This window comes from Astyanax mexicanus, chromosome 22, assembly GCF_023375975.1.
Source record: "Astyanax mexicanus isolate ESR-SI-001 chromosome 22, AstMex3_surface, whole genome shotgun sequence".
NCBI lineage: Eukaryota > Metazoa > Chordata > Actinopteri > Characiformes > Acestrorhamphidae > Astyanax > Astyanax mexicanus.
Window position 1 is genome coordinate 4,850,924 of NC_064429.1, and position 144,179 is coordinate 4,995,102.

Sequence of the window (144,179 nt, forward strand, 5' to 3'; positions counted from 1 at the left end):
ATTTATGGATGCTGAAGGTTCATATTTTGCCGGCTGCAGGAATGATGAACCTAGCTGACTGGCTACTGTAAGCAACTAGATGGATGGATGGATGGATAGATGGATTTAGGCATCCAGCAGCAACAACAGAGTACAATAAGAAACATATTCAAACATAAATTAAAACACAGAAGAATAGAAAATATATGAAGTATAAAAAACATACTATACAAAGTAAAGATATATCTGTAAATGGAGCAGTGCAATAAATGTTGCTAATGGGCATTAAATAATAAAATAATTAACAGAGCAAAGTGCAATGTGCAATGACATTGATTATGAAAGTGACTAATGTGACATAGAAATATAATATAAATATGCATCTGTTACAAATATAGTTCTAAAAAGAGAATGTGAATTAGAGCTTAGATTGTCTGCCCGAACCCCACCACATTCCTCGGGTCGGGTCGGGTGTAGGCATCTGTTTTTTAATTATATTTTTATTTTATATAAAGCGCTCGCACTAACCGCAAAATACGACAGAAAACACTGAGGGAGCTGCAGAATTCTGTATGGGACTAGAATATGAGCACGAGGAGATAAAAGAGAAACAGCAGATACAGTATGTGAGAACCTTTACCTGTGAGTAGCTCATACACCAGAACACACAAATCTCTCTCTGTCTGTGTGTCTCTCTGTGTGTCTCTCTCTGCGTCCCTCTCTGCGTCTCTCTCTGTCTCTCTGTCTCTCTGTCTCTCTCTCTCGCACGTGAACGCCTCCTCGTTTGACTTGCAGCACTGTGTGTAGCTGTTCTTAAAAATCATTTAAATTAAATAATAGTTCTATGCTTCTATGTTTCAGTGTTAATTAACATAATTCTGATTATATTTCGCTCATTCAAACAGCCCGAAAACAGACAGTTTATGGGGCGGATCGGGTCGGGCTCATAATAATTATTCGTTTACTGTCCCCACCAAACACACACACACACACACACACAGAGAAATAGACAGACCACTGCATAAGGATTCCTCCACCTCTCGTCTTGTACCTGGGGAGTTGTTTGCTTTTAGAGTGCTCTCCGGGGCCTCCAGCTTCTTTTGTGAGCAGCTGTGTTTGGTGGAAATAAGCAGAATGAAAGCCGTGGTTCAGTCCGAGACGAGGCGTTGTTTAGTCGGAGCGACCTGAAATCTCCTCTCGCGCTTTGTGTGTTTGTGTCTCCTGCACTCAGCGAAAGCTTAGTCACTCTCCTGCTCTCGCTTCCCGCAAACAGCCAGCCGCACTGCGTTTAATGGCAGGACAGATGGCAAATAATGAAAGTTTACTTCCTGCGGCAAGACAAGCTTTTCCCAGCAACCCGAGATGAATCAAAGGCAACCCGCATCAACCAGGCGAGAAAAGAACACAGTGTTTCAGCGCCGAGCTGGACGTACATAACAACAGCTTATAGCTTATAACTTACTCATTATTCAATACTCCACACAGCTCTACTGATGTACTGCTGATGTTTTACTGATGTTCTGTCCCAAACCTGTGCTGTTATAATACTGATTATACTGTAAACAGCTCTGGAAAAAATTAAGAGACCACTTCCGTTTCTGAATCAGTTTCTCTGATTTTGCTATTTATAGGTTTATGTTTAAATTAAATGAACACTGTTGTTTTATTCTATAAACTACAGACAACATTTCTCCCAAATTCCAAATAGAATATATATTGTAAATATTGTCTGACTGAAAAAAGCAAAAAAAGATACAGAGCTTTCAGATCTCAAATAATGCAAAGAAAACAAGTTCATATTCATAAAGTTTTAAGAGTTCAGAAATCAATATTTGGTGGAATAACCCTGGTTTTAATCACAGTTTTCATGCATCTTGGCATCATGTTCTCCTCCACCAGTCTTACACACTGCTTTTGGATAACTTTATGCTGCTTTACTCCTGGTGCAAAAAAAAAATCAAGCAGTTCAGCTTGGTTTTATTTCTTGTGATCATCCATCCTGATTAGATTCCAGAGGTTTTCAATTTGGTAAAATCAAAGAATGTCACGGTGGACCCAGGCAGGGAGACGAGGAGACGGACGCAAGTGCAGGTAAGGGCGTAACGAATAATTTAATAAATAAATAACAAAGATAAACAAATAACCAAAAACCAAAACAAACGGGAGAACATAAACTAAACCAACTACACTGTAAACCTGGATAAGTTGAATTTACTTAAAAAAATTGAGGAAACCGGTTGCCTTAAAAATGTTAAGTAATGGGTTAAGAAAACTTAAGTTTACATAACTTAGAACATCAAGTTATTTCAACTAAAGGGGAAGTTGATTTAACTTTTGTATTTTTCTTCTATTGTAAGACTGCACTGTAAAACCCGACAAGTTGACTAAACTCAAAACTTTTGTTGTAACCGATTACCTAATAAATTTTAAGTTCATGTAATATAATTTTTAAGTACAGTGAACTTAACAAATACATATACATATATATATTTAAAATTAATATTTTACTGAAATTGTATTTAGTCTTCTTTCTGGTTTCATTCAACTATTTTTTTAAAATACTCATAGAAAAGTAGATGAAAGAAAACAGTAAAGAATTAAAAGTACTGAGAATTAAAAGTACTGAGAGCACAGTGAGAACACAGAGTTACTGCAGCTCAGTAAATGATGCTTATTCTACAGCTACAACACAGAGACCAAGCATTTAATTATAATATATAATCTACAAGTTTAACTAAGGTAGCCCTGATTCACCACTACACACTGATGATGAGTGTTAGTCAGAAACTGTTGGACACACCCAGTATGCAAATAGATTGTGACAGAAGCCAATGGAAAAGAAGCTGTTAATGACAACAGACTAAACTCAGTTATTATAAGTTGATTAAACTTAAAGATCTCAGTTTGAACAGTACAGTATATGTGCCCACGAAACTTTAACTAACTCAAAATAATTGAGTATTGTTTAGAAATCTCCAATTTTATGTAAAACAGACTTCATTTATTTGAGTTCAAACAACTTTACACTTTAAACCCATAAGTTGTTTGAACTCAAATGATTTAAGTCTGTTTTACATAAAATCTTTGAATTACCCATTCCGGATTTTACGGGATGGTTGGCAACAAAAGACCAACAAAAAAAGCACATAATTGTGAAGTGGAACGAAAATGACACATAGATTTAAAAAATAATAATTTAATAAAAATCTGAAAAGTGTGACGTTTAAACGTATTCAGTCCCACATCTGGAGAGATCTGAGATTTTTGCTTATTCTTCTTTATAAAACAGCTGAAGCTCAGCCAGGTTGGATGGAGAGCGTCTGTGAACAAAAGTTTTCATGTCTTGCAACAGAAGCTCAGTGGTATTAAGATAAAGACTTTGACTGGACCATTTTAATACATTAATATTATTTGATATGACCATCAAAACCACTGTAGCTCTGCAGTGCTGTATGTTTAGGGTCATTGTCTTGCTGGAAGGTGAATCTTCTTCCCAGTCTCAAACCTTTTGCAGCCTCCAACAGGTTTTCTTCCAGGATTGCTCTGTATTTACTGTAGCTCCATCCATCTTTTTATCATCTCTGACCAGCTTCTCTTTCCCTGCTGAAGAAAAGCATCTCTACAGCATGATGCTGCCACCACCATGTTTCACAGTGGGGATGATGTGTTTAGAGTGATGAGCAGTGTTACTTTTCTGCCACACAAAGCTCTTTATCTCTCTCATCTGACCACAGAACCTTCTACCACAGGTTTACTGTACAAACAACACTTCTTATGTCTTTCTTTCAACAGTAGATTTGGAGAGCACAACTTATAGTTGTCCTGTAAACAGATTCTTCCATCTGAGTTGTGGATTTCTGCAGCTCCTCCAGAGTGACCATGGGCCTCTTGGCTGCTTCTCTGACCAGCCCTCTCCTTGCTTGATCTGTCAGTTTGGGTGGACACGTCTTGGTAGGTTTGCAGGTGTAGAATACATTTTCCATTTTTGGATTATAGATTGAACAGTGCTTCTTGGGATGCTTAAAGGTTGGGAATATGTTTTTATAACCTATCCCTGCTTTAATCTTCTTCTCCACAACTTTATCTCTGATCTGTCTAATGAGTTCCTTGGTCTTCATGATGCTGTTTCTTCTACAAACCACTGAAGTAGATACAGAACAGCTGTATTTACACCAAGACTAAATTACACACAGTTGGATTAACTCTATTAACATCACGTTTTTCAAATTTGTATGTTATAAACATTTTGAAAACAATGTATGATTTCACTTCACAACTATGTGCTGTTTTGTGTTGGTTTATCACCTAAAATCTCAATAAAACACATTCAAGTTTATGGTTGAAAGGTGACCAAATGTGAAAAAGTTCAAGGGGTATGAATACTTTTGCAAGCGACTAGTGTGCACTAGATATTGGTGGAACCAGACAATACATACTGGATATTGGTCTAAGCACAGAGTGTACACTAGACATTGGTGGAACCAGATAATACATACTGGATATTGGTGTAACCACAGAGTGTACACTAGACATTGGTGGAACCAGACAATACATACTGGATATTGGTCTAAGCACAGAGTGTACACTAGACATTGGTGGAACCAGATAATACATACTGGATATTGGTGTAAGCGCAGAGTGTACACTAGACATTGGTGGAACCAGACAATACATTATGGATATTGGTGTAAGCGCAGAGTGTACACTAGACGTTGGTGGAACCGGACAATACATTATGGATATTGTTTTAACCACAGAGTGTACACTAGACATTGGTGGAACCAGATAATACATTATGGATATTGGTGTAACCACAGAGTGTACACTAGACGTTGGTGGAACCAGACAGTACATACTGGATATTGGTGTAAGCGCAGAGTGTACACTAGACATTGGTGGAACCAGATAATACATTATGGATATTGTTTTAACCACAGAGTGTACACTAGACATTGGTGGAACCAGATAATACATTATGGATATTGTTTTAACCACAGAGTGTACACTAGACGTTGGTGGAACCAGATAATACATTATGGATATTGTTTTAACCACAGAGTGTACACTAGACGTTGGTGGAACCAGACAATACATTATGGATATTGGTGTAAGCGCAGAGTGTACACTAGACGTTGGTGGAACCAGAAAATACATTCTGGATATTGGTGTAACCACAGAGTGTACACTAGACGTTGGTGGAACCAGACAGTACATACTGGATATTGGTGTAACCACAGAGTGCACACTGGTACAAATCAAAACCCTCGCCTGAGCTTAATTTCCTGCTCTTTTAGAACAAGGCAACTTTCTCAATCTATTATAATTTAGTAAACCTGGTTAAAAGGATTCTGCTATCACATTTATAACTCCTCTCATTAAAGTTTGTTGAACTTCATTCAGGAGAGTAGATTTAACTTATTATTTCTCTTTTATTTGAATTGACAGATTGTTTGGATGATTAAACATCTGGGATAATTGCATTCTTTCAAAAGCTAATACTTTCTGAAAGTGGGTCAGTTCAATCCATATCCACTGCCTTCGTTCTCTCAACACACATATAAAAGCCAGTTCTACATGTTACACAGTGCACTATAGACTGGGGTAAACATGACATATACAATACATACAGAAATTAATGGTGTAACCAATACAATACAGGCTGGTATTATATGAATGCACACTAGTGTCAGGTGAATGTATGATAAATTACAGTGCTGTATGCATGTACACTATGTAGTTACACTAGTCCAGGGGTGTCCAAACTACGGCCCGCGGGCCATTTGCGGCCCGTTTCATTTTTTGGAGCGGCACGCGAGGCATTTTAGAAAAGAGTCTAAAAGCGGAGAAACTGCGCATTTCTAGCGCTGAAAAACTGGGCAAAAGAGTCTAAAAGCGGAGAGGGTGCGCATTTTTGCGCAGAAAATCGGGGCAAAGAGTCTATAAGTGGAGAGAGTGCGCATTTCTAGCACTGAAAAACTGGGCAAAAGAGTCTAAAAGCGGAGAGGGTGCGCATTTTTAGCACAGAAAATCGGGGCAAAGAGTCTATAAGCGGAGAGAGTGCGCATTTCTAGCGCAGAGAAACGGGCCAAAGAGTCTAAAAGCGGAGAGGGTGCGCATTTTTAGCACAGAAAATCAGGGCAAAGAGTCTATAAGCGGAGAGGGTGCGCATTTCTAGCGCAGAGAAACGGGCCAAAGAGTCTAAAAGCGGAGAGGGTGCGCATTTTTAGCACTGAAAAACTGGGCAAAAGAGTCTAAAAGCGGAGAGGGTGCGCATTTTTGCGCAGAAAATCGGGGCAAAGAGTCTATAAGCGGAGAGAGTGCGCATTTTTAGCACAGAAAATCGGGGCAAAGAGTCTAAAAGCGGAGAGAGTGCGCATTTCTAGCGCTGAAAAACTGGGCAAAAGAGTCTAAAAGCGGAGAGGGTGCGCATTTCTAGCGCAGAGAAACGGGCAAAAGAGTCTAAAAGCGGAGAGGGTGCGCATTTTTGCGCAGAAAATCGGGGCAAAGAGTCTATAAGCGGAGAGAGTGCGCATTTTTAGCACAGAAAATCGGGGCAAAGAGTCTAAAAGCGGAGAGAGTGCGCATTTCTAGCGCAGAAAAACGGGGCAAAAGAGTCTAAAAGCGGAGAGAGTGTGCATTTCTAGCGCAGAAAAACGGAGCAAAAGAGTCTAAAAGCAGAGAGGGTGCGCATTTCTAGCGCAGAGAAACGGGCCAAAGAGCCTAAAAGCGGATTTCTAAAAGTTCTAAAAGAGTCTAAAAGTTGCCGTAATTAAGGAGTTTAATATTAAGAGACATCATGAAATGAAACATCAATTTGAAAAATCTTAGTTTACACAACACTGGCAAAGATAAAGATAGTAAGTCAAGTAAAATTGTGTGTAAATGAAATAATTAGAAAAATTTAATTATTTAAAGTGGTATATTTCATTATTTGATTTATTACAGAGTCTGTGGGCCGTGACTTCAAATATATTTTTCCTTCTGGCCCCCAACAAAAAAAGTTTGGACACCCCTGCACTAGACTCTAGCGTATATTATGGATTCACACCAGTCTCTAGAGTGCATTCTGTGGTTTCGTCAATATCCAATATGTACACTTCATAGTTACACTCCTCTCTAGTGCACTCTCTCTCTCCAGTCTCCAGACACTCTGTGGTTATACAGAGAGTGCAGTGTTCATGCTGTGGTTACTCCGGTCTCGTGTGTGTATTATGTGACTGTGGTGGTCTGCGGTCTGCACACTCCAGACTCTGTGTCCTACACTATACGCTCTGCTCCTCCACTGCAGGTATGAATGCGGCTGGTAATTTGTCTGGGCATGGTTTGGGAGGGCTCTCGCTCAGCAGCGGAGTCTCACTGAGATAAAAAAGATATGAACTGAGCTCAGAGAGAGAGAGAGAGAGAGAGAGAGAGAAAAGGAGAGCCCTGTAATAAAAGAGAGATTTTGGACACAACAGAAATAGCATTGATTCGAGCTGCACTCACTGAAAAACAGCCTGTTCATCCATCTGAATGCGAACTGAGAATTCCTCATTCTCTTCCGCAGCTGGACAGAAACATGCTAGTCGATATCAATATAACCTCTTATTTGTGTCGCAGCATAGGTCATGTTTGTAATTTCATATAAACAGTGACTAACAATATGTTTATACATAAGATTTACATTTAATAAACATGTTATTACCACGTTATTACACTTATTTTAAAGAACGGCCAATATTAACCTTCACTTTTTACTTTGATGTAGATTTTTCTAAATAATTCAGGCAGTTAAATTATTCATTTAACTATCTTCATTAAAATAACAAGATATTTAAACCTTAAAGTCCAAGAATTACCTGTATATTATAAAGCTGTATTACACACAGAGTGATCTACAGGGGTTGGACAATGAAACTGAAACACCTGGTTTTAGACCACAATAATTTATTGTGGTGACGGACAGTTCTGGTGGAAACAGGAGAGTTGAGATGCACATTGAATTCTGTCGTGATTTGATCAGCCGTGGTTTCATGTTTTTTGGATACAATCCGGGTTAGCACCTGAACATCCCTTTCAGACAGCTTCCTCTTACAGTGTCCACAGTTAATCCTGTTGGATGTGGTTGGTCCTTCTTGGTGGTATGCTGACATTACCCTGGATACCGTGGCTCTTGATGCATCACAAAGACTTGCTGTCTTGGTCACAGATGCGGCAGCAAGACGTGCACCAACAATTTGTCCTCTTTTGAACTCTGGTATGTCACCCATAATGTTGTGTTCATTGCAGTATTTAGAGCAGAACTGTGCTCTTACCCTGCTAATTGAACCTTCACACTCTTACTGCTCTTACTGGTGCAATAATGTGCAATTAATGAAGATTGACCACCAGGCTGCTCTAATTTAGCCATGAAACAAGCCTTTCACACTAAAATGACAGATGTTTCAGTTTCTTTGTCCAACCCCTTTATATTAAGTGTTTATTTTTTTATAGTTGATCATTGTGGCACACATGGTTCTCCAGTGTTTATTGGTGGTAGAATTAGTGTTTGATTTTGTAACCTTTAACATGGGTGTATTTCATTCATTTCCAAATGGTGCGCTTTAGTAGTCTGAAGTCTTATAATGGCCCATATACTCCTCCAGTGTGTATTCATGAAAGACCACTGTCTCCAGTGCTCTCTGTGCTGGTTGTAAGAGTTGGCTTTAACCTTTACGGCTGGAATCCTGGTGTCTGGGAAGATTATTTGTCAGTTTGGTGGTAATTCAGTCGGGTGGTAGTATTGACTGGGAAGCGAGGCGCCCCACTGTAGTCCTATAGCTTTAGACAGCGTGTAATTGGGCCTGTGTGAACTGCTGGAGTCAGAACATAAATCTAGGAGGGAATGCTCTAATGTTGCCTACAGGCATGGATCTCCTGTCCGGAGATCTTAGCCCAGCAGATGAAGCAGTGGACAAGGATCCATTCCCCATAATTAGCCAATTCAATTGGTTCTGTTAATTAAAGATGCTAGTCAAGCTGCTTGTTTTCGCCTTGGGTGTTTCAGCCAGTCTTCTGGTGCTGGGTCCTCCAGGAAATGTTCCAGTGGGTTATGGTGAACGTTGCTTCCAGTCAATTTGCAAATGTGTCATTTAAATATATATTTAACTCTTGTTTAAAGGGCAAGTGTTCTACATTATCCTGTGTTTTTGACCTTAGAGTTTGTTTCTAAAGTCATTTAATAACATTTGTGGGGTTTTACGAACCAGGACAGCCTAAATTAAATATATTTAAATTAAATATATTTAAAATTCTAAAATTTAATATAATTGAATAGGCTACTATTTTAATGTATCTTTAAAAATACATGTATGCTGTATATGATGGGGCGGTAAAAGTATTTACCCCTTACAGATTTTTTTTGTTTTTGCTTTTTTGTCATACTGATATTTTCCTGATTAAATACAAAAAAACTGAGTAAATATAAAAAGCATTTTTTAATCATAATGTTATTTATTAAATGGAAAAAAATATCCAAACCAATCTAGACCTGTGTGAATAAGTGTTTGACCCCTAAATCTAATAACTTGGTTGTGCCAACCTTGGCGGCAAAAACTGCAATCAAGCTTTACTGATAACTGCCAACGAGTGTTTAACATCTCTGTGGAGGAATTGTTTTAATTTAGACACACTGGAGCATTTTTGAGTATGAACCTCCTGTTTAAGATCATCCACATCATCTCTATCAGACTTTAACTAGACCACTCCTCCAAAACCTTCATTTAGTTTTGTTTTTTAAATCCATTCATAGGTGAACTTTTTGCTTGTGTGCTTTGGGTCATTGTCCTGCTGCAGAACCCAAGTACACCTGAGCTTGAGGTCATGAACAGATGGTTGGATATTCTCCTTCAGGATTGTCTAGTAAACAGCAGAATTCCTGCTTCCATCTGTTACAGCAAGTTTTCCAGGAGCCCCAGACCATCACACTACCACCACCATGTTTTAGAAACGTTGTGTTAGCTTTTGTTCTGTGAGCCTAAATAATATTTACCCAAAGTCCTGAAGATCATCAAGATGTTTATTGGTGAATGTGAGGTAGGCTATTTTTTTTTTTGGTCAGCAGTGTTTTTTTGTCTTGGAATTCTCCCATGGAGACCATTGAACATGGACTGTTGATGGGGTGTAAGATAGGAATGAGCACTGCGACCCACCTTGCGCAGGGTGTGCTATAGTGTCTATAGTTTTAATGATGTGTTGAGTGGTCAACGTAATTAAAAAAGCTTCAACGCTATGTTGTGTTTGTCTAAAAATACGCCTTTATTACATGTTAATCTGTAAATGTTAATGTTTTTCATTGGCATGAAACAGAAAAGGTCCTGTTATCGCCCTGTTCTGTGTCTGTCCTGTCTTTTGCTTTGTTTTTCTTGGCCTACTGTTTGTTTATATACCTTTCTTAGCATATGGCCCTCTCTGTGTTCTCCTTGTATTCGCCCATGTCTTCAGTGCTTCCACCTGTGTTAGTTTTTGTAGCTCCGCCCCCTCATTACCTGTCCCCAGGTGTTACTTGTTTCCTGTTCCCTTGAAGTGTATTTATACAGCAGCGTTTCCTGTTTTCTTTGTCAGTTCTTGTACGTTTATCATTTCAGGTTGTTGTTTTTTTGTTCCCTGTGTGTCATGTCCTCGCTATGTTTCCCTGTGTTTTCCCCGTTTCCTAGTGTGTTTCTCCAGTAGTTTTCTGTCATGTGTGTCTAATTTGTAGCTCCGCCCCTTCCCCAGGTGTTCAGTGTTTCATGTTACTATTTATAGTACCCTTTTGTCTATGTTTATCGGTCGGTCTTTCTGTAACAAATGAGGGAGCAGACGGGGATGCAGAGCAGATGGGAGGCGGACTTATATGCGGGTAAGAACAAGACTTTAATAAATAACAAATAAACAAACAGGGAAATAATGAATAAATATATGTACATAAACAAACAGGGAAAACCAACAAAGAGCTAAGCTAAACAGAAAGTGACTAAACAGGGCTAGGGAACATATACAAGGATAAATACGTAAATAAATACAAAACTAGGAAATAAGCGTGACAAAAAACAGACTAGAAAGAAACAATAGCAGTAAGTACAAGAAACGTGGAGTAAGCAATAACGTAAACGTGGCGAGACAGACAACACGGGAAGGTGCAAAGACCGACCGATAAACATAGACAAAAGGGAGCTATAAATAGTAACATGAAACACTGAACACCTGGGGAAGGGGCGGAGCTACAAATTAGACACACGTGACGGAAAACTATTGGAGAAACACACTAGGAAACGGGGAAAACACAGGGAAACATAGCGAGGATGTGACACTGTGTTTCTTTGTTTAATTCGTTGTTTGTTTGTTTCTGTTTGTTTTCCTAATGAAATCATTCACATTCGCGTCCGCTCTTCGTCCTTTCCTTGCTCCTGCTACACAACCTGGACAAGTAACTATTAATTTGTACCATCATTGCATTGTGACTGGTTCATGGCTGATTTCAGTCCATTTGTGCAATATATCATCTCCCAATATATTTTTTTATTTGCTATTAGAGATTTAAGAGAGGCTTCAGCAGTGCTCTGTGTAAAAACAGTCTATTCAGATCAGATCGGCCGTTGAAAAATATCTTTTTAAAAGTTTTAAAATGCAGAAAGTTTTTTAATTTCATGGGAACTCTCCTAAAGCACAGTAGCGGCTAACTGTCCGTATCGGTTCTCCGGCACGTGACGTGCGGTGATGGAGTGCGGCTGTTTCTGGGTCTGCCCGGCCTCGCCTGCCCGCTCCACAAGTGACTTGCTGAGAGCGTGTGCTGAATGCTGATGTGATTGGCCGAGCTTCACCGCGGCCGGCCCACTTTACCCGTCCAAACACAAAAGAGCCGAGAGGAGAAAGAACGGCCAAGGCCGAACTCTCGCCCCTCCATCACGCTGAATGCTAATTGCGGAATGCTAAAATCCTGAGAAAGGAAAACCACGGCAGCCCCTCCCCCTCAGCAGGACCGGTCCGGTTCTCGCTCTGCTCTTTATTTCAGTTTATTTCAGGCTGATCTGTTTGGCGGCGCTCTCTGCTCCGGGTCTCCAGCGCTCATTTCTTTCTTTGACACAATGGGACTGACTAAAGGGCAGGAGTGATGACCACGAGCAATACACTCTCATTCACTGTCCTCTACTCCTCTCACTCTCTCTCTCTCTAAATCTCTCTTTCTAAATTCCTCATTCTGAATTTCCGAATTTCCCTCTATCATCCTTCCTGTCTCTCTCTCTCAGTTCGGTTCAATAGTGCTTTTTTATTGGCGTGATTGTAATAAAAAAAAAAACTTTTGTTAAAGCATATAACAGAAAACGTTTAAAAAAAAAAGAAAGATTACATACCTGGATACAATTACAACAACAGAACTCGAGTTATTTACAGGACTAAGAATTATAATTATTATCATTAATGTTAATTGACAAGAAAAGGAAAAATAAGAGTGTGGAGACTAATAATAAGAAATAAGTAAGTAATTTTAGTAAATTAGATATAATCATTAATATTCTGTGGTTATAGTCTGTCTCTCTATCTGTCTTTCTCTCTCTGTACCTCTATCCTATCTTTCTCTGTTTATCTCTTTCTCTGTATCTCGCTCTCTCTGAATCCCCCCTCTCTCTCTCTCTCTCTCTCTCTAAATCTCTCTCTGTTTTATTGCGGTGATTGTAATAAGAAACACTATTGCTAAAGCATAAAACAGAAAATGTTAAAAAAAAAGAAAGATTACATACCTGGATACAATTACAACAGAACTGGAGTTATTTACAGGACTAACCATTATTCTTTTTATTATTAATGATAATTAACAAGAAAGGGAAAGATAAGAGTGTGGAGACTTTATAAATGTGTAATAATAAGAAATAAATTATTAATATTAGTTCATTACTGATAATCATTAATTTTATGTGGTTATGGTCACTCTCTCTGTATCTCTCTCTCTCTGTATCTCTCTCTGTATCTCTCTTTCTCTCTCTCTCTCTGTCTCTCTCCCTCTTTCTATATCTCTCTCTCTCTCTCTGAATCTCTCTCTGTCTGTCTCTGGTTCTCTCTCTTTCTCTGTATCTCTCTCTCTGTATCTCTGTCTCTCTCTCTCTCTCTCTCTCTCTCTCTCTCTCAGGCTGATTGTTGGTAATGGTGCACGTGTCCGCGGCGGGGGGTTATCTCTCAGAGACATCAGCGCAGGCTATTTCCAGGTGCGCTAAAAGGAGGTTTTGATTAGAAGAGTGAAGCACTCCTGAAGAAAATGTCTCTCTGGGAAAACGACAACAGCGCAAATGAGCGTGTGCCGCAGACTCGCCATGTGTGGCTATTAATCCTGCGTGTGAGGTGGGCCGGTCATTAGAGCCTAAAGGAAACTCCAGCTAAGAATCGCATGTAGTCGAACAAAACGCTTGATTGTTATTCAACTGCAAATCAGAAAATTCTGGGACAAATATATCAAATAAAAACGCAGTGTTTCTTACATTTCCTTTGGCTTTGTGATTCCAGACAGTATGAACCCGAACCCCAGTATGAAGAGATTTCATGTTTTATTTGTTTAACCTTTTTTTATTATATTTATTAATATGCATCCATTTCCGAATTTCAGGTCTGCAACATATTCCAAAAAATTGAGACAGTAAAGTATTTTAGCTTTTAGTTATATTGCTGTTTCTTCTCACAACACCTAAAAGCACATCAAAAGTGTGAATAGTTTATATGTATAGTTTTTTTTTTATAATGTGTGCATCATGTGGGTTTGCATTGTCTTTTTAAAAAAAAACTACACTGAAAAAAATATGAGTAAAATTTACTTAAAAATGTTTCGCAATGTTCTGCATTTGCTTTTGTTAAGTAAATTTAATTTCAGAAAAATGTAAGCAATTATAATGATAAATTATTATAAAATTATAATTCCTGAAATTTTTATATTTTTAGTTAAAACACTATAATATATTATGTATCATAAATTATTTGAGTAATATTGTATAAATTAAATAATTGTAATTAGGTAATATTGTATGCAGAAATTAAGTAAAGGTTACCAAAAGAAAGGATTGATTCAGCAAAAATAAATTAAGTAAAGTTTAATACATGTCAGGAAAGCCAGGCAGGGAGACGAGGAGGCGGACTTAAATGCAGGTAAGGGAAAATATATTATGTAAATAACAAAGAAACAAATGAAGTAAACCAAAACAAACGAGGGGTAGCGATAACAAACAAAGAAATAAACAAGAAATAAACAAGGAACAAACGAGATATAAAAATAACATAAACAAACCGGGAGTAAACGAAGAAACAAACGAGGAACAGAAATAATACAAAACTAAACAGAGCAGGAATATATACAAGGAGAACAGGAGAACTAGAAAATAAGAAAGAATAAACAAAAGATAAACAAAGATAAACACAAAGCAGGGAACTAAGGAGCGCGGGAATAAACAAGACAAACACTGACACAGGAGAACTATATATCACACATGGGAAATGCAAACACCTGGGGCTAGGGGGCGGAGCTACAAATTAACACAGGTGGAAAAGTACTGACACAGAAACACAGGAGCACAGGTCACGTGGGGCAAACACAGGCAAAAGGACAGACTAGCTTGTTTCTGTCTTGGCGACGGAAAACACAGGAGCTCCACTGACTGATTAAAACCATTAAAACAGTCAACACTCCAACACAGCCATCCAATTCTATCTTAACCATGTAGGAGAGTGAAAAAATGAGCTGCTGGAATTCCTTCACAACGTGAACGCGCTGGTTGATTTTTCCTTTGTTAAGACACAGAAAAGCTTAAGATGCGAACGTGCCAAAGTCAGAGCTCACCTGGTTCTTAAAGGGAATGATTACTAATACACATATTGGTGTATTTCAAATTATGCCTAATAATCGAGATGTTCAAGATGTATTTTTTTGTGCCCCACGATACCAAAGACACACCGACACGCCCTAAATCAAACTGCGTGATCCTCAATTGACCGGTGTGCTTTAGATCGCAAAGTCTTGAGTCCAAGTGATTACTGCCTTTACTAAAAGACTACCATGCAAAAAGGTATCAAGCTCTTAGTTGATGCTGTGACGGATGTTCTTGAACTTTTCACACTTTTTCCCCACATAGCACTTTAACATCCGCCTCAGCCAAAAACATCTTTTTCAAAAAAAAAGGAAAAAGAAAATCCTTTTAGTGTAAATCAGAATAAAAGGGCTGAGCTGCTATGAGGAGTGTGCCGTTTTTCAACTGATTAGAGCAATGAAGGGGAATTGATTTTTGCCTCTCTCTCTTTTCTCAACGGCTGAAAAATGGGCCTTGAAAAATTCACCATCACATACAGCCCAGTCCCAGTCCACCTCTTACGAGTGTGTACAAGTTGCTGCTAATTCCGTGTGTGTGTGTGTGTGTGTGTGTACGTACACTTCCAGAGCTTTCAAGCTAACAGCACGACTCACTCGGAGACAACTCTGCCAAAGTCACCTATGGAGAGGACGAATCCCCCACAGAGCCGAGGGGAGGAAATTTCCTTCAAATTGACTTCGAACCTTGAATGGCTAATGTCCGCGCTAAATGGATGCAAAATGAGGCTGCTGAGGGACTTTGGGGAAAGAAAAATGGCCGTCGCATTTGGAGGTTTCACGGTGTAAATCCTGAGATAAACTATTTCACTTTATGTAGTCCCCCTGCCATAAATCTTTCACAGCCCGCATGGACAGTTCCCTTCTTCCCGCTCTTATGGGGAAACATGCTCAGCCCAGTTAAGCTAGGCACTTTCGGAGGGGTGAGTTAACCCCTTAACATCAATTATTCCATCCTGAGTTCAATTACTCTGTTTTGCACGCTTGTAGAACACAGCACAGGGGATACAGTATAACACAACAGCAAGATGGGGTTCCAGTTTAGTGTAAGACTCTAGTTTAGGTTTGATCCTCAAATCCAAATCTATGTCCTGTTTTGATTCTTGAGTACAAATTGGTGAAATTCAAAATTACAATTCTACAGTTCATTGAGTTCAAGTCTGAGTTAAACTTTGAATCTTTTGGGTCCATGTCTCAGTTGAATGTTGAGACTAGAGACTGTAAAAAAAGATGGACGCTTTGTCTCCGTTCCCGTTCATTCAATGAAAATGAAACCAAAATCTTCCTCCATGTTGGCGATCCTGAAACCCGAGTCTGTAGAGCGCAGTAGAGACCAGAGGAGGGAGAAAGACTGTGGAGAGCAGCCTACTCATTTAAATAACCCCGCCCCTGAGGGCTGCCTCGAGGTCACAGGCTGCAGAGCGGAGCGGAGTGGAGCTGACGGTCTGTTATTGGTCCCGCCCATAACCGGCCCTTTTACAATAACCAAACCTTTTTTGAATAGAGCTGAATAACGTTTTAAAAAACGAATTCTGTGGGGATATAAAAATTTGACAATATAAGCAGAGGTTACATTATCTGTTACATTTAAATAATGGAGGTAGAATTACAGTATATTGGGAAAAATGTGATTGAAAGTTGTTCTGTTTTGCCATTGAAACCTACAGTATGGGGATGGGTGGGGTTACACAGCTTTCTGAAACCGAACAGCAGGGGGCGCTCGACCTGTGGTGGCTTCACTTTTGAGAGATGATGCTCTGTCCTGCTATACACAGTCTATGGTTGAGTCCATGAAGAGTGAGTTTAGGGAAAGTCTTTGCTATCTGATATTCAAGTCAGAGTTTAATATTGAGACTCTGTGGTATAGGTCTAGGACAAATCTTGAGTCAATGGGGTCTAAATATGAGTCAATTCTGGAGTCTCTGAGGTTATAGTCTGAATTAAATATTTGGTTCTTTTGGGTTTGAGTCTGAGATAAATATTGTGTCAATTCTGCAGTTGAAGTTTAAGTTGAGTCTCTGTGGAGCAAGTCTAAAGTAAGTTGGGTTTCTTGGTGTTTGAATGTGAGTCAAATCTTGAATTGCTGGGGTTCAAGTCTGAGTCAAATCTTGAGTCTCTTAAGCTCAAATATGTGTCAAATCTTGAGTCTCTTGGTTTGAAGTATGAGTCAAATTTTGAGTTTCCTAGCTTCAAGTCTGAGTCAAATCATGAGTGTCTTTGAGTTCAAGTCTGAGTCAGGTCTTGAGTCTCTTAGGTTCAAGTCTGAGCTAAATGTTGAGTCCATGGAGAGTCTTGGATCTCTGATATTCAAGTCTAAGTGCAATCTTAAGTCTCTTGGGTTCAAGTCTGGGTAAATGTTGAGTCCAAAGAGAGTGAGTTCAAGGAAAGTCTTTGCTATCTGTTATTCAAGTCAGAGTTTAATATTGTTGTTCAAGTCTAGGACAAATCTTGAGTCTCTGCAGTTTAATCTGAGTTTAATCTTAGTCTCTGTTGTTCAAATCTGAGTCAAATCTCGAGTCTCTATTGTTCAAATCTGAGTCAAATCTTGAGTCTCTATGATTTAAATCTGATTTAAATCTGAGTCAAATCTTGAGTCTCTATGATTTAAATCTGAGTCAAATCTTGAGTCTCTATGATTCAAATCTGAGTCAAATCTTGAGTCTCTGTTGTTCAAATCTGAGTCAAATTTTGAGTCTCTATGATTTAAATCTGAGTCAAATCTTGAGTCTCTATGATTTAAATATGAGTCAAATCTCGAGTCTCTAAGATTCAATTCTGAGTCAAATCTTGAGTCTCTAAGATTCAAATCTGAGTCAAATTTCGAGTCTCTGTTGTTCAAATATGAGTCAAATCTTGAGTCTCTATGATTTAAATCTGAATCAAATCTTGAGTCTCTATGATTTAAATCTGAGTCAAATCTTGAGTCTCTATAATTTAAATCTGAGTCAAATCTTGAGTCTGTTGTTCAAACCTGAGTCAATCTCGAGTCTCAGTTCAAATCTGAGTCAAATCTTGAGTCTCTATGATTTAAATCTGAGTCAAATCTTGAGTCTCTATGATTCGAATCTGAGTCAAATCTTGAGTCTCTGTTGTTCAAATCTGAGTCAAATCTTGAGTCTCTGTTGTTCAAATCTGAGTCAAATCTTGAGTCTCTATGATTCAAATCTGAGTCAAATCTTGAGTCTCTATGATTCAAATTTGAGTCAAATCTCGAGTCTGTTGTTCAAATCTGAGTCAAATCTTGAGTCTCTGTTTTTCAAATCTGAGTCACATCTTGAGTCTCTATGATTTAAATCGGAGTCAAATCTTGAGTCTCTATGATTTAAATCTGAGTCAAATCTTGAGTCTCTATGATTTAAATCTGAGTCAAATCATGAGTCTCTATGATTTAAATCTGAGTCAAATTTTGAGTCTCTGTTATTTACATCTTAGTCAAATCTCGAGTCTCTGTTGTTCAAACCTGAGTCAAATCTTGAGTCTCTATGATTCAAATCTGAGTCAAATCTCGATTCTCTATGATTTAAATCTGAGTCAAATCTTGAGTCTCTATGATTCAAATCTGAGTCAAATCATGAGTCTCTATGATTCAAATCTGAGTCAAATCTTGAGTCTGTATGATTTAAATCTGAGTCAAATCTTGAGTCTTTATGACTAAAATCTAAGTCTAATCTTGAGTCTTTATGACTAAAATCTAAGTCTAATCCTCAGTCTTTATGACTCAAATCTAAGTCTAATCTTGAGTCTTTATGACTCAAATCTAAGTCTAATCTTGAGTCTTTATGACTCAAATCTAAGTCTAATCCTCAGTCTTTATGATTCAAATCTAAGTCTAATCTTGAGTCTTTATGACTCAAATCTAAGTCTAATCCTCAGTCTTTATGATTCAAATCTAAGTCTAATCTTGAGTCTTTATGACTCAAATCTAAGTCTAATCCTCAGTCTTTATGATTCAAATCTAAGTCTAATCTTGAGTCTTTATGACTCAAATCTAAGTCTAATCCTCAGTCTTTATGACTCAAATCTAAGTCTAATCTTGAGTCTTTATGGCTCAAATCTAAGTCTAATCTTGAGTCTTTATGACTCAAATCTAAGTCTAATCCTCAGTCTTTATGATTCAAATCTGAGTCAAATCTCGAGTCTCTGTTGTTCAAATCTGAGTCAAATCTTGAGTCTCCATGGTTCACGTCTGAGTTAACTTTTTTGTGTTTATGTATTCTTTTGGTATTCATTTTAAATTGAGTCTTTGGGATGTGACTCCTTGTCTGAGCTGAGCCAAAAGTCTCTAGAGCTCTTGGTCAAATTTCGAGTCTCTGAGATTCAACTTTGAGTCAAATCATGACTGTCTGGAATGTAAGTCAAGTCTACAGCTGCAGAAATTTAACTGTAGAGAACCACTACTGAAAACTCACCTTCAAATAAGGACCACATCTACTAGATTATATTTATATGGAGAACCAACTATTCTTAGCAAGCCTGATAACAGGGCAACGTGATGTGGACTTCCTATAAAGTGGCCGCCACACAGCATGAAGTGTCCATAATTGATTTGAGGTGTTACGCTCAAGCACCAATATGGCGTTTTTTCCAGGGCTTGTTTTTTCCTGCCAGGCTAATAATGCAGTATTTTTGTTCGGTGCTGACAGCGGGGTACACCCGGCCATGTTGTTTGATTGAAAGCATAACGGGGACCTGAGGTCGGGTCGGCGGTGGCTCGATGAGGGTCCTGACCCGTTTGATTGGATTTGCTCCTTTCTTGTTCAATCAGGGACGGAGCTGATCTGAACGACTTCAGGTTCAGACAAGCTGCCAAGCGGAATTACGGAAAGGAGTAATCACTCAGCAATAAACACAACATTTTCTTTGTTTGCTGTACCGCAGCCATGTTGTTTCCCCTGTGCTCTGGAGGCCAAAGTGAGCGGTGATTGGAGGGAGTTTCTCTGAAAGAATACATGATTGTAGCTTCTCTTGTTTGAATTACAACTAGATCCAGGTGAGCAGGATAACAAAGGGGATTTCTGTTAGCCAGAAAGTCTGGAACTAGTACTAACGCTTTTGTTACATAGAATAATGTACATTTAGTCTGGTTAGTTTTTTGTTTTACAATGCCGTTTAATGACTGAGCTCACTAAAAAAAAAAAACCTTTACTACATCCTGTCATCATCATCTACATCATCTCCTTGTTCTTTACACTGATTGGTTCGTTAATAGAACGTTATTAGTTCAACATCCTGTAGCAGAATGAGCATAACAGCATTTGGTTTCCTTCTATTTCTGTTTATAAATAAGTGTTAATCTACAGCTACAGTAGATACAGAAATCACCAGTACAATTTCTTGTACCCATACTGCTGGGGTCCAGGTCTGAGTAGAATCTTAAATCTCTGTGGTTCAAGTCCGAGAGGAAAGTCTGAGAGGAATATTGAATCTCTCGCATTCCAGACTGAGATAAATCTTGCATCTCTAGGGTTCAAGTTTAAGATGAATCTTGAGCCTTCTAGGGTTCCATTTTGATAGAAAAGTCTGAGGTGCATCCTGAGTCTCCAGGATTTTAGTCTGAGATGAAAGTCAAAGATGAATCGTTAGTCTCTGGGGTTCCAGTTTAAGATTAAGGTCTAAGATGAATCTTGAGCCTCCTGGGTTCCAGTCTGAGATAAATCATGAATCGTTGGGGTTTAAGTCTGAGACATATCTTAAGCCTTTGGGGTTCCAGTCTGAGAAGAATCATGAATCTTTGGGGTTTAAGTCTAAGATTAATCTTGAGTCTCTGTGATTCCAGTCTGAGATCTGGGTCTGAGTAGAATCTTGACTCTCTGGGGTTCCAGTTTGAGAGGAAAGTCTGAGTAGAATCTTGATATTGAGACTATGTGGTATAAGTCTAGGACAAATCTTGAGTCTATGGGGTTTAGGTCTGAGTAGAATGTTGAGTCTTTGGGGTTTAGGTCTGAGGAGGAAATCTGAGATAAATCTTGAGTCTCTTGGGTTCAGAATTAAATTGGATCTTGAGTCTCTTACAGTCTGATTAGAATCTTGCGTCTCTGGGGTTTAAGCTTAAATTGAATCTTAAGTCCCTATGGTCTAAGTCTGAGATTAATCTAAAATCTCTGGGGTACAAGTTTAAGATGAAAGTTTGAGTTTCTGAGGATCGAGTTTGAGATAAAACATAAATCTCTGGGGTTCAGTTTTAAATTTAATCTTGAGTTTCTGGGGTTCAAGTCTGAGTAGAATCTTGAGCCTCTGAGGTTCCAGTCTGAGTACATTCTTGAGTCTCTGGTGTTCAAATCTGAGATGAATCTTGAGTCTCTGGGGTTTAGGTTTAAGTAGAATCTTTAGTCTCTGGGGTTCGGTTCTGAATAGAATCTTGAGTCTCTGGGGTTCAAGTTTAAATTGAATCTTAAGCCCCTCTGGTCTAAGTCTGAGATGAATCTTGAGTCTCTGAGGATCGAGTCTGCGATGAAACATTAGTTTCTGTGGTTCAGTTTTAAATTTAATATTGGGCCCTGGGGTTCCAGTCTGAGATGAATCTGGAGTCTCTGGGATTTAAGTCTAAGTAGATTCTTGAGTATCTGGGGTTTAAGTCTGAGATGAATTAGAGCCTCTGGGTGTCACGTAGACCCAGGCAGGGAGACGAGGAAAGCGGACACAAGTGCAGGTAAGAACAAAAGGAAATATTTAATAAATAAATAACAAAGATAAACAAAGAAACAAGTAAACACGTAACAAAGATAATAAACCAAAATAAACGAGAGAAACCAGAGAACATCAACTAAACCAACAAGAGATAATAAATAGCAGAAATAAACTGGGAGTAAATAAACAAAGAAACAAACGAGGGACTGAATAAATACAATACTAAACAAGGCAGGGATATATACAAGGAAAAACTAACAAGAGGCTAAACTAGACAGGGAAAAACTAAACTAGACAAGAATAAATAAACTAAGCAGGGAACTAAAGGGAACAAGAAACAAGAAGATGTAAACAAGGAACTATGGCTAGGGCTAAGGCTGAAATCACAAAGAGACACGGAGAGACAAACAACAGGGGTTAGTGCAAAGACCGACGGAGACAAAGTGGCAGAGGAGGGCTATTTAAAGAAACAGGAAACACTATAATTAGAAACACCTGGGGAAGGGGCAGAGCAACAAATGAGAAACAGGTGGAAAAGTACTGAGACGGGAGACACAGGGGAGCACAGGTCACGTGGGGAAGACACACAGACACGAGACGAGACCAGGATGTGACACTGGGGTTCCAGTTTGAGATTAATCTTGAGCCTCTGGGGTTCCAGCTTGAGATGAATCTTGAATCTCTAGTGTTTAGGTTTGAGTATAATCTTTAGTCTCTGGGGTTCAGGTCTAAGTAGATTCTTGAGTCTCTGGGTTCAGGTTTAAATTAAATCTTGAGTCCCGATAGTCCAAGTCTGAGATGAATCTTAAATTTAAATTGAATCTGGAGTCTTTGGAGTTTAACTCTGTTGTTTAAATTGAAATGCATGTTCAGCATTGCTTGGTATATTGAAGTGTTCTTCGATGTCAGCTTCAATACTGGGAAATCCTACAACATAATGGTTTTGTTAAGTCTGTGGAAGAGAAGATCTTGAAGGTTGTTTGGTTCTTTGTTATAGACAGATGTACGCTTACTTGAATGGGAATTGATCTTCTGTTGTTGAAGCCCATTTTCTTCAAGGTTGGACGTATTGTGTATTTTAAAGGCTTGTTTATTCTCAGTATTAAATGCAGATAGAAATACAGACAGAATCATTTGTCCATACTCTACCTACATTCATGCCTTCATCTGTATTTGTGAACAGTCTCTGAAAGCTCATGGTTATGTTTGGAACAGTACCAGCAGTACCACTGGAATATACCAACACTATAGAGAATAAACTCTGGCAGAACTTTTTTTTTTTTTTACCATTTACAGCTGTTTACACCACTGACCTGATCTTTTTTGACCCCTCTCCTTAAAAGTATGAACAGTATTTTCATTATTATACTTCTCTAAATGAACTCTACAGACTGTCATGCTTAAAATTAGGCAGAATTTTATTTTTTATATTATATTCCACCCTAAAAACACCTCAGATACACAGCAGCTGCTTTTTTTGTAGTGGTACATGTCCAATGCCACAGCACTATTTAAGGAGGAATGGTCGTTTTTCTCATTTCTGTTGTTTGAATAAGTTGGGAATATCCAAACAATGTGGTGAAGTGTGAGATACCCAAACTGTTTATATTCTACTAGGTATCACTTCATTAATCTTCACAGATTTCTCTACTGAACTTTTTTGGGTGAGTAATCTGCTTCTGTTTATGTACAGTAAGCTTAGATTTCCAATATTTTGCCTCGGGGTGAGTTTTAGTGAAGTTTCTCCAGAACTAAGGCTGGGTGCAGCAGCATTAGCCGCTAACTGCAGCGCTAGCGGGAAGTAAATGCCGCTTGATCGCTCTAGACAGTATACACAGTAAACATGCAGTCTACAGTCCAATATACTCAACTTTGAACGCCTCTAGTGAAAGGGCTAGCGCTGGGGTTAGCGGCTAATGCTAATGCTGCTGCACCCAGCCTTAGTGCTGGAGAAACTTCACTGAAAACTCCCCCTTATAACTATAATGTACTTCAGTGGAGTTTCTTTACTGCTCCTTAATACCTGACTAGTAGAATTAAGAAAAACAATGAAAAATTACACGCTAACCTGTCCTAAATAATAATTAAATAATAAAAAGTCATATCAATATACTATTCTTCTTCTCATTTATATATTTTTTTACTCTTTTCAGTGTTAGTGTAACAATTTAGGAAGTTAAAGAAATACAAATGTGAGTTAAAAGGTAACTCTGGCAAGGTGTTAAATGTTTAACTATTAACTACTAAGCGTTGATTTAACTCTAAAGAGTTTGGAGCTACAGAATATAAACCCTGAAAAAGAGTTAAACTCAACTCTGTGGGAGTTAATTTAACACTTGCCTTTTTGCTGTGTAATATACTTAATGACAATACACAATAAATATACGTTCTCTGTATTTCTGTAAGATGTATTTTTTCACCATGCTTTAAATTATTTATTGTGTTGATAAAATGGCAATAAAATGTGGCAATAAATACTGTTTGAAGTGCACTTTAGTGTAGTTATTTTTTTTCCAGTAGCATCAGTGCATCAATAGGCAAAGTAGTACATTTATAACTTGATACCTCAAGTGTATTAAAAAGGTATTTAAAAACAAATACTTAAATCTACTAAAGTTCGCAGAAGTTGTACGAAAAAAGCACTTAAAAGCACAATTTAATTATTTTATGTTGTGTTTAAATATAGCTTAATTGTAACTGAAATACACTTAAGTTGCCATAAGCTGTTCCAACATAGTACATTTAGTATGGACTTATATATAAATACTTATTTTTTAAAAAGTATGTACTTTTACATGTTAATTGCATGTTATTTAAAAGGGAAAAGCAGCAGGATTCAGACAGCTGCCTCTCTTTGGAAGTTTTTATTGTTTCTCCATAAAGCGGACCTGAAAGACCTAACGTCCTGCTATTCCCGGCTGTCAGTTCACGTCGGCGTCTGGGTAAGATCCGTAGGTAAAGTAAATCAGAAGAGAATGCGCTCTTCTGCGAGCCGCCGGCTTTAAGTACCATCTCTGTTTGCACTCCTCCGAGCCTCTGCCAGATCCTCCTTTAGCCTATCCCACTTCTCCGGCTGCCGGCTCGCTCACTCCGGCATTCCGAACAGGAGCGTGAGTGGCGGTGTGTCTCTCATGATTGCGCTGTTTGATTACTTTAGTGTTTGAATTACATCGGAGAGGGCAGAGGCGCTAATGAAAGAATTTCTGCCTCAATTAAGTTCAACAGCCTTTCAATTTGAACTCCCCCTGCTCTCCCTCAAAATAATAAAAAGAACACTTCTCCAAGGTACTCGGAGAACAAGCACCAGTACACCACCACTGTACCACTCATACTAATAGATACGCACCTTATCTACATTCTCTGATCACTCTATTACAAACTCGCACTTCGTTCTTCTTCCACACGCCGGCCACTTTATCAGAAACACGCTCAATGACAAGGAAAAAAACACACACCAAGAAAGAGTTGGTATGGGCGATCCACAGGTTCTGTGTGGAATCCTGCAGCACTTTATTAGAAACACAAACATACCTTCGCTGTATTCCCACTTTCTGGCCACTTTATTAGAAACACCTACTTATTACCTTGCGATTACACTCATTTTGCCACTTTATTAGAAACACTCACCTTAAATAACCTTAACATTAGAAACCTTCTATGTACCTCTGGTCACTTTATTAGAAACACCTAGAATACCTGTCTTACTACTCACTGGCCACTTTATTAGAAACACTCACCTCAACATTAAAAACTCCTATGTACACCTGGTCACTTTATTAGAAACACTTAAAAACTCAACCCCACATTGTTAGGAACACTAATCTATTTTGTGCTTCCACTCATTTGGCCAATTTATTAGAAACACCTACCTCTCTACCTTGTGCTTTCACTCACTGGCCACTTTATTAGAAACACCTACTTACAACCTTGTGCTTGCCCTAACTGGCCACTGTATTAGAAACACTTACCTCAGCTAACCTCAACATTAGAAGATTCCTATGTACCTCTGGTCACTTTATTAGAAACACCTAGGGTACCTGTGCTTTTACTCACAAGCCACATTATTATGAACACCAACCTACTTTGTGCTTCCACTCACTGGCCACTTTATAAGAAACACTTACCCTAACTAACCTCAACATTAGAACCTTCCTATATACCCCTGGCCACTTTATAAGAAACACTTACCCTAACTAACCTCAACATTAGAACCTTCCTATATACCCCTGGCCACTTTATAAGAAACACTTACCCTAACTAACCTCAACATGAGAACCTTCCTATATACCCCTGGCCACTTTATTAGAAACACTAACCCTAACTAACCTCAACATTAGAACCTTCCTATATACCCCTGGCCACTTTATTAGAAACACTAACCCTAACTAACCTCAACATTAGAACCTTCCTATATACCCCTGGCCACTTTATTAGAAACACTAACCCTAACTAACCTCACCATAAGAACATTCCTATATACCCCTGGCCACTTTATTAGAAACACTAACCCTAACTAATCTCAACATTAGAACCTTCCTATATACACCTGGCCACTTTATTAGAAACACTAACCCTAACTAACCTCAACATAAGAACCTTCCTTTATACACCTGGCCACTTTATTAGAAACACTAACCCTAACTAACCTCAACATTAGAACATTCCTATACACCCCTGGCCACTTTATTAGAAACACTAACCCTAACTAACCTCAACATTAGAACTTGTGCTTCAACTCGCTGTGGCCACTTTATTGGAAACTCCAACCTACCTTATGATTGCAATTACTGCCCACTTTATTAGAAACACTCACCTCAACATTAGAAACTTTTATGTATACCTGACCACTTTATTAGAAACACCTAGAAACCCTACCTGTGTTTCTAACTTTGTTTCTACTCACTGGCCACTTTATTAGAAACACTTACTTACCACATTGTTTTTTCAATTTCTAGCCACTTCATTAGAAACACTTACCTACTACCTTGTGCTTCCACTGACTGGCCACTTTATTAGAAACTCTGACCTCAACTAACCTCAACATTAGAAACTCGTATGTACATCTGGCCACTTTATTAGAAATACTTAGAAACTCTACCTGTGTTTCTACTCACTGGCCACTTTATTGGAAACACCTACCTTCCATATATGTCCACTATGTAAGTGTACAGTTACATTCTGTAAAGAAAAGGACCATGAATGATTTTGTGGGATTATGATTAAACTAAAAACATATGAATGGTAAATTTACCTCCACAGCTCCCCTCAGGCCCCCCTGTGTTTCATCTTCAGCAACACTTTCTCTTCTTTGTAGGACTTTATGTACTGTAGATATACACCACACATCTCCAGCAGCCTCTCCTCCTCTCCGGCGTGATCTGCAGCCGCATTAATATGAAGCAGCTGCCTTCTCTCCGCCTCCCCAGAGCATGGGGAGCTTGTTCAGATCCAGCGCTGGTGCTGTGTGGAGGAAGTGCAGCAAAGCCCTGCAGGTTATGCATTATGGAAGCAGCAGTGAGATGTAGAAGAAGAAGCAGCCGTTGCTCTCTGACCTGCAGGATGCCCTCTCCTCCACAAGCCCGTGCTGAACCCACAGCAGCGGTGGAAGGAAGTAAAGTGCATCCTGCCATGCTCACCAGCATCCAAGGTCACAATCTGTGCACGTGTATCTGCTGTCTGCTGGATAAAACATCCTTCAAGTGAGCTGAAGAGCTGCAGTCAGGATGTTCTATTGTTTAGATGAGGTTCCAGAGGAGATTCCCAATTGAGTTGAGTATACTCAATTATCCAAAATATATACAGTGCATATAGTGTATAAATGTTTTTCCCTCTTTACAGGTTTCTTTTAGCATTTTTGTCATACTAACATTTTTTAAGATTACCACTTAACCACATAACTTTGATATCAGACTAATATAACCTGAGTACATATAAAAAGCACTTTTTTGAAAGTCCCTCTCATACATTAACTGTGATCAATCAAACGTTTTTGGAAAGCTGAGTTCAATTTGACTCACATGTGACTTGAGGAGCACTACTGAGGTCAAGCTGGAATTATAGTAGCACTCTTGAGGTAAATGTATGATTGAATAGCACTGCTGAGGTCATTTCATGATTAAAATAGCACTGTTGAGGTAAAGGTATGAATAAAATAGTGCTGGGGTAAGTGTATGATTAAAATAGCACTGCTAAGGTAAAGGTATGATTAAACTGACACTGCTGAGGTAAATTCATGATTAGAACAGCAATGCTGAGGTAAATGCATGATTAGAATCTAAGGTAACTGCTGAGGTAAATGCATACTTGGAAGGGCACTGCTTAGATAAATATATGATTGGAATAGCACTGCTGAGGTAAATGCATGCTTGTAATAACACTGCTAAGGTAAATTCATGATTAGAATAGCAATGCTGAGGGGAATTTATGATTAGAATCTAAGGTAACTGCTGAGGTAAATGCATAATTGGAAGGGCACTGCTGAGATAAATGTATAATTAGAATAGCACTGCTGAGGTAAATGTATGATTAGTGTAACACTGCTGAAGTAAATATATGATTAGAATTGCACTGCTGAGGTAAATTTATGATTGGAATAGCACTGCTGAGGTTAATGCATGATTAGTATAGCACTGCTGAGGTGAATATATGATTAGCATAGCACTGCTGAGGTAAATTCATGATTTGAATAGCATTGCTGAGGTAGATGAATGATTACAAAAGCACTCCTGAGGTAAATTTATGATTAGAATAGCACTGCTGAGGTAAATGTATGATTAAAATAGCACTGCTGAGGTAAATGAATGATTGGAATAGCACTCCTAAGGTAAATGTATGATTAGAATAGCACTGCTGAGGTAGATGCATTATTGGAATAGCACTGCTGAGATAAATGTATGATTAAAATAAAACAGCTATGGTAAAGTTATAATTAAAATAGCACTGCTGAGGTAAATGTATGATTAAAATAACACTGCTGGAGTTAATGTATGATTAGAATCGAAGGTAACTGCTGAGGTAAATGCATGATTAAAATAGCACTGCTGGGGTAAATATATGATTAGAATAGCACTAATGCTGTGAATTTATGATTAGAAAAGCACTGCTGAGGTAAATGTATGATAAAAATAGCACCGCTGAGGTACATTTATAAGTATAATGTCCTCTGACTTTATACTAAATCTACTAAGGTAAAGTTAGAATCATAGAAGCACTGCTGAGGTAAATATTTGACAAAAATAGCACAGTTAAGGTAAATTCTTGATTACAATAGCACTGCTGAGGTACAATTATTTGTACAATGGGTTCCGTGGTAAATGCGATTTGCTTTGTTACTAAGTCTGCTGGTATTTTTAACATGTTAAGTGTCCAATAAATATTTTTACGAATAAAATGAATGAATGAAAGTTTTATTTTGTGTGGTTTTGAACAAAAAATTGTTTAATTTCTGTGCACCAGTACTGATCTGCAAAGCTTGCACTGTGAATATTAATACAGCTTGATTTAGAGCGTCAGTGTGTCTTTGCTATCGTAACGATGGGAAAAGTACAAATTGCACTGCTCGAAACACTGCTCAAAAAGCATGTACTAATTCTCTTAAATAATCATATGTGTTTTTTCGTCCAAGAGTCCAAGATTAAATAAACCAATCTTCCTTCCTTTTAAGAGCCAGGTGCACTCTTTGGTGGATAGCTATTTTGACACCTGTGTTGCCAAGATAGCAATAAAAACGTTGACTGTTGACTTGTGTCTAGGTGTTTTTTTTAGTCAGTGGCGCACTTGTATTTTCCATTGCCAAGCCTAGGCCTAATCCCTGTCTGTTAAACTACGCCTAAAGTGTGTAGAACACAATTGGGACGCATCCTCCGTTAGTATAATGCAGATATCTGCTAAACATTTGAGTGATTGCTGGATTTAAAAGCTGGTGTCCTCAGGCATTTGATGGTCTGAATGTCTTCTTTATACATAGAGTAGCTGTAGAGCTCTCCTCAAACTCTCTTATATCTTATTATTATAGCCAATAACGACTTAATGACTTCCACTGAAGCAATGTAACAGGCTGCCTACACGACGTCTTCTGAGGACAATGATACCCATCGGATAGAGATCGTTATCAGGCCAACTGCTCCTCAGCAGCTTTAAATGTGTTATTTACTCGGCCAATTACAGCCCTGCGCTCTAATATGTTTGAGGCCATGTTATTGTTCTCGGTTTGTCTCTCGCTGCTGTTCTGCAGTCCCTTAAAGATGTCAAGCGGGAAAAAAACGTTGGGTATCCATGGAGACGTCTCGCTGGGCCTTGTTTGTGCTGCTGTAATATCCATATGGCTCTTCTACTAACTATTACATATAACAACGTGTACAAATGGGCTCGCTGACAAGTTCCTAAAAAAAATACCGTTTTATTTTTTAAATTCACATGTTAATAGTGGGCTTCAGTATTTGAGCTACTTTATCAAACTGTTTTATAACAAATGCTGTACTGATTTGAACCAACCACACTCATAAAAGTGTTGAGGGTTGGGGGGCCTTAGAACAAACATCATGCTTTCTTTACTTAGTTGAGTAGTTTAATGCCTCTCATAATCTGGATTAGAACATTACTTAAATATTCACTATTCACTGTATACCTGTAACTCTACCTCTTCACTACTTTACTTTAACTGATGCTCTCAAACACATTAAAGTTCTCCTTACGATAAAAAAAAAAACACTTTTTCTTTTTCTGTGTGAAATACAGTATGTCTCTTTGAGTTGTATATTTATGCAGCCCATAAAACTCTTCCTCAAACTCCATTGTCTGCAGTAGTGGTGTGCAGTGAGGCCCTTCTAACCCTTCAGAGAAGGGGTGACAATAAGTGCATGTAAATAATTACATCACTTATTTTATAAATTCATTAAAATAAAAAACAGCAACTAATTCAAAGCATTAGTCTGTGTTTTTCAGTTGCTACAGGACTCTTATCTGACTCACAGCGGTACTGACCAATCAAAGCTTTTTAAAATGGCTTCTGCCCCCTTGTGTCTGCGTGACCCTGCTCCTGATTTTGAGAAGGGTGTAGTAATGAGTCAGTTAGCAAAGTCGTAGGATGATTTTCACTCCGGGGACGGGGCCATGGCTGCCTAACCCCTTCTGAGCGATCTACTGAAGGGGTACACATTGATTAGTCGTAAAACTGTGCTCATGCTGGCTGAGTTCAGTAGTTAGCTAAATATCATGGAATTGCGACTGTAAATAAAACAGATATTGTATCAAATCATATTAAAAAGCCCTTTTAAAGGCTGTCCTTCAGTGTGAAACTAATCCACAGTAATAGGCTGCCTGACTGGTGAGTTTTTGTGTGTATTTAATGTTTTGGCTGCCCTGGTGGACTGTCGTCATACAGTCATATGAAAAAGTTTGTGCACCTCTATTAATCTTAATCATTTTTAGTTCTAAATATTTGGGTGTTTGCAACAGCCATTTCAGTTTGATATATCTAATAACTGATGGACACAGTAATATTTCAGGATTGAAATGAGGTTTATTGTACTAACAGAAAATGTACAATATGCATTAAACCAAAAGTATGGGCACCCTGATCATTTTATTGATTTGAATACTCCTAACTACTTTTTACTGACTTACTGAAGCACAAAATTGGTTTGGTAACCTCATTGAGCTTTGAACTTCATAGCCAGGTGTATCCAATCATGAGAAAAGGTATTTAAGGTGGCCAATTGCAAGTTGTTCTCCTATTTGAATCTCCTCTAAAGAGTGGCATCATGGGCTCATTAAAACAACTCTCAAATGATCTAAAAACAAAGATTGTTCAACATAGTTGTTCAGGGGAAGGATACAAAAAGTTGTCTCAGAGATTTAACCTGTCAGTTTCCACTGTGAGGAACAAAGTAAGGAAATGGAAGAGCACAGGGACAGTTCTTGTTAAGCCCAGAAGTGGCAGGCCAAGAAAAATATCAGAAAGGCAGAGAAGAAGAATGGTGAGAACAGTCAAGGACAATCCACAGACCACCTCCAAAGAGCTGCAGCATCATCTTGCTGCAGATGGAGTCACTGTGCATCGGTCAACAATACAGCGCACTTTACACAAGGAGAAGCTGTATGGGAGAGTGATGCGAAAGAAGCCATTTCTGCAAGCACGCCACAAACAGAGTCGCCTGAGGTGTGCTTTTGCATACTCATATATTTATTTTATATATTTATTAATTTATCATTCGCATCATACAGCTTCTTCTTGTGCAAAGTGTGCTGTAGAACACAGGTCCGCCCGAGCACTAACTCTGAGATAAGAGTTTAGTAGCATTAGTTTTTCTGATAGAAATGGTGTAAATGCCGCGGGTAGAGCAGCGTTGCTCTGCTGGGGGTGGGGTAGGTAGATGGTGGGGTGGGAAATCCAGGCTGCGGGGAGGGAGGGGGTGGGGGATGTCGGAGACGCTGAAAATCTGACGTTAACCAAAAGTTTAAGGGTTAACTTTATCCAGAACTCAGTGCTGTATCTCTGAAAACATTTTGTCCTTTGAGTTTTAAAGCTGTTAAATTGACTGTGTGGGAAGAGAGTTAGGCTTTCTCTGCTGTAGTGCTGTTTACCAATCAGAGACAATATGTTTGCATTCATGAACAAGAGCCGAAGTCCTCTTTTTATTCAGAGACTTTTATCAGTGGTCTAAAGCAGGGCTAAATAGAAACTTTTTTTTTTCACAAAAAACAGCTCACATGCCATTTATTTATACTAGAAACCACAACTACACTTAAAAAATGATGCGTAAAATTTACTTAAAAATGCATTTGCATAATTTCAGATAAATTTAAGTAACTTCAACTCGGTTTCAAGACTTAAATGTTACATAGTGTAAATAAGTGAACTGAACTTCAGTCAATCTGTCACGCTCCTCTCTCTCCTACACTTAGCTCTACCTGCAATCTGCAGTCTCCGGACTCTATTACCCAGGATGCACCTCACACTGAAACTACACTGACTCATGATCACATGACACATCACATGCTTCTACCAGGAAGTCGGTCTCCAGAATACTAGGCCTCTTGGTCTATAAAAGGGACTCATTTTGCACCTGTGCTCTGCCGAGTATTAATGTTTTTTCCTCATAAAACACGTTTCTTTTGTCTATTTTTGTATTTCTCATTTTTGACCTTACTTTGTTCACTGACCCTGTTTTTCACGTGCCCTCTGATATATCCTGCCTGTGTTTGACCTCTGGATTGTTTACTAGTCTGATATGTTATATCTCTTTTGCTGTTGTTCGCCCCTGTTGATATATTTTTGTCTGACTAACCCTTTGTCTGCTCCTTTATTTATTAAAGTCACTAAGCAAGATGATCTACTTTTAGATTCTTCTACTTTGAAGAATCTCTAATATTAAAAATATTCTGGTCTGGTATGTTGAAAAATCACAGTTCTTCACAAAAGCTGTGATTCTTCCTGAAGCTACATGTTGTAGCTTCAGCACATCGCTGCTAAATAAGACGCGAGGCCGTCGCCAGGCTGCCGGGTGTCTGACACTTCAGCCCTGCATTATGAACACAAATGCTAAAATTCACCACGCAGTGATCATCACTGTGTCAGCCCGGGTGTTTGAAAAGGCGGAGATATGATGTGATAATTCAGATTCAGAGAGCTGTAAAAATAGCAGCGGTACAGCGAGTGACCCAACGCTAATGTCAGCTTTAACACAGACCCGTTTGATCTGGTTTAACGTTTGCGTAGTTCTTTGCTTCTTCGTGAAACACTTAGGTAACTGACCCTTGCCCCTGCTGCAACCTCTTTTACTGATTTACTTTTTACTTTACTTGAGTGCAATAGCACTGCTGAGGTAAATATATGACTAAAATCGCACTGCTGAGGTAAATTCATGATTAAAATAGCACTGATGAGGTAAATGTATTATGAGAACAGCACTGCTAGGGTAAATGTATACGTTTGAATGGCACTGCTGAGGTAAATTCATGATTAAAAAATGTCTTTTTTCTGAAATCTGCATCCAGTCTGAACATTAGTGTGAACAGTTTACGCAGTTTAAACTGAGCAGCGCTTCACAGAAGCTCTCAATTCATGGCTCTAATGGCTGTAATGTAAATTCATGTGAACAAATTTCTCACATCATTTAAAGAAATCAAGAAACTAAAGATGCAAAACTGAAGAAGTGGGCGTGGCTGAATAACGAGGCCACAGGGAGCTGGAACACTTTATTGGTGATAAAATCAGCTCCAGACTCTGATTTTATACTCCTTGATAGCTCCTGTGATGCTGGAAAAAATGAAACTGAAACTTTAAGTAAAGCTCTGCTCAGTTTAGGACATGAACTGTTCAGACTGATGTTCTGAATAAATAAAGATTCCAAGTCCCAAAAAAGGTCCCAAAAACCCATCAGATTTGATGAGAAAATCAGATTCTAAGCTTTTTTATCTGCTGTATAAATGTAGTTCTTACTTTTTATTTATTTATTTTTATTCTTTTAGTAATTTATTTTATTCTTATGATCAAATGTTGTTTATTATTATTTATTTGACCATTTCTTATCACTCTTACCATTTTATTATTTAGTTTTAGTTATTTAGTATTTATTAGTTTTTAGTTTTATCATTATTTTTTTCTTTATTTTATACTTTTTAAATTCTTTACTTTTTATTTAGATGTTCCTGTTATATATATATATATATATTTATATATATTAAATGTGCTTATTGAAAGTGTGTATTGGTACTGTAAATGCTCAGCTGCACTGTAAGCGAAGGTCACCCTAAATGTACTCCTGAGTTAAGATAAAGGTTCATTAATTGATTAAATGATTAATTGATGTTATTTAGATGGTCCATTATAGATGCCTCATAGATGCTTAACTTACATTCAGCTGAATCTATTAATCTATCAAATGAAAGTAAATGTTTAATCAAATGAATCAACCCTAAAACCCTAAAAACGATAATCCAAACCTTTTTCTAAAACTCAAATCTGATCCTAAACTTAACTCTGAAATGTATATTGTCACTGTTCAATGAAACCAAGTATTTCGGGCGCCGAGTGAACCCCCACTCATGCAGCTTTACCATCAAGCTGCCGGCGCTCAGAGGGAGCACAATCGACCCTGCTCCCTCCGGGTGGGTAGATGCGCTCTCTCCCCACATCACTTCTAGGGTGATGTCTGCAGCACAGGGCGTCTGTGAGCTGATGTATCGGAGCCGAGTCGCTGCTCTTTCCTCCGAGCGCACTGTGATGCTACTCGGTAATGCTGCATCAGCAGCAGCTCGAAAAGAAGCGGTGGCTGAATTCACATGTATCGGAGGAGGCATGTGTTGGTCTTCACCCTCCTGGGGCCTCATGTACTAAGACTTGCGTGGACTTCCTACTAAAATGTTCCGTACGCTCAGACCTGAAAAATTCCGTACGCACAAAAAAATCCGGATTTATCGAATCCCACGTACTTTCTCTTATTACATCACAATCAACTTGAAATCAAGCGCAAATGCACGAAAACATCACACCTGCCATGACTCCTCCCTCAATTATGCAGAGTATAAAGTTAGAATAATAATAATAATAATAATAATAAAAATAATTAAAATTATTATTATTATATTATTATTAATATGATATATGCGTAGCATATAAATACCCATGTTTTAAAATGTATTATTCGAAGAGGGATAATAAATGATTTCATTTAAATGCTTTAAATGAGTTGCTTACCAAGAAGCCGCCCGTCACGCACTCAGCTTGTTTTCTTATCCTCCTAGGCTCTTGGAAATCTAAAACGGCTTATAAGCCAGTCATCATCATGGGCCAAAAAAACATAATGGTCGTGGAAAATGCGCTCTCAGTGAATTCGGCCATTAGCAATTTTTTCCAATAATGCCAACGTTGCCAACTCCAACAACTTCAGCGCAAACTTTTATGCATGTTTATATAATCTAGGCTAAGTGGAAACACGTTGAACGATTATTTATGTAAGCCAATGAAATTGTCTGATTTATTAACTTTATTTTACCCAGTAATGCTGACTACAGTGTGTGCATAAAGGATATCTTAATAGTTGTAATTTCAATGCATCGCCTCTAAGTGTTCTGTCTAAATGACAAAAACACAATATATACGTACAAAAAAAGGCGTACGCCCGAAACAAAAGTTCCGTGGGGGAACGCACTTTCTCACGTTCAAGTCAAATTTAATCTTCATTTACAGTTCAGTTGCATTTATTAGATATTAAATGAAATGTTAATTGAGCATTTTTGAGGCATCTATAAAGAACCATCTAAATAATGTCAATTAATCATTTAATCAATTAATGAACCTTTATCTTAACTCAGGAGTACATTTAGGGTGACCTTCGCTTACAATACAGCTGAGCATTTACAGTACCAATACACACTTTCAATAAGCACATTTAATATAGATGAACAACATATATATATAACAGGAACATCTAAGTAAAAAGTAAAGAATTAAAAAAGTAACGATAGTAAACTTAAATAATAAAAATAAAATGGTAAGAGTGATAAGAAATGGCAAAATAAATAATAATAAACAACCTTTTTTGATTATAAGAATAAAAATAATACTAAAAGAAAAAAAAAAAAGTAAGAACAATGTGTTTGGTGTTGGGCATGGTAACCATATGCTACATTAACACAGCAGATAAAAAGGTTCAGGATCTGTTTTATTTTTTAATCAATTCTGATGGGTTTTCGGGACTTCAGTGTCTTTTCAGTGAAATCAGCATCCATTTAAACATTAATCTGAACATTTGCGCTCATAAACTGAACAGCGCTTCACATGAAGTTTCGGTTTCATTTTCATTTTCATCACAGGCACAGCTTTTATTAAGTATAAAATCAATAAAAACTGGTTTTATCACCAATATATACTATGTGTCCCCCCCACCCCCCTCATCCCACCTTAGTCTATGATCCAATGGCCTGTGTAGTTCTTGGAAATGATGGAGCTTCATTGAACACCTGAAGTAGTTAAAGTAGCTCAAATCATCCAGCATCAGCCTTCCTCTTCCAGAACAAACGCTGGATGAATACGGACTTTCAGACATCCTGAATAGGTTTCGATGTTTTATTCAATACTTTATTACTATGTTTTTATGTTTTTATATCTTATCATACCAGAACTCAATCCGGAAACCCATCCAGGCCATAAACGTTGCTTTATAACCTGAACAGATTATGATTAGCCTAACACGATTCAATACAGGAAGCCTGAAGCAGAGAAAATGCAGTTCCATCACCTCCTGCTGTAAAGGTGGGCGGGATGGGGCCGGGCTGGGGGAGTAAATCTTGGACTTAATTAAAGGAAACTCAATTTACTGCTCTTATCTTCTGTAATCATGTTAACCAACAAGGGGTCCGAAAGCTCATTAAGGGTATGGATTTTAATTAGTGGGCCAGTTGAAGCTGGATAAATCACCAGCGCTCCACAAGTCGCCATTAAAGATATAATCACTGTTTTTTTTTTCCAGAGCCAAATCGCATGTAAATTGACCCGCACTGCCCTGCCCATTTTACATCGTAAAATAAAAGAAGTGCCGGGAGCTAATGGAGATCAGAACAAACGCCTGAAAGAGAAGAACTCTATTCATTACTCTGTAGGTAGAATAGAGTATAGATACTGGTGTTTAATAAAATACTTCTGTAGAAGTTGAAGAAGAATCAACTCAAGCTTTTTACTCTTTAGGTAAAAGAGTAAAAGTACTGGTTTAAAAACTACTTAAAGTATAAAAATGAAGTAATGTAAGGTGAACAAATACAGCCATTAAGAACAAAAGTTACATTACATTACATTTGGCAGACGCTTTTGTCCAAAGCGACTTACAATAGTGAAGTACAAAAGTAATAGGAATTAAGATAAACCATTTTTAGACAGGGCTTAAAGGAGGTCGAAGGGAAATAAAGGGATAGAGGAGTGAAGGAGGGGAAGAAGGAAATGGGGTTAGAAGTAGTTAGTGTGTTAGAGGTGTTAGGAGAGTAAGTGCTCTTTGAAGAGCTCTGTCTTCAGGAGTTTATTAAAGATAGTGAGAGATTCTCCTGATCTGGTAGTAGAAGGTAGTTAGTTAGAGGTGTTAGGAGAGTAAGTGCTCTTTGAAGAGCTCTGTCTTCAGGAGTTTATTAAAGATAGTGAGAGATTCTCCTGATCTGGTAGTAGAAGGTAGTTAGTTAGAGGTGTTAGAAGAGTAAGTGCTCTTTGAAGAGCTCTGTCTTCAGGAGTTTATTAAAGATAGTGAGAGATTCTCCTGATCTGGTAGTAGAAGGTAGTTAGTTAGAGGTGTTAGAAGAGTAAGTGCTCTTTGAAGAGCTCTGTCTTCAGGAGTTTATTAAAGATAGTGAGAGATTCTCCTGATCTGGTAGTAGAAGGTAGTTAGTTAGAGGTGTTAGGAGAGTAAGAGCTCTTTGAAGAGCTCTGTCTTCAGGAGTTTATTAAAGATAGTGAGAGATTCTCCTGATCTGGTAGTAGAAGGTAGTTAGTTAGAGGTGTTAGAAGAGTAAGTGCTCTTTGAAGAGCTCTGTCTTCAGGAGTTTATTAAAGATAGTGAGAGATTCTCCTGATCTGGTAGTAGAAGGTAGTTAGTTAGAGGTGTTAGGAGAGTAAGTGCTCTTTGAAGAGCTCTGTCTTCAGGAGTTTATTAAAGATAGTGAGAGATTCTCCTGATCTGGTAGTAGAAGGTAGTTTGTTCCACCATTGGGGAACTCTGTATGAGAACAGTCTGGATTGCTTTGTGTGAGTGTTTGTTTGGTAAAGAGAGGCGACGTTCATTGGAGGAGCGCAGCGGCCGGGAGGCAGCGTAAGCCTTCAGGAGTGATCAGTGCAGGTAGGAAGGAGCTGTTCTGTATCACCTTGTAGGCGATTGTAAGAGCTTTGAATTTGATATATGCAGCAACTGGTAGCCAGTGGAGCTCAATGAGCAGCGGGGTGACATGTGCCCGTTTTGGCTGGTTGAAGACCAGACGTGCTGCTGCGTTCTGGATCATCTGGAGTGGTTTTACTACGCAGGCCGGGAGGCCAGTTAGCAGGGCATTGCAGTAGTCGAGGCGTGAGATGACGACTGCTTGTACCAGGAGTTGGGTGGCCTGTTGCGTCAGAAACGGTCTACTATTACGACTCCGGAAGAAATGTTGTTAGTTGAAAAAATTAATGTTTAACATTTTTAGCAAAACAAAGATACATATTATAAAGAGGATATAAAGAACAGTCTCTTCTAGTAGAGTCTTTGGACTTGATACATCTGGGCTCTTCAGATCCTGTCGTACGTTGGAGACAGGGGCGGAGCCAACCCCCGGGCAACCAAACGGGACCAACCTGGAGGTGGTGGGAAAGGAGGAGGGTAAGAACGACCATTAGCATCTGAAAGGCAGCAAAGGTACTGAATGAGTGATTGTTATTTGAAGGCAGAAGGGAACATCTGATTGGATAGATAATTAGGTGACGTAGCGTTGGAGTCTTTAGTAGAACTTACGACTTTTAGTCCTTTAGACTACATACATCTGCTATGTTCTTGTGTAGTGCAGTATAAACCAATAGGGAGTCAGAATGGTATATATTTATACTTCTCTACATCCAATCACAACCAGATTACATTACTCTATCTGGATGAAGGAGAGATTTATCTGGATAGGGGTTTTATTGAAGGATGAGAAGCCAGAATGAAAACGAGCTGAAATGAAATGAAATAGGAGTAATGAGGCTGTTTTTATAAAATGTAAGGAGTAGAAAGTTCAGATAATTGTGTGAAAATGTAAAATAATTACTCCAGTAAAGTATAAATAAACAACATTTCTGCTTAAGTAAGGTAACAAAGTATTTGTGCTTCCTTACTTGATATCTCTGTATATTAATAATTGAATGAAATCACGTACCCTCACTAGCAATGGGCCCAACCAGTTCCTCATTAATTCTGACTGATTATTCTGATTATTCTGAAAAGCAAAATCTATTGCTATCTTGGCAACAAAAAGCACAGGTGCACCACTGACTGAATGCAATCTAGACAGACGTCAACACTCATTTGATAATCATTTATATCTTGACAGTGAATTGTCAATACAGGTGCATCTCCAACGTACGTACACCTTTACTAAATACACTAAATAAACTTACACACAAAGACAGAAGCACTGAACTGTTAAATTAGCAATCTGCCAAAGTCAGAGCACACCTGGTTCATAAAGAAAATGGTCTGTATGCTCAAAACATACCCATGACTAATCAAGATAATTACTACATGCCAAGATGTTACTTTTCCTGTCGTTACAATAGCAAAGACACAGTGACACGCCCTAAATCAAGCTGCACGGTGCATGATTAACGGCTCATCTATAGATCACTAAAACAGAGCCATGCTACAGTGATTTTAGACTTCTGTTTTGGAAGCAGCAGAATTTTTCCTCAGTAGAGTGTAGTGAATAGCTGGTTTTACTCAAGGACAGTTATGACGGATTTGTATTATTTGTACAATTGGTTAAAAAGTGCTTTTTGTTCTGCTTAAGAATGCTTAAGTCCTCACCTCCATGAGCGTCCTTCACTCTTAGCTTTCAGTTCTTTGTTGTTGTTTAATTGCGTTGTGTTTTGCCTTTCTGTCACTCACAGATTTTATTTTACAGCTTTAACATTTTATTTCACACCAAAAAGAAAAAAAAGAAAAAAATCTTATACACTCACACTCATAGTTTCTGAGCTGAAAGATGCTGAATGGAGTAAAGTAAAGTTTATGTACGTTAAACCATAAATAATAACACTTTATTTTCAGGTCTACTTCTTTTAGGTTTATTAGTTACAATTTACGAGGCCAATTACCCAACCCACTCATTAGGACTCCCCCTATCACTACTAATGCCCCAACACACCAGGAGGGTGAAGACTAACACATGCTTCCTCCAAAACATGTGAAGTCAGCCACCGCCTCTTTTTGAACTGCTGCTGATGCAGTATTGCGACTCGGTTCTGATACATCAGCTCACAGATGCAGCCTTGTGCTGATCGACATCACCCTTTAGAGTGATTAAAGGAAAGAGCGCCATCTACTGTACCCACCCAAAGAGAGCAAGGCCAATTGTGCTCTCTCATGGCTCCGGCAGCTGATGGCAAGCTGCATGGTCGCGATTCGAACCGGTGATCTCCTGATCATAATGGCAGCACTTTAGACCATTTTTATTACATAAACACCTTTTATAGAGCAGTCATATTAACATAATTCATGATTTGTGATAAGTGTCCTAATTTTTTTTATTTCAGGAAACTCTGGCAAAACCATAAAACAGTTAGTAGTAAATAGTCCTACATTTATAGTAATGAGCTACTCTTATATCTGTTTAAATATTTAAAAATATACTCCATGCAAAGAAAATATTCTTATTATATAGTCAAAAGCAGTCAAAAGTTTGGACGCATCTCCAGACTATGAAGGAGTCTGTAGTAACTTAAAAGTGTTAAACAAACCAAAATACTCTGTGAAGCATTTAGATACTCTTGGACTGGTCCTGATGAGGGCCAGTTTCATCATTGTATCATTTTTGATGGTCTTTGTGACATCACTTTTAAAAGTACACTTTCAAAGTTCTGGAAATGTTTCAGATTGACTGACCTTTGCTTCTTAAAGCCAATGTTCTCTTTACTTAGTTGTTAACTTGCAGTTTCTGGGGCTGGTAACTCTGATAAACTTATCCTGTACAACAGAGGAAACTCTAGCTCTTCCTTTCATGGGCTGGTCCTGATGAGTGCCAGTTTCACCATTGTATTGTTTTTGATGATCTTTGCGACGACTGCACTTGATGATACTTTTAAAGTTCTTGAAAGCTTTTCGGTTTGACTGACCTTCATTTTGTTGACTGACCAAGTATTTTTTTCTTTACTTAGTTGAGTAGCTCTTGAGTAGAATATTGATTAGAATATTGATTAGAATATTACTCAAATTAAAGGAAAAGATGAAAGAAAGATGCAAAGAAATTAATTATAGAACAACAAAACTGCATAATGAAACCAGCCAGAAGAGGCGCTAGACCTGTGGCGGCTCCAATCACAGCACCGCTGCAAAGCTGTGAATAAGGCCTTTTTTCCCACATTGTAATTTGAGTAAGATGACAGATTTATTTATGATAATAATCATACACTGAGTCTACTCTCCGTCACAGTCCAGATCTATCCGCGCTGCTCTGTATTGACGGCTCCCTGGACGGCTGTTATACGACAGTCATGCAGCGGTAAACACTTGCCACACGCCAGCAGACGTTATAAGGCGTTATTTACTGCAGAAAGGGATGCTTTCAGATTAAGACTTTAACGTGGTGAAGCTGCATCTAATTCAGAACAGTCTCACGGAAAATCGCGTTGATGTTTTTTCCAGTGTCACATATTTTTAATGCAGTTTTTTTGTCATCTGTTAGAAGGTGCAGTCGTACTTCCAGAGAGTCAACAATTTGGCCCTGAGTGATCTGATCATCAGTGGGCAGCATTATATTTTATAGTGCGTCTTGAGGAAACATCAATTTAATTAAAGCAGGGGTCGACATTCCCCCTTTAGTTTCTGCCCGTTCTCTTTTCCCCCCGGTTCTCAGTATAAAAGTGTTTTATTTTTCGCCCATGTCCCAATTCACTAGCTGGGGCAGCAATAGTGTATTGGAGCGGGACCATGATGACACTGGTTCGATCCTGCGTGAGGATCGGTGTGTTTCATTATTTATTTTTTTTTTTTCCTTTCTTATTGAGTGTACCTGCTTTGAGATCAATTGCTCTGAAGTTGGGTTCAACAACCCTCTGGGCTGGAGAGCTACTAGTCTAGTGTAGCACTCCATCTCATTACACTGCATTTTCCAAAACAGTATTTTTTTTTTGTGGCTGCCACGTAATGGCTTGGAAAATATCTGACCCACAGCCAAACTTAATTGCTGACCCCTAATTTAAAGTACGTTAAAAATTGCAAGAATTAACTAAGCAATAATTTTGCTGCTTATGTGAGCACTGTGAAATGTGTTTTCAGTCATTATTCGTAAACAGGACAAACATTTATATTCATAAGTGTATGAGGGAGTTTATAACTGAAATCTGACTTTACAAGCATTAAGTAAGCAGTAAACAGAATAAAGAATAAAATAACATTGCTGTTCCCTTAACTAAGCGGCACATGCATTTCTGGACAAGCTGAGAGATGCAGAACCAACACTGAAAGAAGAGAAAGAAGCATGTAGACTGAGACGATGGAGTATGTTTTCACACCAGCACAATTCGGTCTGGTGCGGTTCGATTGGGCAGGTGTGGAAACAGTAATCGCAGGTGTAATCTCAGGTGTGGATCGAAACAAACTTCAGAGCGATTTGATTAAGTGAGAACGTGACCCAGCTATCAAATATGCTTTTATTTGAGCTAAACTGCTGTTCAGATGTAGTTTAATCTGATATATTAGCCAGATAATGCTAATTACTAGGGGTGTGACGAGATCTCGTGGCACGAGATTAAAACGGACGATATTTCTCGTCAGGCTTAAACGCGGGGCAAAAAAAAAACAGTTAAGTGGGGACTTTTTAAGAGGGATCTGGCAACCAAACACAAGTAAAATTTATGAGTGGTTAAAATATATATATTTAGAGTATTATACAGGGTCACTTCATAAGTCTGAAGCTTCTTTAGTCAAAATGCGTAATTCTGAAAAATGGGACTGAGTTTCTTGCGATTGACATTTAACATGTTATAAACACAACTATTAATGCATTATGATCACAATTCATAATGCATGATAAACATGGCTGTGATGGGTTATACATTTTTATAAATATGTATAATCATGTTATAATGCATTATAAATGCATTATAATGTGTTATGAGCATGTTTATACAGTCTAATAGAGATGACATTCATAGAAAGTGTTACTAAAAAAAAAAATGATGGAATGACAATTTTAAGCTTTAAAATGATACATGATAGATAGATAGATAGATAGATAGATAGATAGATAGATAGATAGATAGATAGAGAGATACTTTATTTATCCCGAAGGAAATTTAATTAAGTCATGTTTTATGTTGTTTTTTTCCTTAAAACCTTTGTGAAAGACTCTATCTACATTAGTATGTTTGAAAGAAAGATTTCTCAAGGCTTTATTTAGGAGTTTCCTCCTGGACTGTGTTGCATGTTTTGGAGCTTCTGGAGGAGTCAGTACTGAAGCTGCGGGCGAGGTCGGCCCGTGTGTGATTATGAATGTTAGGAGGCTGCGATTTTAATAAGGTCTGGGCAGCACAACTGAGGAGCAGATCAGATCTGGACACATCTGAGGAGCGTTTTACCGCAGGCGTACAGACGCTTTCCCCACTTATGTACTCTCACGGGGAGGCAGACGCCTGGGCTGAATCGATTCATTAACAAACAGCGCGGGTCATTCGTTATATTCGGAATATTAATTAGCAAAACACCTGTTTTCTCTTTGATTTTACACCAGTAAGCACGTTTCGCTCGCCGCTGCCGCCTCGGCGAGGGACGTTAATTAGAGACGACAGATAGAGTTGATCTAATTAAACTGACAGTCCTCCTGTGAGTCCAGATGACATCAAAAGCAGCGACTGAAACGGTGGGTAACTCTAACAGAGGAAGCATAAGGTGGTGGAGGAACCCACCGCACCACCGGCACTGACGTAACCAACAGGAAGCCCACTTATCATCAACCAGACGGAGAACATTTAGCAGTGTTCCAAGAAAGTTAGCATGTAATGATATATGTACAGAAATAATAATGTTCCAGGTGCTCATCGCTATCTTACACCTGGTCAACAGTCTATTTTCACACCTTGTGTTGTCAAACCTGTGCTGTTAAAATAGCATCAGAGTCTAGGATTATATCTACACTGATGGGCGTCGTGGTCTGGATGGAAGTGTGAGGTGTGTTCAGGTAAATATCTTGGCAGCAGGAAATACAGGTGCACCACTGACTGATTAAAACCCTGACAACAGTCAACACTCAGTTGTGTAAACCCATCAGCAATAAACACAACAAAGAAATAATAATAAAATTATGTTACTGTGCCCTTAAATGAGCTGCTGGTGTATCTTCACAGTATGAACGCACAGACCAGTATCTGTCTCTGCTGAGACGCACCAAAAAAGCACCGCACTGTTAAGATACGAATGCGCCAAAGTCAGAGCTCACCTGGCTTTTAAAGAGAATTAAAGCAACTGACACACGGATTGGTTCATTTCATGCTGGTGTATTGCTATCTTGGCAACAGAAAACACAGGAGCACCACTGACTGAATACAACCTAGACAGACGTCAACAGTTAGAACAGCTCATTGCTATCTTGACAGTGCCCCCTGTTGGTATGCACACATGGACACTCAGCAGTGCACAAACCCAACTTCTGCATCAACAAAAAAAAAGAGAATGAATGTTTGTGAACAAGCAGATCAGTTTCTTCTGCTGAGAAGTGTTGGACATGTCCAAGTAGCTGCACCGTTAAAGTCAGAGCGCGCCTGACTCTTAAAGGGATGTGAGGCAAGTGACATTCTGATTGGTTTATTTCACATTATGCTCTAAATTAACCACACCCATGATTAGTTAAAATAATTAGTACATACCTTTTTTTAAGTTCCGAGCCGTGCAAAGTGTACTTTTCCTGCCTTTATGATAGCAAAGACACACAACCTGACACAACCTAAATCAAGCTGCACGGTGCTGCACTGTTGACTTGTTTGTTGCCTATAGATCACAAAAAAAAGTCCAAGGGTCCAATATCATAGAAATCCCCCTGTATCCAAAAAAACAAACAACACAACATTCCTCCATATCTATAGACTGATGAGACACTGAGTTAAACAGTGAGACGGTTCTGTCATGTGCTGCATATCCCTGAGCATCTTCCGTCTGTAATTAGTCCTATTATAAATTCAGTGTGCCTCACATATTGCTACTGAAGGTGACAGAAAACAAACTTCGGGGGCGGCGGCCTTTTCTTCCAGACGTTGACTCGCTGAAGAATTCGCTTCTCTTCTTCTTGTCGCCGCCAACCAGTCCTGAAAGCTGGTTTTCATTAGATTGTTTGTGTAGATTTTTTCCTACCTACGCGGCTGATTAGCGATTCTGCAAATTATTAGCAGTGTTTGTTTTACTGTAGCGTCTCTGGCTCTTCCAGGCGTCTGGGAAAATTTCCTCTCTGAGCCGACAGAAAGGGCCTACAGGGCACCTTGTTAAGCGGAAGGCTTTGAATGTGGCCGTCGGCGGCCTGGCTAATCTCTCGGGCGGCTGGGATTTGCTGTGTTTAGGCTTATCCGCCGCCAGCTGCAGGTCAGCCGTGTGGTCAAATTTGAAATTAGCTGCAAATGAAATAACATAAGCCAACGCCACGAGTGCTGACGTACTGCTGTGGCCTTCTTTTGTCGCTTATTTCCACACATTCCCACACACACACTCGCGCTTCCTCACTTTTTTCATCACCTTTATCCCACTACCTCTGTTCCTGCCGCAGCCATAAAGAGCTATAAAAGTGGAAACTGTAAAAAGTGCCAACTTAAAACGTGTCACCTGTAAATCCTTTAAATGAGCTCCCTGAAGCTGAGTGACTGTAAAGTACCTACTTAAAGTGATTTAGCTTATTTTAAAAAAAAGTCGCTCATGCCTAAATGGAATTAACTGAATTGCTTAGACTAAACTTTTTTGGGAAATCACGGCCTAAGAAGTCTTTTAAACTTTCAACTTGAAGCCAAAAGCTTGTGATCAATAACTCAGAGCTACAACAACTGATGGTCTAAAAACTGTGAAAGATCAATGGATGTGGGTGTCAAACCCACAACCTTGTGATCAATAACCCAGAGCAATCAATAACCCACTGATGGTCCAACCACAGTGGAATGTGGGTGTCAAAACCCACAATCTTGTATTCAGTAACCCTGTGCTTTAACAATCGAGGACCCAACAGATTTGGGTATCAAACCTGCAACCATGTGATCAATAAGCTAAAGCTCTAAACTCTAATATCTCATCAATGGTAGGTTGGTGAACTTGTGCATTGACCAATAGCCCTCTGTATCAATATCAATAACTCACCACTCTAAACACTGAGAACCCAGCAAAGCCAACTTAGTGGACAAGGGCATCGATCCAATAGTCATACTAATAACCCAACATTATTAGTATTGTGTAAATGGGAATTAAACCTGCACCCATGTGATTAAGACACAATCAAAACCCACAATCCTGTGATCAGTAACCCTGTACTTTAACAAACGAGGATTTACAACAGATTTGGGTATCAAACCTACAACCATGTGATCAATAAACTAATGCTTTAAACCTCTAATATCTGAAAAAATGGGTAATGGACCCACAACCTTGTGATTAATATAAATAACCCACCACTCTAAACACTGAGAACCCAGAAAAGCCAACCTAGTGGACATGGTTATTGATCCAAAAGTCATGTGATCAATAACCCACCACTCTCATTACTGATTGCCCCAACAATAGTAGTTTAGTGGACCCATCACCTTAACAACTTTAACAACTGATGTGGGTATCAAACCTGCAACCATGTGATCAATAAACTAATATCTCTAATATCCCTCATATCTCAACAATGGTAAGTTGGTGAACCTGTGTAGACCCATAACCCTGTGATCAATAACCCACACTGAGAACCCAGAAAAGCCAACCTAGTGGACATGGGTATTGATCCAACAGTCATGTGATTAATAACCTATTACTCTAACCATTAACTAACCAACAATGGTAGCTTAATTGAACCACAACCTTGTGATCAATAACCTTGTAAAAACAACAACATTATTAGCCTAGAGGACATGAGCATCAAACCTGTATCCATGTGATCAGTAAACCAATACCAATAATATCTCAACAATGGTAGGTTAGCGGCCCTGTGAATTGACCCATAACCCTCTGTATCATATGTCAATAACTCACCACTCTAAACACTGAGAACCCAGCAAAGCCAACTTAGTGGACAAGGGCATCGATCCAAAGGTCATGTGCTCAATAACCCACCACTCTCATTACTGATTGCCCAACAATGGTAGCTTAGCTGACCCACAACCCTGTGATCAATAACCTTGTACTAACCTTGTATCAAACCTGTCAAAACCATATGATTGGACATGGATATCGAAACCCACAATCCTGTGATTGATAAATAGAGACAGTTACTCTAATAAAAAAGGAAAAAAATGAACAGGTGTCCCAACAGTGTGTGTCTACTGTAAAACCTTGAAAGTACAGAATCAATCACGCAGATTCCAGCGGAAAACCAATTGAGGGACGCTTAGCATTCACTGTCATGTTGCATCCTGAACGGACGCTTCTAAAAATGTGACATTTATTATCTGTGGCCGCGCTCTGAAAGCGCAGGCATGGATTGGTTTTCATTACCCGCCTGTTCGTCCAGGCCAAGATTGAAAACGCAAAACATGTTTGACATTCACTTGACCTCGCCCGAGCTCCGTACACGAGCGGCGGAGGAACGGGACCGGACAGGCTCCATCTCCCTCATTCATTCCCCGGCAGTGCCTTCAATATAGCAGATGTCAGAGTGATTGGAGAATACAGAGGGGCTTGAAGCATTAATAGGCAAACTCCACACCAACAAACAAACACGCTCATTTAAATGGAAATGGTAAATGTGAAATTGCCGCACTGTTGGATGAGGGGGACTCTGGAAGTCGCTTAGATTTGATTCTGAGTGCTAACCACTCGGAGCAAACAGCATTTCCACGAGGGCCGACACAACTTTGTGTTGAGGATTCCTAATAACTGTGAATTTAAAACAATAAAAAAAGCAATAGCAGAAGAAGCAGAAGCAGAATATTATTGCTTTGGACAATTTACATTATACAAGGACTCTGATATGAACTGATACGAGGGTCGCAATGAAAGCTAAAATAATCATTTTAACAATATAAAAATCTTGTTGTTTGACCAGAAGATTCTGGAAGTAATCAAACCAATGAAAAATAAGGCAAGTTGGTGCCAACCCCTACAATCAACCTTGGGTAGACGTGGGGAGGACAGAGGGAAAAGATAAAACATTGTCATCTAAAAGCAGCAAATCTGATGTGTAAGTAGAGGGGCCCTATAGTATAGGGGATCAAGCAGCTTGATTTAGGAAACGCGCAAAAGGCATACTAACTAATCTCTCTTAGGGCCCTATTTTAACGATCTATAGCGCACTTGGTAATTGCGCTTTGCGCAGTTGGATTTAGGGTCGTGTCCTCTGTCTTTGGTATCTTGAGGGCTCGAAAAATACGCCTTGCGCAGCTCCAACGGCGCAAAGGGTGTGTTTTGGGCGTAACATGAAATAAACCAATCAGTGTGTCTGTAGTCAATACCTTTAAGAGACAGGAGTGCGCTGACTTCTGATTGTTCCTATTTTAGGAGCGCACAGGAAACTGCGCCATCACACTGTGAAGATAAACCAGCAGCTTAGAGAAGAGTAAAGTTATTTTATTCTTTATTCTGTTTATTGTTTATGTAAAAACTGGGTTTGCAACACTGAAAATTAATCAAGCAATCGATTATTTACACTGGATAGGGACCCTCATTTACAGTTTAAAAGGGATTAAAAATATAAAAAAAATAAAAATAAAAACTGACATTTACTATAGACCAATAAAATATATACATAAAAAGGAAAAATAGGACATTTTAAAAAGATCATAAAAATTGACATAAAAAGTAAAGAATTTATAACTTATAAACTTATAAATAATAATAGCAGTGAAATTAAAGTATAATGATAAGAATGATAAGAATGATAAGAAATGGTCAAATTTATACCAATAAACTAAGAACATGGGACTCATGGGAAAAAAAATATATATATATATATATATATATATATATATATATATATATATATATATATATATATATATATATATATATATTTAATAATTTGATTAATAAAATAATAAAAATAATTACAATGAATAAAAAAATGATATTTTTTCATATATATATATATATAAAATAATAATAATAAAAGTGAATTTATAGTTAAATAATAGCAAAGTGAAATAAAAAAATATGTTTAGTAGATTTGTCCATTATGTTTATTTTTTATTTGTAAAACTCCTTGCCTTGCGCGGGGTGTACGATAGGGCCCTTAATCTCTTAATTAATCATGAGTTTGTTTTGGGCATAATGTGAAATAAACCAATCAATGTGTCAGTTGTCCTTTCCTTTAAGAGTCAGGTGAGCTCTGACTTTGGCACGTTCATATCTTAACAGCGCTGCGCTTTTGTGTGTCTCAGCAGAGACAGATACTGAGCTGTGTGTTCACACTGTGAAGATACACCAGCAGCTCATTTATTTAAGGGAACAGTAATGTTATTTTATTCTTTATTCTGTTTATTGTTGAGTTAAAAGCTGGATTTGAGCACAAAGCCGTAGATATACAGTATTCCTAAACTCTGATGCTTTTTTAACCCTTAGAACCCAACGGACGTTTTTTCTATCCAATATCGCACCTTGTGTTCTCAGCTTAATTACTCAGGAATCCCTTCACACATAAACATAATTTATATATGGTTAGAAAGGGCGGAGCTTACTCTTTCTAAAAATAGTGATGAACATCCCAGTGCAGTAAAGCTAAATCTACAAGAAACCCATTGATAAAAACACCTAAAAAAGTGAAAAACCTCCTTCCCCAACCAATATTATTTACCTTTAGTGCTTCAAACATATTTATATGATGTTTCAAACCAAATAATATCAGTAAATAAAGACTCAAAAGTGTCCACAGAAAAAGTGTGAAACTACCTGCTTTACTCAAACTAAAGCTAGGTATGGTGTGCGCACTACTTTATATAGTTTTTATTTTACACATTTTTACTAAATAGTTATTTTCCACTAAACATTTTTTTAGTTATTTAGACTAAAATGTGTATATTTTTGTATATAGTTTTCTTTGTGTGTCCTGATTAAAATACTGAAAGGTATAGGCTGCTCTGAGTGTCAGGTTTAGGTTTTTAGTATCTACATGTATCCTAGAGGTGTGATTATTGATTATCAAGAAACATAAATCCGCCTGATTCTGTTTCTTCATGTATTTTGTCAAAGTAATAATTAATAAACCATGTAATGAACTCAAATCATCAATATTATTATGCTTTCAACTCTTAAACACTCTAGTCTAACCATTTTTGAAAAAATATCTTAGGTGTGAATATATTATATATAATTGTACACATTCAGAAATAATAAATAAAAAAAACAGGCTCTGGGTAAAATTTAGACCAAAACATGATCAGTTCCAGGGAAATATAACAATTCTGCTTCCTTTTACATTTTAAATGATTATATTTTTGAGCAGCCGTATGTCTTCTGGAGTAAAAGAGATCAGGGCATGTGTCTGTCTGATATAATTACTGTGTTATAAGACCTTAAAGAGAGAGAACTGAGAACAACAGAGAGAAAAACACACCAAAACAGCCTAGAGTTCAAAGGGTTAACGGCATGAGCACAAGGTGAGGATAATAGACTGTTGGCAGGACGTAAGATTGCAGGCATTGCGACGCACCTTGTGCAGGCTGTACGATTGGTGGGATAGGTGGAAGCTGATGATTGGGAGATGTAAAGGTGACATATTATATCGATAGTTTTAATTTACATTTGGTAATATTATCTCTGTTTTCCCACTGATTTAACCACTGATCAGCTGTGATAAAATCAGCATGCATTAATTGTCCATCAAAGAGAGAAAAGTTTTAATTTTAAATGCAATTTGGACTCTCTCAATAAAGAGATCAAGTGCAGTGAAATATAATAGTGTTATAGTGTAATAGTGTTTTTGCATTTCATTTTCATTTGGGCACATAGGAAAAGCAATGCATCTTGTGGGTTGCATTTACATTCGTTTCATGATAGTATTTTCCTTTCAATTTGGCACTAATTCCTCTCCATAATTAAAAGCTTATACTGTCTTAATGCCAAGTGTGGTCTTGAGGGTATAAAGCTCCCAGTATTGAGCTGTAAATAAGTGGAATTGTGTTCTTTGGATTGATGGAGCTCCATTAAATACGTTTAGGTGAAGTTGAGGTCATCCAACACCCTGATCTCAGTAATTTAGTTCTTGTTGCTAAATGCAACCAAATGCTCACAGCAATGCTGCTGGAGATGACTAACGAATCAGTGTGTGGAGGCACTGTGGTCAGAACCAAGCTGCAATTTTATTTTAAAACTTGATTTTAACTGAATTTTAAAATCAGTATTTTAGCGAATACAAATAAAACATTTAGGGCACTATTTTAGTGATCTATATGTGAGCCATGAATTGTGTAGCTTGATTTAGAGCGTGTCAGTGTGTCTTTGCTATCGCAATGACAGGAAAAGTACACCTTGTGCAGCTGTGTTTATAAGATGTTACATGTCAGTAACATCTTGTGGATTGCATTCACATTTTTCTACAGTAGTGTTTACTTTTCAATTTGGCACAAACTTCTCTTCATAATTAAAAGCTTATACTGTCTTAATGCCAAGTCTGGTCTTGAGGGTATAAAGCTCCCAGTATTGAGCTGTGAATCAGTGGAACTGTTGTTCTTTAGAATGATGAAGCTCCATTAAATACGTTTAAATGGGATGAGTTGGGGTCCTCCAACATACTGACCTCACTACTTAAGCTCTTGTTGCTGAATGCAACCAAATGCTCACAGCAATGCTTCAAAACCTACTAGAAAGCATTTTCTGGAAATCATTTCTATGTGGAAGTGGCCAGTGGAAAATCTTTAGTCCTGGCTGTAGCTGTTGGACTCAAAAAAAAAATGAATACTCTAAATGAATCTGGTGTGTGTGTAAAGTGTGTGGTATGTATGTAAGTTTGTGTGTGTGTGTAAATGTGTGTGTATGACTGTGCCCAGATATGGATTGGTACTCTGTCCTGGGTAATTGCTGTAGTGCCCGATGCAGTCCTCCAGGTGGACGGTCGTTTCCGGTTGAGAGTACGCTGTGCGCTATTGGCTGCCGCTTCTCACTGGTGTGTGGATGAGTGTTAATGTGTAATGTGCTTGTGTGTAAAAAACGTGTTCATTGTAAAGCATCCTTGGCTTTCTAGAAAGGCACTATATAAGTTAAACTTCATTCATTCTTTTATTATGCAAATTGGATGTAAGTGTCATAAAGATTTTGTCCCTCATTTAAACTTATGGATTGTATTGTGTCTCTTTGGATCACTGAAATAAGTCTCAGACACCTGTGATAATTAGTTTGCCAGGTGAGCCCAATAAGCCACTTAAGAAGGATGTTCCACATTATTAAGCAGGCCACAGGTTTCAAGCAACATGGGAAAGAAAAACGGATCTCTATGCTGCGTAAAATAGTGCAATGCCTTGGACAAGGTATGAAAACATTAGATATTTAACGAAAACTTAAGATCATCATACTGTGAAGATATTTGTGGTTGATTCAGAGCAAAGAAGGGTTTGTGCAGATAAAGGCAAAATGAGGAAGGTTTCAAAGGCAAAATCAGGAGGCGGTGGAGTTATGTTTTGGGCTGGTATCCTCTTTAGGGTCCCTGAAGGTGTGAAAATGACCTCAGCAGTATATAGAGTTTCTGACCATCTCATGCTGCAGAGAAACACCTCTGTGTGAGTGGCTGCTTTGGGCATAAAGGAGAGAAACTCATGGTGCGGCTCCATCTTCCCCGGACCTCCTGAACCCTATAGAGAAACTTTGGAGTATCATCAAGCTAAAGATCTAAGAGGGTGGAGGCAGTTCTATTCTGACATTATGCAAAGAAATTCAAGCAGAAACTCTCCAAAAACTCGCCAAAAAGGTTAATGGATGCAAGAATTGTAAAAGTGATATCAAAGAAGGATTCCTACAGTTTCTATTATTTCCTACAGTCCTATTAATCTTAATCATTTTTAGTTCTAAATATTTGGGTGTTTTTGAGTGATGCGAAAGAAGCCATTTCTGCAAGCACGCCACAAACAGAGTCGCCTGAGGTATGCTTTTGGAGGTGGATTGTCCTTGACTGTTCTCACCATTCTTCTTCTCTGCCTTTCTGATATTTTTCTTGGCCTGCCACTTCTGTGCTTAACAAGAACTGTCCCTGTGCTCTTCCATTTCCTTACTATGTTCCTCACAGTGGAAACTGACAGGTTAAATCTCTGAGACAAATTTTTGTGTCCTTCCCCTGAACAACTATGTTGAACAATCTTTGTTTTTAGATCATTTGAGAGTTGTTTTGATGAGCCCATGATGCCACTCTTCAGAGGAGATTCAAATAGGAGAACAACTTGCAATTGGCCACCTTAAATACCTTTTCTCATGATTGGATACACCTGGCTATGAAGTTCAAAGCTCAATGAGGTTACCAAACCAATTTTGTGCTTCAGTAAGTCAGTAAAAAGTAGTTAGGAATATTCAAATCAATAAAATGATAAGGGTGTCCGTACTTTTGCACCGGTCAAATTTTGGTTTAATGCATATTGCACATTTTCTGTTAGTACAATAAACCTCATTTCAATCCTGAAATATTACTGTGTCCATCAGTTATTAGATATATCAAACTGAAATGGCTGTTGCAAACACCCAAATATTTACAACTAAAATGATTAAAATTAATAGGGGTGCCCAAACTTTTTCATATGACTGTATGTTAACATGTAACTTGGCCTGTTGGGATGTTTTTGATTGAAATAACTTTTGATTTCAGTGAATGTGAAATCCGCCTAATGCTGCAAATTCAACAAATGACTTTTTCAGGTCTTTACAAACATGTTTTGAAACTTTGATGTGCATAATAATTTGGAACAGTGCATTTTTTTTTTTTTTTTTTTTTGAAGAATATACTTTTATCATCGGAAGGTTTGTTCAATAAAATCGATTGGTGACTTTTATTATGTTTAGAAGAGTCAGGGAAATTTGTCTAATAATTTGGAGCGCAGTGTACATCATACTCCATAATAACGAAGTTGCACTGATCTGATATTGACAGATTGTGAGATAAGGAACTGCTGTAAACACCGTGATGAAGGAACGCAGTTTCAGATCTGCTGGAATGTTCTGATCACGGATTCTGCTGCCGTACAGAAGCGAGAATAAACACGAAGCGATGCTTCCTCACACCGAGCGAACTTCCTCCATCTCCAGCCAGTCTCCTGCTCCGTTAACTTTCACGATCATTGAGTCAATCATACAGAGTGTCCTGCAGCCCGCGCCGTTTAATTTACAGGCCGAGCAGCATCGCAGTGTCGTAACAGTAAAGCTGCAGCTGCTCTGCGCGGAGCTCGCAGCCGCAGACTACCGCTTCACTACATACAGCTCTCACACATTTACAACACTAACAGACGTGAGCCGCGTAAAATCGACTCAACACTGACTGACGAGGTAGAAATGTAACACAGAACAACTGAAGGACAGACAGTCTTTGGGTGGGGTTTATTTATTTATTTATTGTGTTTTATTATACCACAGTTAGTTCCTACCCTGCAATGTGATTGACTGAGAGGCGTTTTATGAGTGACATTATCAGCTGGTAATGCACTGTAACCGAAGCTCTCCATGTATTACTCCACCACATACAGGTAACCTAGCAACGATGCAGCGCTTACAAGCCAAACAGCTATTTGAAATTAGAGGGACCTTACAAGTATAACAACTAAACTTTGTTTTTAAATGTTTATTTAAACATTTAAAACATACACTCGCCTTTTGGGATCAGAAGGACCTAATTAGTCCATAAGCTAAATTTTATCTCTCTACAGTAAGTAAATAAACTAGTTTCAAACACATTTTATCCGGACTGGCTGTTGAAACTCTGGACTGGGATTCCTGCACTCTTTTTCAATCAGTTTAGTGTAATGTTGTCATGTGACCACTAGATACAGGTACAGGCAGTGTCTCCATATGAGGCCAAAGGGTTAACATTTTAGAAAATGCAGTATCATGGAGCAGAGAAGCAGAAATGTAATGTTCCCATATGATGGGATGTTCATGGATTAATTCACAATGACAGTGGTTCATCTTCAGTGATGAGTCCTTTTTGTCTTTGTCTTGGTGAAGATGATGAACGAATGAACCCCTTAACAGATATTACATGACTAAATTTTCAGTATTTGCATTCAAGCATTATATAAAAAGGCTTCATGTTTGATAAGAAACATTTCCAAAAAAACCCTAATTGTGATTGTAAAAAATATATATATATTGAGGTATATCTAAAATTGTTAAAATATATAATTGAATATAAAAATCTGGACTTTCCTAAACTTGATTTTAAAATCAATATTTTAGCAAATACAAATAAAACATTTAGGGCCCTATTATAGTGATATTGTAACAAGGAAGAGGAGGCAGGATGCACATGCAAGTCACATTTATTTTCCACAATGAAAATAAACAAAACACTAGAGACAAACTAAAAAGAATAAGGTTAATTAAACAAACTCTGTAAAACAGGATAAACTAAAAGACTTAAATAAACAAGTAAAATCATCAAACAAAGAAACAAACTAAAGAAACCAGAACACTGTAGACAAAAAACACAGCAGGTATGTGGCTAAACAAAACAGACAAACACAATCCGGACAGAGTAACATGACAAGATCGGACAAAAAGCACGACACTCAACAAAGGAGCACATGGGGTATTTATACACAGGCGCACACTAGTGACACCTGTGGAGGTAATGAGGGTGTCGGAGTTACAAATGAGACAGGAGGGGTTACAGATGACAAGGCGGGCCTAAGGCGGAGACAGGACCAAAACACAACAGTAGCACATGGCTGGGAAACATGACAGGTAAACAAAAAAGAACAGAGGACAGGAACAGGAAGGAACCAAAAAAGGGAAAGACACTGGACAGACACAGGATAAGGTGTAACAGATATTTAGACGAGTCATCAACTGTGTAGCTTGATTGAGGGCTTATCACTGTGGCTTTGCTGTCGTAACAAAGGGAAAAGTATGTGTTGTGCGGCTTGAAACGTGCTAAAGGTATGTATGAATTCTCTTAATTAAGCATGGCTGTGTTTTGGGCGTAATGTAAAATAGGCAGGTTTTTCCGAAGTTTGGGACTTAAACACACAATACTAATTATAATCAGTGATGGTATAGTTACTTTGAAAAAGTAATCTGATTACTGATTACTGATTACTCCTTTAAAAAGTAACTTAGTTACTTTATGGATTACTTGATTTTAAAAGTAACTAAGTTACTTTACAAGTTACTTTATTAGTTACTTTCAGCAGCTGCAGACACCACCTCCCGCCACCTTAACATAAACATTATAACCAGTTTTGCCAATACTCCCTTTAAATAAACTACTAAGAAGGATTTAATTCTGACCGTGTTCATTTAAAGCGTCAGAACTTTTCTTGTCTTTACGGTATACGCGCTCTGCGGCACGGGAAACTTGCAGACCAATCACGTGTGGTGTAAAATCTTCAAACGCTCTCCTCTGCCAATCAGATCTGTGCAGACCGCTGCCCTGGCTTGTGAATTGGGACACAGCCGGGAAAAAACGCCTTAATAAAGAGATAGGGAGCCCGAGAACTGGCGGAAAAACGAGAACTGTCGGAAACTAAAGACACATTGAGCGCGAGAGAGAGACAGGGGAGGAATGTTCAGAGTGAAACAGGGGAGTGCAGTGAGTAAACCAGTGGTTGTACCTCATTAACAGAAGAGAGACGCGTGTGATTGGGGGAGAGCGGAGGGGGGATGGGGAAACTTAGTTAAGTAAAATAAACTTAACTGCTCATTTAACTTAAGAAACAATATTTTTCTGTTACGTTAGCATGGAAAACATTTCGCCACACAGCGGATTTTATACTTCATAGAAATCTGATTCATGCTGTGAGCTATTTCTAGAACCCTTTCCTCCAAATACTTTCACCTTGCTTTAACTTTGTACATATAATTTGTTTACTTAAGCGCCTCATTAAGAGCCATACAGTAGCACATAATGAGCTTTAAGATATCTCTGAGTTGCGTAATTAAGACATTACAGCTCGCCGCTCTCCTCAGACAATTAGAGGAGAAAACATGCAGGAGTTTTTCTTTTTTTTATCAGCGGTGAGCTGCTTGATTTAGCATCTCAGGGGCGATTTAAAACAGGGGGGATGAGGTGCGCGCCTTTATTTATTTATTCATGCTTGTCAGTTTTCCCCGCGGCCTCTTGTTTTGATTTCCCTCAGTTTTTTTGCTGAGTGTGAAGCACCAGACTGCTGCAGATACTCCCTCACCTCCACAGTCTGCTGGCAGAAGTAGCTCCTCGATGCCTCGTTAGGGATTCTGAGATTTGTGGGTCATTTCTACAGAAGCATTAAAGGTTAAAAATACACTCGAGTTGAAATAGTAAAACTGCATTGAAATTAATAAAACGCACCTAGAATTAGAAGTAGCTCCTAAAGACAACTTGAGTAGAAAAGGTCTATTAACTGAAAAAAAGATTATATAAGAGGCAATGTGGGCAGTGTGCCAAGTCCTGCTGGAAAATGAAATTTCCATCACCAATTGGTCTTATATAATATTCTAATTTTCTGAGATACTGATTTTTGGTTTTTAATTGGCCATAATCATCAACAATAAAAGAGGATATAAAAATGTAACAATATACGCAGAGGTTACACTAGCTGCTGCATTTAAATAATGGAGGTAGAATTACAGCATATTAGAAAAAAAAAAAACATGATTGAAGTTGTTCTGTTTTGCCATTGAAACCTATGGGGATGGGTGGGGTTATACAGCTTTCTGCAACCGAACAGCAGGGGGCACCTGACCTGTGGTGGCTTCACTTTTGAGAGACGATGCTCTGTCCAGCTATACACAAACTATGGATATTAGCTACTCACAAATGGCAACCTTACAAACTCTAGCTGCTGCAGCATCTCAACAAGGATGACCAAGTGATGAGATAAGCTAATATGTAAATGGTAAAGTTAACAAACAGAACCACCGCTATTGGTCTGACACTTACTTACATTGACTAGATCCCTCCAAGACTGTTGTTACACAAAAAATGATAGCATGGTATGGTATATGGGGTACAAAGATACTGGGGCCATTCTTCACCAATGGAAACCTCAAGGCCATTGGATATGTGGAGAAGTGTTTCCCTCTTTATGCACTGAAGCACGTTCCCTGAGTTTTTCCAGCAAGATGGTGCACCACTGCATTATGGGTGTCAGGTCCGAGCATTCCTAGAAGAACAGTTTCCTGGAAAGTGGATTGGTCGCAGTGGGCCAGTTAAATGGCCCCCAAGGTCTCCCAATCTGACCCCCCTTAAACTTTTATCTTTGGGGTCATCTGAAGGCGATTGTCTACGCTGTGAAGATATGGGATATGCAGCACCTGAAGCATTTCTTCTGTGGTGTTGCTATCAGTGTGTGAAGAGTGGGAGAAGAGGGTGGCATTGACAATCCAACTCCATGGGCAGCACTTTGAACATGGTTTATAAGTGATCAGAAACTTGTAAATAACTCATGAAAGAATAACGTTACGTTGGTTAAAACCAAGCACACCATTGTTTTTCATGTGAAATTCTCAGTAAGCTCGATGTGTCACATGACCATCTTCCAATTGAAAAAAAACTAAAATTTGATCCAAAATGGCCGACTTCACAATGGCCGCCATGGTCCTCATGTTTCATGGGTTTAGAAATTGTAAAATCTTCACCTAGAGTTGGGAATCGGGAGCAGCGTCTCCTACAGAGAGACTTGGTACATTTTTAAGCTTAATACAGTAAATCCAAAAGGCATGAATGAAGATTTCTCTTTGAGTTGTTTTCTGTAATTTTTTTGTTTTTGATGTGCATGTGGATTTTTAGGATACTGCCATTTTCGGTACCACTTTAAAAGAGACTACCTTTATAAAGGGTTTATAAATGGTTTACAATTCGTTTATTAATGGTTACTAATTAGGTTGTAAATGCCTTAAAAATAATTAATAATCAGTTAAAAAACATACATAGAAAGGGCAACAATGACCTGTTGTTTGCCAAATAGTGGATGCATAGCCATCTATATTATTGCCCTTTTTACATGTGTGTTATAACTGATTATTAATGATTTTTAAGGCATTTACAACCTAATTAGTAACTATTAATACACTAATTGTAAACCATTTATAAACCCTTTATAAAGGTAGTCCTATTTTAAAGTGGTAGCCCATTTTCTAATAATTTTGTTGAAATGACTTTGAGTAGGAGGTATCTTTATAAGATTTTTCCATGAGATTGTGATCATTATTGTTTTTTTGTAGTATTTTGGTTTTTCAATCATTTATGTAATTGTTTTTGTTATTTTCTTTTCCCATTTTTGCACATCATTGATTCTTGTATATTTATTATATTTTTGAAAGATACTATAATACAGTGGACTCTGTTATGATGTAGCTAAGTGGGGCGGGGTGTGCACACCTGGTTGGTCCATTTAGTAGCGGGTCTGGTGTTTGGTGGTGAGCACACTGAGGAAGGCCTAAGGGCCGAAACATTTGTGTTTTATCTGTGAGTCTAATAAATACATTGGATATTATACGAGTGCTGTCGGATCTTCTTAATTTTTTTTACTTTCAATGGAAGTCTGTAATGTAAAAAGAGTTTATTTCAGGTCATTTTAAAGAGTTTCTATTTGTCCATTCATAAAAAGTTTGGGCTTATTGTAAAGCACAGTTTGTTTGTTCTAGAGACTGCAAAAAAGATGGACGCCATGTCTCCATTCCCATTTATTCAATTCAAATGAAGCCAAAATCTTCCGCCATGTTGGCGATCCTAAAACCCGAGTCTGTAGAGCGCTGTAGAGACCAGAGGAGGGAGAAAGACTATGGAGAGACAGCCTACTCATTTAAATAACCCCGCCCCTAAGGGGTTCCTCGAGGTCACAGGCTGCAGAGCAGAGCGGAGAGGAGCTGACGGTCTGTTATTGGTCCCGCCCATAACCAGCCCTTTTACAATAACCACACCTTTTTTTAATAGAGCTGAATAACGTTTTAAAAAACAAATTCTGTGAGGGTATAAAAATTTGACAATATACGCACTACACTAGTGCTGCATTTAAATTATAGAGGTAGAATTACAGTATGTTAGAAAAAAAAAAAAACATGATTGAAAGTTGTCTGTTTTGCCATTGAAACCTATGGGGATGGGTGGGGTTACACAGCTTTCTGCAACCGAACAGCAGGGGGCGCCCGACCTGTGGTGGCTTCACTTTTGAGAGACGATGCTCTGTCCAGCTATATACACATTATTTTTCATTGGACAGCGACGATATGAGTTTGACATTTTAAAATAAATTGCTAAAATAAAGTCATTTTTTTTAGTGATATTCAAATTTTTTGAGATGCACTAGTCGTGTATTTGGGTTTCATTCAGTGGTATATATATATGGTATTGGTTTTTTTTGTGTGTGTTTTAGCTTGACACTTGACTCAACTGAAAAGCAGCTTATCATCATTACAGAGCTCTTTATAAGCTAGAAGAACTAAAATAGATAGATAGATTTGAGCCAGAAAAACACAGAAGAATTATGTTACAGCATTGTTTTTTTTTTGTTTTTTTTTTAGGCCTAATGACTCAAAAAAGAGCTTGGCAGCATTTCTATCTATTAACCATCAAATAGATAGAGAGAGAGAGAGAATGAACTCTCAAACTGAGACACTATCACACTTTTCTATCGTTTATCGGCGTGCTTTAAGCCACTGCGCTTCCGGCCAGGCCGCTCGCCAACTCGCCACCGTACGAACTTTGGCATTCAGGACGAGCCGTGTAGGAGAGTTTGCCAGCACCCTGAAAACATTTATAATATCATTTTCAGCTTAAAGCTTATGTGGCAGAAAAACAAATTACTCTCCAGCTCCTCCCTCACCCCTCTCCGCCCCATCCCTCGCTCCGGCCGGCGTTCGGCGCTCCCCGCCGGGCTGGATTACTTTACAGGAAGCGACGGCGGCTGATGGATCGACACTGACAGCCCTGGCTGATGAATGGGCGGCGACGTGACGAGGATGATGACTCCTTTGGCTTTTTTTGATTTATTTATTGATTGCAGAAGGTGCTGTTTTTAAAAGCGACTGCCAGCTGGGAGAGGAAACAGAAGGAAGGGTAAGCTCTCAGACGACATCTTCGTTAACCCTTTAAAACCCTTTAAAAACCTGGTGATTTCACTATTGTTTTCTCTAATTGTGGTCTAATTTAAATTTCAATTGACTAGTTAATTGCATTGTAGTTAGGAGGGCTGGATCATGTTAAAATACTAATATAATTGCATCATTGCTTTAATATTAATGCTTTGACCTTGAGATTATCGATGTTAATAACAGATATTATGCAAAACTCCCTTTTTGCAGGCTTTTATATTTCCACTTGAGTCTCGACTGCCCCTACAAAAACAACAAACACCAAAAAAATCCCTACAGCCATTTGGAGGTTCCTTTATTATTGTGACATCACAATAAGAAAATCTGCATAGTAGACTCCACCCCTCACCCGTCAACCCTCACCAGAGCCCCACCCATAGATCAGTTGAAGAAACTCCATTTCGGTCATTTTTGTTGAGAACCTCAGTCAGCACACAGCAGGATTAGCAAGCAGACTTCGTCCGAGGGAGGGATCTGTAACTAATGCCAGTGGCGAGTCAGAAGACGAGGGAGATGTAAGTTTTGAACTATATTGTTTTAGTTTTAGCACAAGCTAACACTAATGTGTTAACATGGGTCGTGGCCAGCAACAGCTTTATATTAGATTGATTTGCATATAGGTGACAGAGCCCTAAACGGATTATTCTAAAAAAAAAAGGGCAAAGACTGAAACTGGTAAGAATAAAGCTGGTAAGATCTTTATATTTATGTGAGAGGGATTTTGTTTAAAGAACTTCATGAACATGTTGTGTGTAGACCATAGACTTATACTAACTTTTGTAAAAAAAAATATCTGGCAACTCCCACCATGACACCACGCCTTCTGGATGTGTGATGCTTATCGAAAAATGGTTGATCTTGTAGTTGTTGGGTTCCGTTTTTGTTGAGTGTATATTACGGTAAAAAATAAGTTACAATGTTAAATTTTTCAATATGGTTTAGCTCTTCATTCTGATTAATAATTTAATTGATCTGTTCACATAATAAAATACAGATTAAATATTCTTCACTCCTACATTTTATTTATTGCTTGTTTTAGTGGAACAAGCAACTGCGATCTCCAGTCTTTTCTGACTACAATACCCAGAATGCACTCCCGTTCATGATCAAATGAAACTGCACAAGGCAGTACCAGAAAGTCAATCATCTAAATATTGACGTCACCTCTTACAGCTTCTTTTTTTTCTTTTACCCAATTAAAAACCTCTGGAATGTAATCAAGAGGAAGATGGATGATCACAAACCATCAAACCACCAAACTGAACTGCTTGAATTTTTGCACCAGGAGTAAAGCAGCATAAAGTTATCCAAAAGCAGTGTGTAAGACTGGTGGAGGAGAACATGATGCCAAGATGCACAAAAACTAAAGTGATTAAAACCAGGGTTATTCCACCAAATATTGATTTCTAAACTCTTAATCTTAGTTTTCTTTGCATTATTTGAGGTCTGAAGGTTCTGAGTCTTTTTTGTTGTTTCAGTCATTTCTCATTTTCTGCAAATAAATGCTCTAAATGAGAATATTTGGTAACACTTTATAATACAGCTCGCATTTTAGAGGGAAAGTTCCCTTTATTTACGGTGTAACTTCTCTGGATGAATCAGTACATTTTAAATACTTACTGGGGCCTACGAGCTCTTTAACTGTAGGTAATAATAAAGTACAACCAGGAAAAAGAGTGAAACAACAAGGTCACTTAATGAAACCTACCCTGTACTTTCCCAACACTTATGTTGTAACTGTTTTCTGTGAATTAGTAAATAAAAAATATGTATAAGGGTCCTACTTGTACTTAAATTGTGGTGCAATTTTCATATAAAATAATATATAATCATATTGCCCGTTGTTCATGGCAGTTCTGAAGGCTTCATTCCAGTCATACTACAGGGAATAATTATTCTAATAATTTTATGTGTTTAAAAAGAAGATGAGAATTTGATTTTTGCATTTAAAACTGTCGAGGGTGGAGCAGGAAGAAAACGTTAAGACTAAAATACAATAATACTTATATATCTTTAATAACACACTCAGGAATGCTGAGATTTTAAAGAAAATGTATTCATTAATATACAGAAGCCACAAGATTTTATATTAATGGTTGAAAAAACCCACACCTCACCTAATTTTTTACTGTTATTACTCTATAATTACACAGTACTGACCCAGTAAGTACTCAGAAACAACAGGGAGCTGTGGGCTGTATTATGTAGTGTACAGTGTTTTACTGATCTTACTCTGTAGGTACACAATACTTACCCTCTAAAACACGGGCTGTATTATAAAGTGTTACCGAATATGTTTATTTGTAATTTGGGAGAAATGTTGTCTGTAGTTTATAGAATAAAACAACAATGTTCATTTTACTCAAACATACACCTATAAATAGCAAAATCAGAGAAACTGATTCAGAAACTGAAATGCTTTATTGTCAGCTCTCGCGTTTCCGACCTTGTTTTTGTATTTTTTGACCCTGATTTTTGCCTGCCCTCTGGTATTTTTTCTTTGGACTGTTTACATCGTGTATGGTATGTTTACTCCCTCTTGCTGCTGTTTACCAGTCCTGATCCTGCTTGTTTTTTTTTTACTACTCTTTTGCCCACTACTTTATTTAATAAAGCACTTTTTTTATTTGAATCTGTGCAAAGCTCTGTGTCTAAGTTCTGTCCAGTCATGATGACTGCAAGTCAGAAATATTTCATATTATATTAAAATATGCTCTTGTATAACTAATAACTAATGACTTACAAGGGGTCAAAGCCTAGAACTTTAATTTAATTACAGCACATTAAATAAGCGCAGTATTATGGGATTTTAAGGTGTCGTTTGAGCGACCGTTGACGTCTCAAAGGTCGAGAGTTAACCCCTCGGTGAGGCGGTGTATGTAAAATTCATGATCCCTCCTGCAGTGACCTTCACCTGTGGCCGAGGCGGAGGAGCAGTGGGTTTAAACGGCTCTGCTGGGAAAAGGCTTTTTCTATTAGCAGGGGAGAGCACGAGGGTCTGCACCACTCTATTAAAAACCCACAGCAGCACTCCTGTAAAATTCATCCACCCATCTTAGATCGTCTAATAAAACGCCGGCTGATTTATTAACCATCAAGACCTCGGCCCTGTTAAGAGCGCTCTCCTGTGCCATCAGCGCTTTATATCGCCCAAATGAATCCGGTTCAACTCGGCTCGGAGAAAAGTTCATCAAAAAACTACCTGAAGAAGCTGTAAACCAACACGCGCGCAGATCCTATCAGCCGGAGCTTCACTCTGAGAGATTAAAACAGGCTGTATGGAATAAAAACGGGGATGTAGAAATTAATTATGATCGTTTTTAGTGAATAAACTTTATAAGCATCCTGTACCATTATATACCAAACTGCCAACAGTAGTGATTCTGTTGATTGGTTGGGAGATCTGAATATTTCCCTGTTAAAATGTATGTTGTAATTTTAAATGAATTACACTACCAATCATAAAATTGGAAAAAAAGTTCCACTCAGTGGTTGGTGTCATCCAAACTATGAAAACATATGAAATTATTGAGTAACCAAAACCAGAACATGCTTTAGAAGTTATTGGATTCTTCAAATTAGAAACCTGTTGCTTTTAAACAGTTTTGCACATCTCGGCTAAATTTTCTCAGTCATATTTATGAGGTAGAGTCACCTGGAATGTTTAGCTTTCAGTTAACAGCTGTGCCAAAACTGCCCAAATTAAAAATAAATAAACAAATAAAAATGTATGTAAATCACTCAATAAAAGTAATATGGTGACTAAAACGCTAAAGAATTATTCTAATTATTATATCAAAATAAATACATATACATACAAATAAATATCATAATAAATTGTTATTTATGGGTTTTTCAAATAACATTGTTTAATTTTTCTAAATTTGTTTATTTTTTACATAACTATTTATTGCTGCATTTTTTTCTGTTATTTTATTTCTGTATTTATTTATTTCTCAATGTTTTTATTTCTGAATTCATTTATTTCCCAATTTATTTATTTCTGTTTTTCCTTGTCCTTATATGATAATGAAGGGGCTGTCCAGCAATTATGTCACGGTGTCTCAGCATTCCTATTGGTTGATTGATGTCAGATACCATATATCGATTGTACATGTTTTGCCCATTTGGTGGTTACTTTGGTAACGTGGGAGATTATATGATAAAGATCCTTTAGATGGTAATACAGACTATAATCCATTTCTTTGAGGAGAGCAGCTGCTTCTCTGAGCAGATCCAATACTGAACTTCACCCCGACATTTCAGCTCCTCTCTCTCTGGGCTTGATTGCTAAGCCTGTACGTGAAAAACACGCCCCCTTCATTATCATATAAGGACAAGGAAAAACCAAAATAAATAAATTGGGAAATAAATGAATGCAGAAATAAATAGTTATGTAAATAAATAAAAGTAAATCGAAAGCAAATGTTAATAAAGAAACCCATTAATAACAAATTATTACGATATTAATTTTTTTGTATATTTATTTTTATATTAATTATATTTATTCTTTAGCGTTTTTATCACCATATTACTGTCACGGAATGACCCAGGCAGGTAGACGAGGAAAGCGGACACAAGTGCAGGTAAGGGCGAAATAAATAAATAATATATTAAATAAATAACAAAGAAACAAGGAAACGAGGAACAAGTAAACATGAAACAAAGAAACACAAATAACCAATAACAAACGAGCGATGATAATAATAAACAAACAGGGAATATATATATATATAAGGGAAATAAACTAGAAAATAAATAAGGAAATAAACTATAAACGTGAAAACAAGAAATAAACGAGAAACAAATGACTAAGGTTATATACAGGGAACATAGAGCTAAACAAGAAACTAAACTAGACAAGGGGAACTAAACTAAGCAGGGCAAAGGAGAAAACAATGGAAATAAACAGGAAACCAGAAATATACACAAGATAAACAGAGGTAAACACAGAGCAAGGACTTGGGCTATGAAACGCGGTGAAACAACAGAGAGACAAAACAACAGGGGAAGGTGCAAAGACCGACGGAGGACAAGGTGGCAGAGGAGGGCTATTTATAGTAACATAAAACACACTAGAATTGGAAACACCTGGGGAAGGGGCGGAGCTACAAATGAGACACAGGTGGAAATCTACTGACAGGAGACACAGAGAGGCACAGGTCACGTGGGGAAGACACACAGAGACATGAGACAGGGCTAAGACGTGACAATTACTTTTATTGAGTGATTTACTTACGTTTTTATTTATTTATTTATTTTTAATTTTGGCAGCTTTGGTCCTCCATAGTGCTGAACTCATCAAGAGTTAATTCTTTTTTTACTTTGAATTTCTTGTCTCTTAAAGTGTTTGAGAGCATCAGTTGTAAAGTTGTGAAGAGATAGAGTTACAGGTACACTGAAAAAAATAAATCTGAGCGTTAGTGAATGTAACGTAATTAAATCTGTGTTATTAACAACAAAAAAAATATGTTTCTACCTTTACATGAATATATCTAGTTTTTAATTACTCCACATTTGTTCAAAATACAAGATATTGTGTATTTTTTTATGTAATTTATTTATGTAACCTCAACAAATCTTTTTAGGTACACAACAAATCTGCACAACAAACAAAAATCCTGTTATATTTACTCGGGTTTTAGTCACTACCTGTGTCAATGCCCTTTCTACAGTGTTGGTTCATGCAGCTTTCCTATAGGCTCCTGGTACCAGATATTTGCATATTGGGTGTGGCCTCTCCATTACTTACCATCTTTGTGTTGTCTGTTACCCAAAGCTACCTTATCCTGGGCGTGCAGTAATTATAATATACCTGTTGATTGGCAGGTCTCAGTGTTGTAGAGCTGTAAGAGCACATTAACGTTATTCTGTGTTTCTACTGATCACAGTATGCTGGCTTTGAGCTACAGAGTTCACTCTTTACCCAGTTTACTCCTGTATTGCTCCATTATTATACTGTCAGTATTGCTAGCTGTATTGCTCCATTATTGGCAGTTAAATAATAATAATATACTAAATATGTTGAGGATACCCATGATTAACTTAAAATGATAAGTTATGTGAATATTACTAGAGTTTTATTAACTTGAATGCATGAGTTAAAATAAAGATGAATTGTTAGTTTATTTGACTAAACAGATCATGTTTTAAAAAGGACAAATTAAACACTTAAGTTGAGTTAACTCAGCTTTTTAAGGCAGCAGTGTACAAGAGGAAATTAAGCTGACAAAACTTAAACGAGTCCATTGACTCTACATGGGAAATTTAAGTTGACACTACCTGAAAAAGTATGTTAGCAGTACTGGAGTAAATTAAGTAGTAAATACAATGACTACTCTTGCTTGATCTACCTGATTATCTGATGCAAAAAGTTTACATGAATTGTTTAAAAGTAGATCAAGCACACTATTTTTTCAGTGTATATGGTGAATAGCTCTATTTGATTTATGTTCTACGTCATATTATGAGAAGCAAAAAATACTCAACTATAAGAAAAAAAAAATACTTTAGGAAGAAATTAAGGTCACAATTACTTCTTCCCGCTGGCAACAACTTCAGAAATGGAAGGTTTCTATAGACTTCTGAGTTCATTTTTGCATGCAAGCTTAAGTCATGACACTACCTCCACTGTGTTTCACAGATGAGCTGGTGTGTTTGGAATCATAAGCAGATAATTTCTTTCTCCAAACTTTAGTCTTTACATTGGTAAAGGTTTATCTTTGCATCATCAGTATATAATCAGTATATAATCTTTAGTCTCCGTACGTCTTGGTTAATTCCAGCCTGGTCTTCCTATTTTTCTTATTAATAAATAAGGGGTTTCATCTTCTGTTGAAGAGTCTGTACTTTTGTTCATGAAGTCTTTCTTCTGTGAACAGTAGATTGTGATTCCTTCACCTCTGCCCTCTTGAGGTTGTTGCTGATTCCACTTAAAATTGTTTTAGTGTTTTTCTTTACAGCTCTCACAATGTTTCTGTTTCATTAACTGCTGTGGAAAATCCGTCTTCTAAGGGTTAATATCTGATGATCATTTCATCATTTACTACTGAAAATAAGTCCCATATTGGTCCTTTAAATATACGATAATGGCAGCATATGGTATCTGATGTCTACACTATACTGTACCTGCCAAACCCCATAAAGTCACAGAGAAGCCAGTACAGGTCCAGAGCCTCCATCAGCGGGGTACAGCCGCGTATGATGCAAGCTAATCCCAGCGTTCAAAGCTCTGCGTTTTTTCCTCCACGCTGAGAAGAAAGCTTTCCTTCCCTTCTTTTACACAGAGGTACGTCCAGCGCCGAGCACAGGAGAACACCAGCGCAATATCAAACACTCTCACCAGCGCTCAGATCTGGACAAGCAGGACATGAAAGAGCTTATTTGGGCCAACATCTATTTTAATTAACCCCGACAGAGAAGCAGGGGCTACGGAGGCAGACGCCTGGAGTCTGAAAATAACAGGAAAATAATAAGCGTCTGCGGCGGTTTAAAGACAAACTCCATCAATTCTGCAGACGCTCTGTATAACGCAGTGTTTCAGACGTAAACAAAGTGATTTAGAGTGGAGGTTTAGTGAGAAATCGTGCATCACTGTAGATAAACTTACCGACTAAATGAAATTAATAGGGGTGTTACGAGACACTAATATCACGAGTTGAGACGAGGCACGATACTGGGTTCACAAGAACGAGACGAGACGAGATTTAAAAATAAAATTTTAAAGACAACGTCGAAAATAAAAAATAGCTTGAAAACTAGAGTTTTATTTGATGAAATCATAAAACACAAACTTAACAGACTGGTTTCTCTCACACATTGATTCTATAAGAAATAGAAATAAGAATAAAAAACAAAAATAAAACTTTTCTAGGTCTTATATAGAGCAAACAATAAGTGCAAACCACAACCAGTCATATTAAGACTATGTCACGTGTACGATTAACTTACAGTATTTACCAGGGCTGTGAATCCTTGCGACAGTAAGAGCACTGTCGCTGTTAACTGTACCGCTCTTTAACTGTACCGCGGAGCTCACCTACTGTCACGTGGAGCTCTTTAACTATACCGCGGAGCTCACCTACTGTCACGTGGAGCTCTTTAACTGTACCGCGGAGCTCACCTACTGTCACGTGGAGCTCTTTAACTGTACCGTGGAGCTGACCTACTGTCACGTGGAGCTCTTTACCTGTACCGCGGAGCTCACCTACTGTCACGTGGAGCTCTTTAACTGTACCGTGGAGCTCACCTACTGTCACGTGGAGCTCTTTAACTGTACCGCGGAGCTCACCTACTGTCGCGTGGAGCTCTTTAACTGTACCGTGGAGCTCACCTACTGTCACGTGGAGCTCTTTAACTGTACCGCGGAGCTCACCTACTGTCACGTGGAGCTCTTTAACTGTACCGCGGAGCTCACCTACTGTCACGTGGAGCTCTTTAACTGTACCGCGGAGCTCACCTACTGTCACGTGGAGCTCTTTAACTGTACCGTGGAGCTGACCTACTGTCACGTGGAGCTCTTTACCTGTACCGTGGAGCTGACCTACTGTCACGTGGAGCTCTTTAACTGTACCGCGGAGCTCACCTACTGTCACGTGGAGCTCTTTAACTGTACCGCAGAGCTGACCTACTGTCACGTGGAGCTCTTTACCTGTACCGTGGAGCTGACCTACTGTCACGTGGAGCTCTTTACCTGTACCGTGGAGCTGACCTACTGTCACGTGGAGCTCTTTACCTGTACCGCGGAGCTGACCTACTGTCACGTGGAGCTCTTTACCTGTACCGCGGAGCTCACCTACTGTCACGTGGAGCTCTTTAACTGTACCGCAGAGCTCACCTACTGTCACGTGGAGCTCTTTAACTGTCTCACGAAGCTCGTCTACTGTCACACGGAGCTTTTAACTGTACCGCGGAGCTCACCTACTGTCGCACAGAGCTTTTTAATTGTACCGCAGAGCTCATCTACTGTCGCGTGGTGCTTTTTAACTGTCTCACAAAGCTCATCTACTGTCGCGCGGAGCCTTTTAACTGTACTTGGAGCTCACCTACTGTCGCGTGGAGCTTTTTAACTGTACTGGGAGCTCACCTACTGTCACGCGGAGCTTTTTAACAGTTTTTTCCCTAGAGACAGGTTTAAGCTTTAAGCTTAAGCTTAATCTTGCGAGATCTCATGCTCGTCACACCCCTAGAAAATAATAACATAGAGTATCCAACAAAAGTGAGCACACCCCACTTATATTGCTGCAAATATATGATTACCGTATTTTTCAGACTAAAAGGTACAATGCATTATCAAAAAAAGTCTATTTTCTGGTGTATTTTTATTCAAAAGGTGCACCGGATTATAAGCCACATTTTAAGTGACATAAGTACGAAAAAAAAATACACTTTTTTTCAAAGTCAAACGAACGGTGGATGTTAATCTACACAGATTTCTCTCCTGAAAAAAAAAAAGTTTATTTGGGTGATTAAAGCGTTTCCATGTATTTACAGTAAACTTAGATTTCCAATTTTTTTTAATAGCACAATTAGCAGCAGTGCTAGCTGCGGTTATCAGTGCTTAGTGCTAATAGTAATTGTCGTCCGCAAGTGCTAGACTAAGGAATCCTGAGTGTTTCGGTAACCCAGGCCGCTATTTGTTAGTAGTTAATCCCACATAGCTTGTTTTAACAAAGTAAACATGCAAACTATAGTCTGATATACGCACCTCAGAACGACGAAAGAGCTAGCACTGCAGTTAGCAGCTAATGCAAATACTGCTCCAGCCTTGGTGCTGGAGAAACTTCACTGAAAACTCTGGTTGCACTGACGATTTTTGGAAAAGTGCACGTAATAGTCTGAAAAATATGGTATATCTTTTTATGGGAAACAGTATAAAAATTAAACTTGGCTATAAAATATAGAGTAGAGTCTTATGAAAATTAAAATAATATATAATATTATAATATTAAAATAATATAAATAGCTGGCAACACAAGTGAGACCTCCCAAAGTCTCCTTGGGATCAGGTGTTAAATTTAGTGTTTTGGGTACAATTCTTTCATACTGGCCACTGGATATTCAACATGCCACCTCATGGCAAAGAACTCTCTGAGTATGTGAGAAAGTAACTACAACCACAAAGACAACCAAGGCTACAAGAAGACTGGTAACACCCTAAAAGTGAGATACAGCACAATGACCAAGGTCATACAACAGTTTTCAGGACTGATTCACTCAGGCCTCCTTAAGATCGCCCAAAGATGTTGAGTCCATGTTCAGCATAATATCCAGAGGTAGGCTTCAGACATGAGTGCATGAGTGCTGCCAGTATTGCTGCAGAGGTTGAGGAAGTGTAAGATCAGCCTTCAGTGCTCAGAACTTATGCCCTGCACACACTGCATCAACTCTGTCTACATAACACTGTCCTAGACTGTCCTACACTGTGATGCACAAAAAAGCCTACAAACACTTTGTTAAAGCAATCCAGACTGTTCTCATACAGAGTTCCCCAATGGTGGAACAAACTACCTTCTACTACCAGATCAGGAGAATCTCTCACTATCTTTAATAAACTCCTGAAGACAGAGCTCTTCAAAGAGCTCTTACTCTCCTAACACCTCTAACAAACTACCTTCCACTACCAGATCAGGAGAATCTCTCACTATCTTTAATAAACTCCTGAAGACAGAGCTCTTCAAAGAGCTCTTACTCTCCTAACACCTCTAACAAACTACCTTCCACTACCAGATCAGGAGAATCTCTCACTATCTTTAATAAACTCCTGAAGACAGAGCTCTTCAAAGAGCACTTACTCTTCTAACACCTCTAACTAACTACCTTCTACTACCAGATCAGGAGAATCTCTCACTATCTTTAATAAACTCCTGAAGACTGAGCTCTTCAAAGAGCACTTACTCTCCTAACACATCTAAAGATGTTTTACCTTTAACTTCTATTACTTTTGTACTTGACTATTGTAAGTCGTTTTGGACAAAAGCGTCTGCCAAATGTAATGTAATGTAACGTAATGTAATGTACTAGGAGTGTCTGATTATGTCGAATGTGAAGATTGAGACTGAAGAGGTCTCAAACAGTACCTTGATTCGTCGTTTAGGTGCATTCTAAAGGCATGTCAATCTCTCACCAAGAGGTGCACTACCCAATACTCCCAGGCAGATTCTGAAAGCCTTTTATAGAATAGTTGGGGAAACAGGTTTGCGCCCCCTTGTGGCAAGACTTTTAAAAGAATAATTCTGAGCATTTTCCTGTATGGACGATTACATTTTCCACTGCATTTATCTTCCTATCAAAACACCTCTTAGGCTTTTGCTTCAGCGTGTTTTTCCTTTTGGTCTTTCTTCTTTTTTTTTTTATCGAGGGGATTCAGACTTAACAGAGGAGTCAGAAGATAAATAATGGGTGTGCACACTGCAGGGATATTATTCCAGAGTCACAGCCAGGCTTTATTTTATTAATCTCCCTAGTGAGAGCGCAGTTGATAATAGAGGCTCATTTAATCCAAAAGGAATAGCAGGACAAAGCCGAATGGCGGCTATGTAAATAATAGTCCCCGAGGAAGATTACTCCTATTTGTCAACGTCTCGCGCTCGTCTCGCGCTCGTCTCGCCCACGTTTTCAACACGCCCCCCCATAACCCCCCCCCCACCCCTCCGGGCCGTTGTACACCTAAAAAAAGCCCCAGATGAGCACACGGGTTGTGACAGTGCCAAGACAGGTCATGTCAACAGCAATTTGTCAGTCGATGCCGCCTCCAATCTGACCCAACAGAACTCGGCTCTCAGACTTCCTCAGACACGCTGTGATGGAATCATTCTCCTGGATGAAGCAATTACACATCAGCGTTAGTGACTATGAGGCGGTTTCCTATTCATGATAGGAGTAAAGACTGTACTGTAAGCTTGCATAAGTTAAATTTACTTAAATAAAAAAAAAAAAAAGAAAATATCTTAAATTAAAAAACCATACAAAACGGACATGAAATTCAGCATAACTTAAAACAGCAAGTTATTAAAAGTTATTACTAAAAGGGAAGTTAATGTTACTTGTAACTGCAGCTAAAGAACTACTTCTTCCCCACTGCTACCAGACTCTTGAACCTAACATGTACTTACTTGTAAATGATATCCATAACACATTACCGTTTTAATGTATATATTCCCATCATGGGTGTAAATTTAACACCAATTTAATATGTACATTTAGTTACTTTATTTCTCTCTTTATTGTACATTTTCTACTTTTATCTTTATACGGCATACTTGCGAGGAGCAAAAAAAGAATTTCATTGTACGAAGAAACTTCTTACTTCTTACTGTGCACATGACAATAAGCTCTTTAAGGGACATTGCAGGATTAGGTACATTTCAGGGGTGGTCACCTCTAAAAAATTTGATCTTCAATTTGATCATTTTTAGTCATATATTTATTAAAAACAGGTAATAGACTATCAAAAAGTTGATTCGTCAAGCTCAGGTATCAAAGCAGTTTTTTCAATTAGATTATGTAATATATTTGGTAACTTACAGTAACAGGGTTGCGAGTAACAGGGTTGTAAATCTAGGCTAAGTTGTGGTTTACTCCAGGAACAGATGCTAACTGTATAATTTAGCTATGTATACAAGATCAAGCACAAACATGGTTATATAAGTATATAAAGTAAATTTGGACTCTACTCATTATTAGTTTTACAGTATGAGTAACAGGGTTGAGTTCACTGAGTGACACATACAACTTTGACAAACATATTTGGAAAAAAAACTTGAAAATTGTTAGAGCACTTACTCTTGGTCTTGCCATGTGGGCAGAAAATGTCCTTGTGATGTCACTTCCTTTGTGCCAGTAGACAAATATTTTTAACTCTTTCTCTGCAGGTAAAATTCCTTATGGTAACAGGGTTGAGCGCATGTTGTGGGACACAAATTAATAGCATAAAAACTGTAACATGCAAAACAATGTAGACCAAAGAAGTTGTTTTCATAAGTAAAGGAGATGCATATCAACAATATACAAGAGGAAGTCATTTATTTAGAGCTTATTTTAATTGTTAAATTTTCCAAAGCAGTTGGTCACCCAACGTGTGGGACAAGAGAAAACGGACATTTTTTGAGGTGGTCCAAAGGTATTCGGTCTTTGGAATAATATCTAAGGAGCTTATTTTTCCACCATATTTTACAGTTTGTCTTACAACAAGTACATTATTCACAAAAAATAGTCATTTAGATATTTTGGATATGTACATTTAAAATTTAAGTGGTGGGACAGGAAATGTACCAAAATCCTGGAATGTCCGTTACATTTTGAATCTTGAATATTCCTAAGCAATTCAATAAAGAATGATCATGAATAAATCAGAAACAATGCCTATTCTCAGGCGTACAGTATGTAGCCAACACAAAATTACTGCAGCAGCTCAGAAAATGATGCTTGTTCTTACAGCCTACAACACAGAACAATGTTGGGCACGTTACTTTGAAAAAGTAATTATTTATAGTTATAGTTACTAGTTACTTCTTCAAAAAAGTAACTAAGTTACTAACTGAGTTACTCCACTATAAAAGTGGTTACCTAGTTACCAGTAAAAGTAACTATTACGTTACTTTTGTGTTACTCCCCTCCGTAACCCCCACCGCCCCACCCCCCGGCCCCACCTTCTCAGAGCGTGTTTCATAAGCCAGATGAATAGAGTGCACGACAGCAAAGACAACAATCATTGCTTAGGCGTGTCACGGATGAGAGGCATGGACGTAAGTGCAGATATAATATTTTTTCAATTTATTAAACAAACAAAATCAATCAAAACAAAGCAGAAAACAAACACGGGTAGCGCAAAAACTTGGACGATTAATAAACAAAACTTAACTTAACTAATGAAAGATGAAACTAACAAGCTAGAATAACGCAAAGAATACAAAATGAACAAACTAGGCACACAGGCACACTTACTTAACAAAACAGACCATGGATTAATACACGCCTATACAGAACACAAGGATACAAAAGACTCCACAAACAAACACTCATACAAGGGCCTTTATATACACAAGGAGGGTGAAGACAGGGTTACAAACAAGACACAAGTTAATAACACTAATGGCTAGGGCGGGGCCAGGGCGGAGACAGGACAATAACAAAACAATGCCATGTGCTCAAAAAAGCACATGGCTGGGGACACAAGACAGGAAAACAGAGGGTAGGAGCACAGAAAACCAAAAGAGGGAAAAACACAGGACAGACACAGGCTAAAGTGTGACAGGCGATTATCTCATTCTCCCCTCCCTTGTGACTCACACACACAACACACACACGCACACACACACTTGCGCCTTTGTCTGTATGCGTGAAGTAAAAAAAAAAACAGTTAATTGAGCGGCTAAAGTAACGTGCAGCAACTGGGTGTCGGAAATGGTAACGGCGTTATAGTTACAGTCAGAGTAATAAGTTAGATTATTAGATTAATAGTTATTTCCATTACTGCCACAGAAAGACCAGACAGTTAATCATAAGATGCAGCTCTAGAAAAAATTAAGAGACCACTTCAGTTTCTGAAATCAGTTTCTCTGATTTTAATATTGATAGATATGTTTGAGTAAAAAAAATCTTGAATTCCAAAATATATATATTTTTAATTTAGAGCATTTATTTGCAGAAAATGAGAAATGGCTGAAATACCAAGAAAAGATGCAGAACTTTCAGACCTCAAATAATGCAAAAAAAAAAACAAGTTCATATTCATACAGTTTTAAGAGTTCAGAGAGAAATTAATCAGTATTTGGTGGAATAACCCTGGTGGTTTTTAATCACAGTTTCATGCATCTTGGCATCATGTTCTCCTCCACCAGTCTTACACACTGCTTTTGAATAACTTTATGCTGCTTTACTCCTGGTGCAAAAATTCAAGCAGTTCAGCTTGGTTTGATGGTTTGTGATCATGCATCTTCCTCTTGGTTAAATTCCAGAGGTTTTCAATTAGGTAAAATCAATCGAAATGTATCGTTTTTTAAGTGGTCTCTTATTTTTATTATTTTTCACTTTTTTTATTATTGTATTTCCCTTTTTTGTACATTTGATTAGAAACACTTATCTACATTGTGCTTTCACTCCACGGCCACTTTATGAGAAGCATCTACCAGAACCCTTTGCTTTTACTTTTTTTGCCACTTTATTGGAAACCCTTACCCAATCTGGGTCCTGAATGCAGAGATCCTGAGTTTTATGTGCTGAATCTTATCAGTGAAGAGTAAATTGAAGTCACTGTCATGAAGAAAGTGTTATCTTTTATCGTCTCGTCTCCAGAGCTGCAGACGTGGAGCTCAGTATGAGACGCTAAAGCCGCTGTAAAGCGAGATCATGCCCAAGGACTTAACTTTATGAAGTGTAAAATCATCATCAGAGATACAACTACAGCCGAGCCAAGCAGCACAGGCTCAAGGTTTCCCATCAGCTCCACCACGGCCCTCTCCACGTCCAGATCACCATTAATCTGAAATACACGCTTTAATCAGTGAATACTGTATGACCCTCAGAAATCCAGATTAATCACTGTGCTTTCACTGTACATCTGATTTATATTTCCATTACTATTTTATTCTAATTGCATAATGAATGGCACTGCTTCATATTCACACGGAGCTCACACAGTCTATGGTCCCGCCCATGCAGTCATTGGTCCCACCCCGGCTAGGATGAAATTGAAAAATGGATGAATTTATACTTATCAAACAGGAAGCAAAGAGTACATGTTGGCAAATCTAAGCCTACATATTTAAACTGTAATACTGGTGTCCCAACAAGGGTCAGTATTAGGCCCTATTTTGTTTAGCTTATATGTTAATGACCCGCCGTCAGTTTGTCCATCTGCAAATATACAGATGTACTGTATGCTATCGACACCGTTCTTTATGTGCATGCTAAAAATGAACAGCAGGCTGCAAGTGAGTTAACTGCAGCTACGGTCCTAACATCTGATTGGCTAACTAATTTATGTCTATACCTAAATATAAATAAGACTGTTTGTAGAGAAACATTTCGAGCTGACGTGCTGGTTAGAGGAGAAAAGCTTAAGGTAGTGTCTGATACTAAATATCTTGGAATGTTTTTTTGATTCAAACATGTCATTTAAAAAGCAAGCTAAAAAAGTGGCAAATACTGTCAAATTTAACTTGGACAATTTTAGGCAGATTAGAGGCAGCCAAACTTTTTATGCATGCTATGATTGGTTCTAGTGGAAACAGGAGAGTTGAGGTGCAGATTTAATTCTGCCGTGATTTGATCAGCCGTGGTTTTATGTTTTTTGGATACAATCCGGGTTAGCAACCGAACATCCCTTTCAGACAGCTCCCTCTTACAGCGTCCACAGTTAATCCTGTTGGATGTGGTTGGTCCTTCTTGGTGGTATGCTGAGATTACCCTGGATACTGTGGCTCTTGACACATCACAAAGACTTCTGAACAAAGAACTCTGGTATGTCACCCATAATGTTGTGTGCATTGCAATATTTAGAGTAAAACTGTGCTCTTACTCTGCTAATTGAACCTTTACACTCTTCATGCTCTCACTGGTGCAATGTGCAATTAATGCAATTAAGATTGGCCACCAGGCTGCTCCAATTTAGCCATGAAACCTCCCACACTAAAATGACAGGTGTTTCAGTTACATTGTCCAATCCCTGTATATATATACAGTAGTAGGTGGTCAGAAATTCACCAGTAATAAGGAGTACACAGATCAGCTGATGGTTTTATTAGAATTTATAACGGCCATGTACAATTATGCTAATCAGACCCATATGTTATTGGTGTTTTATGGAGGAGAGGTCCGAGGTCTGCGTGAGCATCAGTGCGGTGAGGAGGGCTGGTCCCACCCCCGCAGCACTGGGAGGTTATTTGTGGCGGGACTATGGATGGGTTGATGGATGTAGGTGTCCTGCTCTTGTGCCGGACAGCGGTGAGGGTGAAATATGTCCGGCGGCTTTCTGCCACGCATCACCATCACTCACACACTTCACACGGCCGGCCACCGCCAGCGCGTCCAGCATGCAGACTTTTAATGATTGGATTGTTTACTCTTGCCTCTTTGTTGTGAAAGCTGAAATTATTGACAATATCCATTGTTGTGTCAGGAGAATAACAGATAGCGGAGTCTGTGTTTACAGAGAATGTGTGGAAAGCGTCTGATTGGCCTTTTTCGTACAACTGAAAGGCCCGTCTGTCAAATTTCAGCTTGGAAAATTTGTGAGAACAGTTTTATTGGCCTTGTAAGCATCGAGAGGGTGGTGGAAAAGGTGTGTTATCCAAAGTTATCTCAATATTAATAGTTAAAACACCTACACTGTAAGCCCGGATAAGTTGAATTTACTTAAAATATTTTAGAAACTGGTTACTTTAAAAAAGTTAAGTAATGGGTAATGAAAACTTAAGTTAGCATAACTTAGAACATCAAGTTATTACAACTAAAGGGGAAGTTAATTTATCGTTTTTTCAAATTTTTGTTAAACTGTAAGACCGGATAAGTTGAGTTTACTTAACTTCTCTAAGGCGGCCGGTTTACAATTTTTTTTTTAAGTAATGGGGAATAAAAACTTGAGTGAACATAAATTAAAACAACTAAAGAGGAAGTGTATTTATTTCTAAGGTAGCCCAGGGGGAATCACTACACACTGATGGTGAGTGTCTGTCAGAAACGGTTGGACACGCCCAGTATGCAAATAGATTGTGACAGAAGCCAATGGAAAAGAAGCTGCCAATGGCAACAGACTAAACTCTCAGTTATTATAAGTTGGTTCAAAGATCTCAAAGATATCAGTTTGAATGGTACAGTATATGTGCCCACAAATGTTCAACTAACTCAAAATATAGTTGAGAATTGTTTAGAAATCTCCAATTTTATGTAAAACAGACTTAAATCATTTGAGTTTAAACAACTTCTGGGTTTACAGTGTAGATCTGGAAAAAGTGTCACATCATTTCAGGACCACGGACAGCGGTTAAAGGAGAAATCTGGTGTGGAATTTATTTTGTTTGTAGTGAAACATGATAATATGCACAAACTTTTGTCGACTTTTCCACCTCCATCCTTCATTCTTCATCAGCTTTCCTTAATACAGAGCTGATAGCTTTTAGCTGATGCTTCCAACAGGCTTAGACTGCAAGTGATAGGGGCATAGAGTTGCCCGTGAAAAGAAATCACGGTATCACTTTCTGTGAACCCTGTTTTCATAACTACAAGTATAAGAGTTTATAAAGAAAGGGCTTACAATGCTTTATAATATCTGTTCATAAGAACATTGTACAATGTAGTGTTGTAATGCATTATAACACAGATTTGGTATATTTTTGGTATAATGCTTTATACAGTCATATGAAAAAGTTTGGGCACCCCTATTAATCTTAATCATTTTTAGTTGTAAATATTTGGGTGTTTGTAACAGCCTTTTCAGTTTGATATATCTAATAACTGATGAACACAGTAATATTTCAGGATTGAAATGAGGTTTATTGTACTAACAGAAAATGTGCAATATGCATTAAACCAAAATTTGATTGGTGCAAAAGTATGGGCACCCTTATCATTTTATTGATTTGAATACTCCTAACTACTTTTTACTGACTTACTGAAACACAAAATTGGTTTGGTAACCTCATTGAGCTTTGAACTTCATAGCCAGGTGTATCCAATCATGAGAAAAGGTATTTAAGGTGGCCATTTGCAAGTTGTTCTCCTATTTGAATCTCCTCTGAAGAGTGGCATCATGGGCTCATCAAAACAACTCTCAAATGATCTAAAAACAAAGATTGTTCAACATAGTTGTTCAGGGGAAGGAGACAAAAAGTTGTCTCAGAGATTTAACCTGTCAGTTTCCACTGTGAGGAACATAGTAAGGAAATGGAAGACCTCAGGGACAGTTCTTGTTAAGCCCAGAAGTGGCAGGCCAAGAAAAATATCAGAAAGGCAGAGAAGAAGAATGGTGAGAACAGTCAAGGACAATCCACAGACCACCTCCAAAGAGCTGCAGATGGAGTCACTGTGCATCGGTCAACAATACAGCGCACTTTGCACAAGGAGAAGCTGTATGGGAGAGTGATGCGAAAGAAGCCATTTCTGCAAGCACGCCACAAACAGAGTCACAAAAGCACACCTCAGGCGACTCTGTGTGTGGCGTGCTTGCAGAAATGGCTTCTGGTTAGCTCAATGAGGTTACCAAACCAATGTTGTGCTTCAGTAAGTCAGTAAAAAGTAGTTAGGAGTATTCAAATCAATAAAATGATAAGGGTGCCCATACTTGCACCGGTCAAATTTTGGTTTAATGCATATTGCACATTTTCTGTTAGTACAATAAACCTCATTTCAATCCTGAAATATTACTGTGTCCATCAGTTATTAGATATATCAAACTGAAATGGCTGTTGCAAACACCCAAATATTTACAACTAAAAATGATTAAGATTAATAGGGGTGCCCAAACTTTTTTATATCACTGTAATATGCAACTATGATTTCTCAAATGAAGCTTTTATATAAGTGCGTAACACATTATAAAGCTGTATATACAGTTATTAATGGCTTTAAGTGAAGTGAGTTTTCATATGCTTTTTAAACATGGATTACATTTTATTATGCCTCACTGTAATGTCTTATAGAGCATTATGAGTGCTTCAACTTCAAGAAAGACTTTTTTCCCAGATATTTTGAGGCTTTGTATCAGCAAGATGTTCTGAGACGAGTGTGTTTACTCGTAGGAGTTCTGAATTCAGCAGGATAATGTTTGTCCAGAGACAGCATATGGGTTTCCCAGGACTGTCTCAGCCAGACTGCAACACCCTCAACACTGTGTCCAGATTTATTTATTAATCCAGCATTTATGGGTTTAGGTGGGATGCCAGCTTTAGCAACCTACGAGTGTAGACTAGGATCTACAGGTGTAGCCTAGCTTCCGAATTGCATTTTTCAGCAGGATAATGCTCGTCTACACCCAGCAGGGCTTTCCCAATTCCACAGTTTTTACCAATTAAGAATGCTTCTAATAGGAATCAACTCGTTTTTTTATTAGTTAACCGTTCGATTTGGCAAACTTTCATGAAACCTTCAGCTCCATGGACAGGACCATGGAGTTCAGCTGTTAATAAACCTTCAGAAAAGACTTTCCCTGGAGATTTGGAAGCCTTATGTAACGGGACACAGGAAGCAGGTCTATATTAAGGCTCAGACAAGCTCAGACTTTATTAACAGTCTCTGGTAAACACCAACAACCAGACACTGTACAGAGAGCAGTTTTTAACAGTCACAGTGCTGTAAATGCATAAAAAAAACATTTCAGCATTTCCTGAAGTTTTTGAAAGAATAAGTGGCACTGAAATCGAGAAGCAGTAAACATGTTTAACTTATGCAGCTAATTGAGCAGAAAATACAGTATTTTTAGTAAATCCTTATGCATAACTGATCTGTCCTTCATAACATAAAATAATAATAATAATAATAACAGTTATCACTGCAGCCTGTGTGAAAAAAATGGGCACCCTCAATATTTTTTGTGACAAGCTCTCATTAGCTCTGGCCTGAGGCATGGCACTCAGTGTAATTAGGAACTGTCGAGGTATCGAGGTGTTTACATATTCGGACCCTTCGAACCTGTTGCAGTAGTATTACAGCATATATGTGATGCCACTACATAAGGGGACCTGTGGTGAGACCTACTTTAGAATATTACAATAATATATTTCAAATAGTGTTATTTAGGTTTGTCACACCTTACTTGTAGGTGAGGGTAGTTGTGCCGAAAAAGGTTGTGGGTTGTAGGAAAAAGAAATGATGGCAACTGCAGTAGCACATCCAGTGCAAGTGATTTTATTGGTGAAGGTGCACAAAAATGGAAAAATACCAAAAAAAGAAACAAAAAAAAACAAAACAAAATCTATTTACAAAATTTACACGAGGAATCAACTTTTTCCTCAAAAGTGTAACGTTGGTTCGTATATTAACCAACCATGGCATACCTCAACCATACCTTTACCATTTCTTAACCAACAGGTGAGTTTATGAAATTAAAAAAAATGTACCAGCAGCTATTAAAACAGGAATGTGTGTCCCAGTAACATACATTTAAACTGTAGAATATGTGAAATGTCCAAAGCTAGCAAAATGATAACTTTTAAAGGGGGAATTAGTATTAATTGGAAAAATAGCTGAATAATATGTATGCACTGAGTAGGGACAGAACAGGGCTGAAAACTAGTTTGTTTGTTCTGTCACAAGGTTACTCCACAGAAAGTATAATTCCTAGTTTCCTATGACTTTTCACAAGGAAGATAATGTATGGTGTTGGGCCTCTACCTATTGTCTATTTTAAGCTGTTCTCAGTTTAGTTTTTTTTAAAAAGGTGGTTATTTTGAATAGAAGCCTACAGGAAACAGGAAGTGGGGGAAGCCATTTTTTTTTGAGAGTCACGGTCAGGGAGAAGGCAGGCCAGAGGAGGCAATGCTGCTTCAAGCCCTAGCAATTTTTGGCTCCTTTTGGTTTTATTTTTTACCGCTTTGTCCTTGGCAATGTAATTGTTATCTAGCCAGTGGAGATACATCAAGGAGCTGGGTGAGATTATTCCTCTTTTTTGGGCCTCTACCTATTGTCTATTTTAAAGTAACTTTTAAAGTAATACTCCTCCAGTGTGTGCTGGTAGTACATTCATAGAAGATCATTATCTCCTCTGCTGTTCACAGTGTTTGTAAGAGGTCACTTTATCCTTTATCTTGGATGTATTTCACTCACTTTCAAATGGTTTCAAAGGCCAAAATGCACAGTATCCTTGTATCCTTGTGAGTTGAGATCTTCAGGTTTACAGATTCCCTCTGGATCACTCTGCCAGTTTGTTGCCTGTCATCTTTGCATCTTATCAGCTCGTAAAAGATGCTCCCAGAGATGAAAGCAGCATCTCTTTGACACCAGCCAAAATCAGAAACTCATCAAGGTGCAAACAGCTATCCAGAGGCCTTGTTGAGGAACAGCATCTACTTCAGTTCTGACTTTGAGGCTGACGAGCTCGAGCGTTCCTGGCACTCGCGTGATTGGCAATCTTTGGTGCGTTAAGTAGAGAACAGGGATGCGAGAAGTCAAGAGCTTCATGAGGGAAGTGTGGAGAGATAAAAGCAAGTAAGCAAGAAAGCAAGAAAGTAAAAATCCACCCCGGGGTTTTGTTGGTTGAGCTGCAGCAGAGCTGTCCCCAGGCAGTTGGAACAAAACCCCGGGGTGAATTTTCACTTTTAACTTAGTATGATTTCTGAACTGAGGATAGTCCACCAACAGTGTCCTGTGGTCACTGATGAAGGACTAGAGGACGCTGAACACTGTAAACTGACTCAGTAACAGATTCAGATCTTCTGTTTCTGACTTTCTACAAGGTGTTTCAGCTGTAGGTAGGAGTGTATAATAGAGTGTAGGACAGTCAGAGTGTTTAAAAAGTGTGTTTCAAAACTCCAGTAGCACTGCAGTATCTGATCCACTTGTTCTACAGTGGTGAGAATAATGACTATAAAGGAACAGGGTAGGTGGGATAATAGGTGTCCCAGCTTGTTCTTTTCTTTCAGTAATTTGTTTGTAAATTAATTGAATAATTACTGCTTTATTTCCATCACAGCAGAAAAGCAGTAACAGCCCCAGGGTTTTAAAGAGTTAAGGCACGTTTTTTTTTTCCCGCTGCAGACGGAAAACAATCTCCAGTGGCTGAGAAAACAATCTGAGCGCTGCAGTGATGCAAGCAGAAACTGGGTTCCTGTGTTTTTCGGACCGAAGAAATAAACCTCCACAGCATCAACTCTCTCTTTTTTCCCCCTCCAAAAACCCCCACCCTCCCTCCCTCCCTCCCTCCCTCCCTCCCTCCTTTCCTCTCCTCTCCTCTGTCCAGGTCAGCATGGTGGAGTAAAGCTGGCGTGTAAGTCCTGACCCAGCAGCGGCTGCCAGCCCGGGTCCAGATTACCTGCGCCGGGCAGGGGGCGGAGGGGTGGGGGGGTGTCGAGGGGCCAGTGGCGCCTGATGAATTCTCTTATGAAGCAGGAGGAGGGGGGGCAGGATAGATGGAGGGAAAAAAGGGGGCAGATTGTGATGGATGACGGGGTCTCAGAGTCATTCTTCACGTGCCTCTCCGCCAGCTGTGCTACCTGTAGTGGCGGCCTCTGCAGGACAGGGGGACGCTGCTAGTTTTCTTTCTGAAATAAGGCGTACAGTGTGCAGAGCGGGATGAGCCAGCGCCCATGCCAATGTCGGGAACTAAGCGTTCCCCTGAGCCAACCATAATTAAAAGAGTTTATCACAATAGCCAATCAGAGCACTTACAGGTTGATTGGGTGAGGTGGGCATGGGGGTTGTGTTTTTTTTTTTGTTTCTTGTGTCCCATAGACAGTGTCCTGTGAGCAGTGTCCTGTGGGCAGTGTCCTGTGGGTAGTGTCCTGTGGCTAGTGTCCTGTGGCTAGTGTCCTGTGGGCAGTGTCCTAGCTGTAATGTCCTGTGGATAGCCTTCTAGCGGTAGTGTCCTGTGGAAAGCGTCCTCTTGGTAGTGTCCTATGGGCATTGTCCTGTTGGCAGTGTTCTGTGGGTAATATCTTTTGGGCAGCATCTTAGCTATTGTGTCCTGTGGGCAGCGTCCTAGCGGTAGTGTCCTGTGGACAGCCTCCTAGCAGTAATGTCCTGTGGACAGCGTCTTAGCGGTAGTGTCCTGTGGGCAGCGTCCTAGCGGAAGTGACCTGTGGGTAGTGTTCTATGGGCATTGTCCTGTAGGAAGTGTTCTGTGGGTAATTTCTTTTAGGCAGCGTCTTAGCGGTAGTTTCATGTATGCAGCTTCCTGTGGGTAGTGTCCTGTGGGCAGTGTCCTATACCCACTATATACCATAGTTTATTAACTACTATATTACCGTAGTTTAATGTGTAGTTTTAATGTTTACTGAACATTTTCTCCAGAACAAGCATAGAAAAATCACTACTAGATTGTTTCAGTAGCTAGCTAGGGAGCTAACATTTGATACTTGAAGAATTTCCCAATTCTTAGGGGGTGGATTTCACCCCTTTCTCTTTTAACTCAGTTCCAATGGTTTTACACGAAAACTAGGGGTAGGGTACAAAAGAGAAATGGGATTGGGCCTTTGCTGGTGCCAAAGTCAGAAACTAAGCCTTCCCCTGGGGAATGATAATTAAAAGAATTTATCACAATTGCCAATCAAAGCGCTCGGAGGTGGGGTGGGCAAAGAGGGAGGGGGGTGTATTTTCTCGTTAGACTCTGCTTTACTTAACAGCTATTACTGGGACTTGTTTGGAAATTAATTCCCCTGAATGTGTGGAGCGAAAGAGCGAGAAAAAAAGAGAGAAAAAAGAGAGAGAGAGAAAAGAGAGAGAGAGGTAATAACAGGGTGAAATTACCTTGGACCAAATTTATCAGCATATCAAACCCAGGCTACCACTGGGGGGCTTAAAGATCTTCCCACTGTCTGTATAATTAAATACAGAGCGCCGTGCTCCAAGGACACAGAAAAAGGCATGGCGGACCACTAAAAATGACAGTCCATTCATTCCAGGCACCCTTGAAGATTTACACAGAGATCATGGAGAGGGGCTGTTCATTGAGATCATTATTTTTAACCCTCCCAAACCTCCCCCACAACCCTAACAACCCCCCACTGATGCAGGTTAGATTCTGTTTAATCATTTCTAACTCCAGTGCAGATTCCAGATTCTTTCTTTTTTTAATCATCTCTGCCCAATTTACAAGGCCAATTACCGAACCCACTCATTAGCCAATCCCCTTCCGGACAAGTGCATGCCTCCTCCGATACATGTGGAGCCAGACTCTGCCTCTTTTCCAATTGCATTAATGTTCACCATTTGCCAGCACTTATACATCAGCCGACAGATGCCTTCTGTACCCTACTGGACCATATTGTGCTCTACTGAACCCTACTATACTCTATTAGACCTACTGTTCTCTACTGTACCCGACTGTACTCTACTGGACTCTACTGTACCCTATTGTACTCTACTGTACCCTACTGTGGTCTACTGGACCCTACTGTACTCTACTGTACCTGACTGTACTCTACTGGACCCTATTGTTCCCTACTATACTCTACTGTACTCTACTGGACTCTACTGTACCCTATTGTACTCTACTGTACCCTACTGTGGTCTACTGGACCCTACTGTACCTGACTGTACTCTACTGGACCCTATTGTTCCCTACTATACTCTACTGTACCCTACTGTACTCTACTGTATCCTACTGTACTCTACTGTACCTGACTGTACTCTACTGGACCCTATTGTTCCCTACTATACTCTACTGTACCCTACTGTACTCTACTGTATCCTACTGTACTCTACTGTACCATACTGTACTCTACTGTACCCTATTGTACTCTATTGTACCCTACTGTACTCTACTGGACCCTACTGTACTCTACTGTTCCCTAGTGTACTCTACTGTTCCCTACTGTACTCTACTGGACCCTACTGTACTCTACTGTTCCCTAGTGTACTCTACTGTTCCCTACTGTACTATACTGGACCCTACTGTACTATACTGGACCCTACTGTACTCTACTGGACCCTATTGTTCCCTACTGTACTCTACTGTTCCCTACTGTACTCTACTGTACCCTACTGTACTCTACTGGACCCTACTGTACTCTACTGGACCCTACTGATCTCTACTGTACTCGACTGTACTCTACTGACCTCTACTGTACTCGACTATACTCTACTGGACCCGACTGTACTCTGCTGGTCTCTACTGTACTCTACTGTACCTGACTATACTCTACTGTACCTGACTATACTCTACTGGACCCTACTGTACTCTACTGTACTCTACTGGACCCTACTGTACTCTACTGGACCCTACTGACCTCTACTGTACTCGACTGTACTCTACTGACCTCTACTGTACTCGACTGTACTCTACTGGACCCGACTGTACTCTGCTGGTCTCTACTGTACTCTACTGTACCTGACTATACTCTACTGGACCCTACTGTACTCTACTGTACTCTACTGGACCCTACTGTACTCTACTGGACCATGGAAAATACTATTTTAAATACAATTAAAATACTAGTATATACTTGTATGTTTGAGGGAAGATAAATGTAAGGTGCTGGAATAAAGAAAGCATGATAAATTGGATTTTTTTTACTTCATTGTCAACATTTTATTAGAACTTAATTAGCTGAGAATAAAAAAACATTTTCATACCTGTAGTTGTAGTTTCTAGTTTCTATGGTCCGGATCAGTTAATAGTTTGTTTATTTGGAAAGTTTCTTCCTCTGTTTGGTTTGGTTTCACACAGGCATAAACCTAAACGCACCAAAATGTGCACCAATAATCCATGCGAGCACATCGTCTCATCTGATTGGTCAGAGATGTCTGGTGCAGGAGCAAGAAAGTAAATATATATAGAGAAGATTCTGTGTTCCAGCTCTTATATCTGTGCAATGTGACGCTGCTTTAACACAGAACACTGAAAACTAGTTTAAAAACTGTGTTTTTAAGGGGGCGTACAGTGCAGATTTGAACAGTGAACGCTGCACACACCATACTCAGTGTGTAAACAGCATGGAGCAGCATGAACAACACGTTCCCGCTGTGAAGATACACCAGCAGCTCATTATATTTTTTTTATTATTTTATTATTATTTTTTTCTTTATTATATGGGCGCCTGTATAGGTATGGACACCTGACTGTTGACTGTTGTCAGGGTTTTAATCAGTCAGTGGAGCTCCTGTGTGAAATTTACCTGAACACTTCTCCCTTCCAGACCTCTTTGCTCATCAGTGTAGATTTATTCCTAAACTCTGACGCTATTTTAACAATGCAGGTGCAAGGCATGAAAATGGACTGTTGATAGGGTGTAAGATGCAGATGTTCATGTTGTTACAGAGTGTGATTATTGTACAGATTTAAAAAAAAGCTATGATTAAAAAAAACATTAGACTCTTTCCTCATCCGTCCTCCTCTCTCTTCTCCGACTCCACTGGGAGGAGTTGAAAAGTCTAATGGCTCTTGGGACAAAAGATCTCCTAAGTCTGTCTCCTGAACCTGCAACTGAAACTGCCACAATCTGGAGTTTTATAAAATTGCACGCCACACCAGATCTTCTGGTGTGTCCCAAGTACCCACCATATTTTAATTCCTGTCAGCTGATATCTTATTCACTTTAACCCGCTTTATTCTGTAGTTCACGTGTTCCTGCAGCAGACTGAATCTCAGCGTGGTGTTGTTCTGGGTTTCTTGCTGTTGCACTTGTAGCTGCATACAGAATGCATCACACGCACTTGAAAGGAAGCGCGGCCTTTCAGCCAGTAAACGCATGAGAAGGTCTGAAAGAGCCACTCGTCCTCTTTCTCTGCACCTTTATCTCCTCCGGGCGATGACAGGATTCACTGATGCAGTGTCGGGCTTTTAATTGCTTCTTTTAATTTCATTCTTGTTTCAGCAAATTGAAAAAAAGAAACGTTTAAAAAAAAAAAAGACTACAGTATCTTCAGACGCTGCTCATCATCAGCACATGCAGCCGCAGGACCACCCCTGAACCCCATCACCACCAACACCACCACCACACACTTCTCACACTGGTCACTGCAGGCTGGAGGTGTGTGTGTGTGTGTGTGTGTGTGTGTGTGTGATGCAGCTATAGAAACACAGTTAATAGCGCCCTTGTTCCATTAAGCTGAATGAACGTTCTGCTTTGTGTCGTCTGAAGGCTTCCATAAGGGCAGGATCTGTATCGGTTACCTAATTTAATTTGATCCGGTTCGCCGACCGTCCACAATAGATGTGGGCCCACGGCCTGCTGGAACCACGGACGAGAGAGAGAGAGAGAGAGGGAGAGAGGAGAGTTAGGACCCCATAAAGATGAGGTAGAAATGCACCTGCCATTAAACACCATAAAACATCCTTTAAACAAACAACAATAGTCTTCTAATATTATCCAAATATAATTTCAGACGTTACATATTTCAGGTTAAGGCATTAAGGTATAACATCACCCAAAAGCAGTGTGTAAGACTGGTGGAGGAGAACATGCCAAGACTCATGAAAACTGTGTTCAAAATCAGGATTATTTCATCAAATAATATCAAATCAGATTTGATATTAAAACATTAGTATTGTTATTGTTTCCAAATGTTTCTTTCTATTGTTTGAGGTTTAAAAGCTCTGCTGCATCTTTTCCCTTATTTTGGCCATTTCTCATTTTCTGCAAATACAGGTACAGATCTCAAAAAAGAAATTAGAATATCAAAAAAAGTTTCTTTATTTTAGTAATTCAGTTCAAAATGTTAAACGCGTATATGCTGTAAGTGACTATATTTTTATTAAAAAATTTGGGAGAAATATTGTCCGTAGTTTCAATCAATCAATCCATCAACCTTTATTTTCACTCGGGAAGAAACAATGAGGGTGACCCTCATTTACAATGTTGCCGAGCCTTTATAACATCAAAGGGATTGAACTCATTTAATGATAATTTGGAAATAATAAGAAATAAAATAGTAAATAAAAAAAAATGAATAAATAAAAGTACGCATTTTAAATCAACATTTAATAAAAATATATATGTAAAACAAAAAAAATAAATTCTAAAATACCATAAAAAAACAAATTTGACATAAAAATAAAAACAGTTTATTCTATACAGTTTACTGTATAGAATAAAACAACAATGTTCATTTAACTCAAACATATACTGTACCTATAAATAGCAAAATCAGAGAAACTGATCATTTTAAAGTGGCCTCTTAATTTTTTCATTTTCAGAGCTAGATATTTTATGATGATTATTATTATTTTTATTACTATAATTGGTACTGAATATACTCATCTCTAAACACAACTCTATTTAATTTACTACGCTACAATTAATTGGCTTGAATTGAGTTATGTTGATTTTAGCTAATCTAAATTAATTTAAACTGAATTTTGACCAAAATTATCATGCGTTACATTTAATTAAATTAAGGAGGAAATTAAATCATACTGTGTATTAACTAAAATCATTATAAATATAAAATAAATTTAACTGTAAATTAATTTGAATAGCTTGAATTTAACTGGCTGAAAAAAAATGCATTGAATTAAATGGAAGTGAACTAAATAAAATTAAACTAAATTAAATCAAACTTAACTGAATTGACTGATCTACAGGCCATGTGACTTAATTTAACTGAGTAACATGGAAATTATTCATTTATTTTAACTTCATTAACTTCAGATTTGACTTCAATTTAGTTTTTTTTATGTTTATGGAATTCAATAGGATTTAATGGAATTTATATTGACATGTTTAAAGTCATGGGATATTAAAGTCAACTTTGTGAACACCCACATGCTAAAATAAAATGCTAAGCTAATTCCCGTACCATGACCTTTGTTATGCAATTGTTATTAAGTTTATCCTACTAGGACCTGGCGTCCACGTGTGTGGACACGTGGGTTGTCTAGTACGGTGGCCGAGAAAGCCCAGCGCAGTGCAAATTGAAAAGCGCTGCAAAAGCACAAAACACATCCATCAAAATTACAACACAGGCGCAGCAAATAGAAAAACGCGCTGCAAAAAGAAAAACGCGCTGCAAAAAGAAAAACGCGCTGCAAATACAACCACAACACAACGGAAGTGAGTCACAACACAACGGAATTTTCCCGGGGGACCTTAAAAGATACTGTACCAGCTGTATACAAAGGACAATAAGTGGCAAACAAGCTTCTGAAAAGTAAGTTATGTTTGTTACCTGTGATTACCACGGTTGTGTGCATATTATTAAAAGTTCTGCTTCACAAAACGCCTTGTTTGCCACTTATTGTCCTTTGTACACATAGTGAAGTCCGAGACGTTACTGAAGACGCAGCTTAGCTGGTACAGCATCTTTTAAGGTCCCCCGGGAAAATTCCGTTGTGTTGTGACTCACTTCCGTTGTGTTGTGGTTCTATTTGCAGCGTGTTTTTCTATTTGCAGCGCGTTTTTCTATTTGCAGCGCGTTTTTCTAGTTGCTGCGCCTGTGTTGTAATTTTGATGGATGTGTTTTGTGCTTTTGCAGCGCTTTTCAATTTGCACTGCGTTGGGCTTTCTCGGCCACCGTAGTCTAGACCACAAAATTTAATTTTGCTCTACAAGGGCCTGGTGTCCTCTTATGAGGCCATTATACTGTCACCTAGTGGTGGCAGAAGAATTTAATATATTACAGAGTTACGATATTATTCAGAAATTGAAATAAACAGTAAAAATACAGTAAATGTTTAGGGTTTTTTTTTGTTATTTTGTCTTTGTTGTTGAAGCAGCACTTCAAATGAGCCTTATTGCTAAAAGGGGCACAATTGTTGTTTCCACTTTTGTTTGAGTTCGTTGTGTTTTATCTTAATATAAAACTAACGTCCACATATGTGGACATCACTTTTTCTCATAAACTACATCATGTAAAAAGATAATTCTTTGTTTTCTACACTAATTAGGTGTCAATTAGCCAAAATAGCATAAATAAAAAAATAATGCAAGAGTTTCAGGTCCTAAGACGTTAAGATTGAAAAAGTGAATTAAACTAAATTACTGAATAGAACTGAATAAGTAAGCAGTCAGTTGAGCGTCACGCTGTAAGATTTAGGACGTTAGAATAACAGACTGGTCTGAACTGCCTGAAATAGTGTGAAATTGACCCAAACCTCCTCCTGTTTCTCCGCAGATCATTATTATTATGGTCTCGTTAGCGTCCTTGGGTCCGGATAACAAGACTGCACGTCTCTAAAGGCCAGATTTAATTCACTCTGCCTACATACCTCAGACTGAGTATCGAACCTCACCATCAATACGCCGATGCGCACTTTCAGATGAGTGCTCAGATGATTAACACAATGGGCTGCTTTTCTGCTTATAGATTAAAGCCGGTCCGGAGCTACATTACCTCGTCTGTACAGAGCTCTCCATTAAAAATCCATCCCAGTCTCACACTACGCCTGGCCTGCGTCCAAATCATCTCATCTCATTACACAGAGCGCAGTGTTTGTTCTCCGCTGGCGTCCAGGGTTTCTTTACTATAGCTGAGAAAGTTGGTCTCAGACAAACATCAATACACATCAGTGGTGAGTGTATAGTATACTAAAAAAGATGTTTCTACAGGACAGTAAGAAGTTGTTTAAAATCCATCTGGTAAATAACATGTATTAACATGTCAAATAACAAAAAATTCAATCAGATTAATCACAACAATATTCTGAGATATATATTCTGTTTCTTCTTAAGACGCAAGGTTTTACAGTGGACGTTTAAATCATTTAGGTCGCAGGTTCGAACCCGCTCATGCAGCTTTACCATCAAGCTGCCGGCGCTCAGAGGGAGCAAAATTGGCCCTGCTCCCTCCGGGTGGGTAGATGGCGCTCTCTTTCCCCACATCCCTCCAAGGGTGATGTCCACAACACAGAGCTTCTGTGAGCTGATGTATTAGAACTGAGTCGCTGCGTATTCCTCCGAGCATTAGCGCTGTGATGCTACTCAGTAGATGCTAGTCTGACTTCACATGTATCGGAGGAAGCTTGTGTTAGTTTTCACCCTCCTGGTGTGTTGGGGCATCACTAGTGATAGGGATTAGGAGTCTTAATGAGTGGGTTGGGTAATTGGCCCTGTAAATTGGGTAGAAAATGGAAATATAAAATTTTAAATAAAATTATAAAAAAATGAATAAATAATGTGATTATCACATTATTTTTTTATTTGAAAGATTTTTGAGTCAAAGAGGATGAGAAAATATGATCTTATTGGTTATTAACACTCCGCGAGTTAAAATAGTTCCATTACTGCTCTGTTTGTAGCTGCGCTGTTTGGTTTGTAAGCGCTGCATCGTTGCTAGGTTACCTGTATGTGGCAGAGTAATACATGGAGAGATTCGCTTACAGTGCATTACAGGCATATAGATAACACCACTCATAAAACGCCTCTCAGCCAATCACAATAGGGCACTGGAATAAAGAATGCATTGTAAATTGGATAGAGGAAACAACCAACGTATAAAAATTTCAGGAAGTGTTTGGTGTTACACACATGCTCACAGTGGGGGGGATGACCATTTAAATGGCCTGGGAAAAATATGGCTAGTATTCAGTAATGTGTGCACTGTCCCTTTAAGAGCCGTGTAGCTATGCTATGAGTGTGTGTTGGCATTGTGTTTTACGTATTGGAGCTTTTCAGTCGTTGAAGCCACACAAAAAATAAATAAATATGTGCATTGGGGCGGGGGCGGGGCAGATTACGATGGAAGTTGGGGCCAAACTTGGTGGCGTAATTAAGTTGCATTAAAAAAAAAAAATGCATTACTGATTCCAAATTAATCGCGTGCATCAATGATTTAACATTGACAGCCCTAAAAAATACCAATTCATTATAATATTAATAAACCTGTATATCTATCCAGCTTAGGACTATGTGATTGTGTGTGTATGTGTGTGTGTGTGTGTGCATGTGTCATCTTAAATTCAGTGTGTTTTCATCATTTTTATAATTCTACATTTTCTGCAATGTATATTAATATTAAATTCATACAAACTATGAATAAAACATATATAATTATTTACAAAATAGAATATTTATTATATTTTAGAGTCCTGCTTAGATGATAGCTTTGCACATCTTGTCATTTTCTTAGTTTTATAAGGTAGAGTCACTTGGAATTCAGGCTTTCAGTTAACAGCTGTGCTGAACTCTTCAAGAGTTAATTAAACTTGAATTTCTTGTCTCTTAATAAAGTGTTTGAGAGCATCAGTTAAAGTAAAGTAGTGAAGAGGCAGAGTTACAGGTATACAGTGAATAATAGCTCTATTTGAGTATTGTTCTAATCCAGATTAACTACTCAACTAAGTCAAGAAAAAACTTATGGTTAGTCCAAAAAGAAGAATTTAAAGAAGTTTGAAAGCATCCTCAAGTGCCGTCATTGCAAAGACCATCAACAAATTCTAAGAGTGAAACTGGCACTCATCAGGACCTGGGGCGGAAAGGAAAAGCAGGAGTTTCCTCTGTTGTACAGGATAAATGTATCAGAAACCGCAAGTTAACAGCTCCCCAGATTAGAGCACCTAAATGCTTCTTCACAGAGTATTTTTGGTTTGTTTAATACTTTTAAGGTACTACATGATTTCTTATGTGTTCCTTCATAGTCTAGGAAGTCACTTAACTATTCATTTACAATGTAAAAACAAAAATAAAGACATTAAAAGAGAAGGGTTGTCCAAGATTTTGACTGGTACTGTATTTTCTAATCATAAAAGTGGTGTTAAAGTCTCGCTTTAATCCTTAAACGTCTTAAATTGAATTACCCTGTATCTGCAGATGCCCTGTGTTAAAGACGAAAGGGATGGCCGTGAATGCAGAATATATAAATGAATAAATAAATGAACTAATAAACTAACTAACAAACAAACATGATAAACCAAACTACACTGAAACCAAACAGAAAACAAACACGTGTAGGGAAACGCAAAACAAAAATAAACAATACAAGGATAACTAAACTATGAAAATCAGACAAGGAAAACAAAACTAAAGAAGACTAAACTAGAAAACAGGAACTTATCAAGCAGCATGAGACACAAAACAAACCTGCCAAGACTACGACCGGCAAACAAACCAACAAAAGACTAGACAAGGAAGACTTGAAACAAAGGGGCTTATATACACGAGGAGGGAACAGGAAACTGCAAACACCTGAGGATCTGTTACGAGGGGGCGGGGTTACAAATAACTGATGACAGGGTGGGGCTAGGGCGGAGACAGAACACCAAAACACAACAGTAGCACATGCCTGGGAAACACATGACAGGAAAACAGAGGGCAGGAGCACAAGGGACCAATGAGGGAAAAACACAAGACAGACATGGGCTAAGTTGTGACACCTTGTTGGTAATGGTTTGGTCAAGGAATATTTTTTTTCAAAAACTGGCCCTTGTCTGCTTACAAACTCAAATGAAGTAAGAGTACATACAGCGTCTCTACGATGTTTCAACATTTCAAAGCTACGATTGAGAAACAAATACTCCTTCATTATCGTCTCTGATTGCTGTTGCCAGCGTTTGATTGCTGAGGATGGCGTTTGGAGTTTTAATTAGCATTGATTCCTCTGTCGTCGCCGTGCCAGAACTGCTCCACTCCCCCGTATTTACTTTATCCCCAGTCTGGCTTCCACTTCCCATCTTTAACAGCACGCGTAGGACGAGCGTCAGGGGAGAAATATGGCCGAGGTTCAGCCCATCCATCACCCATAAAGCCGAGTGTGTGAAATACAGGCCGGGCTCCTCCAACAATGAGGTCTATCTTGTATGTTAGACCCCTCGCTCGGGTATTTATCACCTAAGAGGCCGCACAATGCCTGATTCATGGAGCGGTCGTGCTGATAAAACGTGCTGACTGCATCTCCGGGCCCAGTGCCGAGCGAGTCTCCTCTCTGTCCCTTTTACTCCCTCTCTCTTTCTCTCGCTCTTTTTCTCTCTCTCTTTCGCTCTGTGGGTGTCTTTTTCTCTTCCCTCGTCAGTCCCCAATAACCTCGCCAAAGATAGATTTTGTCTTTGGGGCTTTTTCACCCTCTACTTCGACCTGACCACCCCTGAAGCGCTCTCTCCGTTTTCTCTGCAAAACTCTGGGAAATTGCAGAACTAAGCTCCAATACTCATCACGCTCTGCACTGGAGCTAACCGCTAGTCTTTATAGACGTCTGTCTGAATGGATAGGATAGGATAGACCAAAATACTCAAGACCAGGGCTTTTTAACCCAATGGGGTCCCAACACCGTCCTTTAGGGGGTCGTTAGGATGATGCCACGCTGTGTATGTGACCAGGCCCATTGCAACAAGACCTACAGGGGTTGGACAGTTCTGGTGGAAACAGGAGAGTTGAGGTGCACATTGAATTCTGCCGTGATTTGGGCAGCCGTGGTTTTGTGGTTTTTCAGACAGCTTCCTCTTACAGCATCCACAGTTAATCCTGTTGGATGTGGTTGATCCTTCTTGGTGGTATGCTGACATTACCCTGGATACCGTGGCTCTTGATGCATCACAAAAACTTGCTGTCTTGGTCACAGATGCTCCAGCAAGACGTGCAACAACAATTTGTCCTCTTTTGAACTCTGGTATGTCACACACAATGTTGTGTGCATTGCAGTATTTTGAGCAAAACTGTGCTCTTACCCTGCTAATTGAACCTTCACACTCTGCTCTTACTGGTGCAATGTGCAATTAATGAAGATTGAACACCAGGCTGCTCCAATTTAGCCATGAAACCTCCCTAAACACTAAAATGACAGGTGTTTTAGTTTCATTGTCCATCCCCTGTATATACATAGACTCCGCATAGCCTGCCTCCTTTTTCATCGTTCAATAAAACCACCATCCAGATAAATCTCTCCATCCAGATAGAGTGTATTCGATTGTGATTGGATGTAGAGAAGTATAAACATATACCATTCTGACTCCCGCCACCCTCACCCCCCCCCCCCCACATTCCAGCAAGAACAGCAGATGTATGTAGCCTAGTATGAAGATGACCCGTGCAGATATTAAAGAGAACTCCAGACCAACTACAGTAAGTGGAACATTTCATCCTAAAATAAAAGAGCGCCATCTACCCATCCAGAGAGAGTAAGGCCAATTGTGCGCTCTCTCGGGGCTCCGGCAGCTGACGGCATGCCGCATGACCGGGATTCGAAGGGTGGGACTTTATTGTTGAACAGTACTCAAGCTTTAAAGTGTCAGAGTGAGGTTTTCCACAGTGCATGCCTGGTAGCCTACATTTGTTGTTGATGGCTCTGCCTGTGCCATTTAGGGGTCATTATCAAAATATTTTGCTTTTTTTTTAGTTTTTTTGGTTTTAACTAATTGTTACATTGTTAAAAGCTTGCAGCTATATTTTGCCATTACAGGCTGGATGGGCGCATCCAGGGGGGGAACAAAGTATAAAATTAAGGAAAATATAAAGTGAGTAAAGTGATGAAGAATATGATTTCTGTTAGTCTGAAGTCATATGAATACAGTATGATGAATAATCAAAATAATAAAAAATCGTTTTTTAATATAATATTTACGATATTAAGAGACAAAAGCTGCAGCATTCAGATAATGAGCTTGTTTGTGTGCTAGTTGTGTTTTTGCTCTTTCCCTTTCTGATTGGGTACTCTTTTAGCATGGTTGCTAAGAGCTGTACCCAGAATGCCAGTTCTTTAGGTTTTTTTTTTCCCCACTGAGATCTTTTTTTTCCTCCCAGAACTCTTTGGCTCTGCTCCTCCTGGGTTCATTATCCAGACAATCTGTGGCAGACTCCATTAGCTCAGAGCACAGCTGCTGGTCACTGCTAGCTAGTGCTAATTCGTAAATGTTCCCTCAGCTGCCAGACTGAGGAAGACTGCATAAACGTCCCAGCGAAAAGAGTGAAAAAAGCACTGGCAGCCACTCTCTAATGAGGAGGAAAGGCTGTAAACTGTTTTAAACCTCGGTAACTCGAAGCCGAAGCGCAGCTGAAAGCCATGCAGATGCTAAACTACACGTTAACGTTATTAGCGTAGCTTCTGCGCTGGTTTCTCGGGCCAACGTGAATGACCACTTTATATTCCCTGCATAAATACAGCCCTCGTCTTGCGGTTTGCGAGACCAGCCTCGCTGTGGTAAACAGTGGCCGCCCCTGCTGTGCTGGGACTCTTATTAATCTTCCTGCTTTAGCGGCTGAGGAACACCTTCCGAATTTTTTTCACTTCATTTTTTATGTATTATTTAAATGCGCTGAGGTTGCCAGTGTTTTAAAAACAACTTTTAAAACAACTCTGATCTGTGGTTTAGCTAAAGTGGAGAAATCAGGAAACAAGCGTGTTGACTCTGACCTACTTATCTAGGTAGGTTTGTCCACTTAATAATTAATCACAACCAGCATCAAAATGAAATATTCAGTTCTTTTCCAGGAGTAAGCTTGCTCTGACTTCCTTTCCAAGTATACAGGTATTTTAGTGATATATATACTGTATATATATATATATATAGCAAGATATCTTGGTTACGTGGTTTGTCAGAGGTGAGGTCTGAAAACTGGGCTTGAGAAGCAATTACACAAGTGTCAACCTTAGACTAGAAGTTATTCTTAATGGTGTACTTCTGCTAAATTCCGCTAAAATCCACTTTTTTTGTTCTTTGTGAAATACAGTTGGTCTCTCTGAGTTGTTTAAGCATGCTGCACATTTCTTTCTGGACCTGGACTACCCACCTCTGTGTGTGTAACTATAGGTTTAAATAGGATCTCCGGTGGATTTGGCGTTTTACAGAGACATTTTAAACTGAATGAATTTTAAGTGTATATATGTGACTACACATCGAATACACTCTATAACAGAGTTAAAGTAACTCTTTTAGTGGTAGTTGGCCTTTTAACTCTGTTCAGGAGTTAAATCTGAACTATTGAGGGAGTAGGCCTGTCACGATAACTACATTTTTAGGACCATATATTGTCCCAGAAATTATTGCGATAAACTATAATATTGTCATTTTAAAGCACCACTATAGAAAATGCTTTTTCCTGCTTATGGGCTCCCAAAGGAGCTTTAAGACAGTGTGCCACACTAATAATATACTAGCATAATAATACTATTACACCATTTTACAGTTAAACTAACGTTTTATTATTAAGAACAGACACTGGGCTTTCAATATAAAAATATTTTAATGTCCAAAATAACTCAAACAAATAAAGTGCACCCACCATGGGACTCTATGCGTTCTGAGAAAACTGCACTAAATATAAAACAACAAAAAGTAACAACATATAGATAAGTAACATTTAATTTATTAAACCTATTTTTTTTTACTGTGGACATAACACAAAGGCACTTGCAGATTATTTTTTTCCGATTATATATGTGTATACTGTAAAACACAAATTAGCGTCCAAGGTGGTCACACAGATGGTTCAGCAGGCCATAAATGTATAAATGCTATAAATGTATTTTTCTAATGTAACTGTCAGACAAATTGTAAAATATTTGTCATCTGACGTCATGACCAACATTTTTATACATATTTATAGCCATGTTTATAATGCCTTATGATTATAATGCATTATAATATATTATGAATGTAGTTATAGAGTCTAATAAAGATGATATTCATAGAAAGTGTTACTGGAAGTACTTATGTACGGTATATCGTATCACTGTTGTTTTTTAGTGTGTAGTCGAGACCTAGAGAACTTCAAAGGTCTGAAAACTGGGCTTGAGAAGCAATTACACAAGTGTCAACCTTTTTCTTAAAGGTGTACTTCCGCTACAATCCACTTTTTTTGTTATTTCCGAAATACAGTAGGTCTCTCTGAGTTGTATATGTATGCTGCACATTTCTTTCTAAACAGGGACTACCCACCTCTGTGTGTCACTATAGGTTTAAATAGGATCTCCGGTGGATTTGGCGTTTTAGAGACATTTTAAAGAGAACTTCAAACTTTAACACAGAAAATTCACTTTGGAGTTGGAGTTGCAGTTGAATGACTTCACCTGGACTCAACCCCCATATATATACTCTACTCACCTTGCATTTACAGCTAAAATTCTTTACCCGAACTTTACTTTTTGGGCTAACACTGACTCATAATCCCAAGATCCCAAGATAAGCAACTCAAGCTGGATGTTTTGCAGGGCTGCTTGTGAACAGGGCTGTTTTGCTGTTGGAGCTGGTGTTATGTTGCAGCCCTTCAGCATGCTTCATCAATATATTTCTCCTGGATTGAGGGCTGGAACATATGGCTGTGAGTTGGCCGGCAGTGAACGTGGGTATCTTCTCCTCCCGCGGTTGCGACTCTATTGCGGCCCCATTGATTTAATGATTGATTTACTAGTGGAAAAAAAGGAGGCCTGATTGACGGCGGGGATGAGTGAAGGTCTATGGCTCCTCTGGATAGCCTTGTCCTTGATTTAGACAAATTAATATCTAGAGGGCAATAACTCTCAGCGGCGGGTCTGACCCTGGGTCTCCTCTGCGGAGTGAGCTGTGGAACACCCTGCCCTGCCTGGACTCGTACCGCAACCGTGATTGATGACTGTTAAAAACTAACCTGAGTGGGATCGTAACAGGGCCGCTAGCAGAGGCATCCAGGCCCGGGGAGGAGGCTCGGCCGGGGGATTGACTAATAGGTCAGGCTAAACTTACAGTGCCATGGTTACAGTCAAGAGTCCAGAAGGACTGTGGGATGTTGGAGAAGCGATGCCTTCAGGAACGGTGCTGTAATAAGAGGTAGGTGGTCTGGAAATCTGAGAATGTAGGCTTTTGATTGAAGATGAAGATGAAGTAAAACTAATTTATGAATTAAAACTTCACACTTAACAAAGTAAAGGAAGTATCTGAGGAATCACACACCAAGCAAGCACAACTTCATGACCATTTCCTTGTGTCTGCACCCATAAACCATTTTTTTTTTTCAGCTACACTGTGCATATGGGACTCTTTGTAGTTATTTAATTACCACTGACTGCAACACCAACAGCTGAAACACTACTGACTGTTACACCACTGACTGCAACACTACTGTGTGTAACATCACTGACTGTAGTATGACTGTAACACCACTGGCCATAACATCATCAATTTTAACTTCACTGTCTGTAACACTACAGACTGTGGTAACACTGACTGGATCACCACTGACCATAACACCACTGACTATAACACCACTGACTGTAACACTACTGAGTGTAATACCACCAACAGCATCACCACTGCCTGTGACACCATTGACTGTAACACTACTGATCATAACACCACTGACTGTAACATTCACTGTAACACCACTGACCGTAACAACCAATTGTAACATCACTGTCTGTAACACTATAGACAGTAGTACAACTGACTGATACGCCACTGACCATAACACCTCTGACTTTAACATTCACTGTAACACCACTGACCATAACATCACTGACTGTAATGCTGCTGACTATAACACCACTGAATGTATGTGTTCCTTTAAAAATGGCATTTCACTCCAAGCAACTCTGAAACAACTGATGCAAAATGAGCAGATTTTTTCAACAGTAAAACTGACCATAACACTATTGACTGCAACACCACTGACTCTAATACTGCTCACTGCAACATCACTAACTGTAACATTACCAATTGTAACATCACTATCTGTAACTACTGACTGTAACACCACAGACTGTAATACCACTGACTGTAACGCCAACTGCAACATCACTGACCATAACATAACAACTGTAAAACCAATGTCTGTAACTACTGACTGTTACACTCCTGACTATAACACCACTGATTGTTGGTGTTCCTCAAAAAACAGCATTTCACTCCAAGCCACTCTCAACTTTTAAAAAAAGAGTAAAAGTGGCGACTGTAACATTGACTGGAACACCACTGACTGGAACACCACTGACTGGAACACCACTGACTGTAACACCACTGACTGTAACACTACTGACTGTAAAATCACTGACCATATTATCACTGACTGTAACACCACCGACCGTAACATTACCAATTGTAGCACCACTTTCTATAAAATTACAGACTGTAGTACCAATGACTGTAATATTGTTGATTGTAACACCACTGACGGCAACATCACTGACCATAACACCACTGACCATAAAATCACCAATTTTAACATCACTGACTGTAAACCACTGTCCATAATACCACTGACTATAACATCTCCAATTGTAACATCACTGTCTGTAGCACCACTGACTGTAACACCAACTGTTACACCACTGACCATAAAATAAACAATTTTAACACCACTGTCTGTAAAACTACTGATTATAACATCACTAACCTCACAGAGTTCCTCTAAAAACAGCATTTCACTCCAAGCCACTCTAAAACAACTGTTAAAAAAATAGTAGAATTTTTCAACAGTAAAACTGACCATAACACCATTGACTGCAACACCACTGACTGTAATACTTCTGACTGCAACACTATTGACTTTTACACCACTGATCATATCACTTACTCTAACACCTACTGTAACACCACTGACCATAATATAATGATTTGTAACACCACTAACTGTAACCACACTGATTGTAACATACCTGTCTGTAACAACACTGACTGTAACCCCACTGACTGTAACACTACTGAGCATAACACCACAGACTGTAACCCCACTGACTGTAACACTACTGACCATAACACCACAGACTGTAACCCCATTGATTGTAACATACCTGTCTGTAACCCCACTGACCGTAACCCCACTGATTGTAACATACCTGTCTGGAACATAACTGACTGTAACCCCACTGACCATAACACTACTGAGCATAACACCACAGACTGTAACCCCACTGACTGTAACACTACTGAGCATAACACCACAGACTGTAACCCCACTGATTGTAACATACCTGTCTGTAACCCCACTGACTGTAACACTACTGAGCATAACACCACAGACTGTAACCCCACTGACTGTAACACTACTGACCATAACACCACAGACTGTAACCCCACTGATTGTAACATACCTGTCTGTAACCCCACTGACTGTAACCCCACTGACTGTAAGACTACTGAGCATAACACCACAGACCATAACCCCACTGACCATAACACCACTGACCATAACAACACTGACTGTAACCCCACTGACTGTAACACTACTGACCATAACACCACAGACTGTAACCTCACTGATTGTAACATACCTGTCTGTAACAACTCTGACTGTAACCCCACTGACTGTAACACTACTGAGCATAACAGCATTGACCTTAACACCACTGATCATAACACCACTGACCATAACACCCCTGACTGTAACCCCACTGATTGTAACACTACTGACTATAACACCACAGACTGTAACCCCACTGACTGTAACCCCACTGATTGTAACATACCTGTCTGTAACATCACTGACTGTAACACTACTGACCGTAACCCCACTGACTTTAACCCCACTGACTGTAACACTACTGACCATAACAACACTGACCATAACAACAATGACTGTAACACCACTGACTGTAACACTACTGAGCATAACAACACTGACTGTAATGCCACACATTTTATCAGACCCTAAAAAGAGGTATTTCACTCCAAGTCACTTTGAAAAAAACAAATTAATATAATTTAATAAACAGACTCAACAAACAATGAATTCAGTAGAAAATTCATCTTCATATCGAGACGCTCCGCCTCCTGCAGTTTCTCTCTCTTTGTTTTTGTGTTGAGTGTAATTTTTTGGATGTGGTTGGATGCTCCTCCCGCGGTGAGGCACCAGGCTCCGGCGCCACGCTAAACTCTGTGTGAACGTGCTGTGTGCTGAATAATTGACTAGAGGTCTGATGGAGTCCCTGCGGCAGCTGGTCCAACAGACGCCACGCCACCATCACGCTCCGTCACTCGTCTCCACGCCGCTCGTACCTGCGCGCTGTCAATAACCATCATTCCTGATAGCCGTGAGACTGATTAAAACAGAGGCTCGTGTTGATGATGAGCGTAATCTGAGACTGGGTGGAGAAAAGAAACTGGGGTTTGGTATGAAGTTCACAGCCAGTGTCCTGGCGTCTCTCTACAGGACCACGCTTTGAACGAAACGAAATCACTGCCAAGGCCTCGGCTTCTTTCATGATCCAGCGCCCCCCCCCCCCCCCCCCAGAACCACCGAATAAACAACTGCAGCAACAGCATGAAACAAAAAAACAGTCCCTTCTTTCAACTTTCCTTTATTGACTTTCTTTTCTTTTAACTTACTTTCTTGGAACTCACTTCCACGGCCAATTCCCAGCGTAGCTCTTCTCTCTCCACACTATAAATCAGCATCTTTGCTATTAGAAGTGTCGGTAACACTTCCTATGAACCCTGTATTCATAATGCATTATGAATGCATTCATAATGCATTATATGACATGCATAATACCTTATAATAACTGTAATAAGCCTGAATAATGGTTCTCCTTGGGAGCTACAAGGAGGTATTAGATCAGGAATATGATTATCAGTGAGACAGTTTGGACATGTCCAGAGGAGGGACAGTGGGTATATTGGTAGAAAAATTTTAGACATGCAGATGTCAGGAAAAAGACAAAGAGGAAGACAAAAGAGGAGATATATGGATGCAGTTAGAGAGGACATGGAGTTAGCTGGTGTGAGGACAGAGGACATAGAAGACAGAGGTAGATGGAGGAAGATGACTCGCTGTGGCAACCCCTGAAAAGGGAAAAGCCGAAAGAAAAAGAGAAAGAAGAATAGCTCATAAGTACATTATAAACTACAAGTAAAAGGGTTTATAAAGAAAGGGCTTATAATGCCTTATAATATCTGTTCATAAGTGTATTGAATAATGTTGTGTTGTAATGCACTATACCACATGTTTGGTATATTTTGGTATAATGCATTATAAAATTAGTGTTATGTATGTCGCTGTAAGTACTTATGAGTTATTATACAGGCTTATTACAGTCATTATAAGGTATTATGCATGTCAAATAAGGCATTATGAATACAGGGTTCATAGGTTCAGTGTTACTGAAGTTTCTTTTTCCATCCATTTACATTTAAGGTATTTAGCAAAGCTAATCTCTCTGCCGTTGTATGTTGTTACATAAGTCAGCTTTTGTGTTCCCGTCTTATCTATGTCATCCATGTTTCTTTTTGTTTCAGCTTTTGTTTTTTTGTTTGCTTATTCCTGTGTTTCAATAAATTCTCACAATAATATTCACATCTGCTTCCTGCTTCTACCTGCCATTGTCATTTAGAGCATGTATTTGCAGAAAATGAGAAATAGCTGAAAGAAAAAAGATGCAGAGCTTTCAGACCTCAAATAAGTTCAAGTTTAAGTTCATATTTATAAAGTTTTAGGAGTTTAGAAATCAATATTTGGTGGAATAACCCTGGTGGTTTTTAATCACAGTTTTCATGCATCTTGGCATCATGTTCTCCTCCACCAGTCTTACACACTGCTTTTGGATAACTTTATGCTGCTTTACTCCTGGTGCAAAAATTCAAGCAGTTCAGTTTGGTGGTTTGATGGCTTGTGATCATCCATCTTCCTCTTGACTATATTCCAGAGGTTTTCAAATTTGGTAAAATCAAAGAAACTCATCATTTTTAAGCGGTCTCATATTTTTTTCCAGAGCTGTATAACTATATATATATATAACTAAACACTCAAAAGAAGGTAGCCCTGGTGTACAAAACTACACACTGATGGTGGGTGAGGGTGGGGAGAAATGCCTATTGTACGAATACAGCAAATGATGGCAGGAGCCAATAGGAAAGATAAATTATTTTCTGTTATATACTAAGACATTTTTAGAATCATTTTAGAATTTCGGTAACACTTCCTATGAACCCTGCATTCATAATGCATTATATGACATGCATAATACCTTATAATGACTGTAATAAGCCTGTATAATAGCTCATAAGTACAGTATAAACTATAAGTATAAGAGTTTATAAAGAAAGGGCTTGTAATGCCTTATAATATCTGTTCATAAGAACATTGTACAATGTAGTGTTGTAATGCACTTTAACACAGATTTTGTATATTTTGGTATAATACATTATAAAGTGTTATAAGTGTTCTTTTCTGGCTTTAAGTGAAGTGTGTTTTAAACGTGAAGCAAAGGTTATTATGCCTTACTGTAGGCATTTGAAAACACACTTCACTTAAAGTCAGTAATGACTGTATATAAGGCTTTTTAATGTGTTACACACTTTTATAAAAGCTTAATTTGAAAAATCATAGCTGCATATTATAATGCATCATACCAACATATATGTTCTGTATTTGATTGAAACAGTATAATATATCTGTGATATAAAGGCTAGGGACACCAAACTGAACGTTTCAGTAGAACATCCCTCCTGCTGTGTGCTGGACACTAGTTGAAGGCATGATAAATCCAGTTGGCTAGCGTTAGCCTTTAGCCACTGCCAATTCCCAGTGTAGCTGGTCTCTCCCCATTATAAACCAGTGCCCTTTGTCTGGGATGGTGGTTGACGCTACTGCAAGTTCACCGCTGCAAGTTTTCCGAATCATCGGCCACGGTCTATTGTGGGGCGTCTCAATGGGCTCCTAGGAGAACGCCAGGCTGACACAATCACGCCGTCCCCCCCAATTATTGTTTGATATGTTGCTTAGCTCCAGAGAGAGGGTCTCCGCCATATTTCATTCCCAATTAGAAAGCACTCATTAAGTTCTAAGGGACGGCTCTCGGCCCAGCAGGACACTACAGCGAACCCATTGTCTGATCCGCACATACGGGAGGTGGTAAGTGGCTCAGTGGGTTTCAGGCTCTATAACTCGACTAGAAAATTGACTAGATTCTCCTATTTGATTCATAATGTGATTCAGACCAACTAAAGTTATATTTATGTGGGTCGTTCTACTGTTGCAGTGGCTTTAAAAAGGACTGTGTAATACTTTAATAATAAACTCTAAGGCTGCGACAGCAGTGACACTAAATTTATCTATAAATATAAAAATTTAGGTTTCACTAACAATGGACCTCTCAATGTTGATCTTTCTTCGCTTAAAGGTGTCCTTCCCCTAAAATCCACTTTTTCTTGTTCTTTATATATGAAATACAGTAGGTCTTTTTTAAGTTGTTTATGATGCTGCATATGAAAACCCATGAATTAGTCAACCCGTGAATTAGTATTCATGGCCCCGCCCACCTCGGCTCGGGGGCCGCCCATAGGCTGAGCTAAAGCCAGGCAGTGACATCGTCTTGTCAGACAGGAGCTAAATAACAGCGCTAGGAACAGCATGACAGTTCATTCCTGTGTTATTTGTGCGAATAACACATCAGTGTTTTATAATTTACCCATTAATTTTGTTTGCCTATTGAACAAAACCAGTGAAGTACAATTGAGATATGTAGGTGTATGTTTAAAACAAAGAAAGTAAAAAAAAAAAACACCATAGGGTCAGCCAACAAAACCCGGGGGTGGATTTTTACTTTCTGGACCTGGACTACCCACCTCTGTGTGTAACTATAGGTTTACATAGGATCTCCAGTGGATGGGATTTTTATAGAGACTCTAAGACTCGTCAGTGGCTAAAAATCATATGCTATGCTGATCATATATATATCATATAACTTACCAGCATGCAGGCTCACCCACAAGAGTTTCATTTTCATGCTTTGCAATAGCTTTTCAACCACAACTACCACCAAGAAGCAGCTTATACCTGCTGAAAACAAAAAGCTACCGTCTGATAACAAGTTAGAACACACTCTGTGAGTAAGTATCTATAGGTTTAAATAGGATCTCCGGTGGATTTTGTGTTTTACAGAGACTCTAAGACTCTAAGGTCAGTGGCTGAACTGCACTTAGCAGGGCATTATTACACATGTTGTAAAGTAACATATGACATTGCAAAAACTGTTATTAGTGTAAAAATGTCTTTATTTAAAAACATTTCTAACCGTTGTCCATCTCGCTGCCTCACAGTGCTGCCAGCCAATGAGACCGGTATCCCCACTAGAACCAAAAAACAATTCTAATTTTTTTTTTTTAAGTTTTAACTTTTATGTTTATGTAAAGCTGCTGACAATTTTGTATGTTCTATATTATTTATTACATATCATTTCTAATCCCAGTCATGCAGCTTGCCATCAGATGCCAGAGCCCTGAGAGAGATGTTTTGACATCACTAGTGATAGGGTGAATCCTAATGAATGGGTTGGGTTATTGGTCTTGTAAACTAGGGAGAAAATTGGATAAAAATTTGAAATGAAAAAAATGTCTAAATAAAATAGCTTTTAGAATAGATTTTTTGCTTTTTTCAAGATCATTACCACTGTATATTGTAATGTAATGATTCGTATATTAGATTTACAAGGTAGAGTCACCAGGAATAGCTGGTCAGTTAACAGCTGTGTTTACTTCGTCAAGAGTTAATTACTTGAATTTCTTGTATCTTAATAATGTGTTTGAGAGCATCAGTTGTAAAGTAGTGAAGAGGTAGACTTACAGGTATACAGTGAATAGTGAATATTTGAGTATGATGATGTTCTAATACCTATTATAAGAAGCAAAAACTACTCAACTAAGTAAAGAAACAATACAAATACTTAAAGAAATTAAGGTACTGTAAATGATGCATGAAGAAATGATGGAACTGGCACTCATTAGGACCGCCACAGAAAAAATGAGCAAGAGTTCCCTAAATGAGTATTTTTTAGGTCTGGGTTGTTGTTTACTAGCTTGCTTTCCAAAGTTTTTGCTAAAATTCAAAGTTATAAAAGTTATAAAGCACTACAGAAACTTCACCTTTCTCATTTTTAAGTAATTTCTGCTGTTTCTAAATGGTGGGACACCTGGGGGGGGGCGCCGCAGTTTGAGAGTGACCCGTTCGCTCCTATTACAGCTTTGTGTCACACATCTGAGGAGGAGTCGACAGAAACCCGTCGTGTAACAAGTGACCTTTTCAGCGAAGCGCGAAAGTTATTATGTCATTAGAGTTTGAGAAAGACGGGAGGTCTTTTTGGTCCAGAAGCTATGAATAAAATTAGGCTTTTCCAGGCTGAAATTGCACGTCCTCCTCGACAGGTCCTTCCTAATTTATCCGTTTAACACTTAAACGTGAGCGATTTCTTCCGAGACCTTTCCGCACACACATTTAAATTGCAGATCATGAAACTTTGGGAAGTGATTGGATTACGAGGACTCTCTCATATTCCTGAAGAATCTCGTTTTAATCAGATGATTATCTGAGACGGGTCTCCGGTAACGTGAGACGCCAGCTCTGTGCCGAGTCCTTCCCGAGGCCGAGGGCGATCGTCTGCCGGGACAAAGTGGCTGCGGTTTCTGTGGTTGGGTTGAGTGGGAGGATGAGAAATCTGTGGAGGGGGAATCGAGTGACGGAGAGAAACGAGGGAAGGTTGCAGAGATGTAAGGTCACATCTGTGGGTCGTAAACCAGGACTGGGATTAAGTGAAGTCCTATTTTATACACAGCTCAGTTTAATACACCAAGAAACTGATTCAAATACAGGGGTTGGACAATGAAACTGAAACACCTGGTTTTAGAACACAATAATTTATTGTGGTGACGGACAGTTCTGGTGGAAACAGGAGAGTTGAGGTGCACATTGAATTCTTTTCGTTTTATGTTTTATAATACAATCCGGGTTAGCACCCGAACATCCCTTTCAGACAGCTTCCTTCTTACAGCGTCCACAGTTAATCCTGTTGGATGTGGTTGGTCCTTCTTGGTGGTATGCTGACATTACCCTGGATACCGTGGCTCTTGATTCATCACAAAGACTTGCTGTCTTGGTCACAGATGCTCCAGCAAGACGTGCACCAACAATTTGTCCTCTTTTGAACTCTGGTATGTCACCCATAATGTTGTGTGCATTGCAATATTTTGAGCAGAACTGTGCTCTTACCCTGCTAACTGAACCTTCACACTCTGCTCTTACTGGTATAATGTGCAATTAATGAAGATTGAACACCAGGCTGCTCCAATTTAGCCATGGAACCTCCCTAAACACTAAAATGATGACAGGTGTTTCAGTTACATTGTCCAACCCCTAGTAAGTAAATTTTTCTAAATTAAATTATTTTATTAAATTAAATTAAATATAGCCTAATGTCTTATGTACAGTATATATTTACAGCAGGGTTGTACAAAAATACAAAAAAAAACAGTATATATTACACATGATTACAACATGAAATTAATTCTGATATTATTATATGGACCACAAATTAACAACATTAAACACATGCTCATAGTAATACTGTATAAATACCCCTCATTCTGCTAATTCAGTTGTACCCCATCAAGGCATGGATTTTACTAGACATCTAGTTCCAGTGGCATCTTACGGGGTATATACATTACCAGTCAAACATTTGGACACACCTTAAATTCAGTGTATATTTTTAAATATTTTTAAAGTGTTCTGCATTGAAAATGAATACTAAAGTCATCCAAATTACGAAAAAAAAAACATGGAATTATTTAGTAAACAAAAAGGTGTTAAACAAACCAGAATATGTTTTAGATTTTACATTTTTCAAAGGAGCACCTCTTGCTTTTCTCAGTCAGCTTTACGAGGTAGAATCACCTGGAATTCAGCCTTTCAGTTAACAGCTGTGCTGTTATATATATATATATATATAATGATGAAACTGGCACTCATCTGGATGGGAGTGTTGAGGAGCTTCTAACATCCACCAGCTTGTACAGTGGAGGTGCTGCGTCTGTGGTTGAAGGAGCCAAATACACCCAAATGTCCATCCATACCTCTGCTCCTACCACTCTGTGACGGTGGAACCTCGGTTTTGAAGCTACAAGAAGCGGGTCCAGTAGCTTCCCAAGCTCCTGATACTTTTTTTAATTCAATTTAAGAAAGAATTTTTTCTTTGGAACTAAACAAATACGCTTTCCGTTTGTTGGAAAATTGGTAATAAATTGTTGGTAATAATGAACCTTTTTGCTAGTAAACTTTAGTATCAGATTTAGTATTAAAAGTTTTACCTCTCTCTCTCTACTTGACACTACCTCTCTCTACTTCACTCTATCTTTCTCTCTGTCACTCCACCTCCACCTGGTATTAGTATGAAAACTTTCATGCTCACAGTGTTTCATTTTTGGCTCCTCTATACCTCTCTCTATCTCGCTCTACCTTACTCTACCACTCTCTAATTTGCTTTACCTTACTTTACCTCTCTCCAGTTTTCCCCACCCCACTCTACCTCTCTCTACCACCCTCTACCTCACAATATCTTTCTCTCACTCTATTTCTCTCTACCTCACTCCACCTCCACCTAGTATTAGTATTGAAAGTTTCACATTCACAGTGTTTTTCATTTTACTCCTCTCTACCTTTCTTTATCTCACTCTACCTCACTCTAGTTCACTCTTCCTCTTTCTACCTCACTCTACCTCTCTCTCTCTCTCTCACTCTACCTTACGTTACCTCTCTTTGTTTCACTTTAACACTGTCTAGTTCACTCTACCTCACTCTATCTTTCTCTACCTCACTTACTAATAACTTATTAGTATTAAAAGTTTCACGTTCCCAGTGTTTCAGGTTGTATTACAGCATGTGCTGTCGCTCTGATAGAATGACCCGACTCGACCCGAGTCTGAGTTGAGGGAGTTGAGAGAATGGGCAGCTGGTGGAGTTGGGCTGCAGGAGTCTATAAGCAGAGATGAGAAACATCTGCTAATCCGTTGTGTGGTCTGGTGCGTCATCTTCAGAGCTAATTCTCTTTGATCTTCCTCGCCTGTGATGCTGAAGGCTGGGAGTTGCCGATATTAGACTCTGAATTAAAGCGTCCCCACCGTAACCTCCCGCAGGACTGTGCGCGTTAGTAAGCGCGCCGCGGAGAGCGACGTGTCCGAGAGGGATTACGCCTGATTTATTCCCCACATTCTCACGCAGGCTGTTCACGTTTTTTCTTCTTTTATTCTTTCTATTCTTCTCTTTTCACTGATTCCTGATTACAGTCAGTCACGGAGAGGAGGAGAGCATGAAAAATGAAATCGTGAAGCGCGAGAGAGCGGGATCAATAATAATCGGCTCCGGTTTCTAAAACAGTGGAGACGGACGGAGCGTCCCTGCTGCACAACCCCACACCCCCCCAGGTTGTTCCATTTATAACCCGTATCTACAGAGCAGAGCGATCTATCATCAGATCTTCTCTGTTTACAGGGGAACCAATCTGCTTTAGTAAGCAATAATCCCACTTCTGATCAAGCTACAGTGAATATCAGGGGTATTTAATTAGAATTCAGTTCGGTCCAGTTAGAGAAAATTTCTTCAGGCCAAGGTCCGGACCGTCGCCATTTTTAACTTGCGTTATGATTTAGTATATACTGTAACTTATACTGAAGAGGCCTATAGTAGTTCTGTCAGTGTCAGTGATTATTAATGTCATCAACAACTGAAAGACAAAACAAATTACACATACTATATATATATATATTTCAACAATATGTATTGTTTTAAATAGGCCTGTCACAATAATTACATTATCAACCAATCATAAAATAAATGGAGACACCCTCAATAATTTACCTTAATCGGTATATTAACTTTGTTTCAAAATGTTACATTTATTCTATTACATTTTATTTATATTAGATTTGCGCCTGCCTGTCATGATGATTATAATAATTACACGAATGATAAATCGTACAATATATGGAGAAATGTTTGCTGAACTTATCAGCTGCCAAAATATCAGCTTTTTAAAAAAAAAAAAAAAACAGCAGTTTTATTTTATTTAATATTATTACTGTATCAGACTTTATTACGTTGTGGGTAAAACTGATGGGGGAAGATGCCAATGCTTTTTGTCCTCTGGGGGTTGCCGTAGTTTTGAGGTAGGGTTGTTTTGGTTGTTTTGAGTAGAGAGAGGGAGTTTTTGTTTTTCTTGCTGAGGAGTTTCTGATCAGGTGGAGTAAAGTGGAATATTTTGCTCTCTTGTCTCGGTTGTTTTTCTTTAATTCCTCCAAGTAACACCGCTCGGTTACATCACTGTTAATATGTTTTATAAATGTAGTATTTTAATGTTTTTTTTTCTGGTGCGCACCATCTGTATTAGCTTTTCTCGCTTTATTCTCCGACTGCAGCTTCTCACCACCTGCTTCTCCTGATCTGATTGGCTGAGGAGAGCGTTTGGTGATCTTAAAGCACACGTGATTGGTCTGTAAGTTTACTGCGCTGTAATACATAAACCATAAAGACAATAAACGTTCCGCCGCTTTATTTAAATGAACACGGTCAGAATTAAATCCTTCTCTGTAGTTTATCGGTTTGGGTCCGGATTGGACAACGTCTGGGTCTGGACCCGAACTGCGGTCCGCCTATTCGTGACCACTGGTGTATTTTTTCACTGTCCAATGAAAAACATTTATCTCAATTTTTGTAGATTTGTTACTACATAATTTGAACAGACAAACGGTCCCTTACACTGTGCCAAAATTTCTTGATGAACGTCCCAATAGAAACTCTTCAAAATTACCTGAAATAAACTCTTTTTACATTACAGACTTCCACTGAAAATGTACAAGTTTGTTTTTCTCTTTCTAGTTTTGGAGATACAGTCATATGAAAAAGTTTGGGCACCCCTATTAATCTTAATCATTTTTAGTTGTAAATATTTGGGTGTTTGCAACAGTCATTTCAGTTTGATATATCTAATAACTGATGAACACAGTAATATTTCAGGATTGAAATGAGGTTTATTGTACTAACAGAAAATGTGCAATATGCATTAAACCAAAATTTGACCGGTGCAAAAGTATGGGCACCCTTATCATTTTATTGATTTGAATACTCCTAACTACTTTTTACTGACTTACTGAAGCACAAAATTGGTTTGGTAACCTCATTGAGCTTTGAACTTCATAGCCAGGTGTATCCAATCATGAGAAAAGGTATTTAAGGTGGCCAATTGCAAGTTGTTCTCCTATTTGAATCTCCTCTGAAGAGTGGCATCATGGGCTCATCAAAACAACTCTCAAATGATCTAAAAACAAAGATTGTTCAACATAGTTGTTCAGGGGAAGGATACAAAAAGTTGTCTCAGAGATTTAACCTGTCAGTTTCCACTGTGAGGAACATAGTAAGGAAATGGAAGACCACAGGGACAGTTCTTGTTAAGCCCAGAAGTGGCAGGCCAAGAAAAATATCAGAAAGGCAGAGAAGAAGAATGGTGAGAACAGTCAAGGACAATCCACAGACCACCTCCAAAGAGCTGCAGCATCATCTTGCTGCAGATGGAGTCACTGTGCATCGGTCAACAATACAGCACACTTTACACAAGGAGAAGCTGTATGGGAGAGTGATGCGAAAGAAGCCATTTCTGCAAGCACGCCACAAACAGAGTCGCCTGAGGTGTGCAAAAGCACATACCTCAGAGTGCAAGCACTCTGCAAGCACTCTGAAATGAAGTGTGGAAAAATAAGGTAAAGTGAGGTAGAGTCACACATCACATTTTTGTGCGTATTTTAGTCCCCTATACAGTTGCACTCTGCTTTCCAGCATTAGGCCTATATAGGATTGTATTGAATCTGCTGCACCATTTCAGAAACACAATTTACTAGTTATGTGTAGCCAAATCCATCACACACATACACACACACACACACACACCGTCAGAATCACAGCGTGACGAACGTATTGATCTGTTATTCTGAAGATGCAAATTACAGAAACATGCAAACCGCAGCAGCGTCTGGAGACTAATGCGCTCAGATGATTCCAGAGCTGAGAAAGAGAAAAGGTCAGAGGAGACGACAGAGCAGAGCCAGGCCATTAAAAAGAGCGCCTACTGCACAACACGGGTCTAAACACTACAGAGGGGGCGTGGCTTCAACTGAAAACAGTTTTACTTCAGATGGTATGCAAGAAATTAAATCATAGTTAAAGTTAAATCCTTATATATCAAGTTTAAATATCTGACATTTCTCATTTTTGCATTTCTTTCCTTGTTTATCCAAGTTATGCAATGTAAAAAATAAATACAAGATATATGTAAATTGAGACGTAAATGCTTAAATTGAGCAAAAAAAAACTGCCAATGCAGTGAGCAAATTTTTCTTAGTAAAATTTCTTCAAATAAGCAATCACAAAATCTCAGGTTTTCGTCTTTTCTACCACTCTAGAGGGCACTTTGTGACAACCATGGAGGCACCAGGGGGTGCCCATTTAGTTCAGCAGTTCAGAATAAATTCCTTGACCTAGAGGGTACATTATAATCAGTGATGGTATAGTTACTTTGAAAAAGTAATCTGATTACTGATTACTCCTTTAAAAAGTAACTTAGTTACTTTATGGATTACTTGATTTTAAAAGTAACTAAGTTACTTTACAAGTTACTTTATTAGTTACTTTCAGCAGCTGCAGACACCACCTCCCGCCGCCTTAACATAAACATTATAACCAGTTTTGCCATTATTCCCTTTATTGGAAAATGCATTTTTAACAGCAACAATGTATCTCTAGACATTTAAAGTTGAACTATTTACTGAAAAAAAAAAAAATATATATATATATATATATATAAATAAAAGACAATTTCTCTTGAATTAACTTAACATAAATACTTAATATATAAATATGTAATATATTATACATAAAATATAAAATAAAGAAAGTCTTTCTTGACCTGACATATTTAACACTGTAAATCTTAACATTGAACTTGTTGTTCTCTGCAGGGCAGCAAGGAGTGCTTTTATAAAACAGGACCGTGTATATGGTCTAGACCAGGGATCACATATCCCTGCGGACTGCGGTCTGGGTCCTGAATGCGGACCCAAACCAATAAACTACTAAGAAGGATTTAATTCTGACCGTGTTCATTTAAAGCGTCAGAACTTTTCTTGTCTTTACGGTATACGCGCTCTGCGGCACAGTAAACTCACAGACCAATCACGTGTGGTGTAAAATCTTCAAACGCTCTCCTCTGCCAATCAGATCTGTGCAGACCGCTGTCCTGGCTAGTGAATTGAGATGCGGCCGGGAAAAAACGCCTTTATAAAGAGATAGGGAGTCCGAGAACTGGCGGAAAAACGAGAACGGGCGGAAACTAAAGACACGCTGAGCGCGCGAGAGAGAGAGAGAGAGAGACAGGGGAGTGCGGTGAGTAAACCAATGGTTAACAGAAGCGAGGCGCGTGTGATTGGAGGAGAGCGGAGGGGGGATGGGGAAGGGAGCGCTGTGTTTGTGTGTCTGTGTGTGTGTGAGGTGGAGAGAGTAACGCGCAGTGACTTGGATAAGTAACTTTAATCTGATTACTGTATTGGAAATAGTAACGTGTTAGATTACTCGTTACTGAAAAAAAGGGTCAGATTAGAGTAACGCGTTACTAAGTAACAACACTGATTATAATATAAGGCAGCATCCTCAAGGACCCGAAAAAAGGAACTTTCTTTATTTTCTACCACTCTAAAGGGCACTTTGTGACAATCATGGAGGCACCAGGGGGTGGCAGTTGCCCCTCTCATCCCCCCCTTTTAGTCCAGCAGTGGCTCAAGGCCTGAGCAACACATCTCTGCCCTAAGCTCCTGAACTTGTGTGCTGAATTTAATCCCAGCTGCACATTTCTGGTGTTTCTGGAATGCACTGAAAGCACTTGGCTCTGAGCTGGTCTTTCTGTGAGCAGGTTCTTTGGGAATAAGTGCTATTTTCATTGGTTGGCTGGTTTGAAGTGTATTGTAGGTGAAACTCATTTCTTCAGATGCGGAGCTGCAGCTTCAGCATGTCCATTCATATAAAGTGTTTGCATTATTTGAATGTGTAATCTCCAGCTCGGCCTCGTACTCCACTGGATGGCAAACCATGCATGTATATCATCAGTGGCAGCATCGATAGACCTAAAAATCCAATATATTTTACTCAACTGGGCGTAAACTAGACTCCACGTTCTGCAGCTCTTCTAAACCATCAGCTAAACCTGCTGAAAACCAGGGAACACCAGTCTTGTAAAGCTGCTTTAGCTCTTGACCAGCCTGAACAAACTAGACAACCATACATTCCATATCCTTATGATAGGTGTCCAATATACAGATTGTCCCATCTGAGCTGTGGATATCTGCAGCTCCTCCAGAGTGATCATGGGCCTAGTGTTGGAGGTTTCATGGCTAAATTGGCTAAATGGCTAAATTGGAGCAGCCTAGTGACAAATCTTCATTAATTGCACATTGCACCAGTAAGATCAGAGTGTGAAGGTTCAATTAGCAGGGTAAGAGCACAGTTCTGCTCTAAATATTGCAATGCACATAACATTATGGGAGACATACCAGAGTTCAAAAGAGGACAAATTGTTGGTGCACGTCTTGCTGGAGCATCTGTGACCAAGACAGCAAGTCTTTGTGATGCATCAAGAGCCACAGTATCCAGGGTAATGTCAGCATACCACCAAGAAGAACCAACCACATCCAACAGGATTAACTGTGGACGCTGTAAGAAACTAACAAACTCTGACAGGTTCAATTATATAAATATATACCTTTGGGTCATGGATAAAGGATTTAGAGTGCAGTGTGAGCATTTGCTGCTCATCTATTATGTGGTGCTGTTTGTACAAACTGTTTTGTGAATTGCTCACAGAGTGGTGCAAATATAAATTCTGATTTGAGAAATGCATTAAAGCGACTGAGAAAAACTGAAAAACACATCTCCACTAAGTGCAGCTCTGAAGTCTGAAGATTGTGATGTTGGTACTGATTATGATCTTCTGATTATGGTATGATATGTTCTTCCTCACCAACTCATCCCTCCATCTCCAGTACTTCAGATCTCCAGGGAGCACAGGTCCACCCCTGCTCCACAGCTCAACGCTGGGGGCTTTATACCCCTCTATCAAGGGGGAACAGCTCATATACAACAGCTCCAGAATGTTCTGATCTGTAGCCAAACCTGAAAGTATGGGTATTAGCTACTTCAGAGAGGTGTGAGCTGTACTCTTACGCTCGAAATCTGCTGCTTGGTAAGCTTTTGTAGATCAGTTTTTTATGCCAGAATTGGAAAAGGAAGCAGGGCTAACTAGAGAAGCCTCCGGAAAGCAGAATGAGAGCGGCTTTGGGAGATTGGATCCTGACGGAGATGGCTAAAACGGAGACGGATATCGACGTTTTCTTGGATTACCGCTAAGTGCTGACTCTCTCGGTTCTGCCAGTTTGGCTCTGGGGCTTGGCTGAGTTGCCAGATCCTCCAGCCTACTGGAGAGGAATCAGCTCAGAGTGGATTCTTTGCTTTAGTTACCTGGAGAAGGTGAGCGGGATCAGGTTGAAGGCTGCCTAAAGGTCCTTCACGGCTGGATATAGCTGACAGCGTTGGCATGGTCGTTAAAAACGAGCTCTAAATGTGCCATATGGAGCACCTGGCCATGCGGTGCCGTGTGCCGGCCCCTCTGTGCTGTCTGTCCCTAATGTTCCCCCTGTGTCAGTAATTTAATAGAAGCTGTCTCCTAGCTGTTTACCAGATGGTGCCGTGAAAACCCCTTCCCTACGAGTGGCTGGAGACGAATATTCATAATGAAGTTATCGGATTTCCGAAGAAGAGTAGAGTAAGACCCGGCCCCGGAAAAAGAAAACATTGTAGAGCTCTTCCTCTTCCTCTACAAACTATTTAAATTTACATTACATTTGCATGCTTGGTACTTGGAACTCACCGTCAGTGTGACAGTGTCAGTGTACATATTTAAGTATATTATACATGTTATTGACATTTTAATGCATTATTAAAATATGTTAGTAAAAGACCACTTATAAAAATTATGCATTTCTTTGATTTTACCAAATTGAAAACCTCTGGAATATAATCAAAAGGGAGGTTGAATGATCACAAGCCATCAAACCAAACTGAACTGCTTGAATTTTTGCACCAAGAGTGCAGGCATAAAGTTATCCAAAAGCAGTGTGTAAGACTGGTGGAGGAGAACATGATGCCAAGATACATGAAAAAAAAACTGTGATTAAAAACCAACCAGGGTTATTCCACCAAATATTGATTTCTAAACTCTTAAAACTTTATGAATATGAACTTGTTTTCTTTGCATTATTTGAGATCTGAAAGTTATTTCTTATTTTCTGCTAATAAATGCTCTAAATAACAATAATTTTATTTGGAATTTGTGAGAAATGTTGTTCGTAGTTTATAGAATAAAACAAAAATGTTCATTTTACGTAAACATAAATCTATAAATAGAAAAATCAGAGAAACGAATTGAGAAACTGTAGTGCTCCCTTAATTATATACAGAGCTGTATGTGTGTTACACATGTTTATAGACATTCATAATCATGTTTATAATGCTTTATGAATGAGATTAATAGACATGCTATTCATAGAAAGTGTTAATATATTACTAATATATATTACTCTTACCAATATTACTGCATGTATGTATGTATGCATGTAAGTATACTTTATAAAGCATTATAAATACAGGATTCATAAGAATTGTTATAGATTTAAAAAAAAAATGATAACAATGCAGACAGCAGTTTCACCTGAGGCTAAGAAGTTATTAGTTGGAGGCTGTCAGTCGCACCTTTAGACTTTTCTTTCTTTTTTTCGTCTGAATGCATTTTAGTCTGAAATTGATGAATACCTTCTCTGAATTGTTTCACTTCAGCAATAAACATATAAAACGTGGTGAAGGTTGTACAGTCTGTTTTTTACCCTTTGTCATTTCGCTCCGAGTCTCTAATGAATAAGGTAACTGTCAGGAACCCGATATGCCCCCCGTTCATTAAAAATTCTGCTTTTGTGAACGCATCCACTGTGACTTATTTGATTTCCCTCTATTGTAGATTCTTAGTGAAGTTTCCCTAAAGTTCTACTGAAGTTAGAGCTCCTAAAACACGCCGGCAAACTGGGTCAAGCGGAGTCAGAGGAACAGTGAGGTCTCCAGAAACTACTCAGTAATTAACTTATAGACTAAGCCGTGAGCCACGCTGTGCTTTAAAGGCACTACTGAGAACTGATGAGAACTGTGGAGAACTGCCGAGAACAGTGGAAAACTGTGGAGAACTGCCGAGAACTGTGGAGAGCTGCCAAAAACTGTGGAGAACTGAGGAGAACTGCTGAGAACTGTGGAGAACTGAGGAGAACTGCTGAGAACTGTGGAGAACTGAGGAGAACTGCTGAGAACTGTGGAGAACTGCTGAGAACTGTGGAGAACTGCCAAAAACTGTGGAGAACTGAGGAGAACTGCTGAGAACTGTGGAGAACTGTGGAGTACTGCAGAGAACTGTGGAGAACTATGAAGAACTGCAGAGAACTGTGGAGAACTGTGAAGGGCTGCCGAGAACTGTGGAGAACTGTGGAGAACTGTGGAAACTGCCGAGAACTGTGGAGAACTGCCGAGAACTGCGGAGAACTGTGGAGAACAGCGGAGAACTTTCACACTGGAGAAGATTCCTAAATGGTTCGTGCCTTGGGCTCACAGTTCTAAGAAGATTCCAGACTCCGCCCCTTTTCCTTCTTCTACCAATGAATGCAGCATCACTGGGTAGCATCACAGCACTCGAAAAGGAAAGCATTGAATCCCCAGCTCCCATTTATCAGCTAACAGATGCCTGTTCTCACCAACATAACACTGGGAGTGATAAAAGGGGAGATAGCACCCCCTACTGTACCAATCCAGAGGGAGCATGGCTTTCAATCATGCTCTCTCAGACTCTGGCTGCTGAAGGACCGACCACTTTGGCTTCATTCCTTTATTTGGCTTTACTCCTTTCTAAGGGTTTTGTTTGGTGGCTACATGTACAGCAATGCAATCCATGAATCAATCAACCAATGGTTCTACATAAATTAAGCATTTATAGGGATCTATTTTAGCAATCTATAGACAAGCCGTTAATTGTGCACAGTACAGCTTGGTTTAAGGCGTATCAGTGTGTCTTTGCTATCGTAACAACAGGAAAATATGCCTTGTGCAGGTACTAATTCTCTTAATTAATCATGGGTGTGGTTATTTTTGGGCGTAACATAAAATAAACCCTTCAAGAGGGAGCAGGTGCACTCTGAATTGGGGGATTGCTATTTTAATGGTGCAGCTACCTGGATGTGTGCAAAGCTTCTTAGCAGAGGAAACTGACCTGCTCGTTTACACTCATTTATCTGTATATTGTTGATGTAAAGGTTTGCATAGCTACCAACAGACACATGCACTGCTGCGTTTCCATAGCAACGACATAGCAACTAACATCAGACTAGACTAGTGTAGATATATTCGAAATCACTGTTGCTATGATGCAGGTTAAAGGCATGAAAATTGGCGTGATTGTTGGTGGGGTGTAACAAATTGCACAGGGTGTAAGATAGGGCCCATAACGGTTATAATAATACAGCGCCTCTGCTGCCTGGTTGAAGTATGATGGATGTGTAGCTCTGCCCATTACATTTTTTTTCAAAGACGAAACATTTCAATTTTCCCCTCTAAACTGTATTTTCCTCTCTATTGTCCAACAAATCCTACAGTTATTTTTGTCTGCACAAATAATGCCACATTTCTATTTTCCAGAGACTAGTTTCTAAAACCTTACTCTGCTATATCGTAAGAAGACGGGGCTACACTAAGAATGGAGTGATTGATTGACAGCCCTGGCTGTAAGAGAATCTGAAAGTCCTACCAGGTAACCTGGCAATGGGCAACATCTGCTCCATGTAGACTCTCCACTGGGGTTCCACAAGGCTCGGTGCTTGGTCCTCTTCTTTTCTCAATCTATATTTGCTCTCTGGGTGAAATATCTTCTCATGGATTCTCATACCACTGCTACGCTGATGGCACTCAACTAATCCTTTCCTTTCCTCCTTCCGACACTCAGGTTTCATCCCGCATCTCAGCATGTCTCAGTGATGTCTCGTCGTGGATGAGTTCTCATCATCTAAAACTCAACCCCAGCAAGACTGACCTTCTGTTCATCCCAGGAACTACGAGCCTTCACAACAATCTCTCCATCTCTTTTTAACTCACTGGCCACTCCATCGGCAGAAGCACGAAGCCTTGGCGTAGTAATGGATGACCAGTTATCATTCTCGAGCCATATTGCACATCTGACTCGGTCATGCAGATTTCTCCTGTACAACATCCGAAGAATTTGACCGTTTCTGTCTCAGGAAGCCACTCAGGTGCTTGTGCAGTCTCTTGTCATCTCAAGACTTGACTACTGCAACTCTCTACTGGCTGGTCTTCCACTGCGAGCCATCAAACCACTACAGTTAATTCAGAATGCTGCAGCACGACTCGTCTTCAATCTTCCGAAGTTCAGTCATGTGACTCCTTTGCTGCGTTCCCTCCACTGGCTTCCTGTTGCCGCCCGCATCCGATTCAAAACCCTGACCCTGGCCTACAAGGCAAAAAACGGACCAGCTCCTTCATACTTGATGGCAATGGTCAAAGCCAGATCTGCACCAAGAGCCCTTAGAGCTTCCAGCACGGCTCGGCTCGAACCTCCATCACTCAAAACACACAGAAAACAGACATCCAGACTCTTCTCTGTGCTGCACCAGGGTGGTGGAATGAACTTTCACTGGTTGTCAGAACAGCAGAGTCTTCTCGCGGTCTTCAAACGTCGACTGAAGACACATCTTTTCAAAGAGTTCCTAAACTAATCCAAAATAATAAAAAAAGGTTTCTAGGGTTCTAAACATGATCAAGCTCTGTGTATCTCTTGATGCTTGTCTACAAACTAGCTTTGGATATTTGAAGTAACATTAAAACACTGTTGTAAGTCGCTCTGGATTAGGGCGTCTGCTAAATACCGTAAATGTAAATGTATGAGTTTTCCATACACATACACACAAACAAAAAAGTAGAGTTTCCTGAATCTGGAATAATTACACATATTTCTGCTTTAATATCTGACCTCAGCATCACCTATAATCAACACAGCTAGAGTCTGTCAAGAGCATGTCAATTTCAGCTGAGCTTAAACAGCGCAGTTAAAAACGTAGCTTTATAATTAACGCCCACACTGCAAAAAACACCCCCAACCAGCATAAACACTGTCTAAAACTCATCTGACGGGAGTGTTTCTCCTCCTGAGATTAATTACCACTGCTAGAACTTTACCTATATCAGAGACGCTCGTCCTCTCCAGCCGTGGAAGACAGCCTGTCCTGCGTTCACCATTAACTTCTTTAATATTGCTGTTTTTCAGAGGCGCAGTTATCTCTGGCAGAGTCAGGCTCACAGAGGCTCAACGGATGGCTCTCTCTCTCTGTCTTTATTCTCTTTCTTCACGCTGACTTTGAAACATATGAAGCGGTCACTTCAAGCTGCCATTTACAGCCGACAAGCAATCAATCAACGGCTGGTGATAATGGCCGTTTGAGCGATGTCCCCTTTGTGCCGCCTGAGAGGCGAGAAATGCTCCAATCCTTCAAGACTAGACCTGAGCTGGTCCTGATCAACATGCCTATAAAAAACTCTTTCTTTAATTTATATAAAGAATCATAAGACTTTTTAATGGCCTGCTCATCGCTATCTTACACCCTGTCAAAAGTCTATTTTTTACATCTTGCTCTTTGTGCTGTTAACCCTTGTGTGGTGCTCGGGTCTGTGGGACCCGTTTTCATTTTTCATCAAATGATACAAAAAAAAATATTTTTTTTAACTCAAACTCATTGGCATTGGCTCATTTTTTGTGAAAAACATATATCAAAACACACACTGTACACCCCCCCCCCTACACATTTATATTACACACAGTATGTTTGGCCAAGGGCTAATAAACATTGCTTCATTTGTAAATTTGAAACTAAACAAATTTTCTACTCATATCTTGAGTTTAATTCATTTTCTTTCACATTTTATTAAAAAACTAATAAAAAAAAGTGTAGCACTTTTTGAAAGAAATGTAACATAAGAAAGGTAAAGGGCAAATATTAACCATGTAAGCTGTTTATATTGCTTGCAATTTAGGTGAAGCGAGCATGTGTAAAGCATTTTAATGAAAAATTGCTTCATTTTGCTGAATTAAATACAAGTAACAAAGTAAACGAGTAGCAAAAAAATATGAACACCACACAAGGGTTAAAATAGCGTCAGAGTTTAGGAATAAATCTACACTGATGGGCGTGGTGGTCTGGAAATGAGGAGTGTTACAGTACAGTTGGCACAGTACCTATCTTTAGATTTACTTTCCAATCTTTTGCCACATTTCAGCCTTCAAATATAAAGATATGACATTGTAATTTTTTGTGAAGAATCAACAAGTTTTTTTTTAGATATTTTAAACTTTTTTTTAAATAAAAAACTGAAAAGTGGGGCGTGCAATATTATTTAACCCCCTTGCATTAATACTTTGTATTTTAATACTTGCTTGGCGTTTGTTTCTATCACTTTTGCACATCGATAGACTGAAATTTTTGCCCATTCTTCTTTACTAAAACAGTTGAAGCTCAGTGAGGTTGGATGGAGAATGCTGGTTTGTGAACAGCAGTTTTAAGATCTTTCCACAGATTCTCCATTAAATTCAGGTCTGGATTTTGAATCATTCTAACACCTGGATTCGTTTATTTGTGAACCGTTCCATTGTAGATTTTGCTTTATGTTTTGGATCATTGTCTTGTTGGAAGGTAAATCTGTCCCAGTCTCAGATCTTTTACAGACTCCAACAGGTTTTTTTTTCTTCCAGAACGGTCCTGTATTTGGCTCCATTCATCTTCCCATCAATTTTAACCATCTTCTCAACCCTTTCCCTGCTGAAGAAAAGCAGGCCCAAACCATGATGCTGCCACCACCATGTTTAACAGTGGGGATCGTGGGTGCGTTCAGGGTGATGAGCTGTGTTGCTTTTACGCCAAACATACCGTTTTGCATTGTGGCCAAAAAGTTACATTTTGGTTTCATCTGACCAGAGCACCTCCTTCCACTTGTGTGCTGTGTCTCCCAGGTGGCTTGTGGCAAACTTTAAATGAGACTTTAATGAACATCTTTTGAAATTACAATGTCATATCTTTATGTTTGAAGCCTGAAAGTTAAAGAGGGCCGAAAACTTTGCAAGGCACTGTAAATATCTGGCGTACAGGTGCACCACTGACTTATTAAAACCCTGACAACAGTCAACGGTCAGTCACAGAATCCTATCCTGTTCTCTTAAATGAGCTGCTGGTGTATCTTTAAAGTGTGAATGAGCAAGTCAGTATCCTCTACTGAGACGTGCAAAAGCTCTGAGCTGTTAAGATACGAATGCGCCAAAGTCAGAGCAAACCTGCCTCTTATGCCAATGAAGACTACACGACATTTTTGTCCCTCACGATGTTCACTATGTCAGATTAAGCAGTTATTTTTGTTTTGCGTCGTTCTCAGGGGAATGGCAACACTACACGTTAGTCAACGACCAATCATCGTCCGAGTCCTCGCGTGAGTTCGTAGGTCATCACGAAGGAGAAGCATAGAATCTGAAAATCAAGGCTACAAAAAAAGAGGGAAAAGCGACTGTGGGCTCCTGGGTTCCTGGGTGACCCAAATGGACATTACATGTTTTTCGTTCTTCAGAGAGAACTTAAGGTATGGTAAAGATGGAGTTACTTAGGTTTCAGTGAATGTGAACAGAATATCTCATGGATGAAGTAGATTATTAGATGATTATTATATTATTCTTCTGTTTCTCTGGTTCAGTGAACTGCAGGAGCACCGCCCCGCTTTCTTTTCCCGTTTTTACATCTGTGCGCCACAGAGCGCTCTGGCTTCCTATTGGTCAGAGTCAGGGATCACGTCGTGGAGCAGCATGTGTCAAACTAGGCGATTAAATACAAAAAATTCTAACATCAAAATTCTTTCCGCCGGACGCTCTGATGGCGTTGCTTACATCAAATTACTGATCTTTGACTGTGTCACAATACACAGACCTTTGTCGCTCGCAACAATGAAATTCGGATTTTTGCGCCAACAAAATCAGGTCAAAATCGGGCTAAAATTGTGTAGTCTGATCCGGGCATTAAAGGGAATGACGAAATTCATGTTATGCCCAAAATTTTTTGTGCCCTTGTGGTAGTGTGAGGACAAGTGGTCAGGAGGTTACCAGAGAGAGGTGATGCAGAGACATAAAACCAGTCTGGAACCAGGTAGGATCCCTTTCAAAGTGTTTACTGTGACAAACAAAGCACCCAAACCCGAAAACAAAACGAAACAAAACGAAATATACAATATTTACAAACTATTTACATACTGTCCACTGGTAGGAGTTAAAGGTGGATTGGCAGCTACCACCAAAATGCTAAATGAACAGCTCGATAAAACTCCCGTCGGCATACCAGCCACGCTTAACCAGTGTGTGTGACCCCCCAATAGTGTACCAGCCTGCCCTTAAATACGTGTAGCCCACCTCCGGCTAAACCAACAAACAATTAACTAGTGGGCAGGTGGGTAAGACAACTATACATGATAGTTATTATACAATATTAACATATATACAGATAATAAAGACATGCATGTATACATTTGGACGTCCGGGTAAGTATTGATAATTATTTTACAATGTTAATGCATTATTTTGTATGTTTTCTTTTACACAGGTACCCCCAGGCTCCCCTGCCCCAGAACACCCCATGGTCTCTACCCAGACCATAAGGACCCGGGTGGCTCACGCGCCGCCACAGGATTCAGGTAAGTACTGTGTTTGTTATATGAATGTCTATGTAGGGTTCTTGGTAGATGGTGATGTTTTCAGGGGCCTGACATCATCACAGTCCTAACGATACCAAAGACACACCGACACGCCCTAAACCGACCTGCTCGTTCACTTTATATCTCTAAAGAAAACGACCAACCACAGTCAGTGCACTACCAGCTATGTCATGTTAAATTCCATCGATTCATTTATCACAGAACAAACCACTGCATGTGATCCTCTTCCAAAAGTCTTGTGAAAATTCTGTAAAAAAAACAGTACTGGAGAATCTATACATGCAAGTATGCACATTTCAGTGGCGGATGCTGGTCTTCCAAGGAGGGGAAGCTCAATTTCGGCCTACATCTTAACACATGTAGTTTTATTTATACGTAAATTCTTCTCTCCCTGAGATTTTTCTTTTTTTTTTGTAAACAAAAGGCATTATTTTCAAGTTTTCACTACACAACAAAAAGGTACCCATTCTTTCCATTAAACAATTACATAAAAAAGACGCTATGACATGAATAAACATAAAATAATCAGTAAAAAAAAAAACATTACGCAAAATCCGCTGGACAGAAACTGCAATAGAAAAGAGTGATAGAAGTCAGAAAGAGTGATAGAAGTTTTTAATAAATAAAATGCCGCTATAAGGATTAGGAAAGTCTCCGGTTCAACTCAGAACAGAATTAAAATGCTCCCAGCGCGCATGTTTACACGCAGAGATCGCTGATTCGCTCATTTCGCTGTCAGTCAAAAAGGGACTCCGCCTCAGACAGATCATCCAATCATCATGCAGAAGCTGAGCGTCCGGGCCGGCCGAGGCCAGCCCACTGCCCCATAGACCCCCAGAGACGCTGAGCGTCCGATGGGCGGGACAAAGCCCAGCGTTTATCCAATGACTCGTCTCGTTTGGCCGCACGCTTTGCTCCACTATTGAAGTCTGTGCACTGTTTAAAGCAGCGCTGTGAAGCTGCGGGAATGAGTGAGAGGAAAGCTGCGGCGTTACCAGTGATAAGAAGCTGATTCTGAACTAAGTTCAGCGCAGTGTAGCGCATATTTAATCAGTGACATGTACACACAACAGTATATATTTAATCACTTATTTTTTTTTACATTTTAGGGGAAGCTGAGCTTCCCTTGTAGTCTTAGAGCAATCGCCACTGGCACATTTATAGGTTTGCGAAGTTTGGTTTGACTTCATGAAACTTTACTTTTGCAGAGAGTATACCGAGGCCTTAGGTGTTTTCCCAGTTCTTTGGCTTATAGAATGAGAATGAGTGCACTAATCTAATTCTCAGCCAACTCAGTTGCGGAACTCAACCTGTTTTTCTATAGGATTTTCTCTCCATGTTTCCCCCTCTATATAATACATCAGCGGTGCACACGGATGTGTAATATCCAGGAGGGCTGTGATCTGTCCTAAAGTAGCTTTTACCATAAGCTAATCATCTCTCTCCCTTCAGCTCAGACAGAGGCACTCATCAAAAAAATAAACAAAACAAAAGAAAAAAAAAAAACAATTTCTACTGCATATTCAACACACAGCGAGGTGTGTGTGAGCCTGAGGAGGCTATATTGCATTTTAGGAAAGCAATTCGAATGGTTAACATGACTAACCTTTCATAGAGGATGGCATTTAGGAACATAAGATTTCCCCGCAAACTCGATTATGCAAAGAAGAAATTTCAGGCTCTGCTTTTTTGTTTTGCCTTCACAGAGGCTATAAAACAATTACCGGTCACGGGGAATCCGCTCAGCGCAGGGAAAACAGGATTTAAATCCTGATAAAGTAGGCCGACTGTAAGTCCTTACATCTGATTATCAGCGCATCTCCTGCGCCTGACAGAGTCTGCAATTTATCTGATCTTTACTACAACTCCAGAGAGGGAGTTCACCAAAAATATTTTTTTAGTATCATCTGATGAAAAATGAAAACGGGTCCCACAGACCCGAACACCACACAAGGGTTAAGGTGTCATTCCATCGTTTTTTAGTTCATTTTAACCCTTGTGTGGTGTTCGGGTCTGTGGGACCCGTTTTCATTTTTCATCAAATGATACTAAAAAAATATTTTTCTAACTCAAACTCATTGGCATTGGCTCATTTTTTGTGAAAAACATATATCAAAACACATTTTCCATAAACACACACTGTACACACCCCCCCACACACACACACATTTATATTACATATAGTATGTTTGGCCAAGGGCTAATAAACATTGCTTCATTTGTAAATTTGAAACTAAACAAATTTTCTACTCATATCTTGAGTTTAATTCATTTTCTTTTACATTTTATAAAAAAACTAATAAAAAAAAGAGTAGCACTTTTTGAAAGAAATGTAACATAAGAAAGGTAAAGGGCAAATATTAACCATGTAAGCTGTTTATATTGCTTGCAATTTAGGTGAAGCGAGCATGTGTAAAGCATTTTAATGTAGAATTGCTTAATTTTGCTGAATTAAATACAAGTAACAAAGTAAACGAGTAACAAAAATATGAACACCACACAAGGGTTAAAATGTCTAGTTGTGGTCTCTAGTATAAATGAATGAATACCATGTGAGCTGGTTTTTGTGGAAAAACAATTAAAAGTGCTCCGGTGATCATGTATAACGCTGCTTAAGTCCGGTGGAGGAGTGTGTGTTGGGGGAGAAACGATAGGATTTTGGCTCTTGCTCATGAATATTCATACATGAAAACATATTACCTCTGAATTAGAGAGTTAGAAACATTTTAAAATAAAGGCATTTTACACTAATAACAGTCTTTGTAATGTCATATGTGACTTTACAACATGTGTAATAATGCTGAACCTGCTAAGAGCAGTTCAGCTACTGACCCACTGAGTCTTAGAGTCTCTGTAAAACGCAAAATCCACCGGAGATCCTATTTAAACTTATATTAACTTACACACAGAGGTGGGTAGTCCAGGTCCAGAAAGTAAAAATCCACCCTTTTCTTTTGACTAGTGTAAACAGAACTGTTCTAAACATACACCTACCTATCTCCATTGTACTTGGCTGGTGGGGTTTTTCCTCCATAGACTAATTCTAACCATTTGTTTTTTAGTTCTGAATTACTGGGTAAAGCACATATATAAAACACTGATGTGTTATTCGCACAAATAACACAGGAAGGAACTGCATGCTGTTCCTAGCGCTGTTATTTAGCTCCTATCTGACGAGATGGCGTCGCTGCCCGGCTTCAGCTCTGCCTGTGGGCGGTCCCGAGCCGAGGTGGGCGGGGCCATGAATACTAATTCACGGGTTGATGTACAGGTTGATGTGGTACAGGTAAGTAATAATACAGGAGTCGTCTGAGGTAAGATTTACAGTTATAATGCATAATTTCGAGGTAAAAAACGTTCCAATGTTGGTACAGCATCCTTTACCACAAGTGATATTCAGGCTTCAGCTAAATAACTTCAAATAATAATTCAGCACTTATAAGATATCAGTATCTTATCTAAACCAGTATCTTATTATTAATAAACTTTATTTGCACTGTAAGCCTAAATGAGTCGAATTTAATTTAAATGATTTAAGGAACTTGAGTTAATTCGACTAAATACTTTTGGTTATTATGCCTAAATTGCAGAGGTGAAAAGTAACTAATTACATTTACTCACATTACTGTAATTGAGTAGATTATATGAGTAATTTGTCATTTTTAAAGTAGTTTTTAAAATAGGTAATTTTACTTTTACTCAAGTTCAATTTGGCACAAGTAATTAACTTCATTACATTGAAAAACTCCCCGTTACTGAGTAAAAAATAAAATGCTGGGGAAAAATAATTGTCAAAATAAAAAAAAAAGAATAGAGTTTTGTTCTCCATGGCAGTGCAGCTGAACGTCTCCATGCAGTGTTTATTACGGTTAGCGGGAGAGACGCTGTGTGAATCAGCTGTGTAGCCTGGGGTCAGTGTGCTCGACTCGGGGTAACCGGTGTTCTGTCGGGTTATGCTACCCATCGATATGTGCTACTTTACAGCACTGCGTATGTTATTTCATGTTTTTCATGATAAAAAAGTAAAAATAGTTTTTATTGGGGACATTAAACAAACAGTTTGGATGTTAAAAAACAAGTAAATAGCAGTTAAAGCAGAGCAATGGCAAGTTAAAAAATAAGAATGAACTGTAAAACTATAAAAATACAGTTTATAGTCACTTATATGAACTTTTAAACAGTAAAGAAAAAAATGGATCTAAGAAACCTGTTACACTTTGTTTTGAAAATGTTTTATGGGGTGGTCAGAACAAATACTGCCTGAAAGCTCCAAATTATTTAATTTAATAATTATTTAACTTATGATTTGTACTTTTTTACATCAAATAAATAAAAGTAACTATGTAACTTTTACTCAAATTACATTTTAAATTGAGTACTTTTTTTTTACTTTTACTCGAGTAGATTTTTAGATGGGTACTTTTACTTTTACTTGAGTAGAATTTTAGCAAAGTAAAGGTACTTTTACTTAATTACAATTTTTCATTGCTTTTTCCACCTCTGCTAAATTGTAAGAACATCTCCTTGATTTTTTTTTTTTATTTTTTTATTTTATCAATTGTTGTGCATAATAATTTTCCTTTGATTGTGATGCTCAGGTGCTGAATCTTCTGAGCTGTGTATCAGATCAGATGTAAATACCTGGAAAAATAAGCTAAAATGTGCATCTTTTACGATTAAACCCATTTTTTTTTTCAACCTGCAGCAGAAATAAAGGGATTGGTCTCACTGTTCCAGTATTTTAAAGGGGTCTGAATATTGTGGATTATGGATATATTAATAGGATGATGTATCAATCATTAATCATCAATTATCTGCACCTAATATCAGACCTCACTCCATCTTGTATAATTCACATTGACTCACCAGTGCTTTTTTTTTTAAACTCGCTCACAAAATAACACCTCACAACCTATAGAAGTATGGGTGATTCCAAGCCATTCCATAAGTAAACACTCCATGGTCACTGGGCACTTGACTTTCTGCTGTCCCATGACTTTTGGCATGTCTGCATGGCCTACATTACCGCTGCTATCAGGAGGCGGCCTGAGGAAATATCTGGAATGTGAATTTCCTGAAGGTCAGAGGATGAAGAAAAGAATGTATTTTTTTTTCAGTGTTTTTTTTCCGTTCTGGCCTTGCTTCTTTCCTTTCTTTGTTAAAGCGAGGCTGGCAGAGTCACTTTGAAGTTACCCAAATTATCCAAAATTATAAACTGAAAGCAAATTGTTTATTTAAAGAAATGTACATCATTAGCATGCCCTCAATGCCCTGATTCACTTGGCACTCAATAATTTAGCTACAGTTGCAAAAGAAAGTATGTGAACCCTTTGGGATTACTTGGATTTCTGCATCATTCTGGTTATTAAATGTGTTCTGATCTTCATCTACGTCACAACAATAGACACACACAGTCTGCTTAAACTAAAACCACACACTTTTGTATAAAATCACAATAAAATCTGCATGATTTTATTAAACACAACATGTTAACATTCACAGTGCAGGGAAAAGTACATAAACCAGGGGTGTCCAAACTACGGCCCGCGAGGTATTTTAGAAATAGAATGAAAGTTGGCCCGCTGTTAAGCAGGTTTTTTATAATGTGAGATTCAAAGTTTGAATGCTAGGTGTCAGAAACTGGCAAAAGTGTCTAAAAGCAGAGAGTGCGCAGTTCTAGTGCAGAAAAACGGGTCAAAGAGTCTAAAAGCGGAGAGAGTGTGCATTTCTAGCGCAGAAAAACGGGGCAAAAGAGTCTAAAAGCAGAGAGAGTGTGCAATTCTAGCACAGAAAAACGGGGTAAAAGAGTCTAAAAGCGCAGATGATGCGCATTTCTAGTGCAGAAAAACGGGGTAAAAGAGTCTGAAAGCGGAGAGGGTGCGCATTTCTAGCGCAGAAAAACGGGGCAAAAGAGTCTAAAAGCAGAGAGGGTGCGCATTTCTAGCGCAGAAAAATGGGCCAAAGAGTCTAAAAGTGGAGAGAGTGCGCATTTCTAGCACAGAAAAACAGGCCAAAGAGTCTAAAAGTGGAGAGGGTGCGCGTTTCTAGCGCAGAAAAACGGGCCAAAAGAGTCTAAAAACGGAGAGGGTGCGCATTTCTAGCGCAGAAAAACGGGGCAAAGAGTCTAAAAGCGGAGAGGGTGCGCATTTCTAGCGCAAAAAAACGGGCCAAAGAGTCTAAAGGCAAAGAGAGTGCGCATTTCTAGCGCAGAAAAATTGGCCAAAGGGTCTAAAAGCGGAGAGGGTGCACATTTCTAGCACAGAAAAACGGGCCAAAGAGTCTAAAAGCGGAGAGGGTGCACATTTCTAGCGCAGAAAAAGCGGGCCAAAGAGTCTAAAAGCGGAGAGGGTGCGCATTTCTAGCACAGAAAATTGGGGCAAAAGAGTCTAAAAGCGGAGAGAGTGCGCATTTCTAGCGCAGAAAAACGGGGTAAAAGAGTCTAAAAGCGCAGATGATGCGCATTTCTAGTGCAGAAAAACGGGGTAAAAGAGTCTAAAAGCGAAGAGGGTGCGCATTTCTAGCGCAGAAAAATGGGCCAAAGAGTCTAAAAGCGGAGAGAGTGTGCATTTCTGGCGCAGAAAAACGGGGCAAAAGAGTCTAAAAGCAGAGAGGGTGCGCATTTCTAGCGCAGAAAAATGGGCCAAAGAGTCTAAAAGCGGAGAGGGTGCGCATTTCTAGCACAGAAAAACAGGCCAAAGAGTCTAAAAGTGGAGAGGGTGCGCGTTTCTAGCGCAGAAAAACGGGCCAAAAGAGTCTAAAAACGGAGAGGGTGCGAATTTCTAGCACAGAAAAATGGGCCAAAGAGTTTAAAAGCGGAGAGAGTGCGCGTTTCTAGCGCAGAAAAAAACGGGCCAAAGAGTCTAAAAGCGGAGAGAGTGCGCATTTCTAGCGCAAAAAAATGGGCCAAAGAGTCTAAAGGCAAAGAGAGTGCGCATTTCTAGCGCAGAAAAATTGGCCAAAGGGTCTAAAAGCGGAGAGGGTGCACATTTCTAGCACAGAAAAACGGGCCAAAGAGTCTAAAAGCGGAGAGGGTGCACATTTCTAGCGCAGAAAAAGCGGGCCAAAGAGTCTAAAAGCGGAGAGGGTGCGCATTTCTAGCGCAGAAAATTGGGGCAAAAGAGTCTAAAAGCGGAGAGAGTGCGCATTTCTAGCACAGAAAAACGTTCCCGAAGAGTCTAAAAGTAACACTGTCAAAGATAAAGATAGTTAGTCAAGTAAAATGCTTTGTAAATGAAAATGTATTATTTAAAGTGGTATATTTCATTATTTGTTTTATTACAGAGTCTGTGGCCCGTGACTTCAAATATATTTCTCCTTCTGGCCCCAAACAAAAAAAGTTTGGACACCCCTGATGTAAACCTTTGGATTTAATAACTGGTTGACTCTTATTTGGCAGCAATAAAAACCTCAACCAAACGTTTCCTGTAGCTGCAGATCAGACCTGCACAACAGTCAGGAGGAATTTTGGATCATTCCTCTTCACTAAACTGTTTCAGTTCAGCTATAATATTCTCTTGGGATATCTGGTGTGAATCGATCGCTCTCTTGAGGTCATGATGCCACAGCATCTCAATTGGGTTCAGGAGGTCAGGACTCTCCAGAAGGCGTATTTAATTTCACTGTTGATTTTCTTCATTCGGTTGTTGATTTACTTCTATGTTTTGGGTCGTTGTCCTGTTGCATCATCCATCCTCTGTTGAGCTTAAGTTGAGGACAGATGGTCTTAATTTTTTCTGCAAAATGTCTTGGTAAACTTGAGGATTCATTTTTCTGTTCATGACGACAATCCGTCCAGACCCTGAGGCAGCAAAGCAGCTTCGAACCATGATGAACCCTCCACCATGTTTCACAGTTGGGATACAATTTTGATTATGATTTTTTTCTCCACACATAGCGTTGTGTGTTCCTTCCAAACAACTCAATTCTGGATTCATCTGTCCACAGTATATTTAGCCAGTACTGCTGTGGAACATCCAGGTACTCTTTTGCAAACTTCAAACGTGCAGCAATATTATCCTCCCATGATTTCCATTCTTGTTTAATGCTTTCCTTATTGTAGATTTGCCAACAAAAATGTTAGCAAGTCTTTAGCTGACACTCTAGGATTCTTCCTCACCTCGTTGATCATTCTGCGCTGTGCTCTTGCAGTCATCTTTACACCAAGCCTAAGGAGAGTAGCAACAGTGCTAAACTTCTCTATTTGTAGACCATCTGTCTTACCAGGGCAGCTTTAACCAACACATCCAAACTCATCACATCCTGGCTCCAATTAGAAAGCTCTTAGAAAGGTCATTAGCCTAGGGGTTCACATACTTTTCCCCCTCATTGTAAATATTTAACATAAATTCAACACCATTCAAACATATACCATTCAACACCATTCAAACATATAATTTTTTGTGTGTTATTAGTTTAAGCAGACGAGACTTTAGTTTCCACCTGTTCTTGTTTTTCCACCTGTTCTTGGGCTCCCTATCTCCTTATAAGGGCATTTTTTCCAGACTGTGTCCCAATTCACTATCCAGGGAAGTGATAGTGTATTGGACCGTGACCCTGACGACACGGGTTTGATCTTACGTGAGGAGTGGTGTGTTTCCCTTTCTTCTTGGGTTTACCTGCTTTGAGATCAACTGTTCTGCAATTGGGTTCAACAACCCTCTGGGCTGGAGAGCTACTAGAACTAGTCTGTATCACTCCATCCCTGCGGCCAAACTTAATTTCAGACCCCTGCTGTAAAGGATGGGCATGACATCATATTAAACTCCATGGATATTTTGGATAACCATCTTTTTTATCCACCTTGGATAAAATGAATGTTTAAAAAAATTCCCATAAACATGCTCCTAAACCTGGTGAAAAGCCTTTCCGGGAAAATTAAAGCATTTGTAACTGTTAAGGGGGGGTCATCATCATATTACAGTCTATAGATTAAGATATTTTTGGCATTAGAGGTTATGTTTTGACCTGGATAAGCAGCTTTTTATCCTTTTTTCCCATCAAAGGTCAGCTTTTATCAAATGTATTATATTTAATTTTATTATATTTGTAAATAAAGCCACTATTTCACATACTGTAGCTTCAGAGAGTAACATCTATCATAAAAAAATGTAAATACTGAAACAGGCAGACGAGTAACACAGCCGAAACCCTGGCCAATCAGACTGTCCTGATGCAGATTCCCCCTGACCAATGAAGCGCAGGCCAAAGGCTTCTTCTCTCCATCACTGTTTAATAGATGTCTGAAACACACTCGTCAGCCGTGGCCCACGGAGACACGCCGCTTCATTCAAGGCCGGAGTGAGTAACTCAATACAGGCTAACGCTGAGATTCAGCATGAGGTCGCAACAAACCTCCTTTACACCGGCCTGGATTCCCCTTTACACACAACTAAACAGCACCTAGATATTTATCTCACATGCTTTTCATACTGAGATAACAAACAGGGCTGTGCATTCTGGGTATTGGTGAGCTGAAGGTTCTAGCATGCTAAAAACATTAGTAGTTTCTGTTGTGTACTGTAGTAAAGTTGTAAGTGGTATTAGTGAATATAGTAACTCTGTATTGTAGTAGAGAAGTGGGCGGAGCTTCTTCTGGTCATGGTGAACATAAGGCTTGTGTTGTGTACAGTAGTAAAGTTGTAAGTGGTATTAGTGAATATAGTATTGTAGTAGAAAAGTGGGCGGAGCTTCTGGTCATGGTGATCATAATAAGGCTTGTGTTGTGTACAGTAGTAAAGTTGTAAGTGGTATTAGTGAATATAGTAACTATGTATTGTGTAGTAGAAAAGTGGGCGGAGCTTCTTCTGGTCATGGTGAACATAAGGCTTGTGTTGTGTACAGTAGTAAAGTTGTAAGTTATATAAGTGAATATAGTAACTGTATTGTTTAGTAGAGAAGTGGGCGGAGCTTCTTCTGGTAATGGTGAACATAAGGCTTGTGTTGTGTACAGTAGTAAAGTTGTAAGTGGTATTAGTGAATATAGTAACTCTGTATTGTAGTAGAGAAGTGGGCGGAGCTTCTTCTGGTCATGGCGCACATCATAAGGCTTGTGTTGTGTACAGTAGTAAAGTTGTAAGTGGTATTAGTGAATATAGTAACTCTGTATTGTAGTAGAGAAGTGGGCGGAGCTTCTGGAAATGGTGAACATAAGACTTGTGTTGTGTACAGTAGTAAAATTGTAGTAAAGTGGTATTAGTGAATATAGTAACTCTGTATTGTAGTAGAGAAGTGGGCGGAGCTTCTGGTCATGGTGAACATAAGGCTTGTGTTGTGTACAGTAGTAAAGTTGTAAGTGGTATTAGTGAATATAGTAACTCTGTATTGTAGTAGAGAAGTGGGCGGAGCTTCTGGAAATGGTGAACATAAGACTTGTGTTGTGTACAGTAGTAAAGTTGTAAGTGGTATTAGTGAATATGGTAGAGCTTGTTGGTGATAAAGGTGTGTAAATTTCTATCCGTCATGGTGGTTAAAATGTTCTCACATCTCTCTACATTCTCAGACAGGAGGAAATCTTAGACAGAAAGCATCAAATCTAAAGATATCACTTTATTTCAGACAGTTCACTCTGCAAAAAAAAAAAAAAAAAGTTTATGGCATCATCCAGCAGGAAGGATTCTGTGGCCCTGAAAGACAGACTACAAACCGATGACCTCCAGCTGATGGATTGAGTCACAAGTTTTCCAGCTGTCTGATTTATAAAGGATGGTCTGATCTGGGTTTGGTATCCTTCTGTTCTGATCCTGGAAATCAGATTTACAGAACTTCAGTTTGAAAACTTTAGTTTATAGTACGAACACATTAGGAGATTAAGCCTAAATCGCTATAAAAATATGTATGCAGTGAATTTTGTTATGTAAAAAATGTAAAAAATCTAACTCATACACTTGGTTACTTTTTATCCTTTGCAGTTATTTGAAAACTGTTTCAGTTTGGATTTTGCCAGTCTTTGCTGTTATTTGCCTGTTTTTGTGAATTTTCTGTGAATTCTTTTGGATTTTTCTGTTAGACTTTTGTTTCTGCAATCTCTTCTTTGCTTCTGCTTCAGTTTTTTGCTTCTAAGTTTTGGTACACTTTTCATGGGTGGGCGGGGCTTAGAAGAATGCGATCCACTTAAATCTCCATTGGTCAGCTGGTTTTTGACTGACAGCTGGTACCCTAAACCCTCATATGAGACTGACCACGCCCACTCCGACCGTGTTAAGCGTTCTTCCAAACACGGAGAACGAACAGCTTCAGCGAACAGCAGCAGCAGATACTTTTACAGTTAAATTTAATAAAAACGTTATGTTTAATGTTATATTTATTTACAAAGCAAATGTTTGACCCCATTAAAAAGCTCATGGTAGTGAGGTATGCTTAATATTCATGCGCAAAGTATGACAGTTACTTAATCAGTGAACTAGTGAGTAACCTAGTCAGTGAACTAGTGAGTACTCAGTGAGCTAGTGCGTTAGTTAGTTACCTAGTCAGTGAACTAGTGAGTACTCAGTGAGCTAGTGCGTTAGTTAGTTACCTAGTCAGTGAACTATTGTGTTACTTAGTTACCTAGTCAGTGTACTGGTGAGTTACCTAGTCAGTGAACTAGTGAGTACTCAGTGAGCTAGTGCGTTAGTTAGTTACCCAGTCAGAGAACTAGTGAGTACCCAGTGGGCTAGTGTGTTAGTTAGTTACCTAGTCAGTGAACTATTGTGTTACTTAGTTACCTAGTCAGTGTACTGGTGAGTTACCTAGTCAGTGAACTAGTGAGTACTCAGTGAGCTAGTGCGTTAGTTAGTTACCTAGTCAGTGAACTAGTGAGTACCCAGTGGGCTAGTGCGTTAGTTAGTTACCTAGTCAGTGAACTAGTGAGTACCCAGTGGGCTAGTGTGTTAGTTAGTTACCTAGTCAGTGAACTAATGAGTACCCAGTGAGCTAGTGCATTAGTTAGTTACCTAGTCAGTGAACTAGTGAGTACCCAGTGGGCTAGTGTGTTAGTTAGTTACCTAGTCAGTGAACTAATGAGTACCCAGTGGGCTAGTGCGTTAGTTAGTTACCTAGTCAGTGAACTAATGAGTACCCAGTGGGCTAGTGTGTTAGTTAGTTACCTAGTCAGTGAACTAATGAGTACCCAGTGAGCTAGTGCGTTAGTTAGTTACCTAGTCAGTGAACTAGTGAGTACTCAGTGAGCTAGTGCGTTAGTTAGTTACCTAGTCAGTGAACTAGTGAGTACCCAGTGAGCTAGTGCATTAGTTAGTTACCTAGTCAGTGAACTAGTGAGTACTCAGTGAGCTAGTGCGGTAGTTAGTTACCTAGTCAGTGAACTAGTGAGTACCCAGTGAGCTAGTGCATTAGTTAGTTACCTAGTCAGTGAACTACTGAGTACTCAGTGAGCTAGTGTGTTAGTTAGTTACCTAGTCAGTGAATTAGTAAGTTCACTAGTCAGTGAACTATTGTGTTACTTAGTTACCTAGTCAGTGTACTGGTGAGTTACCTAGTCAGTGAACTATTGTGTTACTTAGTTACCTAGTCAGTGTACTGGTGAGTTACCTAGTCAGTGAACTAGTGAGTACTCAGTGAGCTAGTGCATTAGTTAGTTACCTAGTCAGTGAACTAATGAGTACCCAGTGAGCTAGTGCGTTAGTTAGTTACCTAGTCAGTGAACTAGTGAGTACTCAGTGAGCTAGTGCGTTAGTTAGTTACCTAGTCAGTGAACTAGTGAGTACCCAGTGAGCTAGTGCGTTAGTTAGTTACCTAGTCAGTGAACTATTGTGTTACTTAGTTAACTAGTCAGTGTACTGGTGAGTTACCTAGTCAGTGAACTAGTGAGTACCCAGTGAGCTAGTGCGTTAGTTAGTTACCTAGTCAGTGAACTATTGTGTTACTTAGTTACCTAGTCAGTGTACTGGTGAGTTACCTAGTCAGTGAACTAGTGAGTACTCAGTGAGCTAGTGCGTTAGTTAGTTACCTAGTCAGTGAACTAGTGGTTACTCAGTGAGCTAGTGCGTTAGTTAGTTACCTAGTCGGTGAACTAATGAGTACCCTGTGAGCTAGTGCGTTAGTTAGTTACCTAGTCAGTGAACTAGTGAGTACTCAGTGAGCTAGTGCGTTAGTTAGTTAACTAGTCAGTGAACTAGTGAGTACTCAGTGAGCTAGTAAGTTAGCTAGTTACCTAGTCAGTGAATTAGTAAGTTCACTAGTCAGTGAACTATTGTGTTACTTAGTTACCTAGTCAGTGTACTGGTGAGTTACCTAGTCAGTGAACTATTGTGTTACTTAGTTACCTAGTCAGTGTACTGGTGAGTTACCTAGTCAGTGAACTAGTGAGTACTCAGTGAGCTAGTGCGTTAGTTAGTTACCTAGTCAGTGAACTAGTGAGTACTCAGTGAGCTAGTGCGTTAGTTAGTTACCTAGTCAGTGAACTAGTGAGTACTCAGTGAGCTAGTGCGTTAGTTAGTTACCTAGTCAGTGAACTAATGAGTACCCAGTGAGCTAGTGCGTTAGTTAGTTACCTAGTCAGTGAACTATTGTGTTACTTAGTTACCTAGTCAGTGTACTGGTGAGTTACCTAGTCAGTGGACTAGTGAGTACCCAGTGAGCTAGTGCGTTAGTTAGTTACCTAGTCAGTGAACTATTGTGTTACTTAGTTACCTAGTCAGTGTACTGGTGAGTTACCTAGTCAGTGAACTAGTGAGTACTCAGTGAGCTAGTGCGTTAGTTAGTTACCTAGTCAGTGAACTAATGAGTACCCAGTGAGCTAGTGCGTTAGTTAGTTACCTAGTCAGTGAACTAGTGAGTACTCAGTGAGCTAGTGCGTTAGTTAGTTACCTAGTCAGTGAACTAGTGAGTACTCAGTGAGCTAGTGCGTTAGCTAGTTAACTAGTCAGTGAACTAGTGAGTACTCAGTGAGCTAGTAAGTTAGCTAGTTACCTAGTCAGTGAATTAGTAAGTTCACTAGTCAGTGAACTAGTGTGTTACTTAGTTACCTAGTCAGTGTACTGGTAAGTTACCTAGTTAGTGAACTAATGAGTACCCAGTGAGCTAGTGCGTTAGTTAGTTACCTAGTCATTGAACTAGTGAGTACTCAGTGAGCTAGTGCGTTAGTTAGTTACCTAGTCATTGAACTAGTGAGTACCCAGTGAGCTAGTGCGTTAGTTAGTTACCTAGTCATTGAACTAGTGAGTACCCAGTGAGCTAGTGCGTTAGTTAGTTACCTAGTCAGTGAACTAGTGAGTACTCAGTGAGCTAGTGCGTTAGTTAGTTACCTAGTGAGTAGTGCTGGGCGATAAAACGATATCGATAGTTATCGAGGAAACTATATATCGCGATAAGTCGGGGCGAGAAATTCGATAAACTAAATTTTCTATTTCCCGTTTAAGTAGCGTTGTGAAAAGGCGCAGCACGAGATCAGGCAGCACGCTGAACTGCTGCTCAGCCCAGTACAACCCCTCCCCTCCCCTCTCCACCATCCCCCTCCGCCCCACCCCCCGAGCCCCTCCACTCTGAACTCCTCACATAGCGGCTCCTTCTCTCCCATTTACTGGATAAACTTCATTTATACTATTCAGCGGCGCTACACTGGAAAACTCACCTTTTAAATATGAGGCATGCGTCTCCAAGATATTTAGAGAGGTGAGCTTGTTCAGATTTCTGAAGGCAGGTAAACGCTGCTCTGTTTGCTGCTAGTTAGATTAGCTTGTCTCCAGTTTAAAGTTAGCGATGTTTAGGTGTAAAAGGGATCTGTGCAATCTGTCATCATTAGCTAAGATGCTTTCACTGCTTTTTACATTCTAATAAACTAATGGGTAACGCACGTTAGCCGTGTTAATCCACGTTTCGTGTAAATTAAGGTTAACTTCAGCACGAGTGAGGGGTTAGTATATAAACACACAGAAAGGAAGCACTTTCCATCTTTTTTCCTAACTCTCACTGTTTCTGTTAGAAAACCCTGAGGGCAGCATTCTCCTCTGTCTTTGTGTTTTATAGTTTTTAACAGATAGAGAGTCTGTTATGCTGGATATTTTACTAAATACAGAAGATTATATAATCTGTCTAGCTGTATTTGAACTGAGCTAAACATTGCTGTTACTGAACTGGAGTTTTAAATACACTTAAGTAATGTAAGTCTAGTCTACTGAAAGCCAGTAATGTTAGTATAAATCTGTACTGCAGTAGAAGTGGATCATTTCAGAAACTTGACTTTATTCCTCCCACCTCCATTATAGGCCACTTTTTTTTTTAAATATTTAAATGTTAGCTTAATTTAAATGAAAAAAAAACTAAAGGCTCTTATTTAAAAAAAACATAAGCAGTAAATTATCTAAAATTACAACAAATAGAAAATAGAAAAACAGTAAAACATATGTAATACATACTTTTTATATGACCAAAATTAAACTAGACTGAAATCTGACTAAAACTAATAATATCCGATAGACTAAAATGTAACTAAAACTATTATACATTTTAGTGAAAAGACTAAGACTGTATCAAAATCACCTGTCAAAATGAACACTGTGATATACTCTTGTATTTTGCTTTATGTAGTTGCCTGCATTCAGGGAGGGGAATGATCTTTTGATTAAATATAATTTTATAAAAATAAATAAAGTGTTATTGCAATTTAAATTAAACAGACATATAATGTAAAGGGTCTTACATATTTTTTAGTTTATATATTTGTCCCCTTTTTAAAATTAATTTAAAAGCTGTACCCACCTGGCAAGATGTTAACATCCTAGTGTCTGTCCACAAGGCTCTGAGCCTGCTAGTGATTTTGTCCATAACTCCCTTATTCTGTCACTTCTGAGTAAAAATAGAAACCTTTAAGTGTAACAGAAAGTGATTTGATTTATATCGTGATACATATCGATATCGGCTGATATGAAAAACTATATCGTAATAAGATTTTTTTCCATATCGCCCAGCCCTACTAGTGAGTGAACTAGTGAGTATCCAGTGGGCTAGTGCATTAGTTAGTTACCTAGTCAGTGAACTAGTAAGTTCACCTGTCGGTGAACTAGTGTGTTACTTAGTTACCTAGTCAGTGTACTGGTAAGTTACCTAGTCAGTGAACTAATGAGTACCCAGTGAGCTAGTGTGTTAGTTAGTTACCTAGTCTGTGAACTAGTGAGTACTTAGTGAGCTAGTGCGTTAGTTAGTTACCTAGTCAGTGAACTAGTGAGTACTCAGTGAGCTAGTGCGTTAGTTAGTTACCTAGTAAGTGAACTAGTGAGTACTCAGTGAGCTAGTGCGTTAGTTAGTTACCTAGTCAGTGAACTATTGTGTTACTTAGTTACCTAGTCAGTGTACTGGTGAGTTACCTAGTCAGTGAACTAGTGAGTACCCAGTGAGCTAGTGCGTTAGCTAATTACCTAGTCAGTGAACTATTGTGTTACTTAGTTACCTAGTCAGTGTACTGGTGAGTTACCTAGTCAGTGAACTAGTGAGTACTCAGTGAGCTAGTGTGTTAGTTAGTTACCTAGTCAGTGAACTAATGAGTACCCAGTGAGCTAGTGCGTTAGTTATTTACCTAGTCAGGGAACTAGTGAGTACCCAGTGAGCTAGTGCGTTAGTTAGTTACCTAGTCAGTGAACTAGTGAGTACTCAGTGAGCTAGTAAGTTAGCTAGTTACCTAGTCAGTGAATTAGTAAGTTCACTAGTCAGTGAACTAGTGTGTTACTTAGTTACCTAGTCAGTGTACTGGTAAGTTACCTAGTCAGTGAACTAATGAGTACCCAGTGAGCTAGTGCGTTAGTTAGTTACCTAGTCATTGAACTAGTGAGTACTCAGTGAGCTAGTGCGTTAGTTAGTTACCTAGTGAGTGAACTAGTGAGTATCCAGTGGGCTAGTGCATTAGTTAGTTACCTAGTCAGTGAACTAGTGAGTACTCAGTGAGCTAGTGTGTTAGTTAGTTACCTAGTCAGTTAACTAGTAAGTTCACTAGTCAGTGAACTAGTGTGTTACTTAGTTACCTAGTCAGTGTACTGGTAAGTTACCTAGTCAGTGAACTAATGAGTACCCAGTGAGCTAGTGCGTTAGTTAGTTACCTAGTCATTGAACTAGTGAGTACTCAGTGAGCTAGTGTGTTAGTTAGTTACCTAGTCATTGAACTAGTGAGTACTCAGTGAGCTAGTGCGTTAGCTAGTTACCTAGTCATTGAGCTAGTGAGTACTCAGTGAGCTAGTGCGTTAGTTAGTTACCTAGTCAGTGAACTAGTGAGTACTCAGTGAGCTAGTGCGTTAGCTAGTTACCTAGTCATTGAGCTAGTGAGTACTCAGTGAGCTAGTGCGTTAGTTAGTTACCTAGTCAGTGAACTAGTGAGTACCCAGTGAGCTAGTGCGTTAGTTAGTTACCTAGTCAGTGAACTAGTGAGTACTCAGTGAGCTAGTGCGTTAGCTAGTTACCTAGTGAGTGAACTAGTGAGTATCCAGTGGGCTAGTGCATTAGTTAGTTACCTAGTCAGTGAACTAGTGAGTACTCAGTGAGCTAGTGTGTTAGTTAGTTACCTAGTCAGTGAACTCGTAAGTTCACTAGTCAGTGAACTAGTGTGTTACTTAGTTACCTAGTCAG